The sequence below is a fragment of the Gekko japonicus genome, unplaced genomic scaffold, assembly GCF_001447785.1.
Source record: "Gekko japonicus isolate JY-2015 unplaced genomic scaffold, Gekko_japonicus_V1.1 scaffold226, whole genome shotgun sequence".
NCBI lineage: Eukaryota > Metazoa > Chordata > Lepidosauria > Squamata > Gekkonidae > Gekko > Gekko japonicus.
In genome coordinates this window covers 1652176-1787804 of record NW_015169178.1, presented here as the reverse complement: position 1 = coordinate 1787804, position 135629 = coordinate 1652176, and the positions used below count along the sequence as shown (strand labels likewise).

At 44.4% G+C, this 135629-nt stretch overlaps 2 protein-coding genes across 2 annotated transcripts in view; one reads left to right on the top strand and one right to left on the bottom strand.

Moving 5' to 3' along the window:
- The first annotated feature begins 15781 nt into the window (after window positions 1-15781).
- On the top strand, window positions 15782-80440 carry MUSK (muscle, skeletal, receptor tyrosine kinase). Its single transcript, XM_015416046.1, has 17 exons — window positions 15782-15971; window positions 21042-21168; window positions 22393-22544; window positions 23664-23791; window positions 24147-24288; window positions 42335-42459; window positions 51580-51739; window positions 55705-55711; window positions 62029-62292; window positions 64373-64548; window positions 66101-66124; window positions 67519-67607; window positions 70828-70987; window positions 71798-71987; window positions 74103-74294; window positions 77770-77918; window positions 79741-80440. The coding sequence occupies exons 1-17, from the start codon at window positions 15893-15895 to the stop codon at window positions 80421-80423; spliced, it is 2847 nt and encodes a 948-aa protein (XP_015271532.1). The 5' UTR covers window positions 15782-15892; the 3' UTR covers window positions 80424-80440.
- A 39734-nt stretch (window positions 80441-120174) lies between these two features.
- Window positions 120175-135629, bottom strand: part of LPAR1 (lysophosphatidic acid receptor 1) — an 87684-nt gene continuing 72229 nt past the window's right edge. Inside the window, exon 4 of the mRNA XM_015416037.1 lies at window positions 120175-122185. Within this exon, the coding sequence (XP_015271523.1) occupies window positions 121884-122185 (302 nt within the window). The 3' untranslated portion in view covers window positions 120175-121883. The remainder of the gene's footprint in view (window positions 122186-135629) is intronic.

The window sequence follows — 135629 nt, the reverse complement described above, 5'->3', positions numbered from 1 at the left end:
ATTTCCTGGAGAAGTTGGCATAACAGTCCACATGAGACAAATGAGCCTCACAACTGACACTCTTCTTAATTGTGCCCTCAGTACTAATGATGAAAAACTCTTTTCACTCCTGTAGAGTTTATGCATCCATGGCTTAGATGGATACTGTGAAGGAATCAAATTTCCACCATTTTATATTTGGCTGTTGTTATGTTTATAATGGTTGCCTTTGGGGGGGGAAATGGTTTTGATCAGTTTAAGTCAGAGAATTCATAAGGTCAGCCTAGGAAATAGTAACCAAAAGAGGGTCTCTTGAGAGTCTGGAGAACTTAAACTAATGTTTTTTCCCCCTTTTTGTTCAGAACAGAAACTGATAGGTCAGGATAGGGTCTAAGAGGGAGTACCAGATCTAAGCTATATAAACAAGGGCAACTGTTTCAAGCTGTACCCATTGTTTTAATTGTTATAATGTTTTATCGTGTTTTAAATTGAAATTGTATTTATTATAATGATGTTACCCGCCCTGAGTCTGCTCACGGAATAGGTGGGATATAAATGCAAATAATAAATAAATAAACCAGAGACCAAAAAGGGAAGCGAAGGAGTTAAAGAGTGCTAAGTCTGCTGAAGGAATCTTTCCTGGCAAATTTGGTGGCTGCAGCAGAAGAATAAAAAAATGACCTAACAAACAAACAGATTGGCCTAAAGGTAACTGCTTTACCAGTCTTTTAGAACTTGCTGTGATAGGCAACTTTCTAGTTAGGTTCAGCCAAATGTATGTTTCATTATTATTCTAGTACTCCAAAACCTTCTCAGGTTCCCAGTCTCAGATCCTACTCTACCCGAAGTAGGGTTGCCACCCCCCAGGTCCGGGCAGGGGTTGCCACTCACTAGACCCCAGATCTGCTTCCAGTCCTGCTCCAATCCACCCCCAGCCAGCTGGTTTGTGGGGAAGCCCTGCCCATGAGCCCCACCCCCCAAAGCAACCAACTGCCTGGCTAGTGGCCACCCCCCCCGTCTCCTCCTGCCAGATCTAAAGGGCTTCAGCTGAGCAGCAGGGACCACGTGGCCCATTGATCAGCTGGAGGGCCCTTTAAATCTAGCAGGAGGGAGGGAAGGAGAGGGGCAGTCATGGGCTACATGCTCAGCTCGCAAAAAGACCCTTTAAAGGATCTTTTTGCAAGCGGGAGGGGCAGCAGTGAGTGTGGATTATTTCCCCCAGGCCCACGTGCGCAGCCCTCACCCCACTCGCAAAGAGACCCTTTAAAGGGTCTTTTTTTGTGAGCCAAGCATGCAGCCTGGGACCATCCCTCTCCATCCCTCCTGCTAGATTTAAAGGGACCTCCAGCTGATCGACAGGCCACATGGTCTCTGCTGAACAGCTGAAGCCCTTTAAATCTGGAAGGAGGGGAGGGTGGCCAGGTGGGTGGTTGCTCTTGGAGGCAGGACTTGGGGCAGGGCTTGGGGGTGTCCCTGCCAACCCCCAGAACACCCCCCAAATACCCCCACCGGAGCAACAAGGGGACCTGGCAACCCTAGCCAGAAGCTTGGGTGATCATGGCCCAGTCACCCACTCTAAGCCTAGCCTACCTCACAGGGCTGTTGGGAGGATAAAATGCAAATGAAAAGAATGATGTAAGCTATTTTGGGTCCCCATAGGAAAGAAAGGCAGGGTAAAAACATGATATTATTATTATTATTGTTATTGTTTTATTGTTATTGTTATTGTGACAGGACAGCAATTAATCTGGCACATTCATACTTCCCACCTCCCCTTATCTACCCCCCTCCCCCTCCCCTCACCTACCCCCATAGGAGGCTATGGGGAAGCTGTATGCCCCCCCTGAAATTCTGCCATCTTGAAATAGGCTGTCCTTTATTTACTGATATATATGGTATTTTATTATGGTTTTAAACTTAATCGGCATTATTTAGTGTTCTTATCCAGTTGCAAGCTGCCGTGAGGCCTGCTTGCAGGGAAGGGTGGCCTAAAAGTCCAAATAAATAAATAAAATTTTCATTATTATTTAACTTGCATCCTGCCCTACCCCATGAATGGGCTCAGGGTGGCTCACAACATAATAAAACAATAAAAATCAAGATATAAAAACAATTAAACAATTAAGCATTAAAGATGCCATTAAAGACAAGTAATCCAACGTCTCCTGTGACATTTTAAGAGGCCTTGGTAGATAGCCTGATTATAACAGTTTTTGATCAGATGGTGGGAGGTACCTAAAAAATAGTGCCCCATAGATGATAAACAGTGTCCAGGAGACACTGGGCAGGTACCAAAAGGGAGGGGAGGCTGAGATGGTTTAATATCTGCCACCTCACCCAAAGGCCTGGTGGAACAGCTTTGTCTTATAGGCCCTGCGGATCTGTAATAGCTCTCGCAGGGTCCTGATATCAAGTGGGAGCATGTTCCACCAGACCAGGGCCAGGGCCGGAAAAGCCCTGGCCCTGGTTGAGGCGAAGTGGATGTCTCTCAGCCTGGGGATTACCAGGAGGTGTTGATCTATGGAACGTAAGGTTGTCTGGGGCACATATGAGGAGAGGTGGTCCTGCAGACATGCTGGTTCTAGGCCAGGTAGGACTTTAAAGGTCAGTACCATGACCTTGAATCAGATTTGGTATTCAATTGGCAGCCACAGAGACATCGCTGTCAGCAGGTGTGCCACCACATTCTGCACTAGCTGAAGTTTCTGAATCAGGTTCAAGGGCAGCCCCACGTAGAGCATGTTACAGTAATCTAACCTGGAAGTGACCATTGCGTGGATCACTGTAGCTAAGTCCTGAGAGGTGAGATAAGGAACCAGCTGCCTGATCAGGCAGAGATGGTAAAAGGCCAGTCTGGCATCCGTGGTGACCTGGGCCTCCACAGAAAGCAAGGGATCCAGAATCACCCCAAGGCTCCTCACCTTTGGCGCTGGTGCCCATGGCACCCCACCAAGCGCTGAGAGCTGGATTCCTGATCCCACACCCCCACAGCTCAGGTAGAGGACCTCTATTTTCATTGGATTTAATTTCAGCTGGCTCTGCTGCAGCCATCCAGCCACAGCCCCTAATGCTCTGTCCAGAGTATCTGGGGCAGCGTCCGTCTATCTGTCCATCAACATATAAAACAGATAAGATCTTCAGTAAACCCTCAACTTTGTCACAGACACACCTTGATCTCCAAAGCTTTGTTTCCTACCCATGTTTAAAGGCCATCCCACTCTGTCTGGTAACTGAGATAGTTGGGACCTATAAGAACCTATAAAGGAAAAAAAAACTGTTTAGTGGAGGCAGCCAAGAGAAAAAAATCCTTCCACTTGGTAAAGACCATTGTAGTGGGAGCTGCAGAAAGAAGGCTATAGAAACTGTTTTGGCTTGCCTCCGGCTGAGTTCAGACGGGCAGTTTGCCCTGATATAGGTGCATGTGAGGAACATTTCACAACCGGATTAAATGGGCCATTCACACAGGCACATCTGTCCGGCGTTCCCCACCCGTACTCAACCTGTCTTGTAATGCTTCGCACCTGAGTCTAAAAGATACCTGGTGAAAGTGGTAGCAAACCCTGGAAAGCGTGATTATCCCGTGTCCATCCCACACCCAAAAGCCGTGCCTTACAGCTGTGCCTCTGGGCCAACAGTGTGAACACTCCCTTGCGCCTCCTCCCCAGTATGCTCCCGCATCAGTTGCTGCAGTGTGACTCCCTCCCGCTTCAAACTGCCCGTCTGAACTCAACCTCCCTCCCTCACATCAGCATATTACTATATACAGCATAGTAACGTGACCATAATATAATGGAACAGTTCAGGAAGATGCTTTTAAAAAGGGATCAGAACTGTGTTCTATGCCACTGTGTACAGTATGTATTATTTTTTTGTTGTATGTCAGTCAGTCTTTATTACAGCCCACGGGCCATTCAGAAGTAGAAAAAACACTATTATAGAGTTAATTACCTACATAAAATCTAAGGGTTAGAATCACAGCAGATTATACACAGGATGTTATCTTGGCCCATATTTCCCCTGCAGAGAGCAGAGACTTAGCTTGATACAGTAGTACTCCCCCACCAATAAGATTTTGAGACCTTTCTACATATTTATTGTATGTATTATCCTGCTGTTACTGCACTGTTTTCTGCTTTGTAATTCCATTTTCTGTACCACTTAAGATACCATGTCTGATTTTTTCTTGTCGCACTGTCTCACAATTTGTAGTCCTATCTAGGGCTGGTTCCAGGTTTCAGAGAGCCCTGGACAACAGAATATAATCAGGGACCCTTTATCCTCTAACCTTCCATTTAGCCCCTTCACTTTCTTCTTTAACCACTCTCTTTTCCACTTCAATTTGCTTACTCTGGTATAAAACCAGAGAGAGAGAGAAATGCCTTCCATAATTTATTTTGAATTGTTTCATTTGGTCTACTGATTGCTGAATTTTGAAGTGTAAATGTTTTATATGATCGGTCAAGTAACTGTAATAAAGAACAAATGAACAGTTCCAGGCTTCCATAATTTTATTTGGAATGCTGTTTAATAAAATTGGCATGATTTGTGTAAAAGCAATTAAAATATTGTTCTGGAGGAGTCTCAGTCTTAAGGTCTGCAGAAAACTTTCTCCCCTCCCATCATCAGAAGTGAGGAGGCCAATCCACACCCATCCAAAATGCTAAAGCAGCGGAATGATCCCAGCATATGAAAACTTTTATTTAGAAGCATCCAGCAATAAAGAAGGGAGCCTAATTTTATCACTCAGCTCTGAATCAACAGAGCCATAATTTAGCTAGTACAAAGGGAAAAAAACTTACTTTTAATATTGAGAAATACATCACTCAGTTTTTAAAACCAAAAGTTACATCTTTATTTTATTTATTTATCCTACCCCCGGAGGACTCTGAGCGGTTCACATATTTAATCAGTACGTCCTAACCTAGGGCCACATACAAGGGTGTGGGGGGGTGACTAACCTACCAGGCACCCTTTGTAGCGAGTTGTTTTTCTGTTGTCTGCGGGCGACGTCCTCCTGGCGCTGGTCTTGATTTACGACTTCCTGGCTGTTGCGACACCTTCGAGTTTGGGCTGAGCGCACGTCCGCGCATGCTCGCTGTCGGCCTTTGTCCATCAGGCTCCGGCCTGTCGTGTCACCCCGCCTCTGTGTCTGTCGGCCCAGCCTCCTCTCGCTCTCCAGCCTCGCCAGCCATCGCCATGCTTCTCTGTCGCTTGCTCATGCTGCCGCCACCGCTACACCACAAGGGACGGGTGCCCCCCGCTCTAAGAGCAGGTACCCAATTTGTCTATTTGCCCTTTAACGGGCTTTCGAGCCGCTGGGTGGGTGGGAGCTGGGACATAGGGCCGGGAGCTCACTCCGGCCGCGGTGGGGCTCGAACAGCCAAAGCTGCTCAGCCAGATGTAATGCAGGCTTCACTTACCGCCTGCGCCACCGCTCCTTTCTTAGAACTGGCCTTGTTCTTCGAATCACCAGTAGTTATAATACTCTAACAGAACATCAGAGCAACCATAACATCTGGATTCAGCTCCAGTAGTTTTGGTTCAGGTGAACATCACAGCCCCTCCCACAATGGTATTTTTGGAATGTCTCATTCCATACTGTCCAGGCTGCTAGTTAAGATCCTCTTCTCAAGCCTCACTTTCTGCACCCTTGCCTCTAGAGGTGAGCGGGTAGGTACTAGAGACAGGCCTTTTCCAGTGGCGATACCTTGGTTTTGGAATGGCCTTCCCCTTAAGGTGTGCCTGGCTGTCAGGTCAATACATTTCTTTTCCCCCAAGCTTTCAACTAAAATGTTATATATTTTTTTTTACTGTTTATTGTCTGCTTCTAGAACAGGTTGCTGAAAGCTTTTATGCTATTTTATATTCTTGTTTTATTTTTATTATTTATTTATTTATTGAATTTGTACCTCGCCCTTCCTGCAAGCAGGCTCAGGGCGCGTAACATCAACATTTCATCAACACTACAGTCAATTGTCAAATATTAAAATGCTCGATTTAAAACAAATTTAGATTAAGATTAAGTTAACTAAAAATGGCAACATGCATTTCTATATTAGCCCCAGCAGCTGGATAGATAATAATCATGGGGAAATACAGTAGGGCCACTTTTTTATTATTCATAAACCATTCATAATTTTTATGTTGTTCTTTTAATCATTTTTGTTTGTTTTTTGTTTGTTTTTACTTAGTGAACCACCTTGAGCAGGTATCTGGAGTTGTGGCATCATGTGATATACAGAGAACCAACATGGTGTAGCGGTTAGAGTGTTGGGCTAGGATCTGAGAAGTCCAGGTTCAAATCCCCTCTCTGCCATGGAAGCTTATTGGGTGACCTCAGGCTAGCCACACCCCCTCAGCCTCACCTACCTTACAGGGTTGCTGTGGGGATAAAATGGAGGAGAGGAGAATGATGTAAGCTGCCTTGGAGCCCCATTAGGGAGAAAGGCAGGATATAAATGAAGCAGAGGTCATTTCGGGGGGGATCGCGGGGGATCACAGTTTCCCCGGGTGAGGTACGGGGGCAGGGCACATGACAAAGCCCTGCCCCCTGCTTCCGGCCGCCTCGCTTCCGGCCCTCATTCAGCCAGGAGGAGGCAGGAGAAGAGGGAGGGTAAGTTGCTTCCTCCCTGCCTCTCCCCACCCCTGCCTGCCTGGGGCCAGGGAGGGCCTTTGCGGGGCTTCCTTGCACTCCCGCCAGCCTTGCAGGTCCACCGCCGGGCCCCTTATGGGGCTTGGCAGTGGAGCTGCAAGGCTGGCAGTGGCGGCCGGGACCATTGGGGGCGGGGTGTGTGGCCTTATGACACACTTCCAGTGATGTCAGGGGGTGTGGCCTTATGACACACTTCCAGTGATGTCAGAGGGTGTGGCATATGCTAATGAGTTATGCTAATGAGTTCCCCTAGCTCTTTTCCTACGAAACGACCCCTGAAATGAAGCAATATATAAATAAAGTTTCTAAATATTTTTCAGTGGGTCTGATATACCAAAATTTAGGTACATCACATCTATGACATTTATCGCGATGTTCAAAACCACAACATGGTGTTTAAGCTACATTTATGTAGCAGCTAATATCTCAAGCTAGAGGCATTATTGTCTTCTTAATGGTATTAATAGGTGAGAGGATTTTAACTCTTTATTCTTGATCTCTGGGCTGCTAAGATATGTAATTCTTCACAGATGTACTGCATGGAGTTTAATTTAAGTATTTTTTAAAAAAATGTGCAGAAGATTTAGGGGAAGTCATCTTTACAATTCCCAGGCTTGCTCTAAGGAAGAAAAGCGTAGCAAAATGTTTCAGCTATCACCACCTGAATTTCAATTTAAAAAGTGATCTGGATTATAATCACTCTCTTGGGAAAACGGAAGAAGTGAGCAGTGACTCATGTAAGCTCCTACCCTACCACAAATTCAGTTAGTCTTTAAGGTACTACTGGACTCTTACTCTTTTCTACTGCTACAGACAGACTAACATGGCTACCCATCTTGATGACACATTATATTAAAAGGCATGCCATTTGTATGTCTGTTCTTTTAAAATGGCCTGAATAAAAAGAAATTCTTATCATTGCTTAAAACTAGACTGTTGCAATTACTTGGAGAATAATCTCACTTTATCAGGGTGAAGATGCTTTCTATATCATTGAGAAAGTTACTTATAGAATATGAACTGTGCTTAGATGAGATGTTTACAAATGTTTTTATTTCAAAAGGTGAATGTCATTGTTTGGTGTAGTGGTTAAGTGCGCAGACTCTAATCTGGGAGAACCGGGTTTGATTCCCCACTCCTCCACTTGCACCTGCTGATGTGACCTTGGGTCAGTCACAAGCTCTGGCACAGCTGTCCTTGAAAAAGAGCAGTTTGTGTCAGAGCTCTCTCAGCCCCACCCACCTCACAGGGTGTCTGTTGTGGGGAGGGGAAGGGAAAGGAGTTTGTAAGCCGCTCTGAGACTCAAAGTGAAGGGCGGGGTATAAATCCAATCTCTTCTTCTTCTTCTTCTTATTGTGGTGGTTTCCCCCCATTTAGGAACAGGGAGGACATGGGACTATAACAATAAATTGTGTAGTCACAGTGACTTTACCACAAATCACTTTTGGACATTCACAGAACTAGGTGAAAGCAAAGACTTTTGCTGTTGTTGCTTAAAATCTTTTATGTTAAAAGCACAATTGGACATGACCTTTTCCTTACCGGGATTTGATTCTGCTTGTATTAAAACAGCTGTCACATTCCACCTTGGATGTAATTGCATATCAATGATTCGTGCGTTTCAGTCAGCACGTACAGCCCCCTGTGGTTTCATGGTTTGCTTTACTGCAAATCAATAAAGCAAATTGGTCTATTCATACTAAAAACAGTGTAGAATTACTTTACTAACTAGGGATATGTACATTTTTTCCCTCTTTAGAAAGAGACAGCCTACCCTCCTCTTTAGGATCCTATTAAAAGAGGAAAAATTGACTGATAACACCAATTCACCTTGTCTCTGCTGTACAATGGTAATTGCCTCTAAAAGTGGGACATTTTCTCCATTAGCCTGGAGTTTGGTAGGGAATATCTACCGGAAGAGGGATATAATCCCTAAGAATTTTATCTCATTGGCCTAAAAAAATGAAAAGTTACAGTTGTTTCTAACTGAAACAAATAGAAATAGCTGAAGAACAGAAATAAAGAAACCAAACAGATATAACCAAAATGAAGCCGATAAAAATAAAACTAAAATTACCCAAACAGAATTATGTGCACATCTCAAATGGGAAGTCCACCCACAGTGCGTGAAGAGGCATTGATTAAACTTGGATTACTTGTGCTGTAGTCTCTTAGGTATCAAGGAAACCACAAATGTGCAATGCGAGCAAGGCAAGTTACAAGATTATATATGAAAGAAGTGCAGATCAAGTTTATATGCATGTATTAATCCAAATGTACAGTCCCTAATGATAAGTATTGAGCAACATGTCCTAAACTCAAGGTGTATTTATTTCATTTATTTATTAAAATATTTACATACCACTGCTCTAGATTCACATCCAATACTAACCAATCTTTTTGACCCCAAGGGCACCTTTGGAATTTTGAGACAGCATGGTGAGCGCCAATCCAAAATTGGCTGCCAAAGGATCTGGAGATAAACCCAAAATGGCTGCCACAAGTGGTGGAGCTGAACAGAGCGTCTCTCTCCTCACATATCCTGGGAAGAAGGAAAGCCCAAAGGTGGAATGGAACCATGTGCTTACCAGTCCTGATCTTCCAATGGAAAACCCTCTCATTAGAATGAGGGCAGCCAATAGCAAGCCTTGCCTTACAGCAGCCCCACCCACTTTCTGAAAAGCTCAGTGGGTGCCACTCATGAGCACTACATTAGGAAACTATTCTCTTTTTATACCAAGTGTTATTTTAAGGGAATCCTATTATGAACTGATATATAGTTGTCACTCAATGTATTGGAGGCTTAGGAAGATTGCACATCTAGGTCAAAATACATGCTGCAAGAACTAATCTGGAAGGGAACATATTAACATGTGTGGTGGAAATTTTGAGAAGTATTAATCCATGTGATACCTGGATATATTTTGCCAGACAAAAAAGAAAAACAAATGGTGATCAAAGAGGATATTCATGATTTTGTTCAGTACTTACAAAAAGCTGTGAGGATATATGTAGTTGGTACTAAAGTAGGGTAATGTGATGATTAAAATTTGTTTGGGAAGTGGCTCTGATGGAAAGAGTCACCTTGAGAATGGCAATTATAAGGATCTAACTACATGTTGTATTTTAACCTGGGTCCCCCCCCAAGGTGTGCACAATCCACATACACTTGTGAGTTCCCCACTGGGAACTCACTTCCCAGGTACATGGCACCTGCTTTGAACTGGAACCGAGGGGTCTCATCCCCATTCCCCAGCATTGTCTTCCAGAACTGAAATGGTTTGGCAGGATTGCCATTTTCCCCATTGGGGACTTCACCACATGTACTCATAGATTTCCCCAACAGGGAAAACAGCACCCTTTGGGACCCGCTCAGGTGGGGAAATTGGTGCAGGGGAAAGGTTTAGACAAGCTGTCCTTGCATGCCGTGGTCCCAATCTGAATCAACTCCTGTGCACCTAGGAATTGAGTTCCCCAGCTGGAAACTTGCAAGTGCTCATCTGACTGATGGTCCTCCTGGCTGACGTGGACTTGACTTAATGACTGTGAATCATGTAGTTAGGCTCTAGGAGCTGAAACTGTTAAAACTTTTGTCTGTGATTAGGGCTTTGCTGGTCATGAAGGGACACTAGAATTTTTGCTTTTCTGTGTAAGGTTTAATCAGTAATGCAAATATAGGATGATAATGTGAATGTTTTGGATTTTCCTGAGCTTTTTTGCAAAATGGAAAACTTTCAGTGAGTGAATCGAGCCAGTTTTATGAAGATTGGCTTATTTTGCTTTATGCAGGACAAAGTCGTTCTCCCCATATACTTGTGAACATACAATCTGTTATGAAGTTTTCATTTATATTCTTTCTAATAATGACTATTATCCGACACTAGTTATTTCATTTTACTGGACTGTTGCTGGTATCATAATAATAGTCCCCATGGCAGAGGTCATTTCGGGGGGGAACACGGGGGAACATAGTTTCCCCGGGCGAGGTGCAGGGGGGCGGGGCACATGATGAAGCCCCGCCCCCTGCTTCCGGCCACCCTGCTTCCAGCCCTCATTCAGCCAGGAGGAGGCAGGAGAAGAGGGAGGGTAAGTTGCTTCCTCCCCGCCTCTCCCCACCCCTGCCTGCCTGGGGCCAGGGAGGGCCTTGGCGGGGCTTCCTCGCACTCCCGCTGGCCTTGCAGGTCCACCGCCAGACCCCTGATGTCAGGGGGTGTGGCATATGCTAATGAGTTATGCTAATGAGTTCCCCTAGCTCTTTTTCTATGAAATGACCCCTGCCCCATGGGCAACATTTTCTGGATTTCCCCCTACAGCTATCATAGTTCTATTTTCCATAAACTCACATAGTTGAGAATCAATATGGAAGACATGACTTTGCTTTTGTACTTTGCTGCTCCATATCTTGAAGTGACTGTTTATACCTGTCTTCTAGGGAAGCAACATCAGTTCTCACATTGAGAAAGATCACACTCCATTAAAATATTATAAAGAATCATGGATTATTAGGTGAGTAAACGGGTGTGTTCTGCTTTATCTTTTGTTCTTCACCCAACATGTAATTAACTTAGGGAACTCATTACCACATTTAATTTTTTTTAAAAAAATTTGCATACACATATTAAGTAACAATCAGAATACAAACTAATCAAAAATTAAAAGACAAAAAGAAATAACCACCTTCTGTATGAAATCTTATAGAATTATCAATTCAAGCATCTACAATTAGTGAAGCATAATAAATAGCCGAGTAACAGATACACAAAATACACAAGATAAACAGTCAAGCCATGTCTCAAATTCAAATATGAACTATTATAGAAAAATCATATCCTGATACACTGAGTTGCTAGATAAGATGTCACATTGAGCAAAAAATGTGACATTTGAGATTTCATTTTGAAGTTGTGTATTATTTTCCCCATTATAAACTGATCCAAAATTTTCTCGTACCACTCTGACATTGTGGGGGGTCTAGGCAATCTCCATTTTGAAGCCATGGCTAGCTGAGTAGAAGCCAATAATAAACAAATTAGCTTCCAAGTGGAGTCTGAGAAGCAGGAAACCAGCCAGGGAGGCAGTGGGGCCCTTGGATGATCAAGGGGTAAAAGGAGTACTGAAGGATGATAGGGAAATGGCTGAGAAGCTAAATGCATTTTTTGCCTCTGTCTTCACTGTGGAAGAGAAGTGCTTGCCCAGAACTACTGATTTTGGGAGGGCTGTTGAAAGACCTGAGTCAGATTGAGGTGACAAGAGAGGAGGTCCTACAACTGACAGACAACTTAAAAACTGATAAATCACCAGGCCCAGATGCCATACATCCGAGAGTTCTGAAAGAACTCAAATGTGAACTTGTGGATCTCCTGACAAAAATATGTAATCTTTCCTTAAAATCTGCCTCCATTCCTGAGGACTGGAAGGTAGCTAATGTCACTCCCATCTTTAAAAAGGGTTCCAGAGGAGATCCGGGAAATTACAGGCCTGTCAGTCTGACGTCGATACCGGGTAAATTGGTGGAAACCATTATTAAGGAAAGAATTAGTAGGCACATAGATGAACAAAACCTATTGAGGCAGACTCAGCACGGTTTCTGTAAGGGAAGATCTTGTCTCACTAACCTGTTAGTGTTCTTTGAGGGGGTGAACAAACATGTGGACAAGGGGGATCCAATAGATATTATTTACCTTGACTTCCAGAAAGCTTTTGATAAAGTTCCTCATCAAAGGCTCCTAAGTAAGCTCAAAAATCATGGGATAGAAGGACAAGTTCTTTTATGGATCAAAAACTGGCTAGTTCATAGAAAACAGAGAGTGAGTGTAGGTGGGCAATTTTCTCAGTGGAGGGTGGTAAGCAGTGGGGTACCGCAGGGATCAGTACTTGGTCCACTGCTTTTTAACTTGTTCATTAATGATTTGGAGATGGGAGTAAGCAGTGAAGTGGCTAAATTTGCGGATGATACGAAGTTGTTCAGGGTGGTGAAAACCAGTGAGGATTGTGAGGCACTCCAAGGGGATCTGTCAAGGATGGGCGAGTGGGCGTCAACATGGCAAATGGGGTTCAATGTGGCCAAGTGCAAGGTGATGCACATTGGAGCCAAAAATCCTAACTATAAATACACGTTGATGGGGTCTGAACTGGCAGAGACTGATCAAGAGAGAGATCTTGGAGTTGTAGTGGATAACTCACTGAAAATGTCGAGACAGTGTGTGACTGCAATAAAGAAGGCCAATGCTATGCTGGGGATTATTAGGAAGGGTATTGAAAACAGATCAGCCAATATCATAATGCCCCTATATAAATCAATGGTGCGACCTCATTTGGAATACTGTGTGCAGTTCTGGTCACCACACCTTAAAAAGGATATTATAACTTTGGAAAAAGTGCAGAAAAGGGCAACTCGAATGATAAAAGGGTTGGAACACTTTCCCTATGAGGAAAGGTTAAAGTGCTTAGGGCTCTTTAGCTTGGAGAAACGACGACTGAGGGGTGACATGATTGAGGTTTATAAGATTATGCATGGGATAGAGCAGTAGAGAAAGAGGTACTTTCCCCCCCTTTCTCACAATACAAGAACTTGTGGGCACTCAATGAAATTGTTGAGCGGTCGGGTTAGAACGAATAAAAGTCTTCACCCAAAGAGTGATTAACACATGGAATTCACTGCCACAGGAAGTGGTGGCGACTACAAGCATGGATGGCTTCAAAAGGGAATTAGATAAGCATATGGAGCAGAGGTCCATCAGTGGCTATAGATAGGGTATAGATAGGGGCTCTGGGACAAGTGATGCTCTGTCTTCTTGGTGCTTGGGGGGGGTCAACAGTGGGAGGGCTTTAATGTCCTGGCCCTACTGGTGGACCTCTTGATGGCACCTGGTATTTTTGGCCACTGTGTGACGGTGTTGGACTGGATGGGCCTTTGGCCTGATCCAACATTGGCGTCTCTTATGTTCTTATGTTCTGAGCATTCTCTATCCGGCCAATAATGTAAAATAAATATTTCAGGAGTAATTGGTAAATTGATAGTAGTTATGTGTTTTATATGTTGGTGAACTTTATCCCAAAATGGATGAATTACCTGACAAGTCCACCAACAAGTCCACCTGCCCTCAGGGCTTGTTGATAAGTCTTCCTGTACCAACAAGGCTTCTTTTAAAGAAAATATGCACTTACTGTGTTTGCTGCTTTTCCTTCTTGTTGACTTTTATTCTTCCTTATTACAGGAGGAGTTCTTTGAACCTTAAGCATGATTTTTCTGCGGGAATAAAGCCAAGATGTTGGAGGTTAAGGCAGAGCTCCATAGCTAGCCTGCTATCATGAACGCAGCCTACCGGAAGTCCCCGAACTCACTACCACATAATGTGGCCATGGTTTAAAGCATTCCAGATCTGCTTCATCAACATAACAGGTACAAATTATAGGGCAATTACATTTTTGTCAAGTATTTGAATTAATAGCTGGGAGGAACTTTCATGTTCAATTGCAGTATGTCACTGTATATCAGATACTGATAATAAAAACCAAGGGAGGGCTGCAGTTCAGTGACAGAGCACAGGACTTGTATGTTATGGTTTGAATCCTACCAGCTTTTCTGTTGGTAAAAGGGACTGCTGAAAAGACTATCCTGAGGACTGTGGAATCCATGTAGACAAAAGCCATGTGGGATGGGAGCCATAGTGAGGAAAGAGAGTTGAGTGGGAAATCTGACGGGATCCAACCATAGCACTCCACTTTCAAGCTTAAACACCTATAGTTACAAGCATCCCAATCAGGAAGACTAAGCTTGTGACTCTATAAAGTTTTTGCCAGTCACATTCCTGGATTAGATGGACCAATGTTCTACCACAATAAAAGGCAGTTTTGTATATTCATAGGAAGGGTGTTGCCTTAAGAACATAAGAACATAAGAGACGCCAATGTTGGATCAGGCCAAAGGCCCATCCAGTCCAACACTCTGTGTCACACAGTGGCCAGAAATACCAGGTGCCATCAGGAGGTCCAGCAGTGGGGCCAGGACATTAGAAGCCCTCCCACTGTTGACCCCCCCCCCAAGCACCAAGAAGACAGAGCATCACTTGCCCCAGAGCCCCTATCTATACCTTGTGGCTAATAGCCACTGATGGACCTCTGCTCCATATGCTTATCTAATTCCCTTTTGAAGCCGTCCATGCTTGTAGCCGCCACCACTTCCTGTGGCAGTGAATTCCATGTGTTAATCACTCTTTGGGTGAAGAAGTACTTCCTTTTATCCGTTCTAACCCGACCGCTCTGCAGTTTCATGGAGTGCCCACGAGTTCTTGTATTGTGAGAAAGGGAGAAAAGTACCTCTTTCTCTACTGCTCTTTCCCATGCATAATCTTATAAACCTCGATCATGTCACCCCTCAGTCGTCTTTTCTCCAAGCTAAAGAGCCCTAAGCGCTTCAACCTTTCCTCATAGGGAAAGTGTTCCAACCCTTTTATCATTCGAGTTGCCCTTTTCTGCACTTTTTCCAAAGCTATAATATCCTTTTTAAGGTGTGGTGCCCAGAACTGCACATAGTATTCCAAATGAGGTCTCACCATTGATTTATATAGGGGCATTATTATATTGGCTGATCTGTTTTCAATACCCTTCCTAATAATCCCCAGCATAGCATTGGCCTTCTTTATTGCAGTCACACACTGTCTCGACATTTTCAGTGAGTTATCCACTACAACTCCAAGATCTCTCTCTTGCTCAGTCTCTGCCAGTTCAGACCCCATCAATGTGTATTTATATTTAGGATTTTTGGCTCCAATGTGCATCACCTTGCACTTGGCCACATTGTACCTTTCCCAAAGCCACCTGATGATCTCAGAATACAGGACTGAACAACCCTTTGGTCCGATCCAGAAAGATTTCTTTTAAAACACCAGCAATGAGTATATTTGGCTTGGTGTGAGGCAAAGGCCTAACACCTCATGCTGTACCGGGTCAAGCTATTATTTTAGAAAGGCATCAAGGCATTGTGCTCCTCACTGTTTGCTTAAAAGGAATGCTCAGGGGATTTGCATTCTCTTGTTTCATGAGCCCCACGTTTTGATACTGACCTAAGTGGAAGCGCACCAGCTGGTCGTGTCCATCACTGCAGCCAAGTCGAAGAATTCCTGATTATACTTAGAACCTACAGAGTCAGTGGCTGAGAAGAAACTTTGCAATGATCCACGCTTTAAAATGAAACAGCAAAGGAATATGCCTGTCTTGGATTAAAGAAGGCGCATCCCTCTCCCCCCCTGTGGAGTAATCATGAAAACTTCGCTAAACATTCCACTTGTACATTTCTTCACCCTGGCAGCCTTCAGCTTGACTGAGAAACTCCCCAAAGGTAAACGGTTTGCATCTTTTCTTTGCTTCGTCATTGGCTCAGGACTTTGTGTTTCTTTTTCATATGGGACACCTCATAGAGACATGTATGAATGAACTGTTTTCTCCTACAACTGCCTCTGTAATTGCGTCTGAAGAATAAGTACAGATAAATCTTGTTCCTTTTGTATTTGCAAATAGTTGTAAGCTGTGCTGTGATGAGTAAGGAATTTTTGGGACGGCTCTGTGAGAGGGAAGTGTGTTTATCATACCAAAGGCAAATGCTAAGATGGGAACAGCTGTACTATACCACTAGCAGAGTATGTTTTAGGCTGCCATCCCATTCACATTTTACTGGGGAATGTTCCATTGAGCTCAGAGGGAATTACTTTCCTGTAAACATACATAGGACTGCATGGGTTGAACACTCCGAGATTAACCTATTTGTCCCCATTTGTCTGTGTACAATGTATAGACAGCCATACAAATATTCATTGCAGCCCAGTGTGCAATTAAAGGGGTATTTCCAATTTATATCAGTGAGACCTGTAAATGCATTATATATTATAAACCATTTATGTATTGACAGATTTACCACACACAGACAAATATATAGACATGATACCAGAATTGTGATAGTATGGATGGCTTTTCTATGGTTATTCCCCTGGACTTTTTTAGAAAATGAAAACCAGCGGTGAGAGACTGAAATTGGTAGGGGAGGACTGGCAAGATAATAGGATACTTAAATCCCCCCCCCCTTCCTGCCATCTGCCCAGTCAAAATTACATCCCCTCGACAGCTTTCTCACCTGCAGGGGAAAAGATGCAGGGATCGCCTATCATTCTCCTGTAGACTGTAAAGCAGCTTGGTTGGAGGGGATTTCTTATCCGGAGAAGAACTTTGGAGCCGTAATGCGCACATTGTCTCTGGCTCCAACCTGGTGGAACTCACTGCCAAATAACATCCGTGCCCAGTGGGACCTGTTACAGTTCCGTAAGGCAGAGATGTTCCACCAGGCATTTGGTTGAGGACAGCGAGGCTTGCATCCTTCTGGCACTTCCATCCACTCCTGCCCCCACCTCTGTGAGGCAGTGGCACTGGTAAAATTTCACCATCTTTTTAGGTCATTTACTGCATTTTTATTGGTTTTTAAATTTTAATCCTGTACGATGTATTATTATGTTGTAAATAGCCATGCTCTGGTGGGGGAGAGTGGTTAGAATCAAATAAATAAACAAACAAACAAATCAAATATAATTTTGAGAAATGACATGAAGGGAAGACTCATCCTGTCACTCTTCTGCTGTTGATTGCAACCTCCAAAGTTGTTTTTCAGTCTAAAAGAAGTTGGGAGAAGAAGAGAAACACACAACTGTGTGAAATGGCTAGCTTGGCTGTAGGCTATTGGTTCTGCTTATAGTTTTTACAGTTCAGCATTGGATACTTATTTTTTCATGTGCAAAACTGGGGTGAGAGAGGAAGAATTCCTCTTTACAAAAACATTCAGATGATTTGGTGAATTAAAATGCCAACATTAGGAAGATATTGGGAATGGGAAGGCTGATGTCAGTAGTTTAGCCAATGAAAAAGGCTCAGTTGCAAGTACAATGCATTAATTCCTAGCCACATATTTATTATTTTAAATACATTTCTCCCCCATATTTCAGTGTGCAAACCTTTCAAGGCATCTAACAAAAACATAAGATTTACTAATACTGTGAAGTCAGGAAAATTAATTTGTTATATGGAAATCGCAGTAAGAAACTGTAGGGCAAAAAGAAACCAGTCATTAAAAAGATCAGAACATTATCTTGAAGTGATGCCAAAAGGACAATAAAATAGGTCTCAGTTGAGCGTGCCCGGAAAATGCTGGCAGCCACCAAAGAAAAAGCCCTGTCTTGGGTAACTATGTGCCTTCTGAAGTCTGGGGTGGGGGAGCTGATCAGGGGTTCTGAAAATGATCTTAAGTAAGTTGATGTGCCCACAAAAGTGTATACCAGAGAAAGCTAACAAAACCCCAAACCCAACAACTAAGGTTTGTAAATCCTCATGTGTCATGGCAGAGTATGGCTTGGATAGATATCCAGAGAAGAACTTTGGAGCTGCAATGCTCACATTGTATGGACGGTCAGAGCTAACCAATAGCTAGAGTCCATGTTCCAAGTGAAGGAATACTAATTTTGGCAACACCCATGAGTTGTTTTCTAGCTCTCTAGCTGGGAAAAGTCACCCAGTCTTTTGCAATAATGTCCATTTTGTGATTTATGTATGGGTAGGACTGGGCTTTTGCATTCTGAGAAGGTCGGGTGTGTGTGTTCCTTACCACTCACAGCATTCCCAAGGTGAGCTGCAGAGAAAGCATAAAACACACATGAGGGACATACTCTGAACAAACTGTTCATAAATGTGTTTTGATGCCAAGAGCAGCATGGAGAGGGAAAAGAAATCCTAGGAGATGTCCTTTCACTCTCCATCAAGCGTTGCTTTATGATGAGAGTATTTAAGTATTTAACATTCTTCAGTGTAATGTTGAGACACTGAACAATTTAGAATGACATTGGTAATGTATATACAGGTTTCCAGAGAAAGGAGAAATCAGAACCGCATGACATGATTTTTCTTCAAGTTGCTTATTTTTAAGCTGGTTTTATCTCTATGCTGTTTAATTGTTTGATGCTAGTTTTAGATTGTTTTGTGAGGAATTTGATTTATTTGCTGATCGATACTCCACATTTCTGTGTGGAGCCGTACTCAAGGTAGTTTATGCTATCAAAGTTATTTTATTAATTTATTCCTTCAAAACATATAGATGCAGCAATGCCCAGCATATTGCTTTCACGGTAGCTGCCAAAAATGGGATAACAGAAAAGAAGACCTGTTGTTAACCTCTGTGGTCATTTTTAAAATATGCCTTGAGCCTCAGTGAGAATGGTGAACTATAAATAATAAATACTGGAGGTCCCAATATACAAGCTTTGTAAATAGGGAAATAATAATAATAATGGGGTTTAAACTGCAGGCATTTTCTTGGGTCAGGATTTTATTGTGTTTTGTATGTTTTTAATCCTGGAATTATAAACTGCCTTAAACCACAAGAGAAAGGTGGATCATAAATATTTTAATAAACTTCAGTTGATGCAAAATCAGGCCTCCTTTTGGCTGTAGCACACCAATTTGAGTATATTCCTGCATTGCTCCTAGAGGAAATTATCAGGAGACAAACTGAAAGAAACTATAATTTCAGAGCAACTCCCCAGACCCTCTAATCACCTTTTATCCTTTACAAGTAGAACTCAAAATACAAATATGCTGCAGTCACACACACGAAATAATCCACTTTGAATCCACTTTCAGTGTACTTTCCAGCTGGATTTTACTGTGTGAACTTGCAAAATCCAGTTGGAAAGTGCATTGAAAGTGGATTATTTAGTGTGTGTGGCCACAGCCATAAGAACATAAGAACATAAGAACATAAGAGACGCCAATGTTGGATCAGGCCAAAGGCCCATCCAGTCCAACACTCTGTGTCACACAGTGGCCAGAAATACCAGTGCCATCAGGAGGTCCAGCAGTGGGGCCAGGACATTAGAAGCCCTCCCACTGTTGACCCCCCCCCAAGCACCAAGAAGACAGAGCATCACTTGCCCCAGAGCCCCTAGCTATACCTTGTGGCTAATAGCCACTGATGGACCTCTGCTCCATATGCTTATCTAATTCCCTTTTGAAGCCGTCCATGCTTGTAGCACCCACCACTTCCTGTGGCAGTGAATTCCATGTGTTAATCACTCTTTGGGTGAAGAAGTACTTCCTTTTATCCGTTCTAACCCGACCGCTCTGCAGTTTCATGGAGTGCCCACGAGTTCTTGTATTGTGAGAAAGGGAGAAAAGTACCTCTTTCTTTACCTGCTCTTTCCCATGCATAATCTTATAAACCTCGATCATGTCACCCCTCAGTCGTCTTTTCTCCAAGCTAAAGAGCCCTAAGCGCTTTAACCTTTCCTCATAGGGAAAGTGTTCCCATAGGGAAAGCCATTGAGTTTCTTCAACAACAAAGGATAGATAATTAACGTAGAATACATGTGTGGTGTTCTCTGCTTGGTAAATAATGCAGGAATTCTTTGTTGTATAGTTAACAATACTTCAGTATTAACCAGAGAGCCTTTCTGTTTGCTTTCTTCAAACTCATCTGCCTGATAATCACAGCCCTTTCTTAGTTTGGTTGTGAAAGGAAGAAACTCTGAAATGAAGGAGAAGAAACTTAGACCTGTATCTTCACAACACGTATCTGAAAACTCAGACTTAGGCTACACAGTTTGAGGGTGGAACAACAGATTCTGTCTCCCTGATTCTGTCTCCCAGATTCTGTCTGTGACCTTTTCCATACAGGTTTTATTCCTCCAGGTTCAATGACATTAGGAAGCCTTTTTCCCCCTGCTTCCCCACAGCATCTTGGTTCGTGCATCTCTAGGGTTTTCCTTGGCTTCCCTTTGATTTTTCCCAAACCTGCTTTGTTGCAAAGTTTTTGGAAGGTGTTAGTGCTGGACACTGTGAACGTAGCTCTCTAGGAATTTTCCCTATCACTGTGGTCTCAAAATTGGGGAAATTCCAAGAATGCTGCTGATGCAGTGATGGGTAATCTCCCAGAAGTGATGTCACTGTGTCAGTTGCACTCCACCCCCTCACGATTCCCCTCCTCTAAAGCTCCTGGGGGTTGCTGGTATGGGGCTGGAAACCCACAGATGGCCACAAGAAGCTAGGAGTTCTTGGTCTGTAGTACCCTTTTTGTAGAACGCTGTACTGTGAGAGGTCTGCATTTACTGTTTCTTAGGAAAGCTGTACATGCTTTCCTGTTTCAGAGGGCTTTTCTATCAGTTGGATGAGATTTTTACAGTATCAACATGATAGCATTATGCTTTTACTTCTGGTTGCTTCTGAATCGTGATTGTTATATGTTAATTATAATTGATTCTGACTTTAAAATTACTGTTAGCAGCAATGGAGGGAGGCTTATGAGGCATTGGTTTAATTAGGCTCATGTTTCTTTCATTAACAGTCATTTGCTCAAGCCATTTCATTTTCTGTTCTGCAGCACCTATTATATCTGCTGCTCTTGAAACAGTAGATGCTCTGGTTGAAGAGGTAGCCACTTTTGTGTGTGTGGTAGAGGCTTATCCCCAGGCAGAAGTTACCTGGACCCGCAATAACATTCCTATCAGGTAAGAATTGCATGCACGAAGAGCCACGGCCCCTCCCCATACATACAATAACATCCAAGTTTTTGGTCATTGATTGATACATCACCATGGCAGTCCTTATACCATAAATGTAGAATGTTATAGGGCCACAACACACATTTTTAAAGACGTACATGCAATACATTTTACATGTATGGCTAGAACCCATACAGTAAATGAATTTGCCAGCACATGTGTCCTACAGGTATATTTTTGGGCTACTGAATGCCTGATGGCAAACCTGGGTTTTCACCCTGTAACATGGGGGATGGTCCTAAAGTAGGGTTACAAACGCTGGGTTGGGAAATTCCTAGAGATCTGGGATTGGAGCCTAGAGAGGGTAGGGTTTGGGGAGGGACCTCAGCACCCTCCAAAGCAGCCATTTTCTTTAGGTAATCAAATATAATTCCAGGAGATCTCCAGGCCCCACCTGGAGGCTGGCAATCATATCCTGAAGGTTATTCTGTAAATCGTTTTGTGAAATCAGTATATGGATGTTAAGTTTTCCTGCCCTGACAATTAGTGCCAGATTAGTTTTGTCTGCATTTTAACTAAGCTAGGGCACTCTACAATTAAAAAAATAACAATCTTTTCTGATTACTCAGTTGTTGCTCCATTAGCCTATCATTTACGCATGTGTATTAAGCATGTGTATTAAGTCTTCTCAATTGAAATCAATGGGATTTGAATATGCAAAGTTTTGGCTTCTGTTTGGATAAACTGTGCCCATTGGTTTTTGAGAGTGATAATGCTAAACTGAACAGAACTTGGGAATATCCATGAAGATTCCATGCAGTTTCTTTGCAGACATGGAATGTGGTGGTGCTTCAGATCAGCAGTGGTGGGAAGAATTTCTCAACCTCCCCCCCCCACTGCAATTTGCGTTGTAGGGGAAAACACACTGGTTCTCCGCGAATTGCTTCCCCCCACCTCATGCAGCTGCATTTAGCCTTTGAAAAAAAGCCAAGGAATATCTTAAATATGGATCTCCTGGATAACATCTATTTTGGCCCTCAGGGTCAGGTCAGGATGATTCTAAAATTAAGCAGAATAAAACCCCGCATGTCCACATAACTGGTTAGGTACTAGTTTGCACCCATAAGTAAACTAATTGAGATTGCCAATAATCATACCCGGCTAGTTTTTCATTATCTGAGTTGAACAAGTTCAGGTTTACTCTTGTAAAGAATGTTAATACATCTCCAGGCCCTTTGACACGCGATACAGCATACGTGAAAATGGGCAGCTTCTCACCATTCTGAGTGTGGAGGACAGTGATGACGGAGTATACTGCTGCACTGCAAACAATGGAGTAGGAGTACCAGCAGAAAGCTGTGGAGCACTGCAGGTGAAAATGAGTAAGTATAAGCCTATTGCGCTGATCTGGGCCTAACCAGGCAAGACATTTTGCACATGGATGCTTACAGGTAGCAGTTTGGTGTAGTGGTTAAGTGTGCGGACTCTAATCTGGGAGAACCGGGTTTGATTCCCCACTCCTCCACTTGCACCTGCTGATGTGATTCTTCTTCTTTTCTTCTTCTTTTCTTCTTTTCTTCTTCTTTTCTTCTTTTCTTCTTCTTTTCTTCTTTTCTTCTTCTTTTCTTCTTTTCTTCTTCTTTTCTTCTTTTCTTCTTCTTTTCTTCTTTTCTTCTTCTTTTCTTCTTTTCTTCTTCTTTTCTTCTTTTCTTCTTCTTTTCTTCTTTTCTTCTTCTTTTCTTCTTTTCTTCTTCTTTTCTTCTTCTTCTTTTCTTCTTCTTCTTCTGCTGGGGGCGGATGCAGACTTAATTGGCAGTTTCCAACAATTGCCTCTTCCTTCTGCAGACACCCCCCCCCCCCGGTGTTGTTCCTCAGGATCTCCTCTCTTCCAGGAGCACCATTTTGCAGAGATTGGTGGACTGCTCTGGGAGAGGAGAAGTAGGAAAACATTGTCCCACTAATGGAAAATTTAGTCTGGATCCAACCCACGGTTTAGGATTACAGCCTCACTTGCATCTCGTCCCAGCGGATTATTTCCTTGCTGGATCCTGCTATCTTTTGTGTATGTGTGTGTGTGTGCAGTTCAAACCTTCCCAAACTGTCCCCTGCACATATGGCTGGAGCAGGGATGGATATATTTGATTGCTAATTCTAGGCCTTCCACATGTTGCAGTTAGTACACATGGAACCCCAGAAAGGGGGAAACGAGGCCCTTTCCGTGGCCATTTTGGGTCAAGAAAATAGTGTGCTGCCCTCATGAGCAGAAACCAGCTCCTTGATGCTACATGTACCACAAGTCGGTTCAGGGAACCCCTGACTCAATTTGGGTTACACATAATGTTCAGCAAAGCCCTGAGAATGACTGCTTCTGTATGTAGATCCTTTCTGAGCCATAGGAAGATGAAAAATAATTGAAGTACGTTTATTTGTGATATGTTAGTCATCTTGCTTTTGGATGTGTGGTTATCATCTCGATTTCATTTTGGCCTTTTAAATTTTAGAACCCAGAATAACTCGCCCACCTTCCAATGTAAAGATAATTGAAGGTTTAAAGGCAGTTTTTCCATGTACCACTATGGGGAATCCCAAGCCTTCTGTGTCATGGATCAAAGGAGAAAATGTTATAAAGGTGAGTAGATGATAGCATTTATATATAAAAACAAGCATCCCATTGCATCCTTTTGTGGGGGAGCATCTGTGTCTCAGTGGGAGAGCATCTGCTTTGCATGCAGAAGATCCTGGGTTCAGTCCCTGGTACCTTCAATTAAAAGGCTTCCACCTGAGACCTCGGAGAGCCTTTGCCAATCTGAGTACACAGTACTGGCCCTGATAGACAGATCATCTGATTCTGTGTTAGGGAGCTTTGGGTGTTCATGTGGGGTTGGTTTAGTGGAGCTGCTGGATGCAAAAGGCCTAGGTTGGCTCATATGCATCCTTACAGATGTTCTATCCCTTCTCACTCTGATCCCTCTCATTTGTGGCAGGAAAATACCCGGATTGCCATTCTTGATTCAGGAAGTTTACGGATTCATAATGTTCAAAGAGAAGATGTTGGTCACTATCGATGTGTGGCAAAGAACAGCCTTGGAACAGCCTATTCGAAACCTGTAACTCTGGAAGTGGAAGGTGAGTGAGCAATAGGGATGGGCACAAACCTGCTCAAGAACTAAAGTCTGTGATGAATTTTGGCTGGTTCGAGGTTTGTGAACTAATGTTCATGGCAGGTCAACCAGCATGAACTTTCCACAAACTTTCAAGCAGTCCATGGAGGTTCCTGCAGGATAGTGAATGGATACACTTCCAGACAGTCTCAGCTCAAACAAAATGTTTACCAAATTTCAAAGCAACAGGAGGGATGGAATTCTCCAGCCTTGGGAACACGGTTGTCAGTTTCAAACTAGTCATGTCAGTTTCAAGAGGGTTCCCCCCCCTCCCTGGTGTTCCTTTTTGTTCACTTCCCATTTTCTTGCACAGGGCTTGCAAAATCCCACCCCCTTGCTTGTATTTGTGACTCTGCTTTGAGATCAGTCCTTTTAAGCTTGCAGTGCCAGTGGCACTGGGTTCTGCTGGACACTCTGTGATTGCACTTGTACTACTGGGCACACTGTACATTGTACTGGTTCTGCTAGGTTTCAAAATGCTCCCCTTGCTTGGATTGTGATTGAGCTGGCATTGCCACATTGTCACTGGGTTCTGCTGGGCACTAATATATTGTACTGGTTTTGGTGGGCTTCCAACCACCACCTTTTGCTTGGAGTGTGATTCTGTGCTTTGGATCAGTCCTGTTGAGCTGGCCTTACCATATTGGCACTGGGTTCTGCTGGGCACTCTGTGATTGCACTGGTACTGCTGGGTACTCTGTACATTGTACTGGTTCTGCTGGGCTTGCAAAATGCTCCCCCTTGATTGGATTGTGATTGAGCTGGCATCACCACATTGACACTGGGTTCTGCTGGGCACTCTGTGATTGCACTGGTACTGCTGGGTACTCTGTACATTGTACTGGTTCTGCTGGGCTTGCAAAATGCTCCCCCTTGATTGGATTGTGATTGAGCTGGCATCACCACATTGACACTGGGTTCTGCTGGGCACTCTGTGATTGCACTGGTACTGCTGGGTACTCTGTACATTGTACTGGTTCTGCTGGGCTTGCAAAATGCTCCCCCTTGATTGGATTGTGATTGAGCTGGCATCACCACATTGACACTGGGTTCTGCTGGGCACTAGTACATTTTACACTGCCGAATACCTTAGTCCTATTGGATTTGCACTGCCAAAGTGGTACTGGTTCTGCTGGGCTTGCAAAAATACCCCTCACCTTCAGTTTCTACTGCAGAAACTCTCTGGTTTGATCTTAGTTGTGTTGGGTTTGCACTGCCACAGAAGCACTGTTTCTGCTAGGCTTGCAAAAATGCCCCTCCCCCACCTTCAGTTTCTGCTGCAGAGATTCTCTGGTTTGACCTTAGTCCTATTGGGTTTGCACTGCTCACACCATGCCTGTCCCTTCTTCTTTGCCATTAGCTGTGATCACAGGAATGCTGTCTCAGTTATACGAAGAAGAAAAAAGGAAAAAAGGGTAACATAAAATCTCATTTAACTGATAAACTATCTTCCAGGGACATTAACTTCTAGACATTCTGAAACTTAAAGTGCCCATTGTACCATCCACTCACCTTACTAAGTGCCCAACTTTATCCTCCTTATTATTTCATTTTATTTATGTTACAAGATGTACACCAAACCGTTCTGCCCTCATAAGGGCCGCCAAGGCAGCTATCAAATTAAAACGTCCATAATAAAATCACACCTTTTAAAAAACACACACACATCAAAAATAGCATCATTAAAATAATTAAAACCATAGGTAAAATACATACAAAAACATAAACACACCAATTAAAACATTGGGCAGGAAGGAGGGATCACTGAAGAAATGCCAAATGAAACAAAAAAGGTCTTCACCTGCTGGCTGCCGCTGCTGCTGGAAAGTGCCGTCAAGTTGCAGCTGACTTACGGTGACCCTGTCGGGTTTTCAAGGCAAGAGACATTCAGAGGTGGTTTCCAATTGCCTGCCTCTGTGAAGCAACCCTGGCCTTCCTCGCTGGTCTCCCATCCAAATATTAACCAGGGCCAACCCCGCTTAGCTCTGAGATCTGACGAGATCCGGATAGCCTGGGACATCATGGCAAAAGCAGAGGATGGATGATCCACTTCTCTTGGACAGCTTTCCATACCAGCCCACCCCTTTAGCTTTTTTGTCTATTCATTCTCACCTGCCCACAATAACATCACTTTCAGGTCCTTCCTCTCCCTCTCCTCTATATGTCTCTTATAGACCTTCTATCGGTATCATTACATGTTATCTCTCTGTGTTCTGTAGGTTCCTTGCATAATTACAGGGCTAAATAACTAAATATTAAATTGTAACAATGACAGCCAAACAAGTAGCAATTACATATTGTGGCATCCATTTTCCACTTTAAATCACAATTAGCCCCCCCCCACCCACCCCAATCGATATATGATTGAAGCAGTTTCACATATCCAGAGCCAGGTTCACTGCCATGACCTTAGAGTTCTTCAGAACCTAGGATTCAGCCATCTACCCGTATGTCCCCATGTGCCAGCTCATAGATTGCCACCTACTGGCTGTTTCCCTGTTTAAGGTAGCTGGATGAGTATCGACTGAAGTCTGTCCTTTTTCTATTATAGCTCCCACCCTACGGAATGGGCTGCCTAAGGAGATGAAGGGCTGTCATCTCAAGAAATTTGTAGGAGATGCTGCAAGGCCATTTTATTTGCTAGGGCTTTTTTTTGGAGTATTTTGTGTAAGCCGCCCTGTTTGTGTAAGCCACTCTGAGCTGGCCTCAGCAGGGAGGGTGCATTTTGTGTATGTGCGTGTTTGCACATGCGTATGCCTGGAAATCATGGTGACCTCTGGTGACTCCTACAGGGGCATGGAGGACATTCAGAGAGGTGGCTTGATAGCCTGCCTTTGCCTCCTGGATTCTTGCAGGCCCAGCCCTGCTGAGCTTCTGAGATCTGACAAGATTGGGCTTGCCTGGGCTTTCCAGGTCAGGGCTATTTGCTAGGGCTTTGATGGGTATAGGCCGCAGACCATTTTTGTTGGGGGGAGGGTCATTTGGAGTGTTATTGTCTCTTATAGATTTGTAAACACCATGGGGAATGGTCGGGGTATAAAAATAAATAAATCAGTCAATCAATTATGAGGTACTATATATTCATGGGTGTACCTGAGTGCACACAGGAGCATTTTTCAATGGTAGGAGAGTGAACTGTGTCTGTTGATGATATGATCACTGATTAATTTTATATAAGTGGACCTGAGAGTTTCATTGTTAGCCTCAGTGAACCAAATGGGTGAAATAAGAAATAAGAAAGACCATCAGCTATATTCAGAAAGGATTCAGTCGCCTGAAGACAAATGGAGATTCCACAGAAGCATCTTCTAATGAAAGGAAAGAAAGGACAGGAAAGGAAAGGAAAGAAAAGAAATGAGCTTCCCAGAGTCAGTAGGGAATTGTGGAGGAAGGAGGAGAGTGTGGTATCACTAACCATTCATCTTTTGCTGCGGATAACCATGCTTGATAATCTGGAATGGCAGGCAAGGCAGGAAACAAACATATCCTTCCAAAAAAGCAGAAAGTCTGTGAGCAATTTCAGTACTGTCTCTTGGAAGGCTTTACATATATTTTTATCATGTCCTATTCAACTGGGGCTCCTTGGATTTGGGGCTCCTATGCCAAATGCAGTATATGATGTTTACAAAAAACAAGAGTAGGACTGGAGAAAAGAGAGTGAGAAAGGATACGGATAGGGAAGAAAGTCGATGGAGCCAGTCTGGTGTAGAGGTTAGAGTGCTGGACAAGCAGCTGAGAGACCCAGTTCAAATCCCCACTTGCCATGAAACTAGGCTTCTCATTTCCCCATGGGGGGCAGGGGTTTGCCCACTTTAGGGCCCCCCAATCTGGCTGGTGGGGGAACCCCACCCCCAAGGTGCCGGGACTCTGCCATAGAGTTTCTAAAAACTCTACGGTACCATAGAGTTTCTGGCCAAATGCTAGAGCATCCCCCTGGCATGATGCCTAGCGTGATGATGCACTTCTGGATGCGCATAATGCATGCGCCAGAAGATCCCATAAAGGAAGCTCCCCCCCCCCCCCCCGCAGGCAGGGACCTGGCAACCCTACATGAAACTTGCTAGGTGAGTTTGGGCCAACCACTCTCTCTCAGCCTAGCCAACCTCACAGAGTTGCTATGAGAATAAAAGGGGGGAGAGAGAGAACAATGTTATGCTATCCTGAACTTCTTGCAGGAAGGATGGGATAAAAGCAAACTGGATAAAAGTATCTGCAAGAGAATGAAGGCATTTGAAAGTCAAAAGAAAAATATTTAGATACAATATTGGAAGAATATACTAGACTGAGCAAACAGGCAGACCGTTTAACTGGCTTCACTGTGGTGGTATTCATGAGCTGCCAGTACCTGATCTTCATAATGTGATAAAACAGAGGCATCCAAAATATTTAGGCTCCTTTCTATTGTTTCTTCTTGCTGCCCAAGTTTTGTCTCTGTACCACAGCAAATACTTCCTTGTATATCTCCTGTGAAACTCTAGCAAAGTAGATTCATCGTGGAATGAAACTCTGCAAGGTTTGAGTTGGCAGTTGCAAACTGCCAAAGCATCCATGCTTATGAATACACAGCTCCAGTTGAAAGCTGTGTCTTACCATAGTTAAGCATTGCCCTTAGATTTGATCACAATAGTGACTAGTCTGTGTTTTTCAACAATATCCTGCATGTGCAGGATATTTGTTAGTAGTTAGAATATTCATATGTTTTCTCCATTTCTTTGTTGTGCAGCTCTTAATGAGACAAATGCAACAGATGGAGGTATGTGTGCTATGCTTTAGTGACTGTAGCATTAATGTAGTCAATATTCTAAGTCTACTTGGCTGATGGTACTAACAAAGGTCAATGAAATGGATGGAGGATTAGGAAATAAGTGAAAGTTGACAACAGGGGTACTGCAAGCAACGGTATACTCAGCAGAAGCCTGTTAGTTCACAAATTCATTCTGTGTATTCTGTGTAGTGTACTGTCAGCATAACCCTATGCTGAATTGCATTCCCTTTTATCCAAAGTCTGAATGGTCTGGATAAATGAGTTTAATGTACTAGTAAACATCACCTCTTTGGCAGTTTTGAGAACAGTCCATTTACACATTTCTTTTGCATATTTATTTATGTACTTACACATTTTTATCCTGCTTTTTCTTTTACAAAGCAAGAGCCAATATATATACTTTTAACAGTTTGATCTCATTATATCTGAATCTGAATAATTACTTTTGATAGCCAGTGAAGCTAGGAATAAGATCCTATCTATACAGTTAATACAGATCTGTAAAAATACAACTTTAACTGCATGATTAAGTGCATGTCCTAAGGAGAGACAATGAGGTACGGAGGTGGGTACACCTAGCAGTTGCACTCTTAGAACCTCAATGAAATCAAATGGATTGTGCAAGCACTGATATAGCATTTTCTAAAAGTGGAAAGGGCAAATCCCTGGTTCCAGTGAAGTTACTGGCCACAGTCCCATAGGCAGTAACTAAGCTTTGTTTTCTTCTTGAAACTAAATGCATTCCAGATGTAGGCCAAGTGACGTCAATGGGATTACCTCAAGGGTGAGACCACTGAAGATCAATATACAAAGCTGGCCAAAAAAATAACAGTAGCAGCAAATCCCACAATGTAAATACACTTACATCTAACATTTTGATATAGGTATATTTGAACCTGCATAATGCTTATTGATGGTCAGGGAAGATATGGTCATTAGAATAAGAGTATATCTATACAATTAAAAATGTTTAAAATACAATTTTATCTGCCATAGTTTTCTGCAGAGAATCCTGGAAACTGTAGTATGGTGAAAATATGGTGAGCCCATTAGTGCAATCCTATGTAGAACTATGCCCTGACCTGGATAGCCCAGGCTAGCCCAATGTTGTGAGATCTCAGAAGTTAAGCAGGGTCAGCCCTGATTGGTATTTGGATGGGAGACCAATAAGGAGTACCAGGGTCACTATGTAGAGGCAGGCAGGCAATGACAAACCACCTCTGAACGTCTCTTGCCTTGAAAACCCTATGGGGTCACCATCAATGTTCCCTCTAAGCTGTGGAGTCTGGTGAGCAAGAATTCAACTCTGTGAGCTACTGGCATTAAGGTTGTGAGCGAGCGATTTGGCTGCTGCATCAATTAGTTTGCTCTGGAGCTGTCCTTCCTGAGCGAAGACAAAAATGTGTGAGCCGGAGGCTAAAAAACTGTGAGCTAGCTCACACTAACTCAGTTTAGAGGGAACACTGGCCACCATATTTTGGCTGTGACTTGATGTAAAAACAAAGTAGAGTTGTAACCTTCTGTGGTCATTGAGATAAATGGGCTTTAAAGGGCTAACTTTCTTTAGGACTGCAGGGTTAGGCTCCCTCACCAAACATGTCTGTAGTTCTGGGAGGAAGATTAGTATTTTATAACAAACTGTGGTGGCTCAAGTGGTTAAGACGCTGAACTGCAGGCTGTGGAAGGTCAGTAGTTCGAGACCCGGGTGCCGCATGATGGAGTGAGCTCCCGTCTCTAGTTCCAGCTCCTGCCAACCTAGCAGTTCGAAAGCAAGAAATTGCCAGTAGATAAATGGGTACCACTTCGGTGGGAAGGTAACAGCGTCCCGTGCACCTTGGTGTTTAATCATGCCGGCCACATGACCACGGAAACGTCTTCAGACAGCGCTGGCTCTTCGGCTTTGAAACGGAGATGAGCACCGCAACCCTAGAGTCGGATTCGACTGGCTTTCGAGCAAGGGAACCTTTACCTTTACCTATAGGTCTGTACCATAGATAAACTTATCCTAAGTACATTTTGTATTTCAGTGAAAGGGAGAGGCTTGGGTATGTGTGGAGGTCCTTAAATTTTGTATTTCAGGGGAACAGGGAGGGAGAGTGAAAGGGAGAGGCGTGGGTACGTGTGGAGATCCTTAGTAAAATTCAAGGAACCTTTGGTATGTGAGATTAAATTGCTTGACGTTCATGTTAAGACTGTTACTTTTTCAATATAACAAGGCCATCTACTCTAGACAGTCACCCCACCAGCTCTCTTTGTTTTTAACCAAAGGAATGCATACTTTTTGTGTGCATAGCTAGACCTTAACTGTATATAAAACTAGCTATCCAGGGAGTACTACCAATGAGCTAGCCAGAAAAACAACAAATCCTGAAGGATTCCATGGAGTGCTGAACAAGAAGCGGAGGGAGAAAAGACTGTTCTCTTCCACCCTCCATGAATGGTGTGCCTAACTAAAGATATCTGGCATGGATGTCTAAGTTTGTCTACTATACCCATCTAAGTTGGCCATTCTCACAGCCTCTGGGAAGGTAATGATATATTTAAAAGCACAGAATGCAACCACACAGGCAAGCAGAACAAACTGCACAGATTTCCAATGTATTTGATCCTCTGTAAAGTGCAGGTTGTGCAACCAACCCTACAGATGTGTGCCTTTATCACTGATGGTGTCAGCGTTCTTTCAGTAGCAGATCACTGCTCAGATATAAAATCACATGCTTTGGTCCATCTGTTCTTTGGTTAAACATAGATGTTCCCAGTCTGTTGGAGCGTTTTTACTTCAGATAAGAAGAAATTCAGTTTGGGGTTGCTGCAGGAAAAAAACACAGTGTCTCATGAACAGTCAACTGATTCTGACATATTTTTATTGCATTTCCTGCTTGCGAGGTTTCAGTGTGCCACTTCCCCTTTACCGCCATCTCCCTCTAGAGTTCTGGGGGTCCCACTGTCAGAGGCACATCATGCACATGAGAGATCTCTGTGATTTGTGCTACTTGACAATGGAATTGTAAATAATATGAGGTCTGCATAATGTGGGGTGGGGTGGGGCCGGCGTGTTTCCTGCCCATCCTAAATGGGAGGCACCTAACAGCAAGTGGTTCGTAACAAGTACAGGTTCCAGGTGGCAAAAGAAGGCTCTGCAGTGTATATGATGAAATAGCGAGACCTGTTTTGTGTTTTTTTTCTTTTTAAAATCTATGATATCTTGAATTGTTTTTAATTATTCTGTAAATTATATTTATGTGTTTTAGAATCCTACTGTGATCCGCCCTGAGTCTGCTTGCGGGGAGGGTGGAATATAAATTGAAAAATAAATAAGACGAGGGAGCATTCGCAGAGGAGATGGATGACAGGCTGCCACTTTGGTGTAGTGTGATGGTTAAAGAGCGGCGGACTCTAATCTGAAGAACTGGGTTTGATTCCCCACTCCTCCACATGCAGCCTTGGGTTAGTCACAGTTCTCTCAGAGCTGTCTCTCAAGAGCAGTTCTCTCAGAGCTCTCTCAGCCCCACCTACCTCACAGGGTGTCTGTTGTGGGGAGAGGAAGGGAAAGGAGATTGTAAGCTGGTCTGAGACTCTGAGTGAAGGATGAGGTATAAATCCAATTTCTTCTTCTTCTCCTTCTCCTCCTCCTCCTCTCATGGGGCTTAACTCTGCTAGCTGCCCCAAGATCCATAGAGGTTGGCTGCTGCTGGAGGCTCTTCGGTTTCCCGCAGCTCCCAGTGTCTCTTGGCTATGTAGTCTTATTTGAGCAGCATTTTTCTTAGACGGAAACAGCAGACAATGGGCTTGTGTAGGCTCTTTTCCTCAGCAGCTACACTGGGTCCCCATTGCTGTCTGCACTTGCAGTAAGGGCTGCTGAAGCTAACCAGGCTGTTTAGGGTAAATGAAAGAGGATGACCTATAAGGAGGGAGAGCAGAGGCCTTGCAGTGTTCCCCATCAACTGTTAGCACCTCGATAGCAGACAGAGCAGGCACTACGGGAAGCTGTATTTTTATTTAAATTATTGTAAGTATGTATAAGTTGGCATATGCAAATCTTGCCCTCTTGGTGCAGTGGTTAAGTGCATGGTTAAGTGGGTGGACTCTAATCTGGAAGAACCGTGTTTGATTCCCCACTTCTCCACTTGCAGCTGTTGGATGACCTTGGGCAAGCCATAGTTCTATCAGAGCTGTTCTCTCAAGGTCAGTTCCAGAAAGAGCTCTCTCAGCCCCACCTACCTCACAGGGTGTCTGTTGTAGGGAGGGGAAGGGAAAGGAGTTTGTAAGCTGCTCTGTGACTCCAAGTGAAGGGCGAGATATAGATGCAATCTCTTTTCTTCTTCTTCTTTTTCTCCTTTGTCCTCTGGGGGCATCTATAGATGGTTACCTTCACCCAAAAACAAAGCAAGGCCATATCTTGTGTCTTCACTGAGAGCTAGCTGCAATTAAAAGATCAGAGTGCTGGCTGTATACTGTGGCATCACTGGGTAGACTAAAGTCTTCTTTTTTTACTTCCATCAAAAGCTTGCATGCCAGTACGTTGGTAAAACTATGGATTTTGGTACTTCACTCGAGCAGTCTGAACCCCCAGACTCAATAGCAGAGTTTGGCACTGTGGCCTTCTTGTAGCTGGTTCACAGACGCTACGGTCAGACGACAAGCTTGGTGAGTCTGATCGTGCCTCCACTTTAATTCGGTGTGTCTTGTGCCAGGAAATATCGATCACACATCCCCCAGTAACTGGCTGGGGTGCCCAATCACCCTGTTGCTGGCTGTCCAGACTTGGCTGCATTTGTTCCTGAAGGGAGTCCCATACCCACATGTGCATATGTGTGCAGTTTTCTGGTTGGCAGGGACTCCCAAGCTGGCCGCGTACAAATGCTTATGCACACGTTGCTTACTGTGTGAAAAAAATGGTGGCTGTGAACTGGAAGCTCCAGGCTTCCCCAAACAGCTTGGCCATGCAATGAAATGATCAGACGTCCAGGACTGTGGAGTGCTCTCGTTAACATTGGCCTTTCCCCGGTATCTGTCCAATGCACTTGGGAGATGGATTCGAACGGGAGCCCAATGACTGGGGGCCAGGAGCCAGATGTCACAGTCTGATCCACAAGGGAACCACAAGGGAAGTGGATAAAACCTGCCTTTCTGGCCGCAGCCAGAGTGTTCTCCCTCGGAGTAGGCCTCAGGATCCCTGAGATTCTTGCATCTATAGTAAGCCCACTTTGTGCCTTTCACCCAATGCCAGACATTCTTTCAGACTGTAGAGAAGTGTCATAAAAATTGGCACGGCTTGGTAGGTCTATACAGACACATATACACACACATACACTGATTAAGGTGCCCCTCAGTAAACAGCTGTCTGATCCCAGCAAAGCAGGGGTGTGGTAAGATTTTTCCTAAACGCTTGGCAAGACAATACAGATGATCAGTTTACCAAACAGTTACATACACACCATAGTAAGTTACTATTTGGGGAAGGGTTGTCTGTATTCAATTCCTATCATTACAATCCCTGGAACAGAAGCAGCATGGAACTAGTGTGAATCATTCTCACACTCAGAAGCCTGTCTGTAATGTAATGTAATGTCCTGAACCGTAATCTCTCTGGGCAAAGGCGATCACCTCAGTTTTCTGTCCTATGCTTGACACACATTAAAACAAGAGGTGTTCCATAACTTCTGTATGTTCCCAGTTTTGAAGAAGACAGAGAAGAAGAGGTGGAGGAGGAGATTGGATTTATATCCTGCTCTTCACTACCTGAAGGAGTCTCAGAGCAGTTCACAATCCCTCCCCCTCCCCCTCCCCACAACAGACACCCTGTGAGGTAGGTGGGGCTGAGAGAGCTCACTTGAGAACTGCCCTTGAGAGAGCAGCTCTGAAAGGACTTATGACTGACCCAAGGTCACACCAGCAGCTGCATGTGGAGAAGTGGGGAATCAAACCTGGTTCTCCCAGATTAGAGTCCGCACTCGTAACCACTACACCAAACTGGGTCTTTTGGGATTGGGATGTTTTTCTTTTGAGGTTTCTGTAATATAACTCAGATTAGTATTCCTTCTGCAGTTAAATTTTGAGGCAACTGCTTAGGAATACTTCAGGGCTAGCACCTTTTTATTACCAATCCGGTAGGTTCCAGTAATTGCTCTGACAGATACATCCATAACAACAATCAACAAGGTTTGCCTAAGAAAGAGAGGGAAATGATAACCGGGTTCCAAGATCAACTTTAACTAGGCCTTTTGCACTAGAATACTGGTTTTTGGAATGCATTGGTTGCAGGCCCTTCTTTCCTGACAAGAGTCAATAGTAAAGAAGGTCTTTAGCTTCATTCTGACAGAAATACTCCAAGAAGTTCTTTGCTCCAGTTTCTAGAACAATCACTGGTGAACTTCCAGCTCACAGGCCTGTTCCTGGCTATAGTTTTCCCTCAGCCCTTTCTTCCCCCTCTTCTTTTCTGTCTCTCCTCTCCCTCTCAGAAAAAAAGGCAGCTGTTTCTTAGGTCAGAGTCAGGGGGGCTGTTGGGAGATTTAGTCCCTCAGAAATCCCGTTGCATTTACCTAGTTCATGTTCAGCAGTCAAAAGTGCATGAATGAAAAGGATTCTAATTTGGCTGCTGAGCTGTGAACACATGGCCCACCCTTAATCTTCTACATGTGAGCAAAGGCGTGCCTTACGTGCATAGAACAAAGTCCAGCAATGGCATGAAGAGAACTTCCTTACTCATTTCCTTAGGAAGGTAATTCGAATACATCTTATCCTTGTATGCACTTGCCTTTGGGGATTTGCTGTGTATATAGCAATGAGTAATTGTATCCCACTGGTTCTCTATAGACAAAGCGGATAGAAATAGCTTACATTTTATGTAAAATGCCTCAGAATTCTAAACTAACTCCCAAGCATTTGTATCAAAGTTGTGAGGACCCCAGCCTCTTCTCCTAAAGCCCCCCTACCCCTGCTGACTGGTACTAGTACTCTGCCTGCAGGTCTCTATTTCTATGTTCTTTTTAATCTTGCCCTTCTTCTAAGGAGCTGATGGCAGAGTACATAGCTCCCCCTTTATATCCCCACAAGAACCCTGTGAGGTAGCTCAGGCTGAGACAGCTGGCTAACCCAGCTGTCCGATCTCCAGACTATGGCAAGAGAAGCTAGATAGCTAGACAGGCACACTGACCTTTCTTTCTGTCTTTACTCTTCTGCCACCGTCCCCTTTAAATTCAGATTGTGTTCCCAGGGACCATTCCCCTTCCTTCCATTCTCTCTCAGTCCACTTGAAGACAAACTCTCTCCCTGCACACAGCAAGAGAAAGACATGCTGTCCTCTCTTGGCACCAAGAGGCAGATGGGCCTCTTGCCATCTGCTTCCATCCTTTAGCTAGTAAGTTAGTACTCTATCCTGTCCCTACTCTTTCCTATCCAAAGTGTGCTTCTCAAATAAAGAGAGAAGTATTTCTATTCTAACCTTACAACATGGTTCTCTGTGTAGCTTTGTAAGCTGAGTAACCTGGTAAAGTGATGCTCCTACATTTGTAGCTTTATCTAAGCACGCTGCTAACTAGTGGTAATTGGACTAACCACACCAGTTAACCTCAATATTTACTAGCAACGTTTGTGACTCAAACCACTACACTGTCCATGCATTCCTTCTCTTTTTCGTATTTTAGTTTTGTCTTCCTCCCTCTTCTTCTCCTGCTATGTGCTAATAGCTCTCACTCGCACACCACTCTTCTCCTCCATTGTAATGATACCACTTTCTCTTACTCCCCCCTCTTCCTGATACAGAGATTCTACTAAATGAGGGCTAATTCACATGTTACAATGTCCTCTCCCCTCACTGGTGATCCTAGGAACCATACATTTGTTGATTACTCTAAATGGTTCCCCCAACAGAGAAAACGGTGGCTCCTGGGGCCAGTTCTGGTTGAGAAAATGGCACAAGAAGGAAACCATAATTTTCCTCTCCCTGTGTCCTATAGTTTCAATCTGAATATCCTGCATGGAAATCGTTTTGTGCACAGAACTCTGGGAGAATATCTGATTGACTCAACTCATAATGGTCACATGGAGGGACACAAGGACTCTAAATGTGTGAATTGTTTTCCTGGAGACATTTAGCAGTCACTGGACAGCTGATGTTAAGGCAGGGTTGCCAAACTCCCAGAGTTAGAACTTACATCCAGGTAGGGTTGCCAAGTCTATCTTCGCCAGGAGCGGGGGGCTCCCAGCCGGCGTCTTGTGTGCACCGCACGCACATCACTCGGAAGTGACAGGAGGACGCCAGGCATGCTGGGGGCGGGGTCACGGCCATACAAGGGAAAACCATAGAGTTTTCCCTTGTATGGCCGTGGACCCGCCCCCAACCTGCCCGGCGTGCCTGCGTCACTTCCGGGTGACATGCACGTCGGGGTGGAGTTCCCCTCAGGGCCTGATCCAGCGGCGCCAGGGAACGGGCCTCTGGGGCGGGGAGGACTTGGGATCCCTACATCCAGGCAATAGAGATAGTTCCCCTGCATAAAATGGCTGCTTTGGAGGGTGGACTCTATGGCGTTATACCCCGCTGAGGTCCTGCCTCCCATCAGCTGCACCCCCAAAACCCCCAGGTATTTTCCAACCCAGAGACGGCAATAGCATTGCCAGCTCCAATTGTCACACCGGTGGGGGGATTGGGGGGCGTTCTGGGAGTGGGTGGGGGATGTCACGCAACATGCATACATCACCCAGAAGTGACGTAGGCATGCCAGTGATATCAGGGTGATGCTTTGGTTTTGGGGCTATTGAAACTGACATATCATGTGTGATGGGGAAAAAGAACTTCAGCACAAATAAATTCTGTATTGTGAATAATACATGTTAGACTAGTATGGAATTGGGTCATCCCTTTAGCAAAAGAGATGGTCATGCATGTTGGTGGAAATCTGTATATCCTAACTGTGTAGCTCTGATTTGTATAATGTCTGTTTTGACTGGTTCTTGTTTTTAGATAAGTCCCTGTTTGATGGCAGGCTGCTGAATGGTATTAGTCTATAATAATACAACTTTTACACACTCCATGGTGCTGTTTTCTTAATAACCAGCAACTGTTTGTACAAAAACCAACCTACTCTGATTAGCTTAGATAAATATTTCCTCAGTGACTGTATGCATTTAGACTTCGAGCTGAAATACTAGTTCAGGCCAATAAAGAACCTAAACCGCCTTATTCCAGTTTTTGGCTGTGAAATTTGGAAGACTGATGTTTTGCCACACTGTGTAAATTTTATACCTCAATATAAATATCTGGGAGGAATTCTGCAGTGGCCTAGGTACAGTGCACCCCGTGCCTTCTTTATGTATTTGTTGTGGTTAGGGTAGTCAATAGATTAATTTTTTTTATTGATGTCACAAAGAACATAAAATCTATATAACTCAGTACAATTGTACAACTTGGTCAAGAGATTTCTTATGTGAAAAGCCTCTCGGGGTACTTTCCACTGTTCTTTATCTGACATTGGAGAGAGATTTAGTGTTAGAGCTATCTATAGGCAGGATATTGAAGACTAGAAACCCAGGTTGCTGCTGAAAGCCGTGGAGTGGGAGAGAAGTGGGCGAGAGAGGGTGCTTAACCCTTCCTGTTCCCATCATTCCTGTCCCACAGCAACCTTTTCCCCACAGCCACTTTGCTATGCATGGTTCCAGTATCCTCCTGGGAGGAAAAGTGATTTGGGGAAGGGAAAGCAGTGGACAGGAAGGAAGTCCTTGCTTACTTAAAATAAAATGTGTTTCTGTTGTACACGGGAATGGTAGAATCAGGACTTGGTGGCCAATGCTCCCTCTAAGCTGTAGAGTCTTGTGAGCAAAAATTCTACTCTGTGAGCTACTGGCATTAAAGTTGTGAGTGAGAGATTTGGCTGCTGCATAAATTATTTTGCTCTGGAACCATCCTTCTTGCGCTAAGACAAAAATGTGTGAGCCAGAGGCTAAGAAACTGTGAGCTAGCTCATACTAACTCAGCTTAGAGGGAACAGTGTATATACTACAAACGAGCAAGAATGTTATTGAAATAAAATTCAGCATCTTGATAATGTCACCTGTTTTTCTTTTTCTTAGTCCTTGTTAAGAATTGACCTTACATGCATTATGCTATCAAGACACCAGAATACGACTAAATTTCTGGTGGGTTGGGCTGCTCCAAAGTTTTGTTGCTAGCTAAATTAATACCTTTTCCACCTTTGTGTCATGATTCTTATTATAACAATAGCTCATTCATAATGCACTCCTATGCAGAATTACACCTTCCAAGTCCATTGAAGTGTTTAACTCTGCTTAGGATGTGTCAGCTTCCTGGTCAAATCACTCTCCACACACACTTTCTTTAGTGAAAGTTTTATTAGAAGATGTGAGATGTTCAGGGATCAAACTCTTTGTCAGAACTGGGGTGCCAAGGCAGGAAAGGTGCAGATAGTTACAATCCCACATTCCATTTGTACACGTCAGCATTACTACCAAGACCACGAAAGATATACGGTCCTTAACTAGCTAAAGATAGACTCTTCTCCAAGGACACATTCTTGTGTGAAAGGTGTCTCTTGGGGCAGCTTGGAAGATTTACTAAAGCTAGCCTTCCTACTCCTACATTCACTCCCTCCCCCCCTCAGGAATGTGATGGCAGGTGAGGGTAAGCAATAAGAACACTGTAGCAGCATAAGTGGGGGAGGGGAACGGGGAAATGTTACAGCAATCAATAAGGCAGGAATACAACAGGTACAGTTGGTCAACAGCCCAAGCCTGACAGGATGACACTGTAAACAATAAAAAGATAATTGGGGTCCTGTTTATCTCATTGTCATCTTTAATGCCTGTCATATCTTTGCTCCATCCTCTTTATCATTTTGCCTATGTCCTTGTCAGCCAATACAGATCAGAATGGTAAATAACATCCCATAGCTTCTTTCAAAGGGACAGAACATTTCCCCCCAGGCAGTTGGCAACCCTAGTTTTTAATCATGACACCTGGTGTACAGGGGATATGGAGCCAGCCATGACTGTAAGGTGTTTTGACCACCTCCCAAAATATAGGCGGTGGCTGTCTTTCAAAGAGAGAAGGGAAACACCACTGAAATTCTGACATCCAGTTGGTTTAGTCTGCCTGTATGAGATTGGGCCCTGCTATTTGTTGGAATGGGATATGAATTACCTCCACAACTGCCTTTGAAACTAGAAAAAGCTTAAATGTGTCACAACGTGCAGCTTTACAATAGCATTTGGCTTTATTGCAGAATTTTGATTCCCCCCCCCAATTGATTATACACAACTGTAAATGTTTAGCTAACAAAGTACAGAAGAGGGCAACCAGTATAATTAAGGGTTTGGAGCCACTTTACTATGAAGAAAGGCTAAAGAGCCTGGGACCTTTCAGTTTAGGAAAAAAGATGGTAGGGGACATGATAATGATTTATAAAATTATGCATAGGGTAGAGAGAATGGACAAAACACTTGAATTCAAGGGCATTCCAATGATGTTGATGGGCAATAAATTCAGGATGCACAAAAGTAAGTACTACTTTACTCAATGAGTGGTAAAATTATAAAATTCATTGCTAGATGAAGTGTGGATGGCCATGAACATAGATGGCTTTAAAAGGGGATTTGATAAATTCTTAGACACTGGGTTCATCAGAAGTTACTGATTATGGTGACTAAAGGGAACCTCCACATTTATAGACTGAAAACCTCTAAATACCAATGTGATGAGGCAACAATGGCCCCTATGCCCAGCTGCCCAGGGCAATTGGCTGACCACTGTGTAAAACAGGATGCTGGACTAGGTGGACCACTGGTCTGATCCAAGAGGGCTCTTCTTATGTTCTTATGCCAGACTATGGTTGAATCTGCATTTGTCTTTCCCACCAGTGTCCCAGGCTTCTGACTCCGTCTTTAAAAAAGCTGTCTACATTTGGTGTCGTTTTCACACCTCAACAGTGTTAGCATACTTTTGCACGTCCGCATATGTTTATCACCTTCTCGTGGTGGCTCCACTGTCATTGCCCCTCCGCACTGCTTTAAAAGAATCTTCTCCAAACAACATTCAAACAAGCATAGAGAAAGACGGCATCATAGCAGCACGAAACTGATTTAAAAATGCAAATGCAGATTCGACCTGTAACTCTGATGGGCAATACAATTGTTTTGTTTTTAAAAGCCCCTAAAACATATCATTTGCGATGTCCATGTTTGAGTCATTCTTTGCATTCACTAATGACTTGGTCTCCCAGCTTTTCACTGCATTTTAATTGCTCAAATTTGACCAATGGTTATTTTTTAGTATTATTTATTTTGGGCGCGATCACATGCACAATTAGCCCTGCCATAGGTACGAATTCCGGGCAGATTTGAAGGGCGCAATCAGACACGAACATCTGGGAAGCACCCCACACCCATCGGCAACCCGTTTGTCTCCACCACAGAAGCAGAGTAAAAAGACACTAGGGAAAATCCGGTAGTAAATGGGTTACGAAGGGCCACAGATGGACTTTCCTCTGTCTGATCACTCCAGCGCACTCTCATGGTGTCAGGATGATCTGATCAGGCCATCCCGACTCCGTGCCAGTCCCCCCCTTCTCGGTAGGGCTGCCAAATGCCCCCGGGGGGCGGATTTCCCCCCGTTTTCGAGCCCCGATTTCCGCCCCTGCGGAATCGGGGCCCGGGGGAAACCCCACCCCCACATGCACGTCACCCGGATGTGACGTCACACGCTGGGGCGGGGCCACAGCCATTTGAGGGGAAAACATAGAGTTTTCCCCTCAAATGGCTGTGGCCCCACCCCAGCGTGTGACGTCACATCCGGGTGACGTAGATGCGGCGCACTGGGAGATGGCCAGCAATCCCCCACCGAGGAGGTAAGAGAGATTTGGCAACCCTACTTCTCGGTATGTGCATGATCACAAACTCCATAGGGAACCCTCAGTGAGGAGATGTGATTCATCGATTCCTCGCTGAAGCGCATCAGAAACAAATGGCAAACCTCCCCCAACTCACCCACGGTTGTGTCTAATCATGCAGTGGCGGGCTATGCCTGCAGCTTCCAAGAACTGTGTGATCGTGCAACTGCGGGTCAAATTCCTCCAGAGGAAACAGCCTCGCTTCCCCCCGCTTTATCTTGTGCGTGTGACCGCCCCCTTTATCTAGTTCTTCCTTCTCTCTGCAATAAAAACTGTATACACAGTATAAAGACACGTAATATACAGTGCTTAAGTAAACTTTAATCATGTCTTTGTCTTCTACACAGTTTTTGCCCGAATCCTGAAAGCTCCTGAATCTTACAATGTCAGCTTTGGCTCTGTGGTAACACTGCGGTGTGCGGCAACAGGCATTCCAACTCCTACTGTAACGTGGCTTGAAAATGGAAAATCCGTAAGTGTCCTTGCAATTCTTTGGATTTGGTGATAACAGCATTATTTCCAAACGGAGATCTAGAAAGGAAGGGTTTTTTTTTATTGCCTATAGAATGGAGATGTTTTTTCCTCCCTATCCAATTAAAAATTAGCATACAGGATCCAATGAGTAATGGATACAATCCTTGAGAATTTCATTCAAATTGTATAGCAATCACAAAAAGTTGGAGCCAGGAGTTTGTTTCTCATGGAAATGAATAAAGAAATCAAATATGTCTAATAGTGAATAGTAACTAAGGCCCCGTCCATACGGCAGGGGAAAGACGGGCCGAAGCGCGGCTTTTAAAAGCCGCGCCAAAGAAAACACGCCCCGGCGGAATCCCACGGATCCCGGTTGCCGCGCTCCGTTGCTCCCCGGCATGATCAGATGCCGGGGAGGATGAGACGCTCAGAGGTGGAGGCTGCCGTACTGCGCATGCTCAAGCATGCGCAGTACTGCAGGGGGGCTGGGGATGCGACGGCGGCAAGACGCACCGCCGATCCCACGGCAGGGATGACGCGCACCATCAGGATGAACCACCGAAGGTAGGTGGTTCATCTTTGATGCGCTTCATCCCGGGAAGGGCCAGATTGGAGGCGGGAGCGCGACGCCAGCCAGATGTTGGCGTGGGATCGCACCCGTTTGCTCCGCTTCCAATCTGGCCCGCTCCTGGCCCAAACTGCCTCATGTGAACAGGGCCTAATTTTAACAACATTAATGTTTTAAAAAATAAACAGAAATAAAATTTTGTTGGACACAGCAAATGGGAACTAGAATCAATCAAACATTTAGCTGAACTGTGTGTCTGTTGCCCTGCTGTTGCATAACTCTTGTTCATTACTTGAATCCGTTGGGTTTTGTGCAAGAGAACTTTCCTGTGGTCTCTAACCCATGTTAACAAATGAAAGTGACATGCCAGTTAGATTTTCATCCTCAAGAGCCAAAATGTCTTGGGCAGACTTGAACTTTCCCCCTGTAATCTGTGAACAATGGCACATCAGACAGTCTCTGGGAGCTGGAAAGCTGACAGGGAGCTAACTGCAGGTAAAGTGAATACGAGACTGAATTCCACTCCAGCATTAAATTTGACTCTGAATCTATAATGTGGAAATGCAAACTTGGAAACTAAACATGAAAAGTCAATGCAGCTGACTTTTCAAAAATCTCAAGTGGCTTTGGCATTAGAGAAGCGTGTTACATTTGGCCTGCTCCTATTTGCAGAACTTTCTGTAGTAACAGTTCATTCCTTTACCTTGGCCATATTTGGGTTTGCGCTGTCAGCTCTTTGGCATCCATGCCTGCCAGGCAAAAATCAGCTGTAACTCTCAAGACCAAACCATTTAGAATATGGTGAGCAGACTTCTATCGCATGAGTGCATGCCTTAATTCTTAACTAGGGCCAGATGGAATCAAGGGTATCTGGTTAGAGACTGATTTATGCCAGCAGTTTAGGGATTTTTAAGGAGTAGATTAATTTATGGAGGAGAGTCAGAAAGGGCCACTAGTCATATTTGCTATATAGAACACCCATGTTCAGAGGCAGCGTGTTTCTGATCACCAGAAGCTGGGAATAAACAACAGTTTGTTTATTTTGATATTTTTCTCCCAATGGGGACCCAACAAAACAGCTTCTATCAGTCTCCTCTCCAGGGGTCATTTCGTAGAAAAAGAGGTGCAAGAGCTCATTAGCATTAGCATAACTCATTTGCATATGCCACACCCCCTGACATCACCGGAACTGCGTCAGAAGGCAACACCCACTGCTCAGGCTCCACGGGACTGTTTTGGATTGCTAGCTATTGGGGGGGGGGGGACATGCAGATCTGTCCTGGCAGAGGAGGGAGAGCTTGTACCTGAATAAAACTTGGTCTTAAAAGTCCCACTGGACTGTTTTGGACCGTGGGGCCGGAGGAGCTCTGCAACTTACCTGGCTGCTTCTTGCTCTGACTGAGGGCTGCTGGGAGCAGGGGGTGGGGCTTGTTGCATGTGCCCGCCCCCTGGGCTCTTTACTGCCGGAGCTCCACTCCTGTGCGCTCCTGCAGGAAATGACCCCTGCTCCTCTCTACCATTTTATCCTCATAGCAACCCTGTGATGTAGGTTAGGCTGAGAGAGAGAGAGTGAGAGAGAGTGATTGGCTCAAAGTCACCCAGTGAGTGGATACTCATAACCAACATTCCATGTTTGCAAGCTTCCAGAAGTATCTGGCCAGATATTTTTAGAAACTGAATGCTGGACTAGATGGACCTTTGGTCAGAACCTCTCTCGTGTTCTTCAGTGGGGGTCAGGAAATTATTGGGCTACTGGTTCTGTGTTTTCTGTAAAAGACTCAGGCTCAGTTCTGTCTGTCTGCATACAGCAACGATGTGTTCATATAACTTAGTCATATGTCTGTATGAATAGAGGCCACTTTCCTATTCAGTCCAGATTTACACTATGGTAACGTGACAGTGAAAAAGAAAACTTTATCTCTACATGTATTCTTTCCCAGTGGAGAAACATTGCCCCTCCAGGGCTGTTTTAGATGCAGACAATGGTACAGGGGCAATGCTTTAAAAATAGGGTTGCCAGCCTCTCAGTTGGGAAATATCTGGAGACTTTGGGGGTAGAGCCAGGAGAGGGCGGGGTTTGGGGAGGGGAGGGGAGGGATCTCAGCAGGGTATAATTCCATAGAGTCCACCTTCCAAAGCAGCCATTTTCTCCTGGGGAAATGCTATTAGTCATCTGGAGATCAGTTATAATAGCGGGAGACTTCCAGGTGCCACCTGAAGATTGGCAAACCTATTTTAGAAAACCTATTTTAAAACTTAAAAAAAAATCCTGAGCCAAACTTGGCTCCTATGTGACTTTTTTTTAAAAAGCTGGAAACTCCTCACAAGGAATATCCAGCATATCTTCTTGTGATTGTAAATACAGTGGGTGTATCTTCACTACAGACTTAACCTCGTTCAGTTCTTTCTCTCTCTCGGATTCCTGGATGTGGGAATCTCAAATAGAAAATTCTCAGCATCTCACAAAAATACAGTTCCCAGCATTCTTTGGGAGAAGCCATGATGTTGATACAAACCTGATATAACTTTGTCATGTAGTTATCCCCACAGTTATTTCTTCTTGATTCAATTTTTATTTTTTAATTTAGTCTCTAAAGAGGCCTTCATGAAAGTGAGACATATGATTTCTATATAATAGAAATTATAATTTAACAGAGTCTCACATTACAAGCAGGAAAGCTAATTGTCAGCTTAGAATGGCTAAAAGGCAATCACTTGCAGTGTTCCTGAGGCTTTCTGTTTTCTCTTAGTTGGTGTAATGCAAATAGCAGAATGCAGCACTTAACTGTTTTTCAAGCTGTTTTGAAGTTATCTGTGCCAAGGCAGAAAAGAGATTGCCTTACGCAAAGAGAGACAGTCAATTTTCTGAAGTCCTTTTGAAACTTTCCTAATTTGTTTTCCTGTCCCTGCATGTTCTATCAGCAAAACATGGCACAAAAACCATTCTTTACTGTGTGGTCCAAGCTGAGAATGAACAGTCTTGACTTGTTCACCAAATTCCCAAATTCCCTTTCCAAAATGTTCAGCCAGAGCAGAGCACCACATAAAAACCTCCTACTCGACAACAGAACTTTGAAGGGTACATGCAGAGGAGAAAGAATGCTTGAGGGAAGCATGAAATTTTAAAGTGTGGACTCAGAGCAGTAACTTTTATAATCAGGGGCTCTGTGATTGTTATGAAATGGGGTGTTTTTTGTGTGTGTTTACATATGCAGGATCTGCAAAAACTCTGGTTTTTCTATTATTTTTTTCAAAGCAAAGTTCTAGACATCATGGATATAGGGAATTGTATGTGTAAGAATTCAGAAACCACAATGTCATAGAACAGACATTCTGATGGTAATGCTTTAGAACATTGTGGATGAAATCCTGTCAACTTTTTGCTCGGTCTCTTACAAATCCCCCAAATCACTGTAGCCGCTGGCCTTTATGGCTTTCATCCACATGGGTCCCATGATCACTGATATACTCATTTTGATGGTCAAAGGGGGTTCCCTCAACTTACTTTTGCCAGTGGAGAAGCTGATGGGGTACTGTCATGCATCATATATTTTACTCCCACTGACCCTTTTCCTTCTGTCCCTACAAAGTTCTTCCCCTTACAAACGTTGTCCATCAGTCCCATATGACTCTGTTCTCATCTTTCACAGACATCCTTTCTCCCATGAAGTCCATAGGAAGCCATCTTTTGGGGAAGGCAGTACAGAGTATAAAGTGTTATGTGTGTAGATGGTTGTGAATGTAATAAATCATACCAAAATTCAATAGGAATCAATTAGAAAGCTTGAGCCATTCAATTTAGTATGTTTTAATTTATTTTGAATGCAGACTTTTATTCTTTTGGTTGCATAGTTTGGAATCTCTTAGTGCAAACACACATACATATCCCAGCAAAAGAGACAGAATTGATCTCCTCTGTGGCCACAGAAAATTCTACACATGCCATACTAGCCTGATACCCATGCTTCGCTATGGTATTTAACTTTCGTAAATCCAATTATACTGATGATATAAAGTTTGAAATGTAATATTTGTTGTAGGAATTCTAATGGAGAAGATTGTAGTGTAAAAAATGAAGTGAGATATATGTACTTTCCCCCTCTCTACTGAAGGACCTCTCTGTAGACTGCTGGGGCGGGCTCCCTCATGGCTTTAAGCACCCTGCATCCGCTGCTGCACCTGACAGACAACCACCTGTTAGGTGTAGGAGGTGGAGGAAGTGTGTTGGAAGCCATCAGAGAGGCTGGGCCAGCAGCATCGCTAAGGTAATCCTGCTGGGGCAGCGTCCCTGATGGATTAAAGTACCCTGCTCCTGCTCCTACACCTGACAGACACCTGCCTGTCTGGTGTTGGGGGGATTATGTTTAAAGGCATCAGGGAGGCTGGGCCAGCAGCAGGGCTAAGGAAATCTTGCTGAGCAAACCTCCCCGGCAGCTGTAAGCATCCCACCTACTCTCGTACACCTGACAGGCAGCTACCTGTCCAGTGTAGGATGGGGAGGGAGAACGAGTATTAGAAGCCACTGTGGAGGCGGGGCTGGCAGGATCACGAAGGCATTACTGCTGGGGCAGGCTCCTTCATGGCTTTAAGCACCCTGCAACTGCTGCTGTACCTGACAGACAACTGCCTGTCAGGTGTAGGGGGGGGGAAAGCATGTTTGCAGCCATAAGGAGGCTGGGGCAGCAGCTTTGCTTCACCTCACAGGTGGTTGGGCAGTCTTGATTTCCTCAACTGTCATTAGCTCTCTGTAGTCCCCTGTAACTGTTGTTTTTACCTCAGAACACTGAGCTCTGGATAACTTTCGGTGGGTGGATCGGCAATGGTGGTCACTCTCCTTGATGTCTGAGGAGGCAAATAGCACACCCTCGGCTTGGAGGGGTGCCACCTCAAGTGGCACCCCCACGGAGCCATGGTGAAGGGTTCCAGGCCAGGGGGCTCTTGAGGGTTAGCCTCTTCGACAACTGGATGCCGAAGAATAGATGGTCCCTGATGGTCCAGCCAGCTGGGTGACCTTAGGGTACAAGCCAATCTAACCAGGACAAGCGCAGGAGATCGAGCGAAATAGCATATGAAGAGTAAAACGGAGTACCCCCCCCGGGGGGGGAAAGCGGTGCGTAAGGAGGGATGCCTCCTAAGCGCGTGAATGGACTAACGTAGTAAAGGGGGAAGGGGGGAAGCAAACAGCGAATTCTTTTCTGAGAGACTTACTTGAGTACCGATAGTGGAGCGACGAGTCTTTTGGGTCCTGGCATAGCGGTTTGGAAGTGTAAACAAAGTGAAATATGGCAGCTTCCCGAGGAAAGTTAAAACCGAAACCAGGCAGTAAGAGCCCAAGACCGGATGAGGGAGCAGACGTCATGAAGTCGCTAGCGGATATGCTGAAGCCAGTAATGGAGCAACTCGGTGGTATTAACCAGCAACTGGCCACACTGAACCAAAACTGTGCTCTGCAGCAGCGCCAGCTGGCAGAAATGGAGAAGAAAGTGGAGCATGCAACTGTAAAAATTACAGAGATGGATATCGCAAATAAGAAGATGAAGAAAAGAGTGATGGATCTGGAAACAGCACAAAAACTTCAGGAAACTCGTGTGTTAAGCTTCAAATGGAAAAAGCTAACATGACTATCAGATTTCAGGAGGTGCCGGAAAAGGAAAAAGAAGATTTAAAGAAGACTCTGGGAGAGATCATCGCTCCAGTAACAGGTATTTCAGTGGATGAAATAGTAAAAGACATGGAGGCTGTCTACAGAGCATACTCCAATTATATCAGGAGAAATGACCTGCCTGGAGAGATTGTGGTGAGATTTGCAAGAAGACAGACCAGAGATGCGGTATTAAAGGCAACCTCAGCAAACCCACTGAAAATTGGGAATACAATCATAAAGACTTTAAAGGATATACCATTTGAAATCCGTCAAAAGAGGAAAGGTTACAAGGAACTGATCTCATTTCTTCAAACTAATGGAATTCAGTACAGGTGGGTGATTCCTGAATGTGTAATTTTTAAAGTTAATGGCAAAAGAGAGAAGATTGACTCCATCTTCAAAGCTAAGGAATTTTTGAGACGTCAGCTCGAGCCGGAAGTAGAACGTAAAGATGAAGAATCCAAGTCAAGTGACTCTGCTACCTCGGGAACGGATGAGGACTCTGTGGGGGAAGCGGGTGCGGGAGTGGGAGCAACGAAAAATGTGTATGACTTTAGGGATAGAAAACTGAAATAAGGGCAGAAGGACTCTGTAAATGGCTCTTTGAAGTAAGAAGATGCTCAAGAAGAACTCTCATAAAGATTAACTTACTAATATGGAAGCTGTGTTAAACAAGAACTTCACAAGTATATTGTATCACTAACACTTGTATTACTAACATTTAGATTAACATGGAAAGGATCTCCTACTCTTGGGATTTTAGTTAGTGTGGGTATCTTTCCTTTATCCTTAGTTGTAGCTTCCCCCTCCCTATTTTTTGTTGTAGTTATTAGTCTTATGAAAAATAATAAAAATACCCTTTCGGGGGTTCAAAAAACAAAACAAAACACTGAGCTCTGCAGCTGACCAATCAGAGAGTGGGGGTGCAAGGAGGCAGCAGCCTGGCAGCTGCATAGGAATCAATGGGGGAAACACATTTTACCCCTTTTGACCCACTTAGGGGTTGAATTTCTAAAAATCCCTTCTTAGTGAGCATCTACACCATGGTAGGAGCACTCTCCCCGAATTTGGTGTTTCTAGGTCCAGGGGTTTGGCCTAGGCATTGATTTTACGGTGAGGGGACTTTCTTTTATATATATAGATGGAAAATAAGGAAAAGCAGTTTAAATGTGAAGTTCTGTGGTGCATTAGCTCAGGCATTACAGCGCCTGGACAAACTCAAGGAAAATGGAGTTCATGCCCTCAGGAAATTGCCTCTGCACATCACCAAGAACAATTTCTGCAGACTAAATCAAGGAAGTGATTTCTGAAGAAACAATATGATTAAACGTTTAATTCCAGACAAAGTGAAGTGTGTAGACAAACAGAAAACCCTGACACAGGCACTTTTTCATATGAGTGACTTCTATTTTAACATACGCATACTTATTAAAGTAGGAATAATGCATGCCCTTTAAAGTGATATAACAAGGACTCTAAGGACTGGCGTGTATCAGAAAAGAATATTGAATATCAGCGCTAAATCACTGGTTCTTTAACCTTATTCATTCAAGTATTTGTGGGGTTGAATTTCTACAGGTGGGAAATATGTATGGTGGGGTAAATGTTCCACGTAATCATACTTGTGCTGTGAAGTATGTACCTCAGGCAGACAGCCGGAGAAGTGGGTGGGTGGCCTAATCCAGGCTTCGGTGAATTTCCTTTGGCTGTAGGAGCCAGCCCCAAAATATGAGCAGCTAGAATAATTTTTCAGCCTTCGGGGTTTTGTATTTCCATGACCATATTTTCTTGTTATTCCTGCCACAAAATGTAATCTTAACCTTCTCACAGTTTCTTGTAGTTTTATTAAGTGATGACAGAAGTGTTATAGTATATAAAGAAACCAGTGGAGGGAGGGTTGCCAACCTCCAGGTGGTGGCTGGGGATCTCCCACTATTACAACTACTCTCCAGGTGACAGAGATCAATTAAATTGGAAAAAAGTGGGTGCTATGGAAGGTGAACTTGTAGCAGGAACTCCTTTGCATATTAGGCCACACACCCCTAATGTAGCCAATCCTCCAAGAGCTTACAGAGCTCTTCTTACAGGGGCTACTGTAAGCTCTTGGAGGATTGGCTACATTAGGGGTGTGTCGCTTAATATGCAAATGAGTACCTGCTACAAAAAAAGCCCTGTCCCCAAACACTGCTCTCCTCAGGCTCCACCACCAAAATCTCCAGGTATTTCCCAACCCGGACCTGGCGACCCGAAATGGAGGACCTGCAAAATTTGTAAGGGAAGAAAACACCCGGTATCCCCGTCCCCTAATTTCTCTCTTCTCCCCCATTTCTCCTCCTTCCTCCCCTCCTCCCACTCCTCAGTTGGCACCCAGTGAAGTTGACGGGCAATAGATTTCTGACAGTCATGTACTTCTTCACTTAGAGAGTGAGTGACTTGTGGAATTTGTTGCTATGAGATGTAACATAAGAACATAAGAGAACATAAGAGATGCCAATGTTGGATCAGGCCAAAGGCCCATCCAGTCCAACACTCTGTATCATACAGTGGCCAGAAATACCAGTGCCATCAGGAGGTCCGCCAGTGGGGCCAGGACATTAGATGTGGTGATAGCCACTAGATAACTTTAAAAGGAGATGAGAACAGGTCTGTCAAGACACAGTGGCTAAATGGAACCTCCATGCTCAGAGAGCCAGTAACCATCTGAATACAAACAAGGGGACTTCTCCAGCCTCTAAGCCATACTTGTAGGACTTCAGAGGACATGCCTTGTGAAACCAAATCCTGGACCAGATAGACCAATATTATGATCCCTCAAAGAGGCTGTTATGTTCTCATGTTTCTTTCTTCCTTTTTTGTTTGTTTGTTATAGTTATCCACGTTTCCTTCCTTTCCTTCCTTTGCTTTAGGTCTCAGCGGGATCCATAGTAGAAACAGTAAATGACAGAATGATTGATTCTAGGCTGCAAGTCTATGTCACTCGACCTGGCTTGTTCACCTGCATAGCCACCAACAAGCACAGTGAGACATACGGCACTGCAAAAGCTGCAGCCACTATTAATGTATCAGGTATGTGCTAAAGTGAAAAGGTCCAGCTTGCACATGATTAAACGATATTTAGCTCCAGCATTTACGTCTCTTTCTCTCTCTCTCTCATGCATACACACAGAGACCTTGTAGAAAGTGAAGAGCTGCTCTTCCTTGTAGTTTTCAGCTGGGTAAATTTGATCTAGGAGTGCACCTCTTTGCCTGGCTATTTCTTCCTATATTATTACACTTCAGAGGTTGGCACAGCTATCATTTCCTACATATATGCTGCCATCCTGATCGCAGTGTCCTAAGAACACTCTGTAAACTCATCCAGGAGAAGGAAGTAACGGTGATGGAGCACTATTAATATCTCTGCCAAGCAATGTGAACATAGTTTGCTGAGCTACCAGCATCTTGAATTTTACTTACAAGAATTGGTTCTGTGTTGATCCTAAAGGACAACATATAGAATCGCAAACGGTTCAGACAATACTTTGTATCATACCAGCTGTGGCCAGTGCAGGCAACACTGTGGATCAGTACAGACATATGATGAAGCCATGATTTATTCTAGCAGTTGATGGCTTGTGAAACCAGGGGCGATTCTGCATCTAGCATTCGCTCCACATTTTCTCAACTGGGAGGAAAAAGTGCAGCTCAAAACCCCGTACATATTCCACACTCCCACTGTGGAAATGGCAGCAAGCAGGATGAAGGCATGTGGGCGTGGCTTCCACACGCCTCATCCACGTGCTGCTTGCTGCTGGCAGGGGTCATTTCGTAGAAAAAGAGGTGCAGGAGCTCATTCGCATAACTCATTAGCATAACTTATTTGCATATGCCACACCCACCGCTTAGGTTCCACTGGACTGTTTTGGATTGCTAGCTATTGGGGGTGGGGGGAACGTGCAGATCTGTCCTCACAGAGGAGGGAGAGCTTGTACCTGAATAAAACTTGGTCTTAAAGGTACCACTGGACGGTTTTGGACCAGGGGGCCGGGGGATGGGGGCTCTGCAACTTACCTGGCTGCTTCTTGCTCTGACTGAGGGCTGCTGGGGGTGGGGGTTGTTGCATGTGCCCGCCCCCTGGACTCTTTACTGCCGGAGCTCCGCTCCTGTGCGCTCCTGCAGGAAATGACCCCTGGCTGCTGGCACCATCTCTTTCCAGCTCAGTGTGTCAGCTCAGAAGCACCAAGATGCTGACAATCTTGCCAAGCCTTCTCACAGCCCAAAAGTCCCCCTTCCAGACTGGTTGTGTGTAAAATTTTCACATGGAAGCTCTGTCTGCAGCTGGCATGCCATTTCCCCTTTAAGCAGCAGAGATTTGCTGAAGCTTGAAAGAGAAAGCCTCAAGAGCCTCAGAAAGAGCACAGCATAATCTGGAAGCTCCCAAATGAAGCGGGGTCATGCTGTGTTCCACACACACCCCGCCCCAAATAACACACACAGAGCTCCCCCGAGGTCAGTATTATCTACTCTGGCTGGCAGTGGTTCTCCAGAGTCTCAGACAGAGGTCTTTCTCAGGTTAAGAGGTTAAGAGCACGGACTCTAATCGGGAAGAACCAGGTTTGATTCCCCACTCCTCCACATGCAGTTGCTGGCGTGACCTTGGGTCAGTCACAAGTTCTTTCAGAGCTGTTCTCTCAATGGCAGTTCTGTCAAGAGTTCTCTCAGCCCCACCTACCTCACAGGGTGTCTGTTGCGGGGAGGGGAAGAGAAAGGAGATTGTAAACTGCTCTGAGACTCCTTCTTTCACATCACCTACCACCCGATTTTTTAAACTGGAGGCTCCGGGGATTGTACTGGGACCTTCTGCATGCAAAGCAGATGCTTTACCACTGAGCTGTGGCCCTTCCCCAGGTCTCTGTGTAGAAACAGTGCAGGATTCAGTCACTCGAATCCTGGGTTGCCTTGACAAGTACTGCTTTCGTCACCTCCATTATGTAGCTGGTGAGGGTGATCCCAGGGAACAAACCAGGATTAAGCAATTAAATCCATGTTCATATGTCACCTGAAACCATAGTGAAAACTGAGAGTGTTTAATAAACTAGCTTCAGACCATGGTTTAGATCTTAGTTTGATGTACTGTAGTTAACCATTGTTAGTGGAATAGTCTGCATTCAGACAATCACACTAACCGTAGCTAGTTTAAATTAACCTTCGACAACATATTAAATTAACCATAGTTTCATATTATGTCTGAATGAAATATGTAGTTTGGTTCATGCAAAACTATCATTTAATTAAACTAACTATAGTTGGTGTGATTGTCTAAATGTGTGGGGGGGGAGGAAGGGGGGCTGTTATTCTCTCTGATGATCCTGGTAACAGGACATGGTGATTTTATGTAATCATTTCACCATATGTGAACTGGGGGGGGGATCTCAATGGAACTATCTATGAGTCGTGTCACACTTTAACAAAGAATCCAGGCGTTACTTCTGATTTCCTGTGTGAAATGACAGGATGAATCGTATCAAAAAAGGTTTCTCAGCCATCCTGTATTTTGCATAGAAAACCTACTGGGTCAGAGGTGATGCCGTGTACAGTGCTTGGGACACAGAAAGGTGCTGTTTCTGATTCTGTAGATGCCCTGTGCAAGATGACAGGATGCCCTCATGGTCTCTACATTATTGCAGAGACTTTTGGGTCGTTCTCTCATTGCTCAGTAGGAGAGAGAGAGGCACATGTTTTCCACTCTAGTGATTCAAGCAGCTGGCACTACAGTGAGGAGGGGGTGCCCCAATATGCTGCTGGGGTTTGGTTTGCTCCCAGCCAACAACAGTTCAGGAGAAAATGCCAAGTGTGACTGGTATTAACTATCGACTGCTAGATCTATGCTTCTTTCTGCTGGGTCCAAGGGAAGCTGCAGAAGTGCCAAGGTGTCCCTTGGCAACATGCCAGAAGAGGCACCAGGTACGGTGTATGCCTGTTGTCCCCTCCCAGACCTTCACTGGCACCAAACAGGCAGAGCAAAGCCAATCGCAATCCGTCTTTGCACTGCTTAACCTTGTGGGGGGAAGTGATGATGGGCTTTCTTGTTTGGATTGGCCAAATACCTTCAACCAAGGAAGGAAGCTCAAGTCAGGAAGGAAACTCAAAATGTTCAGTGGCCACAGAAAGAACTGGCTTTCTGTCCAGTTTTCCTGCAATTCTTCTGGTGAGGTGGGATACCACAAAAACACAGTGTAGGGGCCACCCACTGGACATTGCTGGCTTGTATATCTATATGCACAATTATTTAAGAGGAAATGGAACTTAGATCAAGACTAGGTTTTCTGTTCACACAAGTCACTTTTGTCAGAAGAAAAGAATGTTCCTGCAATTAAACCTTATTGAGGAACATTTTAAATAAAGAACCACAGCCATCTTACAAACACAGGTAACTGCCATTTCATGACACCTACCAACAGCCACTGAGGGAAAAGTTAGTCCCACACAGGAAAAGCGTCTTCGTCAACAGAGAAAGCCGTTTGCCAGTAATTCTGACAGGGCACAGTGGCTGAAGGGGGAATGGGTGGGGAAGAGGAGCAGATACAGCACCCGGCCAATGGCATGTGAGTACTCTTGAGTGGCGGCTGATGGGCCAATGGCTGAGGGAGAGCATGGAATCTTGCCACCCCAAAACAGGATTATTATATAAGGAGAAATTGCCGGCAAAGGTCTTACAGGCATGGCTCTGGGAGCAAGATTGGGAGAGGGACAATTCATGTGGCACCTGGCTGGGAGTTCCTCATCCAGCTAGATATATGTATGTTGGAGAAGCTTGCTTGCATGAAAATATTTCTCACATATATGGAGCTAACTCTCTTAGGGAATTTTTCTTCACTTTCATCTCTCTAGTCGCTTAAAGGAGAAAGTCTATGGAATTCTTTAGAATTCTGTGTGTGATCTTTAAATTACAGATAGGTTTTAAGTACAACACAAATGGCACTGACCATCTCTCTCTCTCTCTCTCTCTTTCCGTCTCTCAATCTGGATGGACCTTTGGCCATTTCACTTAGAGTGGAGGTAAGCATAATCTATGGATGGATATTACTGTGTGGTGAGAAAAGTGCACACAATGACTTAGTAAGCTTCCATTGGTAAGCTGCTTATCATCCTGCTAGGGTAAGTGACAGTGTAACCCTAAACAGCTACACCATTTTAAACCCATTGAGTATGGTGGACCTAGAAGGTTGTAGCTGCTTAGGATTGCTGTGATCCACCTGTTGCCTAGAACTGAACTTTGCCGACTCCTCCTTAACCTCTCCAACCGGCAACATTTAAAATAATTATTTAATATTACATCAAATGAAGCTATCAATTAAGTATGTGTATTTGTTCAGAAAATGCAAACAAAGTTAAATGTATTTGTTGTAGTCACAAGTTACAGATAAACGCAACATGAGAGCAACAAGCGAGCAAAACAATGTGCAAGAAAAACCTGGACATTATGAGATGCACTTCCAATATGTTGATCCAAAATTAAAGGTTTTTAAATAGATCCAAGTGACAGCCAAGCCCAAGTCTTCAAAACGTTTAATCACATTTCAGCCCAAACCAGAAAAGATGGGCACAATTTTGCATTAGCTGCTTGTTTTCACTACCAACAAGAATATTCAATTCTGTTGTGAATTTTATTAACATGAACAGACTTGCAACAGCCAAATGAAGATATTTATTCTGTACATTCACTGTTATAGAGCAGTAAAACAAATATTGCAAAAATGTTTTCAACATTTACAAATGCAAACCAATACATTGTAAGTGATGATCCACTACATCCAAACTCAACTCAGCTTTGCAGTGTTGAAATGGTTTTTCCAGTTCCCAGAACAAGAAAACAGAATGCCCAAGTACCAACAAGAAATGGCTCGTTAACAGCTAGATGATAATCCCTTTTGATTTTATTATAAATAAAGTTCAACCAATGTTGTTTGCAGAAAAAACCTAAGGATAATAGCCCATACCTGAGGATTAAAGCCCATAGCTCGAGCTGGGTATGTGATAAAAGGGTCCATAGCCCAATGATGGAGCAATTACTTTGTATGTAGATGGTCAAAGGTTCAATCCTTGACAGCTCCAGCTAGGCAATCTTGGGAGGCAGGTGACAGGAAAGATCCCTCTCAGTCCGAGACCCTGGAGAGCTACTGTCAATCATTAGAAATCAGACACTGTCTGCAGCAGAATTGCTTGTTCCTTTGCAGAGATCTCTTAGGTAAAGGTAAAGGTTTCCCTTGCTCAGAAGCCAGTCGAATCCGACTCTAGGGTTGCGGTGCTCATCTCCGTTTCCAAGCCGAAGAGCCAGTGCTGTCCGAAGACGTTTCCATGGTCATGTGGCCGGCATGACCAAACACCAAGGCGCACGGAACGCTGTTACCTTCCCACTGAAGCGGCACCTATTTATCTACTTGCAATTTCTTGCTTTCGAACTGCTAGGTTGGTAGGAGAGAGATCTCTTACTCACCTTTAAAATTGACACAGTAAATATTTGTAATCAGTTTCAGATGGGTAGCCATGTTGACCTGTAGTATAAGCGCTGGATTCTAGTCCAGTAGTACCACAGCAGCCAACAAGATTTCCAGGGTATAAGCTTTTGAGACTCAAGCCTCTTACGAAGGGTGGAAATCAGGGAGTTCATAACTTGGTGGTGGTGGAAAGTTCCATCAATTCACAGGCCACTTGTAAGGTTTTCAAGGCAAGGGACAAGCAGAGGGGTTGGCCATCGCTGCCTCTGCAGAGCAGTCCTGGACCTCCTTGGTGGTCTCCCATCCAAGTACGGAGTAGGGCCGACCCTGCTTAGCTCTCAGGATATGACGAGATCAGGCATGACTTACAAAATGGAAAACTTGATTTAAAAGCAGTTATTTAAATGTATCATTGTTTCCTTCAGGGCTTTTTTTGGAGAAAAAGACCAGCACGAACTCTTTAGCATATTAGGCCCCACCCCGACAGCAGAAACTCATTAGCATATTAGGCCACACCCGACAGCACAGCTCATTAGCATATTAGGCCGCCCCCCCATGTTACCAGAAGTGTGCCCACCCAGCCACACCGACCTTTTGCTTCTTATTCTGTTTACCTTGTTTGTTGTCAAAACCCAGGGCTTTTTTTTGTAGCAGGAACTCCTTTGCATGTTAGGCCACACACCACTAATGTAGCCAATCCTAATGAGTCTCTGCTGTTGGGTGTGGCCTATTATGCTAATGAGTTCCTGCTGGGCACGGCCAACTTGGGAGCCAGCCGGAACTCCGTTCCTGTGCGTTCCTGCCCAAAAATAGCCCTGGTTTCCTTGATGATTTAAGTAACCATTTAACCCAGCCCATTCTGGATAAATCTTAAGGATCACTTTGCAACATTAAAAGAACATTGATTGATTCCCACCCCCAACACTAATTAGGAAACTGGCTCTTGACAGGCTGAGACATGATGCTGGAGAAAGCCATGGGCAGGGTGTATATTATTCATTGGACAGGATGAGTAGACTGTAACATAAGAAGAAATGCTACCTTTGGCTCATCTCCTGTATCCATGGGGATGTGACACTCTTATCATGTTACCATCTTGATTAACCACTTCCTTTTCTTCAAATAGGAGCCCTCCTCTCTAAAACTTGATACATCAAAAGAAATGGAATTAGGGATGGAAACATGGGGTAGAATGCTGATGCTATTACATCTGGAATTCATAGACACTGATGAGTGTTGGGAACAGGATGAGTAATCGTGTCTTGTCCCTTGTCAATAGCAACTCACTCACAGATCCAGTTGGCTGAGGATGAATGTCTGGGGAATGAAGGACATTTTTACAGAGGTGCAGATAGCTCAGTTCAGGTTTCTGAATATCTAGGGGCTCGGACAAATGGAACTCTGTGAGCTTTGTGTAAAATCAACACTGAATGAACAGCACCAATGGTTCTGGCTAAGAGCTGTCATCTTATATTTTCTTGGCGTTGCAGTGAAGGTAGTGCAGAGCTTGGTTGGGTGTTAATACAAAGACAGGTTTGGAAATAGACGCTGCATGAGTGCTGCACAAGTAATCAGAATCATCTGTGAGGGACTAAAGTGGGAAACATTTGTGAATTGGAAATGAGATTATTCTTATTCCAGTTGGCTAATGGATGAGAAATGGCTACCGTTGGTATGTGTGGGTGGGCAGGCTAGTAAACATTTGTGTTGGCTTGTTTTGCAAGGCAATCGTATGAAGTGGGAAAGGTAGCAGAATTCTAACACTTCCCAACAGCAATTTATTTATTTGTTTGTTTACATTATGTATAGTCCACTTTTCTCACTGAGACTCAAGGCAGTTTACAGCTTATACAATGCAAATCAAAGTCTATAGGATGGGGCATCCAACAGGCAGTGTTATAGGATTAGGATGCAGATATTAAAACCACATAAAAAACTGGATCAAAGCTGAAACAAAGGATAAGTATTAACATGGAATGTTAAACAATGCAGAAATTGCATAAGTAATATGTACAGCAATAGATACCATATACTATACACAGTAGGACAGTTCACACTCTTCCCCCCCCCCTTATTAAAGCATTCTTCCTGATATAGCCCTATTACCTTTGTAAAAAAATCCCTCCTGAATAATTCAGTTTTGCACAGTTTGTGGAATGCCAGGAGAGTGGGAGCCTTTCTGACTTCCCTAGGCAGGCCATAGTGGAGGACACAACAGAGATAGCATGTGTGCAGGCAGTTGTTGGTCTTGCCCATTTGCAGGATGGCATCTGCAGAAGGTCCTGCTCAGATGAGCGAAGCCATTGTGTCAGAGTATAAGGGAGAGGCGGTCTCACAGATATGAAGGTCCACAGCCATGGAGGGCTTTGTATACCTTAAATTGAATCCAGGCAGCCAGTGGACTGACTGCAGACCGGGGCTAATACACATGCTCTGCCTAGCTCCTGGTGACAACTGAAAAGCAGCTGTCTGCATTCTGCACCAACTTCTGTCTGTATTCAGTCAGAGCATGGCTTCCTACTGTTGTGAATCATTGTGTCCGGGGGTAATTTCCGGCGGGAGTGCACAGGAGTGGAGCTCCGGCAGTAAGGAGCCCAGGGGGCGGGCACATGCAACAAGCCCTGCCCCCTGCTCCTAGCAGCCCTCAGTCGGGCCACGAGGAGCAAAAAGCAGCCAGGTAAGTTGCAGAGCCCCCCCCCCGGCCCGCCTTCAGGTACAAGCTCTCCCTCCTCTGTGAGGGCAGATCTGTGCATCCCCCCCCCCCAGCAGCAATCCGAAACAGTCCAGTGGAGCCTGAGCGGTGGGTGTTGCCTTCTGACACACTTCCGGTGATGTCAGGGTGTGTGGCATATGCAAATTAGTTATGCTAATAAGTCATGCTAATGAGCTCCTGCACCTCTTTTTCTGTGAAAAGACCCCTGATTGTGTCTATGAATCCAGATTCTGAGAACTGCTCACCCAAGGCAAACCGTAAGGACTCCTGTCTTAACAACCAACAGCCTTTGAGGACTTGAGCCCATTTTTCATCCTCAATGGCATATTCTGGAGTATATGCGGTGCCAACTGCATACAGAGAAAAGAATTGCAAATGCAAGAGATAACATTTCTATGCAAAACTCAAATGTATACAAGATAAATATAGAGGACAGCAGCAGAACTTGGCATCGAAGTCCTTTCCCTTTCTTTGCTATGTTAGGTTAAGCCCTGCAATACTAGGTTAATTGAATGCTGTTTAATATTCAACAAAGGGTATTTTAAGAGTTTGGATTTAAGAGATTCAGATTTCATGCTTAGCAAAAACCATGCAGAAGATGCCTGAATCATAAAATAAATTGGCATTCTAAACTTTTAAACTTAAGTTTTTAGACTTATAAATTAAGAATCATTAATATGATCAGGGTCACTCTTCTGTTTTATAAAACCATGGAGAAACTTAGCGGTCAGTTCAGTGATCTCCGGATCTCGTGAAGCAAGGAGAAATTGTACCTTGATTCTATCTGATTGGCCTGCTACCAACCTAAGGGGGGCTTCTATAAATTCCACTCGAATGTCATTGAACAATTTACAGTGTAAGAGTACGTGCTCAACAGTTTCTATTTCTCTTCTATTACATCCACAGAACCTGACTGAATAAGGAATTTGCTTATATCTCCCCTCAAGAATAGCAGAGGGGAGAACATTAAGACGGGCCAACAGATAAGCTCTACACATTTAGCAAAGACATGAGCGGTCCACAGCAGTGCTCTGAATCCCCCATCAAAATGGGGGGGGGGATATGGAAAGAGGACCTTTTGCCCCACAATCCATCATTCCTCAGTGATTCTAGTCCTATAGCAAGAATGTCTATTTAGCAACATGAACATGAGGACAAGCACAAAGCCAAGATCCCCCTATTCTTAATCTCCTAGTTTCTTAAACTAAAGAATTTATGCCAGGGAGAAACATCACCAGGATATTGGGGGTATGCATTTGTTTTAAGATGACATGGAAACTGTACTATTGTATGGCTTTAATGGCAGAAGTGAACAAGAAAAAAACAAAACGAATTATAAATTAACAAAGAATCTCATTCACTTTTAATTTGTCCCCCCCATTACTTTTCTTTGGCAATGCAAAGCAATGTTATGGAAGCATTTTGCATAGAATACATTGGCTAGAACAGCATGTAGAGTTCACAGAAAGGTTACAGGGAGAAGGAGCGAATGAGAGTAGCATAACAGAGTGCCTGGAAATCTCTGAAGCAATGAAACACTTGAGCAATGGGAATCTGATAAGACCTACACCTATTTAATAGCTTCTAAAATGGCAGCCTTTGTCGTGTCTCTCTGAAATGTGGCAGATCTGATGCCTTGAGGGTATAGTAAAATACCTGAACGCTTCATACCACTTGGCTGGAAAACACCAGTTACAGATGGGAGAAAGCTGGCTTAGTCTTCATTGTAGGACATGAAAACAAAAGGCAAAAAGAAAACCTTTAAATGAACTAATGCAGAGGGAAGAAAATATAATTTAAATGCATGAAAGGTTAAATTACTAGGGACTTCAAAATGAAAACAAATGAAGAAAAGATACAGTGTGCTCCCCCATATGCATCCTTAATAACGCACCTGGCATGTTTAAATGAGGCTTTAGAAATGTATCCCCCACCTGATGAAGAGTTCTGGAGAAGTCAAAACGCTTGCAAACTGAGGTATTCGAATTGATCCTCATAAAAGGAATTACCTGGATTTTGCTTTGGACCTTAGAAACAATGAGTTGTGAATTTTTTTAAAAAATTAAATCAAACAATTACTTGATAACTTCTGAGTCTGTGCAGAATTCTTTAGCGCACCGAAGTCTCCATGTGTGTGTGTGTGTGTGTCTTTCTCCCACCAGCAGACTCTACAAGGGTGACACAGGCTACTGCAGCACTTACCGAGGAGAGGTGTGCAGTGCTCTTCTGGCAAAAGATGCACTTGTTTTCTTCAACTCATCCTACGGGGACCCAGAAGAGACCCAAGAACTGCTCGTCCGCACTGCATGGAGCGAACTGAAAACAATGAGTCCTTTTTGCCGTCCTGCTGCTGAGTCGCTCTTGTGTCACTACATCTTCCAGGAGTGCAACCCTTCCAGGATTGGACCTGCTCCAAAGCCTGTTTGCAGGTAATGCAAGTGAGCATTCCTCCTTGAGGACAGACATTAGGGGGAATCTGCAGTGGGGGGGGGAATCAGTGGAAACTGCCAATTTAGTCTGGATCTAACTCACTGGGTGCTGTATTTGTAGAAGTAGGTAACTAAAGTAAGCAAAGATATGCCAGATAATTATTGGAGGAGCTCTTGTTTGGTTTGGAAAACCGGATAGGAATTCAGGAAGAAACCTAGGCTGATTTCGCACTAGAGCTCCCCGCTGCTTTGGGCGTGAAATTGACCAATAGTGTCGGGGCAAACGGCGGAGCAACCTCGAGGCAGCTCTAGTGTGAAATCAGCCCTAGAGTAACTAGATGATTAAAGGTCCAATGGATTGTGTTGCCCCCCTTATTCCTATATTCCACCATAAAAGCCATTTTTCATCACTGTATTTTTAATGACAGGATGTGGAATGGTCTAGTGTAGCCCAATCTCATCAGATCTTGGAAGCTAAGCAGGGTCGGTACTTGGGAGACCACCAAGGAAGACTTTGCAGAGGAAGGCAATGGCAAACCACCTCTCTTTAATCACTTGCCTTGAAACCCCTATGAAGTCTACATAAGCCAGCTGTGACTTGATGGCACTTTACATGCACATTTTTCATGGCACAGTTTTTAGCATTACCTTCAAAAGTTGTTTGCCATTTGGCAAACAGAGGGAACTGGCCACACTGTTCTTTGGATCCTGCCCACTGAATATTTGCGTCTTTCTTACCATGCATGTGTATCGACTCATAGGTCATTCTCAAAAGGTTAATCCTTCCTAAACCCACTCTAAAATAGGGTTAGTAGGTTTTGGTTTTTGCAGCCAGCCACTACTACTACCGCCTGTTACTACAAGTAAGAAGCAGGGCTATGTGTTTTATTTATTAGGGTACACCAAATAAAAACTCTGTGTGGAAAAGCCCAGCATAGCTGTGATGATAAAATGGAGGGAAGGGACCGTGCGTGCTGGTCTGAGCTCCTTGGAGGAAGGGTAGGATAATAATCTAATAAATAAATAAATACATCTAAATTAATCATTTTTGTTTAAATTCACCACATCACATGGAAGTTATTCCCATTGAAATCCAGAGCCAAAGAACAGAATCATGGGAATTAATGGTCTACTTCCTGGCCTGTATGTCACATGACTAGTCTGTGTGATGGTAACTAGCCCATATCATCATTTTCAGCCTAGCTTTGTTATCCTGCTAGGCCATAATGACTGAGGTGAGGAGGCACTGAGGCGAAGAGCTGGAAGCGGTCCCTCCTTGGGGCCATTGCTCTTCTTCTTCATGAAGATGGCAGCCCAGGTATGAGAGCAGCAGGCAGTGCCTTCTCAAAAGCACTTGCCTCCTCCTCCTCCTGAAGAAGTTGTTGTGTCTGCTGTGCTGACACCAAGACTATACAGTAGCCACTGCCTTTATCACAAGGACAGTGGTCCAGGCATCCATTGGCTACCACTTCCTGTCCACCTCCACAGATCTGGTCTTCCTCCTCTTCACACCCAGCTGCCAATGAAGATGTCAGACAAAGGCTTGCCTGTTGTCTCCTTTGATGTTGCTGCCAGCCAGTGGCAAGCTGAGACCCAGTAACACTGGCAAGTACAGACTGGATATTTTGCGATGGCCTCCAGCATGGTGGCCTATGAGAAGTTCCCGGATGAGTTAAATGGCCAATCTACCCCTGCAATTCCTTGTTTTATAAAAAAGTATGCATGGAAAGTGCTGACTTATGGTGACCCTGTAGGGTTTTCAAGGCAAGAGATGAAGTGAAGTGGCTTGCCATTGCCTACCTCCACATCACAACCCTGGTATGCCATGGAGGTCTCCCATCCAAGTACAGACCAGAGCTGATCCTGCAGAGCTTCTGTGATCTGAAGAGACTGGTTTAGCTTGGACCATCAGGGCAATATAAAAGAGTATAAAAGTATAAAAGAGTATAAGGATCAGTTATACTGGTGATTTATACCTTTCAATGACCTCTTTGTACACTATTTGCAATTAGTTGTCGATGTACATATTGTCATCACCTCATTGACTGCGCATTCCACTGTTCTTTGTAAAACAATGTAGAGAGCATTGCCTTGCTGTAAAGGATCTCTACTGCTTTAAGGAATGGCTTTTGATGGAAGAAAATGCCCGCAAGGGAATCTACAAACCAGGACTGATGTTGCTTACCCTGCCAGAGTGCAACAGACTTCCCAGCATGCACCAGGACTCCAATGCTTGCACGAAGATCCCTCATTTTAGTAAGTGGTTCAGCAAGTTCACCATGATCTGATCCAGTTACTATGTGATATGATCCTTGAAGGGGATTATGCTGAAGCTGCAGGCCATAAACCCTGCAAAGGTTGCCAGAGGTCAACCAGAAAAGTGCTTACCTGGGATTTTAAAAAGAATTGAAAGATAGTTGTTCACACTTTTACTTCTTTCCATATTTGCGACTCCTGCCCACTATAGAAAAATCTGCTTCATCACTGCATAGCTCATTTTATCTGACACAATCCATAGTATTGTTGGTTTTAAAATGTGTTCAAATTCAGATACTCACGCCAGTTAAGAAAAGAGTAGGCGCTGTAGGTGTGCTGGAATGTCATTTTTAAATGGCTGAGAGGTTTTCACATCCAGGACTGGATTAATAAAGAGGATAAAGTTGCTGTATATTAGTGCAATATACAGCTAGGGGGACCTCCTGTAGTATATTCTTGGTAAAGGGAGAGAGATGTAGCCATTCTAAACTCTTTTCAGCAAGTGCTTGCTAGGAGGTGAGGCCAATACCTTTAAGGAATACCTTTTGACATCAACAGTGCAGTTCCTTTGTTCGGTACCCTGTTTCCCCACTAGTCCTATGCAGGGGTCATTTCGTAGAAAAAGAGGTGCAGGAGCTCATTAACATAACTCATTAGCATAACTTATTTGCATATGCCACACCCCCTGACATCACTGGAAGTGTGTCAGAAGGCAACACCCACCGCTCAGGCTCCACTGGACTGTTTTGGATTGCTAGCTATTTGGGGGGGGGGGAACGTGCAGATCTGTCCTCGCAGAGGAGGGAGAGCTTGCACCTGAATAAAACTTGGTCTTAAAGGTGCCACTGGACGGTTTTGGACTGGGGGCCTGGGGGGGGCTCTGCACCTTGCCTGGCTGCTTCTTGCTCTGACTGTGGGCTGCTGGGAGCAGAGGGTGGGGCTTGTTGTATGTGCCCGCCCCCCTGGGCTCTTTACTGCCGGAGCTCCGCTCCTGTGCGCTCCTGCAGGAAATGACCCCTGGTCCTATGGCTCATCTCTCTCCATATCTAATGTGGCTAGCAAGGCCCCAGTTTTGCTACCCAACAGGCAAGAACAAGATAGGAAGTGGAGGGTAGGGCAGGGCTTCAGAATTGTCACTGTCCCGATGTATATGAGCCCCTGTACCAAACAAGGATCTGGCAAGTCCGTCTGGGTTTTGTGTGTGAAATTCTCAATCTCTGTATCTATGTTTGGTTTGGTTTGGACCAGAGCAGTGGAGGGTCCCATGTCCTTTCACCCAGCTGTGTTTTTATAAAGTTACCAACTGAGTAAAATTGTCTGGCTTTCTCTTACGCTTTTAACTTGGTTGCTGCACAGAAATCAGGAGATGTGCTTTTCAGGGAGAGTGATTAACATTCTCTCCAGTAAATGTCTGCTCATCAGCTGTTGTTAAACGCACAACTACAGCAGCTGGTCAAAAAGTTGATAAGCTTGTGATCACAACATATTAAAAGCTGCGTATCAGAGTCACTTCAGTATACATGGATAACATTTGTTCCTTCTCCTCCTTCAGATCTTAAAAAGGAAGACGTAACCAGTAAGTAGTCACCTTTTGTATTTGTATCGTATTTTTCTAGATTGAGATGGAGACTAGAACTCAAACCTTGCTTCAAAGGTTGTAGATGAAATCCTTGGGTTTGACATTTAAAAGGGTGATAAATAGCGATGTTGATGTCTATAATTGGTATTACCTAGAGTGGAATATGAATGTGTTTACTTTGTGAAGCTTGCATGTATTATGAGTTGAGTGTCATTTCCCTGAAAAGTTCTGAGCCTCAACTAAAATATGCGCAACTGTATTTGAGGTAAAGGCCTGATTTCCTTGGCCATGAGGGAGCCTCACCCTCTTTCTGCCTGTGGTATCTACCCCTTTTATGAACACCTTCACACTTCTTTCATAAAGGGATGCAAAAAAAATCAGAGAAGGGAGACTTTCTGCAGTTAATGAAAAGCAGCTCCCCCCATTTCAGATCACTACTAGAAACCATGAGGTGAACCTGTCATGGGGTACACCTTACTGCTGCTTAGCAGTAAAAAAGCATGTTATAGCTCCTGTACAGATATAAAACCCAAAATAGAGTGCCCAGCCATAAAGACTTATAGAAAGTAAAATCCTGGGCTGTGTTATTCTGATCTGCAGGAAGGCTGACAGCTTAGAATTGGCTGGTATAGGTGCCTGATGCAGGAAAAGTTCTCTTTTTCTTGTTGAAGTCTGGGGCACGAGATCCCTATTCAAGCTCAGAAGCAGTGCAGACCCATTTTTTCCCAAGGTGGGCAGGCACTGGGAGTGGTTCATGACCTCCAGCAGGCATTAAGTGAACTCTTGGAGAACCAACATTTTCATAGCAAGCAGCTCTGCATGGGAAACCTTCCCAAAGCCATGAGCTTCACAGCAGAGAGTCCCCCCTCCCCACATATTTGATTCTTGAGAGACTGATAATTTAAACTTGTAATACTCTTTAGCCTATCATTGGCCCTGGTCACACGGCAAAGTTGCCACGGGAGAGGCACGGATGGTGGGCAGATTATCCAGGCGCGATCACACCCCAACATCTGGGAAGTGGAGCGCACCCGTGGCTTACCGCCAACAATGCATGTTTAAAAACGAGTACCTGCAAGGTACTAGTAAATGTTTGCCACGGGCTGCCTCCAGACTCCGGTGGTGTGATCGCGCCGGCATGCGTAATTCCCTTCCGTTCCCTCGTTTACCCGCCGGCGCCGAGGGAAGGACCCGTGTTGTGCCGCTGGCGCGTCTGATCGCGTAATCGCAGATCAAACTGCGCCAGGGCAATTAGCCATCCCCCCCCCGCGTTATCCGGCCCGTGTGACCGGGGCCATTATTGACTTTCAGTGCTCATCACAGAAGGGCAGACTAGACAACGGAACATGTTCTCTTTTTTTACCACCCAATGTGGTTTTGTTTCTCCTCAGCAACTTGCTACAAAGGCAATGGGCTAACCTACCAAGGCTCGGTCAATGTCACAGCCTCTGGCATTCCTTGTCAGAAGTGGAGCGAGCAGGTAAAGAGCCGCTTTTCGCGCTAGAGAAATTGTTTGGTGTAAAGCAGGCTTATAAATAGAAACTTGCCTAAGAGACCATGATACAGAGTACTTCCAGGCAGAAAAGTATAAAAGCTTTTGCAAACTGGATGAATTGCATTCCCCCCCCACCTCGTTTTTCAAGGCATGAATGTTCCACGAATTATTAACACAAATGATTAACGTTAACACAGGTGTGCGCAGGCAGAAAAATTGTTAAAATATTTATGAATGAGTCACATCTTATTTTCCATTCAAACTGATAGTCTTACAACACCTTGGTATAACACAGTTTAAAGAAGAAAGTTAAGAAAATGAAAACGTATAAGTTATACTGTCTTATTATTGAAGGAGGAACCACATCACTGGAGGGAAGGCAGCAGGGTATAGCCTGATCTTGTCAGGTCTTGGAAGCTTAAGGAGGGTCGGTACTTGGAAGGGAGACCACCAAGGAGGGCAATGGCAAACCACCTCTGCTTCGCACTTGCCATGAAAGCCCCTTGATGGGGGTCACCATAAATCAGATGCAACTTGACAGCATTTTACACACATACAAGCCATCATTGAGAGCCAGTTTGGTGTAGTGGTTAAGAGTGCCGATCTCTACTCTGGAGAACCGAGTTTGATTTTCCACTCCTCCACATGCAACCAGCTGGGTGACCTTAGGTCAGTCACAGTTCTCTCAAAGCTGTTCTAGAAAGAGCAGTTCTTGAACGAGCTCTCTCAGCCCCAGCTACCTCACAGGGTGTCTGTTGTGGGGAGAAGAATGGAAGGAGACTGTAAGCCACTCTGAGACTCCAAGTGAAGGATGGGGTATAAATCCAATCTCTTCTTCTTCATCATCACTGAAGAAGAAAGGGCCATGCCATAGCTTCCTGGTAGATTGTATGTTTTGCATACATAAAGTCTCCATTTCAGTCCCTGGCATCTCCATTTAAAATGATCTCCAGTATCAGGGCTGGGAAATAATCTTTGCCCAAAAATTCAGAGAACTACTTTGGGTTACAGTGACCAATATTAAGAGAGATGGGCCAGTTGTCTGTCTCGGTCAAAGGTAGATTATGTATTCCTATGTGTTCAATATCCCTTGAAATCTTCTGATGAAATCTCTTATTCCAAGCATTCAGAAAAGGGGTCCAATTACCCATAAAGTCCAAGTTTATCTCCCTTCTTTAAATCTTATTAGGTGAATATGTTTTACCATCATCAAGGTTTTCTGTGCTTTGCTTAACCACTCTTTAATAAATAAAACTTCTGGATGCTATCTCAGTTTTTATTGTAATTAACAAATTGGTCCTAAACTCCCTATTTTCCTTTCTTACATTGTTCTTGTAATTTCTCAGCAGGATGGATAGATAGATAGATAGATAGATAGATAGATAGATAGATGATAGATAGATAGATAGATAGATAGATAAGGTTTAGGGTAGAATTGCCTACCTTGTTTATTATTGTTATTTCCTTCCAAGGAGCACATTTTTTTAGACCAGGCAACATCTGTGCATATTTGATCCCAACAAATATCATTCTGTGTTAAATACTTCCTCTTAACTGGTTTCTTACACCATTGACAGGTTATTTTGAAATATATTTACTGTGATTATTTGCTATAATATATTTACATCTTCTGTGATTAAGCATGAAAATTATGTGCAAATATATCTTTGTATAAGAAATAAAATATTCCAAAGAAAGCATTGTTAGGCATTAAAGCAAGTAAGTCAGAAGATGTCTGAGGAAGGTGATTACTGGATATAGAAATAGGGATGCCAGCCTCCAGGTGGGATGTGGGGAACCCCTGGAATTACAGCTCATCTCCAGAGATCAGTTCCCCTGGAGAAAATGGCTGCTTTGGAGGGTGGATTCTATGGCATTGTACCTTGCGGAGGTCCTTCACCTACCCACACCCTGCCCTCCCCAGGCTCCACCCCAAATCTCCAGGAATTTCCCAACCTGGATCTGGCAACTCTATATAGAAAGTGAAAGTCCAAGGGCAGTAAATGGAAGATCCTAAATCCGATAAGGTGTATTTTCAACTCATGAAGAAGAAAATATTAAAGCTTTAGGCTGAATTCAGACTAAATGTTACATCAGCAAATGAAATATGGCTGCCTGCACCTCCCTCTGTACTACAGGCCACTGATCTTTGTGAAATGTTGGGGTATAGGAGAATCAGGAGGAACAATATGAGGGGGGTATGCAGCAGGAAGGGGGAATGAGTGGAAATCACCATTTTAGTCTGGATCCAACCCTTTGCCTTTGGGCAACTTCAATCCAAGATGAGCAGGGAAATCGATCACTTCAGCTTAAAAATGAGGAACAGAGCAGCTGGAGATTGCCCAGGCATATAATATTTTCCCCTGGTCACATTTCCCCCTTAATTGGGGCCTTTACCTTTTGGGCATAGGGCTGAGTATCTCTTGTTTAATGAACCCGGGGCAACGAAGAGCATATATGTGAGCAAGGTTTAATGTGTTGCCATCAGCAGTATTATATGGGAGATTCCAAAAAATCCCATTCGACAGTAGATTGTGTTCCTGCACTAAGCAGGATATAGAAACTCTTGAACATGTGTTGCTTTTATGTACTTTCTACTCAGACCTGCGCCTTACATTCATTGAGCCATGGTTGAGAAAGTATTCAGGGAAACCTGATAAATGTAAGATTTACTTTTTGCTGACAACCCAGAATCGAATAATAATTGAAAGTGTTGCAAAATTTCTGTATGAAGCTTCAAGAAAGCGTTCAGTATGCCTTGCAAATTGAGTCTTATGTTCTGTATGTTATGATTGATTGGTTGATTGGTTGGTGATATTTCTAATATCAGCATGTAGCTTTACTATTCAGCAGCTTTGGCTGGATCCAGGCGTTGCTGGCTATCGCATTATCATAATTATTCGTTTTCTGGCTTTTCCTAAAAAACAAACATAGAAGTTGAATTACTGTGGTGGTACAATATCCAATGGTGTGTGGTTCCAGTCTTTGAGGAGATGATTGGTTGTAGGCCAAAGTTCCATCACACATTTTGTAGGGACAAAAGGAGCTTTTTAACTCTTTGTGAGATGCTGCTGGCATGATATATTCTTCAGAAAAAATGGTTGTCAAATCACACAACTACGTAATCTCTCCCCCTTCCCCAATTTAAGAGCTGCTGAAGAAAGTAATAGTGGAAAGCATTCATTAAACTGTTTCTTGCCATTAGGCACCCCATCCACATAGAAGAACCCCTCAACTTTTCCCAGAGCTCTCCAATGCAGAAAACTATTGCCGCAATCCAGGAGGTGAAGATGTGCGTCCCTGGTGTTACACAGCGGACTCCTCTGTAAAATGGGAATACTGCAATGTGCCACTTTGTGGAGATGGTAAGGTACTATAACTTACAATTTATAGCCAGAGATTTTTGGTCTGTTAGCCCAGAAAGGTGCCATTGTGCCACACTGGCTGGAAGTTCCTGGTGGTATTGTGACAGCTCTCTGACTTTCATAAATGTATTAGTGCTCTGACCTGGATAGCTCAAGCTAGCCTAATCTCATCAGACCTCATACGCTAAGGAAGTATTTAGAAGGGAGATTACCAAGGAACAGAAGGGTTGTGACACGGAAGCAGGCAATGACAAATCTCTGAACGTCTCTTGGCTTGGCAAAAAAAGAAAGAAAAAGAAAAGAAATTATCGTCATAGTCCTGACCTGGATAGTCCAGGCAAGCCCGATCTCAAATCTCAGAAGCTAAGCAAAGTCTGCCCTGGATAGGAGATCATAAAGGAACTCCAGTATTGCTAGAAGAGTTGGTTTTTATATCCCACTTTTCTCTACCTTAAGGAGTCTCAAAGCAGCTTACAATCACCTTTCCTTCCTTTCCCCACAACAGTCACCTTGTGAGGTAGGTGGGGCTAACAGAGTTCTGAGATAACTGTGACTGGCCCAAGGTCACCCAGCAGGCTTCATGTGGAGGAGTGGGGGATCAAACCGGGTTCTCCATATTAGAAGCCTCTGCTCTTATCCACTACACCATGCTGTCTCTCAACGCAATGACAAGACCTGTTTGTATCGTTCTTTGAAATCCTACAGGGTTGCCATAAATGAGCAGCACCTTCCATAACCATTAATGTCACAAGCCCTCTAGCAATGAATGCCCCCACACTTACAGTCATTATTTTGCTGCTTTTGTTTTAGAATCATCGTCACAAGGAACCACAAAGCCAAATGTAGAGAGCCCACACTTCCCTTCTTCCTCTGCTTTGTCTCCGGCATACTCCATGACAGTCATTATCTCCATCATCTCCAGCTTTGCAATGGTCATCATTCTTATTATCATTGCTCTTCTCTGCTGCCGAAGACATAAGCAATGGAAAAATAAAACAAGGTAAGATCTAGGACTTGTTAGGCATGGTCCTTTACGTAAAACCAAATCTATCTTCTAATAATGAACGTTGCTTTGAATGGAGGGCTAGCTATGAAACTGAACTAATTAATTTTAATACAAAATACGTTTATTTTTCAATATGGTATAAAAAAACTAGTATCGTTAACAGTCAATTTGTTAAAATGTAGTTAAATGTAGTAAATGTAGTAAGAGTGGTGGAAAGTTGGCTGGCTACAGTTATTTTAGCAACCTTCTATCCTTTATTTCTTTACTTCTTTTATACCCTGCCTTTCCCCCCAACGGGGACCCAAAGTGGCTGACATAGCTCTCCTCTTCTCTATTTTATCCTCACAACAACCCTGTGAGGTATGTTAGGCTGAGGGTGTGTGGCTAGCCTGAGGTCACCCAGCGAGCTCCCATGGCAGAGTGGGGATTTCAACCTGGGTCTCCCAGATCCTGGTCCAACACCCTCACCACTACACTATGCTACACTGGCTCTCTAGCTGGCTCACAATGATTACTCAGTACAGTAGTCATAGCAGAGACTGGTATACATGTTGACCTTTGACCTTGGAACCATGTACAGTTCCCTTTGTCTTCATTAGGGCCTGTCTGGTAAATATACCAGAATATACAGGCATCTTGCCTTCTTTATGTCTACAGCTATGGTAAACACATACTGACTTTATTCTTGAACCATATTTCTTAAACATGGTAAAATATGATTTGTTGAGGTCAAAATTAGCTCCTGGTCATGTGCTAGGATGAATGTTTTACCTAGATGAATGTTCTACCCAGTCTTTTGTCCGCCTGTTCCCCCTAGGACATTGTCACAGATGGAGATGGACTGGCTGAATGGTGCCATTGACTGCTATTGTTGACATCAGTTGCTCTGTTGTGATTTGGATTTTAGTAATTGCTGTACTTAAATATTGAATTATGTTATTTATTGCTATTGTAATCTGCCCTGAGCCTGCTTGTGGAGAGGTAGGGCTAGAAGTCAAATAAAATAATAAATAGTTATCTGATTTCACTGGGAAAATCTCAACAAATTTTAAAGGCCCACAGCTGATAAATTCATGGTTAAAGTTTGTCTGGTTTCACTGTTGCTGCTGTAGCTGCTGACACAACACAGTGGCAATGGGGTTCCATATGGTGTATTTCACTAGATTTTCCCTGCTCCAGTTCCTCACAGCAGACATTCACCCCCAAGCCATAAGGGGGCCCTTTCCAGGATTTGTAAAAGTCAGCAACTGATATATTGTTATAGCATTATAACGTGATTTATCTATCAGGTTCTCTGAATTCCCAGCTATCATTTTTAAAAGCCTCTAGCCCCTTTTGTTGTGCAGATATAAAAGGAAATGCATGTCTCCTCAATGAAAGCGGGTAGAGACTTCCTTTTTAATGAAAGCTGGGGATTTCAAAGACCTGGTAGACAGATTTTTATGGCATTATAATGCTATAACAGTATGTTGCCAGTATTAAAACTGGGAAGATCTTGACTTTCCCGTCCACCTGCGTGCCATCCCAGCTTTGCTGTGATCTTTTCCAAAACATTACAGCAAAGCGGATTCAGGGCAGTATATTTGTGGAAGGTGCACAGGGGCACCAGATGCTGTGGGATGGCAGGGGGAGAAAGCACTTCCCAAGAACTTCCAACCTAGGGCAAGCAAAACAAGTGCAAATGACCATTATTTGCCACAGAGCTGTGTATGTTCAGAGTATTTGCTGTAGTTACCTTTTATATTTCATATTTCATATTACCTGTAAAGCTGGGGTGTTCAGACTGATCACACAGATGGCCTTAGTCTAAAAGGAAAGGCATGCTTATGTGTGCATAGGCCTACAGCTATAGCCCCTCAGTGAGAAACACAAGAGATATAAATGCTCCTGAGGAATAATCACATCAGGTCAGGGAGGGGATGATATCCCTTTCCCCAAATGGGGCCCAGGAGAACTCCTACAATATAAGTAGCTTTATATGAATACCATGTGGTAGCATTTGGTAGCATTCTTTCTTTTCAGACTTAGTCCTGCATGTCAAGTTTCAGGAAGTTACCTGCGGACACGACATAGTGCTTGCACCAAATTCCCTCCCATTCATTGTTTCAGAGAGTCAGCACCACCCGCCCTGACAACACTTCCTTCCGAGCTCTTACTGGACAGATTGCACCCAAACCCCATGTACCAGCGCATGCCTCTACTCTTGAACCCCAAGTTGCTGAGCCTGGAATATCCGCGAAATAATATTGAATACGTAAGGGATATAGGAGAAGGAGCTTTTGGACGGGTCTTTCAAGCAAGGTAAATGGCTAACAATTGTTTAAATGACACCCAGTGTTTGAAAAATGAGGGCTAAAATATGTGCATGTATTTAAACGATTTAACTAAGCATGGAATGGGGACAATATTGTGCAAAAATCAGTGCCTCTGTCTTTTCTTCAAGCCCTCAGAGTCAATTAGTCATCCCTAAGCAAAGTTGCACCCTTTTAAGTCTACTGAAGTCATTGGGCTCAGAATGGTGTAAGTCAGCATATGGTGGTACTGCAAGTGACTCCCTCATTCTGGCAATCCAGTCAGATTTTTATTTCGGGCCCATAAGAGGTCTTGGGAGAGCCTAATGCTGCAATACAGTCGACACAATTGTAATTAATATCAGTTTAATGAATTGATGGGTTGCTCCAAGGCAGTGCCTTTGATATGGATGGCTGCTTGTATCCCTGTCTGGCTGTGTAGAAAGGAGATGGTGGTTGTTCATTTTTTTTTTCACCTGTATTCATACCGTTTACCTCAGAAGCAAGTGGTACGGGCCATCACCGAGCTTTCAAAACAGGCATGGTTCCTCGGCATCTCTCTCTGGGAAATCTGGTTATGGATGTACAACAGAGAGTGAAACCTGGCTGTGTAATGTGGCAGCTACTTATTAACAGCAGATTTCCAAGAGTCTCAGGTCCTCATTGAAAGACAATTAAGCAAGTTTCAAGCTGTCCTTATGGAACTGAAATGTCTTAATTGTACTGACACTTTCTGATAAAAATAAATGACAGGTTGACAAAAATCAGGACAGGCTGATCTTCTTTGTCTCCTTTTCAGGGCATCTAGGACATAACTCCCTTCCATAAAAACACTGTACCCTTGCTTCTGTATTTCTGTGCGATATAATCTTTCTATTTTTGTTCCTCACAAAATAGTTAAACCAAAATTCCAAAATCTGCAAGGATTTTATTATATTTTAGTGGTATTTTAAATATGGTGATCTGCTTCAAGGCCCCACGGGATTTGCAACATGGTTTAATCTTTTTAGCAATAAATAATTAAAAAGAGGAGAAATGTATCCCATGTTGCCATTGAGCAAGCTGAATCCATATGAAAATTAAATATTCAAATTTGCTCCATTTAATAATTTATTTCAGTTGCAGAACAAGAATGTTGTGGCCAGGGGTCTTGTTGTAGAAAAAGAGCTGCCGGAGCTCATTAGCATAACTCATTAGCATAACTTATTTGCATATGCCATGCCCCCTGACATCACCGGAAGTGTGTCAGAAGGCCCGGCTACTTACCCTCCTGCTTCATCCTCATTCCCAAACGGAATGAGGATCGAAGCAGAGGGCGGGGTAAAGAAGGGGGCGGGGCTTCACCACGTAACCGCCCCGCCCCCTAGAGGTTCTCTTCCGGAGCTCCGTACCTGAGAGCTCCCCCCCGACTAGAGCCCTGGTTGTGGCCACAAAATCCGGGTGTCTTTAAATGCAGGACTGCATGTCTTTTGCTCATAGCCCAGCTTGCTGTAAGTGCTTTTGATGTGAGCAAAAGTCCAGGGCTGACTTATTCCACTGAAGTACTATACAAGTACCTTTTAGTGCAACTAGCATGTCTCATTGTCTATTCCTTAAATATGTGGTGGGCACATTGAAGGCGCTCTCTTCCCACCCTCATCCGAGCGCAAGCTTTCCAAAAAGGCAGAGGTCAAAAAGGCATTTAACTTTAGCTGAGACATTTGCAGATAATTGTATTGCTCTTGGTTACAAAACCACCCAGGCCAGTCTTGCAGCTGTGGTGCCCTCCTGGAAGATTTGTTTTCAGATGGGCATTTGGCCATTCGGTGGCATTTGACAATGATGTGACATTTACAGTATCCAGCTGCACCTGTCACGCTGCCATGTGTCTAGAGCAGACAAGGAGAAAACTGGAAGATTGCTTTGGAGACTAGAACTTCCTACAGCCACTGAATAGTAAAATAACCCTGACATTTAAAACAACAGCTGGGCAAGTCGGCTGCGGGTGGTCTCCTTGCTCTCAAATGGGTGTCGTCTTTTCTATACACATAGGGGCAGTGTGGAGAGGACATTGTCACAGACATGGCTGTTTGTCATTCCTCGAGCAAAAGCACATTCTGTGCCCACAAGCAAATAATAAATTATTTCACATCCAATAAGTAATACGTACTTGTCCTATTGGCGGAAACTTACATATTTGCTCTCTGGAGCAGCATTTGAGGTCAAGAATACTGCACAGGAGGGGAAACTTAAGCCTTCTTCCCCTGTGCCACAGGCCCAGGTCTGATCAGATCCTTCCACAGCTGCTACTTACCAATAAACATGCTTGGGAGAATCCAGCCAGGGGCTGGATTAAGGTTGTCAGCAGTCCTGGAGAAAAATATCCTGTCCTTTTAATAGAGGCTTGATGTGTGAGCAGACAACAAGAAAACTAGAAGTTTGCTTCAGAGATGAGAAGTTCTTAATGCTAGTGAACAGCAGAACAGCCATAGGCTGGGTCCGCCCAGTTTTCCTTATGGCTAAAAAGGAAGAGGGCATCCTCTTTAACCACTCAAAAAAGGGTTATGCTGAGCCGCATGTACAAAAGCTATGAGGAATGAGGGCTGTAGTGTGGAGGGGAATGGAGTGAGATTGAGCGGACGAGCTGGTCGGATCCAACCCATGGATTTTCCAGTTGCCCCCCTAGTCTGCCTTTAAAGGTTGCATTCACAGTTGCAAGTATGTGAGGTGACAGAACCCTGAGGTGGTAGAAAAGTCTGCACCATTTCAGATGGTCCTTATTTGAATGTTTCTTTGCGGGAAAACAACTCCATGCAAATAGAAAACTTGCCAAAGATTCCCTTCCATCTCTTTGCTTGCTATATTGTTTATCTATTTGAAGTGTGTGTTTTTATCATAAGGGAGAATTCCAAAATGCGGTCCTTCACCTGCAGTCTGACATGGTACAGACCTGTCTACTATCTCAAGCCTCTGGAAACATTATTCTTCTTCGTGTCTGAACCTCTGTCTTCTTTGCTTTACTCCCATAATCCATTTCCCTGCCTAGTTTGCCCCGGCATAGGCGGGATATAAATTGAAAATAATAAATAAATATAATAATAAATAGCTCTTCAGTTTCTACTGAGTATATATTACTTCTGACATGTGGATCAGTACCCTCCCTCCTTCCCTCCCTTCCTTCCGTCCGTCTGTTTTGTCCACACCACAAGATGCCTCCCAAGTCAATACCTATTAAACACAAGCAAGAGTAACAACCACCAAGAAACAGATGGCAGCGGCAGCATATCATATGCAAAATGCCATTAAAACCTTCAAAGCTCAAAGCGGCTTTCTGAAGTAGAAGTGTTCACAGACTTCCTAAAAACCTGCAGAGCGCAGCAGAACGTGAGCTGTGCTATGAAAGGGAGGCTCATGTTTTACACAGCTGTGCTGCTTGTGGAGCTTTTTAACACATGGGTTTCCTCTCTGTCTCTCTCTGCCCCCCCTTCTCTCCTTCACACCCGTAGGGCTCCTGGACTGCTTCCTTATGAACCATTCACCATGGTGGCAGTGAAGATGCTGAAAGAAGAAGCCTCAGCAGACATGCAGGCAGATTTCCAGAGGGAAGCGGCCCTCATGGCTGAATTTGACAATCCAAACATTGTCAAACTTTTAGGTATGGAACCCAACTTTGTATTTGTGCATGCATGTAAATGGATGTCCCTCACTCTTTTTACAGTGCCATATCAATCGTACAGACCAACTAGGGGAGACATTATTCAGGGAGCAGACACCATGCCAGAAGCAGAGCACTGAATTGGCTGGGCTCTCGTGCTGCTTCTGGCACATCTGGCTACCCATGTGCATTGAGAATGCACCCAAGAGTCTTTTGTGACATCATTTGGAATCCTCAGGAATGAAACAGCCATTACTAAGGACATGGAACTGCTGGCAATCTATGTCTCTTCTCTTTTCCTAGTAATGTCTAGTTCAAAACAACACACGAAGGTGATGTCATCATGCTGTGTCATTCCTCTTCTCCTGCTTCCTGTCACTGGCTGTCACTTTTGGCAGCTCCTGTCTGAATGTGTCTGTTTCCAGTAATTAATTGAAATTGACGCTTATTTTAGTGTGACTATTACCAAACGTACTTCCACTGGGAAAAAACATCTTTAGTGACTATGGAGTTTGAAGTTATTTTCCTTTCCAGTTGAATTGGCTCCATGTATTTCAGCAACAGGGAAGTGGAGCCTCATTCGCAGTGATCTCTTTGTTTATTATCAGCATGTTGGACAAATTAGGAAAGGCCAAAGGGATTCATCAGTTTAGTGATGCGGGGGTGTGGGACTGTTGAGGATCACTTGACCTGTGAACCTTTTACTGCATGCATGCTCTCAGTGAGAAATGTTGCCTGTTTCTTGTCCAAAAGGCAGCAGTGAGGCCACCAGCAACAGACCAGTGTCTCACACTATGTCAAGATACAGGATGTGACGGACAATGTCTATTAGAATAGCAAAGGTGTAAATGTATCAGTACTACTTACACCATTTTCATTTGGTGGGTTTTTTTTAGGTTTAAGAGTAACGTATGAGGGCAGAATATTTCAGGTCAGAAGAAAGGTTTACCTCCAACATTTGATTGATTAGCATACCTGAGAATCCTAAATGAGTTTCCATGTTTTTTCTGAATCTATTAGTTTTTGATGGCCTACTTTAACCTGAACATTTTTTTTTGCTGTTAAGTCGCAGCTGATTTATGGCGACCCCGTAGGGCACCTTTAAAGTTTTGTAGGGCAACATATGTTCCCAGCTTCTTTTCCACATTCAAGATAGCGAAGATACATATTATATAATTTATAAGAAGTTAGGTATCCTTATGGTAGTATCATTTATCAGTTCTCTGGCAAAACTGAACATACTATATGAATGTTAATTTTATCTCATATGTATTGAGAGGCAAAGCCATATCACAGGATTTTTTCTATTTTAATAGGTAAGTCTGTTTATCTGTTTCATTCTTTGACAGCCATAATGGATAAACTTGGACTAATGAATGTCTAGGTCTGGTGGTTGATATTCTTTCAGATTGGTTTAATGCATGCATAACAGATTGTGATCTCCTTTAGCCATTTAATTGAAAATGTATAATCTGGAAAAAACAGGGGGTCTCTATCCTCCTTAGTCATCAAATGCAGAACAAAATTACCATTTGGAGATACCCTGACACCTACAAGTCCCAAACATGCATTTGATTAAAACAGAGATCAGTTAAACCAAAGCTACCAGTGATTTATCATATCACAATAGAAACATATAAATATCCCACACAGAACTGTACTTAATTATTTCTATCTCAATGGCGTAAGTGCTCAATTTAAGTTCAACATTTTAAATCCTTATTCTCATATGTGAGTGTAGCAGTTTATTAATGTAAGGGCATACAAACGTGTTCCTCTGCTAGTAGGATGCTATTTATTTCATGAATGTTCTTGATTTCAGGGGTGTGCGCTGTTGGAAAACCAATGTGTCTGCTGTTTGAATACATGGCCTTTGGAGACCTCAATGAATACCTGCGCAATCGATCACCACGCAGCCGCTGTAGCCTGAACAACAATGACCTTGACATAAGGATCAGGCCGGCCAGCCCTGGCTTGCTTACTCTTTCTTGCATGGACCAGCTGTGCATTGCCAAACAGGTGGCGGCTGGCATGGCCTATCTCTCAGAACGCAAGTTTGTCCACCGGGACTTGGCCACCAGGAACTGCTTGGTGGGAGAGAATATGGTGGTAAAAATTGCTGACTTTGGTCTCTCCAGAAACATGTACTCCGCAGACTATTACAAAGCAAATGAAAATGATGCCATTCCCATACGATGGATGCCCCCAGAGTCCATCTTCTACAACCGTTACACAACCGAGTCTGATGTTTGGGCCTACGGGGTGGTCCTGTGGGAGATCTTCTCCTTTGGCATGCAGCCCTATTATGGCATGGCTCACGAGGAAGTCATCTATTATGTGAGAGACGGAAATGTCCTGTCGTGTCCTGATAACTGTCCTTTGGAGTTGTACAATCTCATGCGCCTTTGTTGGAGCAAAGTGCCTTCTGACAGGCCCAGCTTTGCAAGTACCCACCGTATTCTGGAGCGCATGTATGAGCGAGCAGTGTCTGCTGATCAGGCCTGAGACAGGCTCCCGGAGTACAGCCCTTCATATCTTCCTTAGACAAGTTCGGATTTAAAAAAATCAGCTGGGACATGATTATCAGGCTCAAAGACTGCAACGTTTGGACTAGTAACAACTGCAATTTTTTGAAAAGATCTCATTGTGGCATCTCAACATGTATACATGTATCTGTATATATGGTTGCCTTACTTTGAGTCAGACCTTTAATCTTGTACTCTTCTGCAGTTGCTCTCCAAGGTCTTTGCACAGAGATCTTTACCAGCCCTGGTTTCATAAATTTTTTAACTGGAAGTTCCAGGGATTGAACATGAGACTCCCAAGTTGCAAAGTATGGTATTTACTACTGAGCTTTGATCCCTTCCCAGAAATGGGAGCAGCTGTGTTCTGGTGCGAGTGGTTTGAATGCGGTGGCCATATTGTTAGCTTGGAAAGGAAATGGATCGATTGCAGATGGCAGGCAGTGTTAGAAACACACTGAAAGAAGCCAGTTTTATTGAGAGGAAAAATCTGTTGCTCATCAATCTAGGGCAGTGTGAAAGTTCATGTTCTGGTTTCATAAACTGCTAATCTAACACAAAGGCGTATCAATGGTTGGATTTCCTCATTTGTAGAATGCAGGTTATGGGGCTCATTCAACCAAACACCAACATCACTCCACTGGAAGAAAGTGGGAAATCAAGTCTCTAAGGATGCATCATTCTTTAAGGATGTACTCAAGTCATTTAAGGTTCTCCACGACCAACACTCTTGGGACCCTGCCCATGAAGTTCAGGCACAATGAAGCCATGGAAAAGAGGCTTTCATGCCTTTGCAATAACTTGTGAAGAGGCCCTAAGGTGAAAGTATGCAAGGGAAAGACACGGTCATGGAGTGGATTCTGACTCTAAGCCTGCTTCCATAAATTCTCACACATCTACTCAGCTAGGAACCTTTCTTCCAGAAAGGCTTCTGTTGTTTGAGACTGGATTTACTAAGAAGCTGTGCTAGGATATTCTAGGAGGGCCTTGAAACAGCTGGTTGCATTCTCTGTTTTTGAGATGGCAGTTGCAGATTTCCAGCTGTCTTTTCCAGTTTTATATCTCTTATAAAAATATTTTCCTATTATTTTTAAACATATGGAGCTATGCAGTTACCAGTGTGATGGGCACATAACCAATATCTTATATCAATGTAAAAAAGGCTCACAATCATTGATTCACTAGCCCCATATCTCTTTGATCTTTGTGCCTCTAAGCAGATACCGATTACAGTTTTCAAATCCTATGTGTGAGATGAAGAAAGTGGAGTCGTGCAACATGGTAATTCATTACACTTTCCTTGTCCAAGTATTTCCTCATGTGCAATGTGGTATCCTGTGAACATATGAAGTTGCCTTGTAGCGAGACAGACCATTGGCCCAGCTGGCTCAGTATTGTCTCCTCTGACTGGTAGTCGCTCACCAGGGTCTTTCCCAATACCGGAGAGCTTTTAACTGGAGCTGTCAGGGACCTTCTGTATGCCAAGCCATGGCCTTTCCCCATTTACTTTCAGTGGGAATGTACTGGTGCATCTGAGGAGAACTTGGCTTTTTGTGGTCCAGCATTTATTAGAGAATGAAGCTCTCTTTTGTTTAGCAATTCTTTCCAAAGCGAAGGAGGATAATGTAGTTCTTGTCGCACAGAAGAAAGAAGGCCTTGTTTGACATGGTTTCATAGCAAAATCCATCCCATGAAGACAGACCGCCCAGGTCCTCGAATATAGGATGGAGATATAATACAGGTCTTATGGAAATTACACTGCTGTGAAACATGTAAGCTATATTGTTATTGTGGCTGGGATACTAATGAATTTAGCCTTTGGTGGCCCCATGTGGCATTTCGGTTGATGGAGACTGCTGGGAGAGAAATGCTCTGTGCGGCTATGGAGCTCACTCCAGATCTGGTCTTGCATTTTTCAAAGGAGATGTGTATAAAACTCCTCTGTTAAGATTTCTTCCATATGATCATTTCCAAGTGCAAGAATCACCAGCCCAAAATTGAAACAAGGTGGCTCAGGTCACTTTGTCTAGTCCAGTGGTTTTTGGAACCACCTCCTAATCCATTGAGATGAAGGGAAATCAGGGCTGCCTCTTTACTTCGTAGAAGAGATACTTTGGGGAAGAAGAAAGTAGGTGCCAGGAAACACCAGTGGGCCCACGTTGGGGATCACTTCTCTGTAGTGATTTAGGACAGTGAAATGCCCTGGAGTAGTCTGGTTATAATCCAGTGTAGATAATCCTATCGCCCCATATAGATATTTTGCCCTTATGCTCCCTGTAATCATTCCATTTCATACCTTCTTACGAATGTGTAACATTAACAAGCAGTGATAGACTAGATCTTGATAGACTAGCTCTTCTCTTTTCACCAGGGTAGATGCAAGGGGGTAGCCATGTTGGTCTGAAGCAGCAGAACCAAGTTTGAGTCCAGTAGCACCTTTAAGGCCAACCGAGTTTTATTCAAGGTATTTATTATTTATAACCCGCCTTTCCTGCACAGGCAGGCTCAAGGCGGCGTACAACAGGTTAAAATACAATAAAACACAGATGCATAAATGCAATACTATAAACTTCATGTAGCAAACAATATACATACAAACTGCAGTTAAGTGCAGATGGCGATTGCTGTATGGTGGTCCAATGTAGCAAACCAGTATCCATCGTTGTTCTTGGTACCACTAACATGGGGGCCGTAACAGTACAGTTTTTAAGCTTGTCCCTCAGTCTTTATCTTCCCGAGCTTGCACACGAAATCTCATACCTTGAATAAAACTTGGTTGGTCTTAAAGGTGCCACTGGACTCAAACTTTGTTTTTAACAAGGGCATCCACTTCAAGACCCATTTATCACCCCACCTCTTGATGCACACTGCTGCTCCTTGGTTCATCATTTTGTACATCATGTTTTATGATGAATAATCACTAGACTAGGATAGATGCTTGGCTGTTTATGGAGACATGTTGCCAGAGGAGCAATGAAGTTAAAGGGGTAAGGTGAACTGCACAAATTGTTGTTTTCAGTCTGCAGATCCCACCAAGAGCTGTGATGGGTGAGCTAATTATTGTCTGAAAATGAGAGATTTCCCACAACCTGCATGAAGATCTCTCCCCCCCCCCCATTCTACTGCTTTGGTTCTGTGTCACATCGCCACAGAGATGAAAAGTATTCTAGTAATGGGCTGACATATTTCTGGGAAAGTCTTCTCACATTTATTTTAAAAAGTAGAGAGCAAATTAGATGCTTCTCGCAATATATTATCTTTTGTGTCTCCCTTTCATTGGAAGATGGGTACATAGCTATATTGTTGCTCTTTCTTTTGATTCCAGGCTTCTTAGCTCCCATAACTGCCCACCCCTACGGCGAAAGAGAACTACCTGTGTGCAGAGCATACTAATCATTTGCTTTATGCTACTTCTTGATAATCTCTAGCAGGATACGTAGATTCATGATGAAGGGCCAGAATTTAACTTTTTCTATGAATTTCCCCCCAAGAACTTTCTCCTGGCTCTTCATGTGAGCACATGCATGCTTATTTTTGTATTGCTTCCTGGGAACTGAAATAATCCTCCACCTGACGTATACCCACTCCATGGCACCAGCCACAGTGAAGAGACACCTGGACATTCACCTGACCCTCCATCCCCAGCCTCAAATAAATATGAGGGAACAAGAAATGTTTCGTAGCTCTAGATGCATTCATCTACAAAGCATCTAATTTAGACACGTGTCGTGCAAAGTGCTGACTGCGCATGTGCAGAATTTCATTTAACAGCACAGAGAAATCTTATTGCTGTGAACTCTCTAATTTTAGAGCATCGGCCCACATTAGAATATCTCGGCTAGGGAGCAGATTTGATTATGAAATCTAATCTATTAGGATTTTGCAATTATTCTATTTAGATCTAATAGTATTTTGTAATCATCCCAAGGTAGATTCCCTGTTCCCTTGTGTGCCCCTGTTGCTCTAAAAATCAGCCCCCATCTCCATCTGATTGGAGCAGACCTGGATTTAAATATGTGAGCCTATCACCATCTTGTTTTGTCTGGCCCTTACAGAAATTATGAATGGGAGGCAATTCTAGTGTGACACTGTTCCATCAACATGACCGACAGGCTTACGTGTGTGGCTAAAAACAGAGATGTCGTTGATGTCCTCTAAATCTAACTCACATTATAACCTAAAATTTTTAGCTGGTCTGTAAGAGGAGAATGCCACAAGTGATCCAAATGAATGCTGATGGAAGTTTCGGTGCATCTGTTATGGAAGACCATGGATTTCCATGCATTTTGATGGGAGAGCAACTTCTTGAGTAAACAAATAACAACTCTCTAAAAGAGCAGGACTGTGCTGAAGCCAGCAGGGATATGTGAATGAAAAGAGCAGCCATTCACTCCCTCTGGCAGTGATATCATTGACTTCTAAATTTACAAGCTTTAATTTGGAGCTGGATTTAGTTCACGATAGGAGATGCCGAGGAATAAGGCAGACAGGGTTGGGTTACGAGGAAGAGGACTTGCGAGCCTGAGGTATCTTGTGGGATGATGATACAGCATGTCTCCAAGAAAAGAACAGCAGGGGAACTGGAAGTTCTTAGCCTCCAGACACATGACCGTCCATTGGGAGGGTAGTAACGCCAAGAGCCCTTGACCCCCAGCTGAAATGGCTCAAAATCCTCCACGTTTAACTCCACAGTCTTTAACATGATTAATGGTCTAGGAGCATGGCCTTAATTTACAAGGCCTTGTACAAATGCAAATTCACAAACAGGAATGTTTTCGTGGCCAGTGAAGTTCAGGACTCTGCCCCAGGATGGGAACCTCCTGCTCCTGCCTCAGTCAGCCAGACTCTTCTGCTTCCTCAGGTCCAGTTGACACAGACTTGTTCCAGCGTGCAGATTCCTCACCTGAATTCCTCACCCTTCCTGCAAGTTGTGTTCACAGGCAGGTGGAAAGGAAGCGCACTGAGCGATAGCCGTGACTGAGATGTAACGCATGATATACCTAGTGGTGGCTGCAAAGATACTCCACCCCTTGGCGAGCATAATGTGTAGGCCTGCTCATAGGTGCATCCGTGCCATGAAGTATTAGAGCATAGAGTCGTGCTCGATTGGCTACAGTTGTTATGGAGAGGGGAATTTCTTCTTCCAAAATTCACTCTTTTAGATATACCCATTGATTCCACTTATTTTGTTTCCCCCCCCCCCTTTTACAAGATGGATTTTGCTTTCATTTCTCTGTGACTTCTCTTCGTAAAGAAATCAACACACCCTTTTGTAACTTCAGCCCTCACGGTTGTTTTATGTACACACCGTGTCGTGGTGCTCTAGCAGGAAGACAGGATGGTCTGGGAAGACACTACCTGCCTCTCGAGCATCTACAGAGTGAAACGCCAAATGGCGAATCCTCACCATGTGGATAAAGCCAGGATCATCTCTTATTGACAGCTTTCAGTTTTCTATCTGTACATAATTCTGATATTTTGCAGAACCTCCCTTCCAGCCCCTCCTCTCTTCTAATTTCTCTGTGACCAAAGTAGAATTGATTAGAAATGGACTCCAGTTTCCTAAACAGAGGGAAAGAATCAGATTGATGGCTTTCACAGAGAAATTGCGTAAAGAGGAATCAACAGCCCAAGATTAGACCTAGGGTTCATACCATTACATCAGTCTAAGAGCAGAAGGGACATCACATAGTTCTACATCCTTCCATGTAGGGAGTGCTTCAGCTGGGAAAACAAGCTGAGTGTAAGCCAGTGACAAAGCCGTTATCTCTGCTTGTCATAAGCACAGAGTTGTAAATATCCTCTTGGACTTTGCAAGAGGACAGGCTGCAGTGTTTCACTCACAATTCTGTTTTCTTTGCGACTTCCACAACAGAAATCATTGCACCAAACAAATGAGCGTGTTGTTTATTCCAAACCATATGTTGACTCAGCACAACACTGCACAAATCTTTTTCTTGGCTAGCTTACTGTACCATTAAGCCATTGGTTCAAAACAATGTTCCCTTTTCTGTGCCAACTTGTGCTAAAGAAACCCAATGGTTTGCTTTTTTGATAGCAATGTTTTTTAAAAGTTTCGAGAATAAAATAAAATATTAACTGCGTTCAACTCCAGAGGGGTTAGGAGGGTAAGGATATTTTTGAAACAAAGGTCGAGGAGGATGGAACAGATGATAATTCCATGAAAGCTTAAGTGACAATGGAGTTTACTGACATGAATACTGGGTGTCTTCCAGATGCAAATAATGAAAATGAAAATTGAGAGGCTGTGTAGATGACCGGGATATGTACAGCAAGGGCAACATGTGCCCTAACACTGGTACAAGGAATGCAAATGAAAGAATTGCCAGATCATGAGAGGGAGGGCAGGAAGGGTTGCCTCAGTGCTTAGTTCTTGTGGCCCTTCCTTACACACCCAGGGAAATGCTGATCGCCACTTTGGGGCCAGGAAGCAATTTTTCTCCAGGCTATTTTGCCCGGGGATCCTGGAGGTTTTTTTGTCATCTTCTGGGCATGGAACAGGTCACTGCAGGTGTGGAGGGGGAGGTGTTTGTGAGTTTCCTGCATTCTGTGGGGGGTTGGACTAGATGACCCTGGAGGTCCCTTCCAACTCTATGATTCAGTGGAGCCCTGTTTTCACCATCCCTTCTTTGGCAGATGCACTAGACCAATTTGGAGACTGCCTCCATCCAGCCTTCCTTTGGAGTCTGGTGCAAATTAGTTGTGGTCCCTTCTGTAATAGCCTGGTGGGCTGCATCAGCACAGGCCAAGAGGGGAGGGAGAAAGATCAAAATGCTATCGACCCGCACTCTTGCTGTGAATAGGCACTGCATCTCTCCCAGGATGGATCGTCAATAGCACCTTAAAGACTAACAAAATTCGTGGCAGGGTATGAGCTTTTGTGAGTCACTGCTCACTTCTTCAGATACAGTAACTCACCAAAGCTCATACCCTGCCACAAATTTTGATAGTCTTTAAGGTGCTACTGGACTCTTGCTCTTTTATACTGCTACAGACTAACAAGGCTTGATCTATCTTGATCTATCAGGATGGATCATGTTCTATTAAGTAAACAAATGACAGTGTAGCTCAAAAGCACAGAATGCTTCCAGAGGGAGGTTTTTCTCTGCTTTAGTATCCAAACTGGGGAGAGAGAGAGTGAGTTTGGGAGCATTCACATGGTTTTGTGCTGTAATCCTTTCCACATCCTCAGTACATTCTTTCCCAGTCTTGTGTTTTGGGAAGAATCTAATAAATGTATGTTATTGCATCGTCTGAACAGAGAGGTGGGCATTTTCAAAGATCCAGCCTACTGGCACCATTTTCTGTCTTTCAGTCCCTCACGGCTTCCCTTTTCCCCACTGACACTGGAGGATTTTGTGGGGTTTAAAACAGTAATCGCTATATGTTTTACTTTAAAAAAATGCCCTCCAAGGGCATGGCAGGGGGGGAAATGCAAGGTCAAAGGTGCCTAATGGAGGAAAGTATGCAGAAAACTCCCGTGTAGAATCTCTGTTGTCAATGTGAATGTCTCTGCATTCGTGAAGGCAATGAACGCCAAATGGAGAATCCTCACCATGTGGATAAAGCCAGGATCATCTCTTATTGACAGCTTTCAGTTTTCTATCTGTACATAAATCATTCATCCCATCATTCATTATGCGCAATAACTGCATCTTTACGCAATGATTTCCAACAGGATTTACCAACTGCTCTCCCTCTGCTATAACTCCTCCTCTCCCTCCCTCCCTCTGCTTTCTGTGAGTTTGGTCATAAAAATCGCAGTTAAAAGATTCTTCCATGCTTTGTGTATCTAATGAAGTGAGCTCTGACTCGCACAAGTTTACAATGAAATAAACTTTTTTAGCCTTGGAGGTGTCCTTGGACTTCTGTTTTATTTTTCTGTAACAGACTAGTACAACCCCCCCCCCAAGCTTTACACTTGTGTTTGTGTGTATGAGTGTCTGTGTGTGTGTGTGCGTGTGTGCGTGTGTGAGAAGGCCAAATGGTAAGTCCAATAAGCGTAATTCTTGATCTAACCTTCAGAAATTTATTTATTTATTTATTTATTTATTTATTATTAAATTTATATCCTGCCCTCCCCCGTAGGGCTCAGGGCGGCTCACAAGGCAAGAAATTTTGCTAATAAAAACATCAAATAATTTAGTACAATTAAAACATAATATACAATTTCAAACCCTCTCCCAACATTAAAATACTCAAACAACAATTCATCCATTCATCCATTTCGGAATCTCAGAGAGGACAACCACAACCACAAACCAGACATCCCCGGTAGGCATTTCATAATAGGTGTTAAAAACAGATGTTTCTCCTGCCCTCCTAGGGCCCTTCCCCCCCCCCAATGATGGTATGTAGCCGGGGGGGCGGCGGCGGCGGCCCCTAATTGAAGGCCTGGTGGAAGAGCTCCGTCTTACAGGCCCTGCGGAACTGCATCAGGTTCCGCAGGGCCCGGATCTCCTCCGGGAGCTCGTTCCACCAGGTGGGGGCCGCCACTGAAAACGCCCTAGCCCTCGTGACGGCCAATTTAGCATCTTTGGGGCCTGGCATAGTTAGAAGATTTTGGGCCCCAGACCGTAGTGCTCTTGGTGGAACAGAAATAAGAAGAGTGTTCAAGAATATGAAGAGACTTCTAGAGACAGCAAAAACTAACAGCCATTCTTCTTCTAAAAGGATTACTAAAAGCTAAATTGTGCACTAGAACCACAATGGGAAACCTCATTCTGTTTTAAGATCTTAAGGATCTCTCTGTCACACACAAACATGCAGACAGCAACAATTGCTAGGGTTCCGTAACACTGAAGCATGACCAAGAGGCAGAATTCAAGCCATTACTATATTTAAAACATTTTTATGCCACCTTTCCAACCAAATTTGGGTCCCCAGGGTGATGGACATGACAACACTAAAGCATCTGAACCTCAAAAAACAGCATTTAGAATTCTTTAAATATTTCAATAAAAACACGTGAATGGCAAAACTAGGGAGGAGGGCTATTTATAGTTATTGGAAGATTTGCCAAAGGAAACAAAAAAGTCTTCTCCCGCTGACAGGAGACACCCATTGAGGGAGAAAGATGAATCTCCCTGGGGGGGGGGGGAGTTCCATAGTTTTGATGTCCCAACTTGGAAAGACTCTGCAGATGAAGGGATGGGGCGATGCAGATAGGGGCATTCTGTGTGGCTGGCTGGGATCACAACAGAAAGTGGTGTCTCTGCCTGACCCTGTTGCTTTCTCCCCTACCAAGGTATGTGCCCATCTCACTTATGGGAGAAAGTAAATTGCTTCATGGGAGGACACTAAGACAGTGAGTGCCACCTTCTCCTGACAGGGAGCCGGGCCAACAATGTGTCATAAAGGTAAAGGTAAAGGTTCCCTTGCTCGAAAGCCAGTCGAATCCGACTCTAGGGTTGCGGTGCTCATCTCCGTTTCAAAGCCGAAGAGCCAGCACTGTCCGAAGACGTTTCCGTGGTCATGTGGCCGGCATGACTAAACACCAAGGCGCACGGAACAATGTGTCATACCCCAGCACTATTTGGAGGTAATATTCAAGCACAATACACAGCACCAGTGTTCCCTCTAAAGCTGAGTTGGTGTGAGCTAGCTCACAGTTTTTTAGCCTTTGGCTCACACATTTTTGCCTTAGCTCAGGAAGGAGGGCTTCAGAGTAGACTAATTTATGCAGCAACCAAATCGCTCGCTCACAACTTTAATGCCAGTAGCTCACACAGTAGAATTTTTGCTCACACGACTCCACAGCTTAGAGGGAACATTGCACAGCACCCTAAAATTTTTTGCTCATTTAGAAACAGCACCTGTGGAAAAACAGGTAATTTATATCTGTTTGTCACATTTTATCCTTTGAAGCAGGTGATGCTGAAGCGGCTTGGCGAGGCTATCGTGTGTGGTTCCTAGCTGGGTGAGGATTTGAAGCAGGAGGTGGTCACATCCCAAGCCAACTGTGAGGGGCAGGGTTGCCAGTCCCCCCAAGTCCCAGTGGAAGTTCCCTCACATTGGGTTTTTTTTTGCCCACCACTGGCTATCTGGCTGGTGGGGAAAACCCCGCCCCCCAAAAGCCATATCTGGGCGCAACGTCCCCGATGCGATGATGTCACCCAGAAGTGATGTTACCATGCCTGGGACGTTGTGTGTGACGCTCTGGTTTGAGGGCAAAATTCTATGGTTATTTGGCCTAAAACGATAGAATTTTGCCCTTAAACCAGAGTGTCGTGGACACAAAACCTCTTGGTGACATCATTGCATCGGTGACATCCCGGAACACCCCCTAAATCCCCCTACTGGCGTGGTGAGGGGCCCTGGCAACCCTAGTGAGGGGTAACAAGCAAATAGGCCCTTGTGCTTTTGGCTGCAGCCCTGAGGCCTCAGACCGAAGAGACAAGGGGGTTTCTTCACCTTGTTCTTCCTCCTATCGCCATCCTCCCGTAGCCCGTGGGGAGAGGCTGAGAGATCGCCTTGTCAGCGACTCCCCCAGCCTGTTCTGAGGCCAGTATGGCAGTCTGCATCTGGCCCCCTGGCTGCTTGGGACCTCTTGCCTGGGGGAGCCCTCACAAGGGGCTGCAAGAAGCTCCAGCTGTTCTTGCCACTTTGCCCTGCCTCACATCCTCCTAGCTATGCTGTGAATCATGTGTTGGATCATGAGGCCTGGAGGAAAATGCCCTGTCCCTTTAATAGGGCCTTCAGGTGTAGAAAAGGGCAGCTGAAGCTTCTCACGGCATGGCAGTAAAAAACATCCCATTAAGCCTCAACTGGGAGGAAAGGCGGCAGGGTCTTGTCAGATCTCGGAACCAAAGCTGGGTCAGTACTTGGAAGGGAAACCACCAAGGCAGACTCTGTAGAGAAAGGCAATGGGAAACCACCTCTGCTTCTCACTTGCCTTGAAAGCCCCTTGCTGGGGTTGCCATAAGTCAGCTGTGACTTGACAGCTCACACATATATACATCTGTAAAGGTAAAGGTTCCCTTGCTCGAAAGTCAGTTGAATCCGACTCTAGGGTTGCGGTGCTCATCTCCATTTCCAAGCCGAAGAGCCAGCACTGTCTGAAGATGTTTTTGTGGACTTGAGCCACCGCAGCTCCACATACATCTGTAAGCCTCTACTAAATGGACAGGACATTTTCCTCCAGGCAATAGGCAGCCTCGGTTGGGCCACCCGTGTCCCTTTAAGAGGACAATGCCATCACATCAGGAGCAAGAGACTGGTGTTGTCCAACTATTTAGCTAATTTATTGACTCCCAAACGAAGGATAGTTTTCATTCTGGCCCATCTCACTGCTCTTCCATCCTCTTTACTAAAAGGGAGATACTGTGGTGCACCACTTCAAGAATGTTTGTGTCCCGGCACTACTGGAGAAATTGAAACAGTTGGACATGGGCTGGTGCACTGCCCCTTCTATATTGACCTTAGATGCGTATTTATTACACTTATCCTCCAAAAATCCCTGGGAAGATCAGAGGAAAGGAATACCTCCTTTCTTCTTGCAGACCTTGAATCTGAAATCTCAGATACAGAATGTCGTCAGATTATGTGCAGCTGCCTGCCAGAGTCTACCCAAGTACAATGTTGATTCAGTTACCAGGCTTCCCAAGTACTTACTGTGATTCGGCGGGGGACACAGATGTCCTTGCAGGATCATTCCTGCGGGGACAACAGATGCGCCGCACCATGCCATCGCCAGGAAGTAATGCCGGGTGACGCTCTGGCAATGGGGCTGGAAGCTCGATGGTACCGTCGAGTTTTCAGCGCCATTGCCAGAGCGTCACCCAGCGTCACTTCCTGGTGACGGCGTGGTGCGTTACAGGGAGGAATGGTTCGGCTGGGGAGCATGTTTCCCCCGCCAGATCACGGTAAGTACTAGGGAACCCTATCAGTGACGCATGTTTGCTTTTCTATACATATTTTAATAAAAGATTGTATACATGTTCTTCTAGCCACTCTGTTCATATATGTTTTATTCTGCTGATCTATGACCACAATAAATGACTGACGGATGATTTCAAAGGATGTGGCTTTATAGCAGGATTGCTCTTCCTTCCAGCAAAAGCTCCCTGGGAAGTCTGGGGATTTCTGCCCTCCTACACACAGTACTCTAAAGATGACTCTCAGCTGACTCTCAGCTTGGACTATCTAGTGCCTCTTTCATTCAATAGGCTATATTGAGCATTATTCTCTTGCAACAGACTGTTGGAGCCAGCAATAGTCTCCACGGCAGGCTTTCTGGCCTCCCCGGGGAGCAAGACGTTGCTCCAGAATGTCGTGAATCATCTACAGATGGCTGCTTGGATGGGGGGGCAGGGTGGCTTCCAACCAGAGTATAGCCAATCCTCACACACACTAAGACTAGAACCAGGCCCAACAGTCAGCAGCTGCTCTGGCACCTGTGTTTTCCTTTCTTCTCATATTCAGGAGTGTCCCACCCATTAAGGTCTCTAGATATTTTAGGATTATACCAACATAATGTGTCATTACAAAGTGCTCCTTCGGGGGTGTGGGGAGATGCTTCGCTTATCTTTCAGTCTGGGCCAGATCCAAAGCTGTTATGAGTCTTTATTGTGAGATCAAAATTAATCAAATCAAAATGAAAGACTCTGAATGCAGTGGTTTGTTTTTGGACAGCTGGCTTACTCTGGAAGAGATGGTCCTACTTATGCAGTTCAGACTGCCAGGCTGCTACCTGGAGATTTCCCTGGCACCAGGGTTCCCTCTAAGCTGAGTTAGTGTGAGCTAGCCTCCGGCTCACACATTCTTGTCTTAACTCAGGAAGAATGGCTCCAGAGCAAACTAATTTATGCAGTGGCCAAATTGCTTGCTCACAACTTTAATGGCAGTAGCTCACAAAGTAAAGTTTTTGCTCACAGGACTCCACAGCTTAGAGGGAACACTGCCTGGCACTTTCAAGTCTGCCACTGAATTGAGAGATTAGGCAGGCATAACTTCTCCCATCCATTTTGCCCCTCTCCTCTGGTCCTTTCCTTCTCCTACAATACCTTCACCAGGTATCCCTGATCTGGAGCCTTTCTTCTTATCACAAGTAAGGAGTGCAGGACAAAAGGGCAGGAGAAAAACATGAGCATGCCTTCTGTTCTTGTGACTGGCTTAAGGTCCCTTGGTTGCAACCCAGTCTTAAAGAATTGCAGAATGTTAACAATGAAGTTAGAAGAAGTAATGGTGAGTGAACAGATGCAACCAAGGGCTTGTCTTGTCTACCTTTAAGAGCTGCAGAGAGGAGGAGATTTCCCCAACTTCAACATTTTATTGTGCCTGAATGACAAGCTGCCACCACCTAAATTCCTCCTCCAGCACAGATGTTAAAGGGACAGGATCTATGTTCTTTGAATCTTTCTAATTATGTTTCAGGTGTCTGTGAGCTTGTAAGCCAGAGATCCACGAGGAATCACGGGGACGAGGAATATACAATGGGGAATCTCTCCCAATAGCATGAGACTGATGCACTCTCAGGATAGCTCAGCTAGTCATGCTCACCTAGCCCTGAACGTCAGCAGTCTGGCATTATAGAAGAATCGCCTGTTGCTCTGACCGCTGAGGTTCAGAAGCGGGTGAGCAGGGAGCTACCATCTAGCCCTGAGAAGTACAGCATAGGCTCCCCTTCACTTCTCCCCTTCACTTAGTGGGGGAAACAACTCTTATGGGCTTGAGTAGACCAAATTTCCCTGCGCTTTATTTTTTCCACTTCTCCTTGCATTCCACGGCCAAAAGATAACGACGAGCATGCTCAGTTCTCATCAGGCCATTTGAGATAGGATGGTTCTTTTTTTTGAAAACATTCAATGAGGGGGGTGTTGGCGGGGTTGCATCCATGGGGAGTCCCCCCAATATGCATCAAGTTCTGCCTTGTTTGGGGACAGCTCCGTTTCCTACACCTCCTGTTAGGCACTCCAACAGCAAGTTTGCTATCAGGAGGACAGATGAGTTGTCCCTATTTCAGCATCGACCAGCTGACTGTGCCAGAGTTTTACCCTTAATTTTGACATTTCGCAAGACTATTCTTACCTGTTTCACATTTTCCGTTCAAAATAGTTAGGTGATGCCCCGTATGTGCCCCAAGAACGGAGTTTTCAAAACCTTCAGCTTCACAGTAATGATTCTCCAATGTGTTATTGACTTCATTTAAACCAGAAAGAGCTCAACACAGATTTTTTAAAATCCCACCTGAGACTCCACACTGAGGTTTCTTTAACATCAGCAGTTCTGCAAGACGAAGATTTATGGCTCTAAAGGCAAGGGGAAGAGGAAGCCTTTCCCCCCATGTGCTTGCAGGCCGTTAATGCAGATTTATGAATTGTTTCGTGAGGCTGCTAAAGTTACATAAATGTGCCCCCTAGCTGACCTTCCTTGGCAGCTTCCCGGATTTGCGACAGGAGAGCTGCTCATTACAAAAACGTTTTGGGATCCAAACCATTAGATGAATTCTAGACATTCATTTCCAGCAAGCTGGATATTCTAACACTCTGAATCTCTTATCTTTAGAACGTTCCCCTCTTGAGAGTTGCCTGCTTTCAAGGGCAGTTGCATGGAAGAGATGGGCCTTTAGGAGGAGGAAGGGGGGGGAAACACACCCTCTTTCCATCGGGGATTAATTTCCATGCACTTTACTGGCTTCTAGTAAATTGTTTGAGAAGATAAGAAAACAGGATGGAATTTCTAGAATTTGCACAGCGTCAACTCGACAACGGCAAACCCTACTCAAAAAACATTTTAGAGCATCCAAAGCACTTTGCATATCTTAATTTTGCACAACAAATCTGTGAGGGCAGGATTATTGTTCTCAAGTTACAGATTGTGGAGGAGGGTCGAGATAATAGTAGTTTGCCTAAGCTCACCTATTGAGTTCATGCGGAATGTGAAATTTGCAATGCAGTCCTAAATGGAATTATACCCGTCTCAATTGATTGGAATCAATGAATTCAGAAGGGTGAAACTCTGTTTAGGATTGCACTGTTCAACTGGGATTTTTCCAGCTCAGGCACATACCCAGCAAATGTAATCATTATCCACACACTACTCTTTCAAACAAGAAACATGCATGTACATAGAATAAAGTCAAGATGGCTTTAAAGAATTCGCTGCAATGGTATCCGATTCCACTCATTACTTTCAATGACATCTAATCCTAGGTTAGGCATGTGGACCAAATACAAAGAGTGTCAGAACAACAGTATTGAAAAGCACTGTATTCGAGGTGATGCCAGGGTATATGAAAATTGTGTTGTGAAGGTGTGTGAGGTTCTGGTAGTGGCTATTCCCAGCCCTCATCTTCCTCTGATCCAATGGATGCACTACCCCTTGGGCACACACAGACAGGGAGGGGAGGGGATTCTAAGCTTCCCTCCAAGCCACTCCTACATTCTCTTGGTCTGCCAGCTGTGTCAAGTGTTTCTTCCTCCTGAAATTCTGGTTGTGAGGGATTGGATAGCTCTTGGTAACCCTCACACCAACCCGCAGCCTCATGAGATCTCCAAGCCACACTTCACTTGTGTTGTTTCAAGCTCCCCCCCCCCCGCCACCCCGGAATTATGGGATTGCTGCTCACTCCATTGTCTGGGTCCTGCAAGAGCCAAGTCTTGCAATCTCCCTCCAGTTCTTTCACTTTTAGCATGCTTACTGCCCTGGGGGCATGGCACCAAAGATCAGCTGTTTGATGGCGACATCGTTGGGTCTGGGTAGGGGTGGCCACAGTCAGAACTAGAGGGGCCACCTCCAGGCATGGTGTTATATCTGTGGTGGCTCATATTGTGTTTTGTGAACAAGCAACATAGTCTGAAGCATCTCTGTGCTAAACAAAACACCCCCCCCCAAATTTGCAGAAAGTATCTGGAAGATCTAGAACAAAACCTCAAGTGTTGCAGTCAAATCCCTTGGATCACCTCGCCTTTTCAACCTAGCTCCTCCTGTGTCCACCTGATGAAAGCAGCAACAGCGACTGCCTAAAACCAGTGTGCATACCACTAAATTGCAAGGCTGCGAAGTTACAGTGAAAAGGAAATTGTGCCACAAAAGCTTACAACTAAAAAGTACAGAAAGGTGCAACAGCTTATTCATCCAGGCATGTTGTCACTTGATCACAGGATGAATGTACATGTGTGAAACAGCCCATCTTTTACATTAGTCAGGTACACAGAAACCAAGAGACATATTCATGTGTGAACCGTGCTTTAATTTCACTGTTCTCCAGTATCCCCAGATCTTGTTATTTCCTGTGGGTTTTTTTTTTTTAAGTAACTAAATAAAATGTACCTTTTGCTCTGGTGACTGAAATCCTTTAATCACACTGCATTTCTGTAACTTTTTAAAGGAAGAGAGTTCCAGTTGTGATTAAAAGAAAACAAAATTAAGAGTGGCTTCCCAGTGTGAGAGTCACAGCAGCACCTTAGGGTGGGGTGACCCAATATTGAATCAAAATGATTTCCAAGAAAAGAGCAATGGTTTATTGTTCTATTCTCTTTAAGAGAAACATTCTACACAGTTCATCCAACTATTATTTCATTCTTTTGCATGTGCAGAAGAGTCTAAATGGAGCTTTCCATTTTAAAGACGCTCAGAGTTCAAAAGATCTCCTTCGAAAGGAGTCGACATCCAACAATCCCTGTGTGGCCTTCCAGACCACACACCAGCGGCTTTATTGACTGTGATCGGCAGATTTCCAGTGGCAGCAGAAGGCCAAACAGCAATAGCAAAATTTGCCACAAAATCCAAACTCTTGGTTTGAATGCATTAAAAAAAACCCACTTTTAATCTTTCCACTGCACAAATACACAGGATCTAAAGTATGCAGGGCGTGAAAGACTTCTGTGGACGCCTATCACCTCTTCCACTTTGAGTGAGAAGCTTCTGGGGATGGCTGATAGCAGAAATGAGGAAAAGGCTGCTATATTCACAGAGAGAGTTCATATTTGGTCCCAACAGAGATTCGGGTTGGTTGCCACTGCAAACAGTAACCAGCCTCATATGAAGTGTTGGGAAGACCAAACGTCAAGGGATGACCATGCCTCTGCCTCTGTCTGCCTAACCAGGAAACTGGTCATGGGCATATTTTTTCAGCAAATTCTGGCCAGTTGCTAAAATACTGAGTATAAAAGCAGAGTGAAGTATTGTTTTTAAATAAAGGAAATGGTATTCACTTGTTTGAAATGAGCATCTCCATGAATAGGGATGGGCATGAACTGGGAAAATGTGGTGTGCCCCATTCGTGAACCACAGACTATCATTAACTTTTAGGAGCCAGACGAACCCATTCAATTCGTGAGATTTGTGACCCAGTAGAGCCTCCTCCCGGCATGCTAGAGACACCAAACTTGGTGGGGATCTCTGGATGACTTTCCTCTACCTGCCCACCAAGCGTGGTGAGGATTGGATTTATGGGGTTTGAGTTACAGCCCCCCTGAAAGTGCCCCAAAAAAGGTGTGGGGAAAACTACTATCCTTGTGCTCCCCCTATTCTCTAGCTTTGCCAGGTTAACGGGGGGGGGGCAGCATCGACTCCTGCACCCCCTTACAGCTTTGCCAGCTTGGTGGGGAGGGGAGCAGTGACTCCTGCATCCCCTCCAGTTTTGCAACCTCTGGGGACAGCAAGGACTCCTCACCCCAATACCTCCATCTTTGCCAGCTGGATGGGGGAGTAGTGACAACTTCTCCCTTCTCTTGCCCTCCCCCTCTTCATACTGTGGTAAGTGTTACAACAGAGATCCAGGGCCTGGCACTGATCCTGGAATCTGCTGCTGGCGCAGATGAGCCTGGCATTGCTCCCGAGTTCTGCTGCCACAGCTGGGCCTGCAGTGGCTCTCTCAGGCCACCACCATGGAGGCTGAGCCCAGAGTGGCTCTCATAGGCTGCCACCGCCGAGGGCAGGCCCAGAGTAGATCTGGGAGGTTCCTGCCAATGCTGGGTCTGGAGAGGCTCTCTGAGGCTGCTGTCATGGACAGAGGAGAAGTCCATTGCCTGCACATTACCAGACAAGGGTATTGTTTGAGGGGGATTTAACCCTCCCATGTAATTTTTTACAGATATCAGATTTTTCTGCAAACCACCCAAGTTTGGAGAAAAATCTCCTTTCTCTCAGAGTGGGCCCAATCCATGGATTTAGATATCCCCAGATTTGTCCACACTCATGAAACAGATACATAGGCTGAGTTCAGACTGGCAATCAGAAGCGCTAGGGAGTCGTGGCAAAGAAGACCCGGAACAGACCGGGAACGGCTTGTTCACGGTATTCCCATTCACACTGCAGTGAATTAAGTGGGAGGATACCGTGGAGGAAGCGCAAGGGAGTGTTCGCACTGTTGGCCCACCCCTGGTGGGCTGTTAGCAGCTGTTTCTGTGCTCCCTGCATGCGCCTATGCACATAGGCGCCTGCCGCGGAAGCAGCCAGCGCCTATTATCAACTACTGTGGGTTGTTCCCACCTTAGCAGCGCTTGCGTTTGCACGTCAGGGAACCAGAATCAACCCACTCTACACACGGTTTGCTACCACTTCCACCTGGTCCTTTTTAAACTCGGGAGGGAAGCGACACAAGACGGCTTGAGTACGGCTGGGGGACGCCAGATAGATGTGCCTGTGTGAACCCGCCCCTTTAATCCACAACTGAAATGCTCCTGAAATGTTTGGCTGCCGGGCCAAACTGCCAGTCTGAACTCGGCCATAGATTGTAAGAAGGGCCTTCTTGAGTCCGACCAAAGGTCAATCTAGTCCAGCATCCTGTTTCCCACAGAGGCCAACCAGATACCTCTGCAAAGCTCAGAAGCAGAGAGAGGAAAGCAATCGCCTACTCTGTTGCTGCCTCGCAGTCACTGGTATCTGGAGAGACATTTGTAGTGAGCCCACTTGATTAAGACACACTGATAGAGTCCTCCATGAATGTGTCTGTGATGCTCAGTGAATGCATACCCTCCTACTCTGGGTGTTATTTTACTAGCTTAAATTTAAAAAGCCTGGGAACATTAAAACAGAAGACATTCCCAGGATACCATCAGTTCATGGTTTCAATTTGATCTTCCAAAGGATTTTCTTGTATCATAACATCTCTCATCCCTATTTATAAACCCCAAGCATATGCGTAAAATGGATCATGTAAAATAGCAAAGCAGAGAGACTGAGGAATTCACTCTGGAATGTTCAAAGGGGCTTAAGAGATATCTGTTTTAAAACCAACAGGAGAAAGAGGAAACCCACACCATTCCAAAGCACCATAATGCTTAAGTTCAGCTCCAGAACATGACATCCCATATCTGCATTTATTAGAACATTTTTTTCCTATCTCATGTCAGGTACGATTCGACCATGTAAGGTAGCTGTTCAGAACACATATGGAGGGAAATCATACGTGTGATTTTCATATAACATTTTACTTACAGTTGAGCCAAATTGTCAGATGATTTTAATTTCTGATCTGACAAAGACCCATTTCAAAGAGATAGTTTTTTTTTTGCTGTGTCCCCCATTTTTGAAAAAAGGTTTGCTAATTTGACACTTCTTAATATATCTGAAAGGTCATAGAAGTGAGGCAGAGGAGGAACTGATATTGCTAAAATAGGAACCACGGCTATTGTCCCACGAGTTCTGCCACTGCTAATATTTGCTACCACTCACCATCACTTGCCATGTGGTACTATGCAACCAGTAAATGGGAGGTAATCTTGACAATATGTCTGCCAGCTGAATATAGTTTGGTCAGGGGTCATTTCATAGAAAAAGAGCTAGGGGAACTCATTAGCATAACTCATTAGCATATGACACACCCTGACATCAGGGCCCCAGCAGTGGACCTGCAAGGCCAGCGGGAGTACGAGGAAGCCCCGCCAAGGCCCTCCCTGGCCCCAGGCAGGCAGGGGCGGGGAGAGGGAGGGAGGAAGCAACTTACCCTCCCTCTTCTCCTGCCTCCTCCTGGCTGAATGAGGGCCGGAAGCGGGGCGGCCGGAAGCAGGGGGTGGGGCTTCGTCATGTGCCCCGCCCCCGCACCTCACTCGGGGGAACTGCGTTCCCCCGCGTTCCCCCCCCGAAATGACCTCTGAGTTTGGTCTGAACTTCTGTTTCCCTCCAGCTGCAGGCACTTAAGTCTGGGCAGGGCCAGAAGTGAGAGCCTTTTGGCACGAACCAAATGGCAAGAATCAAAGGGGTTAGGGCTCAGTGTGTCCAGGACCAGTCCAGGAATTAGAGTGGTACTGTATATTTGCTGTTGATCGTTGGTCTTAATTATATTTATATTATATTTTTGTTTCTTTATAAGACACTTTGAGCCCCAGTGGAGAGAAAAGCTGGAAAGAATAGCTCAAATAAATAAATAAATACATGGTAAAATAATGTGATGATAGTAAAGACAATGAGTCATGGAACACACAGGCCACAAATAGGGTCACCAGCCTCAAGATGGGGTCTGTAGTTCTCCCAGAATTACGACAAATCTACAGACTAAAGTCATCAGTTCCTCTGGAGGAAATGGCAGCTTTGGAGGGCAGGCAACCCCCATGGAGCTCCCTCTCAGCTAGGGCTGCCAAATGAAGGGAGAAAAACAAATACATCCATAAATGGCCATTGGCCTGATGTCATAACATCACTTCCAGGGAAAACCCAGCAGTGACATCAGTCCTCTTTAGGGGTGCGTTCAGATGGGGGCTTTCTGCCGGCAGAAACTGCACCGGTTGGAACCGGTGCAGTTTATGCCGGCAGAAACGCGATCAGACTCACCCTCCATCTTCTGGATCCCTCCGTTGGACGCCCGCTCACACGCTGTGGGCGTCGGCGTTTGTTTTGTTTTTTTAAAACAGTTTGAGCATGCGCAGAGGCAGCCATTCAGAGAATGGCAATTTTTGCACATGCTCAACCCCCCCCCAGTAGATTTAAACTTTAAAGGTAAGGACTTACCTTTAAAGTTTAAAGAGCACAGTAGCCTCCCGGAGGTCCCCGACGCCTCCGAAATGCTGCAGTAAGGGCTTTTTAAACAAACAAACAAACAAACGCTTAGGGCGAAGCTTCACCCAAGCGCATACCGCTAGGAGTCTTTTTTAAAATGGCGGGGGAAAGCCGGAAGCCTCAGGCTTCCGACGGAAGTGGCTAGGCACCGGTGGAGAGCGATCAGACGCCGGTTTGCATCGGAAGCCACCGTTGCACTGAGTTTACCACCACTAGGGACCTAGTGGCAGAGTGCAACGGTGTACAGCTCTTTACAACGGATAGAGCGGGAAGACAGATGTTCCCCGTCTCCCCGTCTTCCACTGGTTGCCAGGCTATTTTCACCTAAGCTTCTCAGTCTAAGAGAAACAGAAGACCCAGCATGGGATCACGTAACCTCTCACCAAACTTCACCCAGCCAAGGCACCCTCCCCAAAATTTCAGGAAGTCCCTAAACCAGAGTGGCAGTCCTAGCACCACAGAATGAAGCAATTGTTGGTTTGTAATGTAACAAGGTCAGAATTGGGTCACAACTGCCAATTACAAACCATTACAAACAAAGCTCAGCAAACATCTGGGAGGGAAGGTGTGCATGCAAAAACAGCTCCCAGTGGATTCTGTAAACCTCCATGTACATTAATGGCACTGTATAAATTAAGAAATAAATGGGAATGTCACAGTGGTCAGGAGAGGAGGGCAGGGGAAACCAGAGACCGAGGACCCTGCTGATAAATAGATTCACTGGTATAGTAAGCCAGTAATCTGTATTCTATTGTAGCAGAGTGTACTAAGGGCTAAATGCAGTGGGGCTTCTCTTTGCTCTAAGTGTAATAGCCAAGTTGCAGAGTTACACAGACCCTCTTGCCAGTTCAAACTAATAAGAGACTTCTTTATTTAGGGAACTCCATTCTAAACAGTGCAGATGAAAGGTAGATATAGGATCTAACTATTCTAACTACCTAGGACGGCTGCAGATGCAGTGGCCATCCTTGCACTTATGGTACCAAAGATGGAGAGCAACGTGCTCCTTCTTTGTGCGTGTGAGTGAGAGAGAATGGAAGGAAGGAAGGCAATTTCCCTGGATGATTAGTCTACACATGAAAGGAACAGAGGCAGAAGAGTAAACAGGAAGGAAGCCCACAGTTTGCTTGCCTATCTATCTAACTCTCTTGTAACTCCCCCTCTGGAGGCTGACTGAGGCTAAGAGACAGCATCAAGGCCTAGTCTTCCAACACCTGCCTCCCTGAAGCTTTTTGGCTACTGCTTGTACTGCCACAATTGCCCTCGACTCTCAACAATAGCTGCCACCATGCCTATCATTTTAAGATCCTAGGCAGAATCTAAGAGGCCTCTTTTGCCTCCCACTCTGTCATGCACATACATCCCTTTTCCAGCTAAACCTGTGACCTGGCTCAACTGACAGCTGCTGGCATACACATAACTAGGGATGCCAGCCTCCAGGGGGTACCTGGGGACCCCCTGGAATTACAGCTCATCTCCAGACTACAGAGTTCAGTCCCCCTAGAGAAAATAGAGGCTTGGGAGGGTGGACTCTATGGCATTGTATCCCAATGAGGTCCCTGTCCTCCCCAGGCTCCATCCCCAAATCCACAGGAGTTTCCTAACCTGGATCTGGCAACCCTACACATAACCCAGGCCATTTGCACACAAGCAATCTGGAGATAGCACAAGGTCTCTTAAACAAATAGAGAACTTTATTTAGAAAACAGAGGAAGGGAAAAGCTGCTGCTGCTGCATATGATTATTTGCATGAAATAATGGGATTGGGTAAAATTTCAGACACATGGGAGAATGCAAAATACAGATAACACAGTACGCTAACGTAACTTGACTAAGCCTAGCATATTAATAGTGTAAGTTCTTCATAGGTTCTAAGCCATGCGGGTCTGACCTGGGCCTATCCTACAAGAGACTCCTCTTCCCTTGCTTGGTCTTGAAAAAGGCAATAGCAACTCTCCCCTCAGGCTTTTATCAGTTGTCTTATAATCACTTCCCCTTGCGTGGATAGGTGGCTCTGTTCCCACTCTAGCTCGTGCTCAGCCAATCAATTGATTCCTCTTGGAGGAGGAACCCTGTCCTTCTCTCTGAGGCTTTGTAATTCGCTTTCCTGTTCCTACTCTGACTGAAGGGATAGCTTAGTTTTGGAGCTTAATTAGAAACAGGGAACTCATGGGGACCAAGATGGGTCTCCTGACAGGATTTGGAAAAAGGATGATTACTTTCTGCTCAGCCTAATTTTAACCATGCATTCCTGTCTCTCCAATTTCACCCAGTCCCTAGCTAAGTACTGTAAGTTCTTCAAAGCAAGTTTTGAAAACAGGGGAAGGAGCCCAGTAAAATCAACACTTTTTTTTTGGTCTGGCAGAGGCTCTGCATCTTTAATTGCTGAGTGACAGGCAAAAGTTCAACGGTGACAGCTCGCCTTCTCATCTCTTTGCCTGTCTGTCATGCAGCTGATTTGTTAAAGGCTATGTCAGAAAACTGAGGGTGTCCATAATGTTCCAGGGATCAGAAAATTGCTACCATGCCCTTTCCCCTAGATTTTGTTTTTCATTTTTTTAAAAATTAACTCCAGCTCCTACGAGCCATGTGAGAATGTGCATGCATCTATTATGGCTGACCTGAACTGTTCACCTGCCTTTTCTGTAAATGAACACTGGTCATGCAGGCATGATGAACTAAGAATACACTGAAAAAAACAAGCCACCCAGTCTTGAAACACTATTTTCTTTAGTCAATCAAGTGCTTACAACAAGAATTTGGCAGGCATAGGTCAAGACTCGTGAGGGTGGTGTTGGAAAGACTACAGTTCCCGTGAGGCGGTGTGAAAGAATGTGCGTTTGCAAAGTGGATTCAGATCCAGGCAATTTGCCTTTGTCATTAATAGCCACCAGGTCAGGCAACAGTGAGAGATAAAGCAATAACTGACCCTGAATTGCTAATGTCTTATTTAATTTACTTCATTGACACCCTGCCTTTCTCCTCAGGGAGAACTCAAAGGAGATTATATCCTCCTCTCTTCCACTTTATCCTCACAACAAACCTCTGAGGTAAATTAGGCTGAGAGAGCGTGACTGGCCCAAGGTGTCTCAGCGAGCTGCCATGGCAGAAGGAGGGTTGCAACTTGGGTCTCCCAGATGCTAGTCTGACACTCTAACCGTGACACCACACTCGGCTGCTTGAGTAAAAATGTGCCAAGCAGCAGCCACCGACGAGGGAAGCTGTGGGGAAGCTGAAGCACCCACACAGCAGTTTTCACTTTTCTCTATAGACAGCCCTAGTGTTACAACACTGCAGTAAGCTACAAATTTCCAACTTTCTGAAAGCCCCCCAAAGCCCTCTGGTGGCACATGGGAGGTCGTGTGATGCCATGAGGGATGAAACAAGGAAAATGGTCTTAGTGTGGGCAGGACCTTCAAAAATGAGCCTCTTTCCATCCATGCAACACATTTAGACTGCACTCTTTCTAAAAAGGACATAAAAGCCCAGGTTTGGGAAAGATCAGAAGAAAACAGCGACTTTATCCTGCTGCAGTTTGGATACCAAACCAGGGCAAAACCACAGTGTCAAAGCAACTAATTCATTAATGTGCATACATCAAACATGCGGTGTGGCAGCAGACTGCATGTCTTTGATGTGTGCATGTTGGAGTGATGCTCTGTGTGTCTTGTGTGTATCCTGGGAAAATGAGGAAGCAGAGTAGGCTAGTAGATCCACTGTCCCCATTCATTTGATGTAACCATGGTTACCAATATGTCCCTCCAGGAACCGGTTCTAGATTTTGGGAGACCCTGGGTGGAGAATGTTTGGGGGGCTCAAGTGGTTAAGACGCTGAACTGCAGGCTGTGGCAGGTTGGTAGTTCAGCAGTTCGAGACCCGAGTGTGCCGCATGACGGAGTGAGCTCCTGTCTCTAGTTCCAGGTCCTGCCAACCTAGCAGTTCAAAAGCCAGAAATTGCAAGTAGATAAATAGGTACCACTTAGGTGGGAAGGTAACAGTGTTCCATGCGCCTTGGTGTTTAGTCATGCCGGCCACATGACCACGGAAACGTCTTCGAACAGCGCTGGCTCTTCGGCTTTGAAATGGAGATGAGCACCGCAACCCTAGAGTCGGATTCGACTGGCTTTCGAGCAAGGGAACCTTTACCTTTACATGCCCACTACTATGTCCTCCGTCTTGCCTGGCAACCCATGTGCACATACCTGACAGTACATCCTACCTTTGCCCACTCACAAGCTCTCCCACTATCTCCAGTCACAACTTCCCAACTACACTGCCTGCACACCCTTGCCCTAATGGCGCTGGGTGGTGGGTGCAGCCAGAGTGCCACTGCCATGGTCACTAGGAATGCCAATGCTTTGGGCATCACCTACATGCCCTTCTCCAGCAGCACTAGGCAGCTTAGGCAACTGGGAGTGACAAGTGACAAAGCTCACACTAGCTGGCAGTTGGAGAGTGCAGGCATCTAAGGCAATGTGTGATTAGGGAGTCAGCAGCAGTGGACCCGTCCAGAATCCATGTGCCCCGGCAGACGGCCCACCTCGGGGTATGCTGATGCCAGTCCTGTATCCCTCAGTTCTAAGAAATAGTCATATTATGGAGGATAAAAGAAACCAGAGGGGTTGAATCCTTTTGTGTGGTGATGATTGCAGTCAACTGGATTTTAATCTTGACACTTGAGAAACCCTTTGCTGAAGGCCCTGCTACACTTGACCATTCTATTTTGATCCAGCCTGTGAGGTTGTTTATTTCTTCAAAGGGCTTGCTGGGTGAAAGATCAAAGAGCAGCTTTGGAATCTGCACTTTTGCTAGTGTGATAGATGCTTCTCCATCCAATGAAGAAGTGGTCCCTGGGCTGGGCCTTCTCCTGTGACGCCCATCCTTGTTCAACAACATGACCTCCTTTCCAAAGCAGGCTCGGCTCCTGGGGATGGAATTTAGAAAATCCCCAAGTCATTCGTGGTTGCCTAGCAAAACAGAAGCCCCAAACATTCTTCCACACTCACTCACCCTGGTAAACAAGTGATGGGAAGAACATTCTTTATGGTTGCCCAATTTCACTGTGCTTTTAACTTCTCTGTGTTTGCGACATGGTAGAGGATGTTTGGTGCATGAGCAAGTGAGAAGATGGGCAAATGTGCCTCCTGACAGCTGAGCAAACTAGTGAAAACCCAGCAGCTCGCAAAAGGGCATCAGGAGAAAGCAGAATGACATGCATGGCATGGCCCCCACAGGCTAGAACAGTTGTCTTGCACAAGGGAAAATTTAATCCTAAAGTCTCATCTCTGTGAACAGTAAAGGGCACGTATGTAAATAAGAGAGAGAAAGAGACCGTGGTATGATAGTCGCTTGAGTTTCAAGGATCCTCTGGATTAAATGGGAGCCAATGTGGCACAGCAGCTATAACGTCAGACTAGGATCTGAGAGACAGGTTCAGATCTTGACTTTCCCATAGAATCTTGCTGGGTGACCTTGGGCCAATCGCTCTGTCTCTCAGCCTAACCTCCTTCATAGGGTTCTTTGTCACAAGGATAAAATAGAAGAGGAAAGAATGATGGCATGAGCTGCTTTTGGTCCCCATTGGAGAAAAAAGTGGGGTTTAAGATAAATAAATAAACGGATGTTGAGAGTGACAAGGAGGTCAGTGGTGTGTTCCTTTAAGGGCCAAGAGTGCCAGAGGACACACCAATGAACTCTGCTTGCAAGCCACGGTTCTAGCCCTTTGGAGTACAGGCATTGTGACTACTCACAGTGCCTGTACTCCAAAGGGCTAGAACCGTAGCTTGCAAGCAGAGTTCATGGAAAGAGGGGGCCTTCCAAAAGCATGCCTCTAGCTGCCAGCCAGGCCCAGCGGAATATGTCGGAGGTTTGGGGGCAGCTTTCCCAAAAGAAGGTGGGATTGCTTGCCTAACTAAATAAAAACAAGTAGTCGGGTATGGTGTGAATATTTGAAACGAAGGGGAGGAGGCCCTGTTAGAGCTGTGCCACAAACCTCAGGGCAGGCATCTTCTTCTCTGAAGCTTCAGAAAACTGGTGTGTTCACTACTCCCATTGCCCTGACCCAGCCAGGTGGCAGCCCTAATAGCAGAGCTGGATTTATGTACAAACTAAGGAAATTACTGCTCAGTGCCATGCGAGATGCCTGTAAATAATACATTTCATACTTTACGTAATTGGTTAAGGCACACTTCTTTTTGGTAATGCGATGGGGCTTTTTCAAGGGAGGGAAGGTGGCATGGTATAGCCTGGTCTCATCAGATATTGGAAGCTACGCAGGGTCAGTGCTTGGAATGGAGATCACCAAGGAAGGTTCTGCAGAGAAAAGGAATGGCAGACCACTTCTGCTTCTCACTTGCCTTGAAAGCCCCTTGCTGGGTTCGCCACAAGTTGCCAGCAACTTGACAGTACTTTGCTGCTTCTAAATAACAATAACAACAACAACAACAACAACAACAACAACGCTTTCAATTTATTAATCGCTTTCCCCACAAGTGGGCTCAAAGTGATGTACAGTTACTCTTTAGACAGGGGACTAACAATGTTTCATAGGGGATAGGGAAGACAACATATAATTCATTTAAATTGCACACGCCGTAACTGCCCGGTGGAAACATTTCTGGCTTGGCTCAGTCATTTTCCGAACGGCTGCGTTCAACCGGCTTGATGACGTTGGGGCTTTCAGGACCCGTATGTCGTGTCGCCACACTGCCACCGCCTGGCCGGAGCATCCCACTGCAGGGAGTTTCGTAGCCGAGAAGATTCTTCCGCCTTTCTGGAACCATGGACCAGGACGTCTCCAACCGACAGCTAATACCTTCACAGCGGGGGGAGTCGGTGTGCCCACCCTCTCTAAGGAGTGGTTCCCATTTTATCTACTCGCCAAGGCTTTCAAATCGCTGGGTAGATGATAAGCTGGGGACAACAGGCTGGCTGCTCACAACAGCGCGGGGCTCGAACTGACACAGTTCGGATGTTAAGGCAGTGGGATATACCCACTGTGCCACCGCTTGACATCGCTTAGGCCCTCGGTGTCCTGCCTGATAGCTATTGTTTCTAGCTCACCAACTATTTTTCTAGCAGTGCTCCTGTACACTCAAAAAAGTTTACTGCTCTTATTCAGAAGGCAAAGTCTCTCCCCCCCCCCCCACATCTACAGGTTAGGAAACCTGTTGAATTTCTGTAGAAATTCAAAAAGGGAAAAAAATGTTATCCAACCTGCATAGGAGATCCTGGCTGAGGACACAGCACTGCTGCTGAGCATTTATAATGCACCACAGCAGTATAATTTAAAGCACTTTTCTTGTCCTGATTTAAAACAAACAGCACTCTATTTTAATGCAGAAATCCACCATAACTAGACCTCACAGCATACTTTCAGCAGCCTCTACCAGCTTATTTCAAGGACAGCACCATCTATAATCATCATCATCATCATCATCATCATCATCATCATCATCATCATCTTTCAATTTATTGATCGCTCAATCCTGCAGAGCTTGCTGGCTCTGAGTGATTTACAGTTACTCATTTTTCACAAGGGACTAACTATGCAATGTGGGGTAAGGGAGGACAACATATATACATCTTAAATTGCACACATTCATAGCCGATGAGGGTTTCGTTCAGATGCAGATGAGACGTGATCCGGAACGGCATTTTTCCTCGGCCGAGTTTGATGGCGTCAGCTTTCTCCAGACTCCTTGAGTTGTAGTGCCACACTGCCATCGCCTGGCCGGATGGCCTATTACAGGCTTTATGTTAACGCCGAGGAGAACTCTCTAGGCTTTCCATCATGCGAGCTGGACTTCCGTTCGCCGGCTAACACCGCTCCACCCCACGAGGGGGGGGGGTTCAGTGTGCCCACTCTCTCTAAGGAGTGGTACCCATTTTATCTACTCGCCGAAGCTTTCGAACCGCTGGGTAGATGGCGAGCTGGGGACAAGGCTGGCAGCTCACACCAGCACGGGGCTAGAACTGACAGCAAGCCTGTTTAGCTCAGATGTTACTATGTTAACCAGAGGATAAATTCTCTGTGTCACCGCTCCCCTTTGGAAATAACAGGAGCAACAGTAAGTAGGAGTACAGCCTCTTCCTAGGATTTTAAGATGACTGAGGTCAGCGGATCTTCCCCAGCTCTGGCTGAGCTGTATCAGGTCTATCATCGGCACCTAACCTGCAAAAGCTGCTGCAGTGTTGATCTATGTCAGATGGGGTTGCCTGGCCCCACACAGAGGAACTGAATCAATTAACCTTTGCAGTGTCAACACCTTATCCAGTCCTACCCTGGGGATGGCTGGGAAAGTTAGAATGACACCCTCCTCAATCATAACTACAGCTCTCAACTTAGGCTGCCAGATCTCCATTACATGAATATTCTCATCAATTAGCTTTGCACCTGCTGATTGACCAGCAGAGCTGACTCAGCTGCATGATCTATACGCTTTTGGGAGGACAGGTTATTTTTCTTAAAGGTAAAGGTAAAGGTTCCCTTGCTCAAAAGCCAGTCGAGTCCGACTCTAGGGTTGCGGTGCTCATCTCCGTTTCAAAGCCAAAGAGTCAGCGCTGTCCGAAGATGTTTCTGTGGTCATGTGGCCGGCATGACTAGATGCCGAGACGCACGGAACGCTGTTAACTTCCCACCAAAGTGGTACCTATTTATCTACTTGCAATTTCTTGCTTTCGAACTGCTAGGTTGGCAGGAGCTGGAGCTAGAGATGGGAGCTCACTCTGTCATGCGGCACTCAGGTCTCGAACTGCTGAACTACCGACCTTCCACAGCCTGCAGTTCAGCGTCTTAACCACTTTCATATCTAATATAATATAGAAAAGAGCAAGAGTCCAGTTGCACCTTAAAGACTAACAACATTTGTGGCAAGATATGAGCTTTCCTGAGTCACTGCTCACCCCTTTGGATACAGTGACTCACAAAAGCTAATCCCCTGCCACAAATTTTGTGAGACTTTAAGGTGCTACTGGGATCTTGGACGGATTTCACACAAGAGCTGCGCCGCGGTTGCGCCTCCCTTTGCCTCCCTTCTATTGGTCAATTTCCCACTTGAAGCCGCGCAGCCACATTTTGACTCGCGGCTTCGCCCGATTTCCCCCGCGGTTTCATGATCCTGTTTTTTGAGGATCACGAAACCGCAGGGAACATCGGGCGAAGCCGTGGGTCAAAATGCAGCTGCGTGGCTTTGAGTGGGAAATTGACCAATAGAAGCAGGGCAAAGGGAGGCGCGACCACGGCACAGCTTTTGTGTGAAATCGGTCTTGCTCTTTTCTACTGCTACAGACAGGCTAACATGGCTACCCATATTGATCCATAATACAATATAATATTAATGTAATATGATATTTTTTGCAATTGTCTCCCATTCCAGGGACTGATCACAATCATATTAGGGGTGTCAAAGAATTTCTGAAAGTTTGCTGGTATGACACACCCTTTGAAGCTCTGCAGCTGTTGAACATGTTCAACTTACAGGCAGGTTTTAACGGAAAAAATAGACAATAATATTAATGTTCAGGATTTGTGGAGTATTTTTCTTCTAACCTGACCTCTGCTTGCTGATCATTCTTTTTTTTATACTGATGACCCAAGAATGATTGGCTATGTTTACAGAAATTAGGAGACAAGAGGGCTAGGGTGATGTAGGTTTCTGGAGCAGGTCCCTGAAGAGGTGCAGTGGTAAATAGTTTTCTGAATAAATAAAAAATGTATTCAACAATTTTGAAATTTTTATTTATTTATTTATTCAATTTACTAGCAGTAAAGCCCATTGTGAAAGCAATACAATGAGATCTAGAAAGAGGCTCTGGGGGAGTGCTCTGGCTTTGGGCAAACAGTGTCAATGTGCTGTGGTGACCTCAGCAGGGTATAATGACAGAGTCCACTGTTTTCTCCAGAGGAACTGATCTCTGCTACCTGAAGAGCAGTTGTAATAGTGAGTGATCTGTAGCCCTCACCTGGAGATTGGCAGCAATTGTTACCCAGGACAAAATGGCTGGTTTGGAGGGTGGAGTCTATGGCAGTGTACCTGTCTGAGGCCCCACCCCTCCTCAAACCTCACCCTCTTCAGGCTCCATCCCTCAAGTCTCCAGGAATTTCCCATCTGGAGTTGGCAACCCTATCAGGACTGGCCCCAATGTGTTTTCTCCCAAAGGCCAAAGTAGGTGACAGGACCAAGCTTAGATGCCTACCAACAGGCACTGAGGGGAATGTAGGGTTGCCAGCTCTAAGGAGGGAAATACCTGGAGGCTTGGGGGGTGGATTCTGTAGAGGGCAGGGCGACGGAGGCATCGGCCTTCTGTCGCCCGCCTTGCCCCCCCAATCTTGGCCCGGGCGCCCGCGGCTCCTGCCAGCGGCCGCCCGACTCCAACCCCCCCGCGGCCACTCCAGCCAGGCGACGGAGGCATCGGCCTTCCTTTTTCTACCCTCCAAAGCAGCCATTTTCTCCAGGAGAACTGATCTCTGTCATCTGGAGATCAATTGTAACAGTGGGAGATCTCCAGGTCCCACCTGGAGATTGGCAACCCTAGGGGAAAGTCAGCTGCACAGCAGGGGGTTGTAGAGAATGGTTTGATGGCTGCTGGGCCAAGATTGGCAACAATAGTTCCCCAGGAGCCCCATCGTAAATGCACCAAACAATTCCTAAAGATTTTCCGAAACACTACTCTGTCGATACATTGCAACAGTTTGAATGAGCACCAAAGCTTTAAGAGCTCTCCAGCTGTCACCTGGAGACTAGCAACAGCTTGTCTGGAGTGTGGGCAGTATGGCATTGTATCTGTCTGAGGTCCCCCTCTTCCTCCTCCTCCTCAGACCCCACCCTCAGCAGGCTTCATCCCTAAAATATCCTGGAAGTTTCCAACCTGGAGTTGGCAACCCTATGTCCTTTCCACGCAACCATCAGCCTACCTTGATCTGCCTGTCTGTCTTCTGGTTTACATCCCCCCCCCCAGCCTCTGCCAAGGGAAAGGGCAGTTTTTCTCTGCAGTGGGAACCAAAGCAGCTGACAACCTCCTCAGAATACACCAGGTCCCATATTCCAACTGTCTTGGGGGGGGGGAGTTTGAGGTGTGGAATGGAGTGAGGTCCAATCAGCTTCCATATGCAAAAGACCTTGAAACGCTGGGCGGGACTGCACAAAGCAGCCAGTCAACCCAGCCAGCGTCTTCTGAGTGGCAGTTCTTCCGGCCAAACACTAAAGGAGTGCATTTTGTAATGTTGGACTACGGCTTTATATATAAGGAGAGATACTCCGCCCTCCCCGCGAAGGTGGGCTTAGGGCAGCTTGCACAACATTTGGTGTAAAGGAAAGAACTTTGCAGTCAGCCTGGATTTTTGATCTTCTAAATTATTTGTTTGCATCTGCAAAGCTGATCTCCAGATAAAATAAGAGGTGCCTAAAATAACATAACACCTGCTAGCTGCCATGAAAGGGGGAGGGGAGAGCTATGGAAGATGCTCCATGGAGAAAGACAAAACAGTGTAATTCTGCTTTAAAGAAGTGGTGAATATGCCGAGTCTGCTGAAGCAGAAAATGAGACACCTTATCAGGAATGCAGTAAAAGAGGAGACACCCCTCTTCTCTGATACCAGTCTGGGGATCTGTCTGTTCCTTACAGGCAAGGTGGCTACCCTTTTCAACAGGCAGTCTGTTGTGTCTTTTGTGCTGTGGCACAAAAGGCAAAAATGTACCGAGAGAGCCTTTCTTATCACGGTATCTCCCGTCACGTTCAGTTTCTGACATCATGCTACCCTTTAAGGTTGCCAACTCCAGGTTGGGAAATTCTTGGAGATTTGGTGGGTGGACTGGAACCTGGGGGTGGGGTTTGGGGAAGGGGCAAGACCTTAGCCAGGTGTAATGCTCTAAAGTTCACACCCTCCAAGGCAGCCATTTTGGCCAAGGGACTTGATCACTGTTGTTTGGAAATCATTTGTAATTCTGGAACATCTCAGGCCCCACCTAAAGTTAGACAACCCTGATAACCCTTAAGGACATCAGAAATGGTCTGGGGAAAAAGTGGCACTCTTACTTATAGTTGTATTTTTTTTTAAATGTTACTTATACCCAGGGCTTTTTTTGTAGAAAAAGCCCAGCAGGAACTCATTAGCATAATAGGCCATACCCAACAGCAGGAACTCATTCGCATATTAGGCCACACTCCCATGTTACCAGAAGTGTGGTCATCCAGCCACACCCACCTATTGCTTCTTATTCTCTTTACCTTGTTGTCAAAACACAGGACTTTTTGCATGTTAGGCCACATACCCCTAACTGTAGCCAATCCTAATGAGTTTCTGCTGTTGAGTGTGGCCTATTATGCTAATGAGTTCCTGCTGGGCGTGGCTGACTTGGGACCCAGCCGGAACTCCGTTCTTGTGCGTTCCTGCCCAAAAATAGCCCTGTTTATACCCCTTTTCTCTAATGGGAACCCAAAACAGCTTGCAACATGGTTTCCCCCTCCTCCACCTTATCCTTTCAACAACAGTTCTCTCTGGAGTGGGTTACATAACAGGCCCAAGATTACACAGCAACCTTCCATGGCAAACATGGCTGCCAACTGGCCTGGAGAAAAATGCCCTGCCACTTTGATACAGGCTTAATATGTGGAAATGGACAGTTGAAGCTTTTCAGGGCACAGAGGTAAAATAATGCTACACAGAAGAGGACATTCCATTAAGGCTTTACCATTATTTTCTCCAGGTCAATTGGCAGCCGTCATCCTGATCCAGGTTGAATAACAGGTAACAGATGGAGCAATATATTTGATCTACCATTTGTGCACATGTGAGGGTCACCAAACATTAAATGTTCAGGAAGCGTGCCATTTTAAATGCTGAGATAGAACATTTTTCTCCAGGCCCGTTGGCAAACCCTAATTGTGTATGCTAGAGAAAGTGTCACCTGCCAAATGTCTTCCTGCAAGGGAAGTGGGGGGGGGGGGGGGGGGATGGCAACATCCAACCAAGTCCTATATTTTAAATGGCAGGGATGTCTCACTCTTAACTAGGCACCTTTACTTATTTATTTGGATGGATGGATTTTTAAACAACTCACCAAAGGTTCACAGGAAGGGATGCAAGTGTCTTCGTACTGGACAGCTTCTGTGACCTTAAGATAGGGTTATGTGATGCAAAGAAGGACTGAGCACTTTAGCTCTGCTGTAAAGGAGATTTTAGCTAACCCAGGTTGTTGGGGAGCAGGGGGGAATCTGCACCAGTTGAAACTCTTTTACACAACTGCGTAAAGACACACGGCCCCTTCTTAGCAGCCAGCCACACGGCCCCTTCTTTATAGCATCTGAACAGGCACAAATTAAGCAGATGAACTTCATCCTGGCACAATGTAACAAAGGAAGAGCTTTACATGTTTAGTTTCTGAAGAGGTTTCTGCTAAAGGCATAGGAGCAAGACCATTGTACAGATTCTCAGACACAATAAGAAGCCATTTCAAATATAAAATAGCACCTTGGAAAGATGACCCCTCCCTCTCTCTGAAAGATGCCATCCACATTCGCAAGCTCATGAAATACTTGACCAAATAAAAGTTCTGTGTTTGGAGATGGCAGGTCCAAGCCCTGGAAGAGTCCCTGAACTTTTAATGAGCTATATCCAAGCAAAATCTCAGCTGCTTCATCTTTTCCTATTGCTGCAGCTCTGGAAAGCACCCCCTCCCCCCATGTTGTCAGTTCAATCCCAAATTGCACTTGTGGTACAGGTACCTTTTCGGGTCTAGAACTGGAAGGACTACTCATATAATTTGAAGATGTCCATGGGCTTCAACTTTCTAAAGCGTCTGGAGGAATTGGAAACCTCTTCATGGGCTGTGCATGTTTGCAAATACCAAATTAAAGAAACTATAGACAGGCTGATCTTCAGCTATTTCAGCTAGATCTAGAAAGAGAGCCGTTTCTTGAACAGATGGTGTTACCCTCCTGGTTTTCAATAGTGTAACAAATTTGCAGGAAAAAGATTAGCAAATCCTGTTGTTTGAAGTGTCCCACTGTAGTTCTCTACCAGGCATTGGTACAGATTATCCTGGTATCTGTTTTATAAATCCTGGGGTCTCCATTAGGCTTGGTCTACATAAATAATAGAATGAGTTGGAAGAGTCCTGAGGTGGAAGGCTAGGCTATACTGCTCCAAAATACCACTTCTGAATGTTCCTCCCACATAATAAACTCTTCACAAGCAGAAATCAAGCTTGTTTGAGGGACAAACCCTCCTAGTTCTTTCCTTGCTGTGCTAGCTTTCTGCTTGCAGGGAATTTAAAAACATGGGGGGGATAATTCAGAAATGTGCAGACCTACATACCCTATAAAGTGGTGCATTTCATTCTGGCGCAGAACAGGCCCAGTTCTAAAATGGCCAACGCTCTGGGACCTGATTAAACTGTGCATCCAATGTGAACATCTGCTTTCTCTAAATTCATATTTGTGTTTGCAGCCTAATATTCACAGGCATATGCTCTGCATGGCTGCAGGCATTGTTTGCTTAGTATTAACAGTACAGAACAAATAATTGAACTTCCATGGCAAATGGTGGTTCAGGTTTTAAGGAAACCCCAAAAGTATCACGATACATTTTTATGAGGTGTGATTTATATAGGAACTGTGTATTTTGGCTTCCTCATCTTTATGTCAAGGCAGATTAGCTTTATGGTGCCATTTTTATACCAAATCCGGCATGTACTGGTCCATGAATAAATCTTTAATGTTGACTTAGAAAACGTATGCCCTTGATTCCTTGTTTTAAATGAAATATCTACAGAACGCTGGAAGTAATTGTATTCTCTGTTTTTTGCTGAAGGACGTTCTGAAGTTATCAAAGTAATAATAACAAGATAGAAAAGTAATTTCTAAGTTTTCCCAACTGTATACATGCTGACAAGTTTCAAACAGTGCCCCTCTCCATTTTCAGCGGCCTTTCTTTTCTTGTGAAAGGACACAATTTCAGCCTGCGATACTTGTTGTATCATTGGGATTGTTTTGAATTCATTGGTAGTACTCATACATTTTACATTAGATGCACCACAAATTTCCTGCTGTACTGGGGACCTTCATTTCAGAGCTACCTTATACATTAAATGACATAAAATGATCCTATATCAAATATGAACATGTGACAGCAAGCCACAGGCAATCCCAGCATCCTGAGCCATGACATGCTATTGTTTGTTGTATGAGTAGTAGTAGAAGAAGAGATTGGATTTATACCCTGCCTTTCACTACCCAAAGGAGTCTCAGAGCGGCTTACAAACTCCTTTCCCTTTCCCTCCCCAAAACAGACACCCTGTGAGGTAGGTGGGGCTAAGAGAGCTCTGACAGAAACTGCTGTTTTTCAAGAACAGCTGTGCCGGAACTATGGCTTGCCCAAGGTCATCCAGCAGGTGCAAGTGGAGGAGTGGGGAATCAAACCCAGTTCTCCCAAATTAGAGTCCTCGCACTTAACCACTACATCAAACTGGCTCTAGAAAAATGGATGGATGTGAACAAGATGCAGCTCAGGGATAAGTGCCAAGTTCTACATCTAGGTAAAAAACCAAGGAACACGCATACTGAATGCGGGATACGCTTCTGGATAGCAGTGTCCCAAAGGAATCTGGTTTACAATTGCCTTTCCCTTCCTCTCCCCACAACAGACACCCTGTGAGGTAGGTGGGGCTGAGAAAGCTCTTTCAAGAACTGCTCTTGAGAAAACAACTCTGAAAGAACTTGTGACTGACCCAAGGTCACGCCAGCAGCTGCATGTGGAGGAGTGGGAATTAAACCCAGTTCTCCTAGATTAGAGTCCATGCTCCTAACCACTACACCAAAATAAGATCTTGGGTTATGGGCAGACCGTAAATTAAATATGAGCAGCCAGTGTGATGCAGCGACAAAAAAGACTAATGCGATCTTGGGGTGTATCAACAAAGGCATAACATCCAAATCACAAGATGACATAGTCCCGCTGTACACTGCATTGGTCAGGCCGCACCTGGAGTATTGTGTGCAGTTCTGGAAGCCTCACTTCAAAAAGGATGTGGACAGATGGAGCGGGCACAGAGGAGAGCAACGAGGATGATTGGGGCCCTGCAAACCAAGCCCCATGAGGAAAGGCTGAGGGACTTTGGAATGTTTAGATTGGAGAAGAGGAGTTTGAGGGGGGACATGATTGCTCTCTTTAAGTATTTGAAGGGCTGTCACTTAGAGGACTGTGGGCAGCGGAGGACTTGCAATAATGCTTTTAAATTAAGGACAGGAGGACTTGCAATAATGCTTTTAAATTAAGGACAGGAAGGTACCGGCTGGATATTAGGAAAATCTTTTTTTACAGTAAGAGTTGTGCAGCAGTGGAATCAGCTGCCTAGGGAGGTGATGAGCTCCCCCTCAATGGCTGTCTTTAAGCAGCAGCTGGACAAACACTTGCCAGGGATGCTCTAGGCTGATCCTGCATTGAGCAGGGGGTTGAACTGGATGGCCTGCATGGCCCTTCCAACTCTGTGGTTCTAATGTCGTTCTAAACATGCAGTGATTGTACACATCTCTTCTTCATGTGTAGGTAGTCAAAAAACCTGCTCAGTGGCTCTTCACTCACAAATTGTCATCAGCTATTTGTCTGTAGTTCTTTCACTCACATTTGGTAGCAAGCTATTTTTTCTTTGCTTTAACTGTAATTATTTTGGTCCATCAGAGTTATGCACACATTGTACATCGGCAGACTCTGTAAACTCACACAAAAGAATCCCCAACGTATAGCTTGAATTTTTGCAGTATTTGGTGGAGCAGTTTTGTGGGGATGGACAGGATGAAGAAGGGAAATGGAACGAAAGTCCAGTGGCACATTAAAGACTACCCACAGTTATTCCATTATGTGCTTTCACGAGTTACAGGTCAGTGGAGCTATGACTCATTAAAGCTCATAATGAAATAAACATTGTAAATCTTTAAAGTGCTATTGAGCTTTTGCTTTATTTTGTTATAACAGACTTGGGCTGCAGTCACACGAGCAGTTTGTGCCAATATCGTTTGCAGATTTAAAGAGCATGATCTGGCAGCAACCTCTGCCTTCCATGCCCCAGTTGTCGCCACCCCATTCTGCCCTGCCTTGGAAGCGGAGTAATCAGGCACCGAGAAGAGTCTAGTGTTTATGGATATCAGTGTTTTCACCCTGCATTTCCGGATGTCTGAACTCCCCTGGTGTGAGCTCAACCCAGTTGGGAAGTCTGATAATTCTGTTCCATTTTCGCTCCTTGTCCTTTTTTAGTCAGCAATGTGTGCATAACCGCATCTTCGTGCACACCAGCAAGCTTTCAGTTGTCCTCTGGGGTGGGGTGGGGAGAGGGCAGGCTGAGAAGCCTCCTTTGTCTTTTTTCATGCCAGTCCCCCTGCCTACAGCTTTGCAGCACACGGGGTGGGGGAGGGGTTAATTGAAAATGAGTTTATTCAGAGGGGGAGGCAGCCTCCTCCAGCTGTCGAAACGGAGTGGTCCTTCGACTAAGTGGTTACGTGCATATGCAAAGAACAAATTAAAAAAAGAAGCCACCTTACCACCCACTCTGTGGTGGCCCCGCAGCAATAATGTGAATGGTTGACCACGGGGTGAGCGCACAGTGAGGCCGCTTCAGGGTGTGCTGTCTGGTTAATCCTTCTAGCGATGATTTAAACCGCCATAAGTAGAGGCGCCGCCAGATCACGCCAAGCCTCCAGTGTGACTGCAGCCTAACATGACTACCCCTTTGCAATCATCACAAAGAAGGAAGACAGTTGGAGAATGGGAGCACAGAAATCCAACACAGTCTTCAATGTTTTAGGTTTCTTTCTTCTGTCAAGAGGAGGCGCATGCACATACGCCAAAATTAGTAACTATTCACTGCAAATGTATTAGGCTACTGTTTATTCTGGATTAGGCAAAACCTAACTTGTCTGCTAGGAAAGATGCTTTTGTTCATCGAGCAATCAGTAGAACAGGGGTCCCCGACCTTTTTGAGAGTTCAGGGACCTTTGGAATTCTATCATAGCATGGTGGGTGTGACCACAAAATGGCAGTTCCAGGAGGCAAAGCTCACCACACAATGGCCTCCACAGCTTACCTTCAGTCACCCAGTAAAGATCCTTGTGTTGTTGTGGCAGCTGCTGCCAAAGCAACATTTTTAAACGTCTGCACAGCCAATCCATTCTCTAATGGTCAATCAGAGGACTTGCTGAGCAGAAGCCCCACCCTAGCTCCACCCACTTTCTAAACACACTTGGTGGGCTCCAGAAAAGATACTGGTGGGTGCCAAGGTGCCCACAGGCACCATGTTGGGGCTCTTGTAACTGTAGAATAGATGAGGAAGAAGGAAGGACGTCAGGAAGCTCAAAATGCAGGAAGCACAGCCCTACCCTAGGGTTCCCAAGTATAGCTTACCTCCGCAGTGGGGGACTCCTGGGTGGATCCCGGAGCACGCGCGGGCGTGCGCCACTCGCATGTCACCAGGAAGTGACGTTATGACGCCATAGAGTTTCCCCTCAGATGGTCGTGGGCCGTGGCCCCGCCACCAGCATGCCCGGCGTCATAACGTCACTTCCTGGTGACGCGCACGCCAGGGTGGGGTTCCCCCCGGGGCCCGACTCCGCAGCGGCGTAAATCTGGCCTCCAAAGCGGGGGTTTACCCACCCCCCACCCCCACTTGGCAGCCCTACCCTACCCACTCCTGTGATGTTCAGAATAGTGCAGATATGCTGAAAGCTGGCAGGCACAAATACACCAAACGTTAAATACTCATTGAGAAAACTTTATTAGTGGCTTAGCACAGAGGGTACTTTTTAAAAAAGTTCTAACAGCCTGAATTCTGTTTCATTAGGCAAGTTACACAAGTAAAAAAAAAATTATGGGTTCATTGCTTTCAGTTTCAGTAACAAATTCTTACAATATTTGTCATCCCCCAAAGTGAACAGAAGCATAGACTTTGGGTTAACTGGCAGGTAGTCTCCCGGATACGTTCTTCAAGGATCAGCCACGCTTCTCTTTACTTTCATTTATCACTTTGCATATCACTAAATATCCTATCTTTATACATACCCTTTACCTTTTTGACATTGCTATACACGATTCTTAGAAATCTACATATGCTACCCACACAAACATGGTACTATCTCAGAACTGTTATTGTTCTGGAGTGGTAGAGTGACAGGTCAAGTTCAAGCTAGTGTCTTCTCACTCACAGGCAGATTCCCAGCATAGGATTGCTGCAGATTTGTTGCTGATATGGCACACTACAAACTTACTACAATGGTCCCAAGATCTGGAAAAAAATTATCCTCTGCCTTCAGTACAGAGGTCTTTATAGAGTTACAAAGAGAAAAAGCTTCACTTTACAGTAGCCACTTTCCCTAAATATTCAGTTTCTAGGAATGACATTTTTAATGGTAGTAATCATTCATGAGATTGCTTGTGTGTGTGTGTGTGTGGGGGGGGAATAGTAACTGGGACAAGGAAATAGCTGAATTCTGTTGAAATGGAAATCATTTAAAAAAGATCTCTCCCATTCAGTGCAAAACAGTGGACAAGATTCTATTAAAAATCTTTTGCAAGTTTGTTTTTGTTCTTAAAAAAAGCATACTTTCCCAAAAAAGCAACATCCCTTTGGCTTTCCACAATTAAGCATAAGACTCAACACCACAAACACATTTCAGAACACATGTATTATTGTGCTTCACCATAACCAGGTTGAAATTGGCTCTTTTAGAGCCTTGAAAATAGGTTTCCCTTGTGAATAGCCAGAAGTTAGGCACTTTGAAGTCTCACTGAGTCCAATATAAACTGTTAAGCACATCTGCATACATGCAACATGCATGTATCTGGACACTGGTAAACCAAGGCAAAGACAGTCATTTCTCACTTAATGTTTTGACACATGTACTAGTAAAAAAAACTCCCCCCCCCCATAGTTATTGGCAGTGTAAATAAAAATGAATGCTAAACATAGTTTTTCCCTATGCCCAGAAAAATGTCTATCACAAAGCATGCTGATGAGGATAATTATTAAATGAAATGTTTTGTTTTTTTAAAAAAAACACAGCAACAACTGAGGAACAAGCCTAAATATCTAGATGAGAAGGCGGTGAAACAGTTATGAAGCTTAATTAATTGAAGATGATTTCAGTTAGGACCATCACAAAGGTGTCATCTGACGAAGGCTGGTTAGAATAGCTTTAAAACAGCTTTCCCAAAAAGTATTTCAGCTTTCCAATGTGAGCAGCTCCTTCTCTACTTTCATCAGAAGAAGAAGAAGAAAAAAGAAGAGAGGATTCTAGCCTGGACAGTTGTGGAGAAAGGGCACTGGTGCTTAAGTACTATCATCCATTAGTGATTAAGAAAAGAGTTCATAAGTTGGTTATTTTCTTCCTTTCGAAGACCTCCCCCCCCATCAATAGTTTCATAACTAGTTACAGTTTGCCCAGCGCTAAATTCTTGTGTGTGTTTTCTCTTTAAAAGGTATCGTTCAGTTCCTTTTCAAACCACAGAATGGTCATTACTGTGAACTCCAGCCAAGATGGTGTGATTGAGCGAAGAGGCAGACCGGTCAGAGCCTTCCGTCGGGCCGTTAGCACTCTCGCTGCGCTGACAGCAAAGAATCTGTTTGAAGGTGGCACTCATTTCCTTGTCCCGGTAGGAGTAGATGATGGGGTTCATGGCAGAGTTGAATTCCGCAAGTAACAAGAAGAATTTTTCATACGCCAGGACATTACACTGTGGGCAGCAAACATCAAGGAGAAGCAAGACTAAGCCAGGAGTCCAGCAGATTATAAAAGCACCTGGAAAGTAAGAGAATATTTTATTTAGTTTATTGTTTGATACATTATTTTTCCTATGGTCTGCCAGTACTTCCCCAATTGTATTCATAGCTTGGTTATGGACCTCTTCCTTCCTATCCCAAACTCCTCCTCTGTTCACCCCACCACATCTTCTCGTCCCTTTTGGGGCAAATCTATTCTCTGGGTTAGTTTGCTCTGGACTAGACATGTGGGAGGAACAGAATTTGGAATAAGTGAGCATTTGGCTGGATGTAATACAACTACACACTAGGATTGTACAAATGTAAATAGTTGTTACTGGACTATTATATATAAATTAGAGGTATGCACTCGGTGTATCTGAGTCAGGAAAAGACCTGAAAAATACCTTGCTGGCGTTTTTTTTGATATTTTTTTCAGCCAGATATCAGCTGGGGTATTTATCTGACTGTCCAATATGGCCGAGCCTAACCCCCCCCCTAAATATTTGGGATTTTTCAGGGTCGCTGGATAGCTGGCATTAAAGGGTGTTTAAAGGGATTACAGTCCCTTTAAACACTTTCCAGGTGAAGCTGTGGCTTGGAGAAGGCATTTAATGGGACTGTGAGCCTTTTAAATGCCTTTGAATTCAGTTGCAGCTTGCAAAAGGCATTTAAAGGGACTGCATTCTTTTTAAATGCCTTCCTCCTTCATTGGAAACCATGGAGGATAGGGGCACCTTCTTTTGGGGCCCATAGAATTGGACCCCCTGGTCCAATCTTTTTGAAACTTGGGTTTGTTTTTTTAAGGAGAGGCAAATTTGGTGCCTCTATCTCAAAGAACAGCCCCCACAGAGCCCCAGATAATCCCAGATTGATTCTCCATTATACCTTATGGGGACCATTGACTATAATGCTGGTGGGTGCCATGACTATAATGATCCCCATAGGGTATAATGGAGCCAAAAAAAAATTGTCAATCCTGAATATTTACCAAATCTGAATGCCATGCCAGTATTGGGATTCAAGAATATCAGGAAATACCGATATTTTTCAGGTTCAACATACCAGAACCTGAAAAAATACCAGGGTTTTTTTAACATCACTAAAATAAATTGCCACAATTCTATGAACAGGTCAATCTCACTGTCTTGTAATTTTTTTGTGATTTCCCCCTTTCTGCTCTGTACCATGGATAGGATAGTGATTACTTTCTGGTTAAGTATTGCCTCCCTTCCATCCTTCCCTCATCAAGGATCTATTGTGCCAAACTGGGACCCGTGTATACATCATACTAAAGAGATCCCTTTTTGTTCCGGGACTCTTGTTCTAGTACTTCGCATGTAGGTCACTCTATATGGGAGGCCTTATATGGGGACTGATTTGGGTCCTCCATTTGATTCTCACAACAAATCTTTCAGGAAAATTAAGCTGAGCGAGAATGACTGGTGCAAAGTCATCCCATAAGTTTCATGGTAAGCAGGGATCGGAATCCAGGTCTCTTTGGTCCGACTTCAGTACTGTAACCACCAATGCTCCCTCTAAGCTGTAGAGTCTTGTGAGCAAAAATTCTACTTTGTGAGCTACTGGGATTAAAGTTGTGAGTGAGCTATTTGGATACTGCATAAATTAGTTTGCTCTGGAGCCATCCTTCCTGAGCAAAGACAAAAACATGTGAGCCGGAGGCTAAAAAACTGTGAGCTAGCTCACACTAACCCAGTTTAGAGGGAGCACTGGTAACTACTGTACCACACTGTCTCTTCTTTAACATATTTTTTTTGTATTTTCATTAAAAATAGCAAGCACTGTATTACCATAGCAGAGCAAACTATATCCCCTCCCCCCAGACTTATACAGTTAAGATCAGGAAGGACAGTCGCTTGTCTGGGTTTTGCGAATCCATTTTAGTTTCCTAGTTTCAGCAATAAATAGAGGACGCAAATGCACTATTAGTGTACTGTAGTAACAGTCAGACAGCTTTATTGTACGGTCAACAGACCTTCCAGTCATACATTCATAAAAGCAAAATACAGGAATTGCATGTTAGTGTAGTAAAATGCTATTCTATAGCTGTGTTTCTTTCTTGAAAGTTTTGCTGAATAGTAATTGAGAGGCTCTTTGAACTTGCATCGACAAAAAGGGAGTATAGTCCCAATTCACGTGCATAATGTCTGCTTCCTCATTTGTAAAGTGGTGGGTTAAGATATAAATCAGATGCTGACATGAAATTGTGTTATTTTAAATGAATATTTTGGCACCAGTATTCATCTACACAGAAGGTCTTGCACATAAATGAGAGGAAATTAAGGTATTTTCTGTGAGTGGGACATATTTCATTTGTGCTCAAATGGTATAGTCTTTTGCTGTTCAACAGTATGCTTTTGTTTGTTGCATTCATAGACTGCTTATATACTTAAAGATAAACATGTCCTTTCCTGAAATTAGAGTTATTTGCAACCACAGAAAAAGCCTCATGCTTTGGCTCATGTGGAAAGAGCCTGCCTAGTTGAGAATATCTCCAACAAGTGAATCTGAACAGAGAGTCTAACTGCAAGATGAGAGACTGCAATTCTATTAGTGGCACACCGTGGTGGTAGAGAGTAAACCCAATTTTGTGAAAGCGAATGTGATAAAGTTGGAGGGGTGAGCTTCACACTGGGGTCTGTCACCCTAGGACTTGAACCAGCCGAATAAATCACTTGTTCTCTGTGGCCTTAAGTGCTGTTTTACCACAATATCTACCAAACCCCAATCAAGCAAAGCCATAGCTGAGAAACAACCCATGAGTTTATTGCCTAGTGTCAGGAAGAGAGTTTTGAAAGCAACTCTTTCAGAATGGGTCTGCTGGCTCTTCTGTTCCAAGGCTCCTGCCCCTCTGAAAGGTGCACTGACAGACTGCAAGATCACAGGCAGAGCTGTCCCTAGCTGTGCATGCCCATGACAAGAACAATTACACTGATCAAACAACCGTTCAGCCCCTTGCAGTGGTGCAGAAGCCTGAGCGGAACAAGAGAGTTGGCAACCGGACAGCAGAGCAATCAGATGCACATGGCCCTTAAGGCCAATCTATATGTTATAAAGCCTTCGTGTTTCCTGGGGTGTGTGTGACATATATTGGAGCTTTGTGCCTCCCAGACTCACACATCCTATTCGATCCTCGCCACTGCAGATAGCAGGTAGGAGTGTCATCAGCCCCCCCCCCCCATTTCACTTCCTCCAAGTGCTCTGTGGAGCGGCTGTTAGTTCTGTTTGTGAAATCACATTATTTAGGAGGCTGCATGTAAATTTACCCACAGAGCCAACAAGAGCTCCATAAGGTGGTCTGCAGAAGTGAAAACAGCACGGGTAAGAAGGCTGACACTGCTTCTACCTGCATGATGCATTTGCAAGGATATGTGAGTCCAGGAAGCCCAGAACTCCAGTTGACCATTTGATACAAAGTCCTCATCTCATCCAGCAATAAGCACAAGGACTTTGTAACATAGACTGGCATTAAGCTGTTCATAGCCTACCTTAAGATTGCTCCCATAACTGGTAAGTAATGGAAGCCAGCAGCTTGAAAAGCTATGTTCTAGAAATCCCAATAATTATTTTGAAGAGGAAAAAAAATCCCAAGGCCAAACAGATCAGCAGGATAATTTTTGCTTACTTATAATAAATGAGCCATCTGCTCAAAATCTTATACAGTCAGTCCTTGAGGAGGGTTATTCATTTAAATGGGCCGTATCTGTAAAAGTGTGTGAAAGAAAAATCAAGGGATTGGCAAGAGCTGTATTTTTTATCATATTTCTCAGCAAATACAATGTTGTGGTGCATTTTTCTTTTCCATTCCATGTTATCCTGTTTCACTGATTTCTTTTTTGTATCTTGAAATTCTCTTTAAATAGCAGATGAAGGCTATTTCCAAGTTATGTTCTTAGGAATTCTGGGCTTCTAGGAAAAAATACTGACCAACATTACTGCACAAGACAGACTGACCATCATTACAAATCTTCCCTTGCAATGTATAATTCCCTTTTCCTGGATTTAGCAGCCTAAAGGCCATGCATCCTTAAAATAAGTTCAGTTTGTTAGATATATGGAAATTATGTAGCAAAATAGAGCAACACCCACCATGCAATTTTTTAGTTTGGAGGAAAATAAGAATTTAAATTTCTGAACATCAGGAATGCTTGCCAAGTGTCCAATCCAGGGAGTAAAACATCTATCATGGGACTTTTTAAAAAAGCAACAATATAAAAAAGTATGAAATATGCAATCCGGTAGGTGAAAACAAAAAACACATCTGTGGTTTTCTGAAGGAATATTTTTAAATCATTCCATCATTTCAGCTGAGTTAAAAGCATTACATTGCCCTAACATATATGCTTGTCTGAATTAAGGAACTGTTAAATAATAAAAATAAGACTGGACAGTAAATGCATCCTTAAACACGACGTTATAATGTAGAGAAGAGCCTTTATGTTTAGCATCAGTATAATAATACAGACCGGCATTCCAGGTGATAGGTGGGGTCTAATGCTCCCTCTAAGCTGTGGAGTCTTGTGAGCAGAAATTATACTCTGTGAGCTACTGGCATTAAAGTTGTGAGTGAGCGATGTGGCTACTGCATAAATTAGTTTGCTCTGGAGCCATCCTTTCTGAGCTAAGACAGAAGTTCTCCCTGGGAGATTTGCAAATGTCCCCTATCATGAAAGACTCTGCTTATGTAGAGGTAGAAAGCCAGAATCGGTAGCCCATGTTTTGCTCTATTGTGATTTCTATGTTAAAGTGCGGGATTTTTTAATTAGTCCCCTCTCACATAATTTCTGTTCTGATGAGAGGCTTGTTTCCCTTCTTTTGTCGGACCAGCATTCCTTTATTACCTGTTCAGTAGCAAGGTATCTCCTAATTGTTATGAGGGTTCGGGAGCAGAAGGTTAAGTCTTTTGATGGATGATTCCTTTTTCTGTATGATAAAAACTGCTTTTCCTGTTGTTTATGCTTATAACCTATGGCAAAAAAGGTGCTAACTGAATAGAATTACAAAAGAAGAATACAATGCAGTAAGAGCAAGATAGAGGTATATAAGATAAATGAAGTAAATAAAATAAATAAACAGAAAGATTGTTTGGGGGAAACAGGGATGTGTTTGCTTCTTCCAAATCACACCCCACTGAGAGTCGACTCATCCAAGCTTCCCTTCATTCCAGAATATTTCCTCCCGTCCTTCTAGACATGAAAAGAGGATCGGCACTTTTCATGAATAAGGACGGGAAATGTTTGTTTCACTTGGACGAGGAGTCAACGAGGCAAAGCTAGAAGGAATGAAGAGGGGATGCCAAGGCAATAAAAATCTAAAGGTGAGCATGGCAAAAGGAAAGGGAAGTTATTTCAAAGCTTTGATAAGAGACGAAGCATTCAAAAGGCCTCATTTATTGCTGAAGCATATCTTGTAATTCCTGGATTCTCAGTCTCCGCTATCCTTGAAATCCAAAGGAAAGCCCCGTTCATTCCTCGTCTCTATTTCCAAATCTTTTAGAGGGGAATAAATCAAGAGGGAGAAAGGGAGTGGGGAACTGAGGCCCCCCATTTGTGGAGGGAATAAAGGCCAAGGCTTGTGACTCTTTGCACCCCCCCCCCCAAGTATCTACTGAATTGCTGTATTACTGACGTGGGTGTATGGTGAAGCAGTGTGGTGTACTGGGGTTACACTGAGCTAGGATGGAAGACAGCCAGGTTCAAATCTCCACTCAGCCATGATGCTAAACATTTGGTCTTGGTTAAGTCACTTTCTTTCAGTCTTGTTGTAAAGATAAAACGAGAGAAAGCCACACTGTGTTCCTCAGAGGAAGGGTGGGGATTATTAGATGTAAGTGGCAAAAATAAAATATGTCTTGTGATTCCTTCACCAGATGGAGGGGATTGCCAGTCAACTGGTCTGCCTCACTGTGAGCTGACTGGTGATCCGAGCATACAGTGAAGCAATCAGAGACATCCTCCTTCCTCCACCAAGTGTAATTTATACTGGGTTTGACCCAAAGCTCAACAGAAAGGAATGTGAACTGACCCCTAGTGCGGGAGAAAAAGTGCCAGAAGTTCTTCCAAGAATCTCAATTGGAGTTTCTGCACGTTGCAAACCACTGTTTATTTATTTATTTTACATCCTTTGCTACTGGTGAATGAAGCATCTTAGCATGCTTAACAGAAGAAGAGATAAGGAAAGGCCAAGAACCCAGCAGGCAGGGGAGGAAGGTCACTGTGCAAAGTATGCATCGCATACAATGTTCCAAAAATACCTCCTACTGTGCCACTGCGTTCAGCGCAGACCACATCACATTCTTCCCTCACTGTGGCTTAATCAACACTATGCAAGTCTGAGATACTGTAACAAGCCTTGCACAATTAACAATCACCAGTGCCTGCCTTTTTTTTTATTCTTATGGATGAGACAGCACTAATATCATTCCAAAAAGGAAAAAAGGCATAGTTCAAGGATGCAGCAGAGAATGGAAATTTTCCATTTAATTTCAACTGGGGCAAAAAATTATTTGCCTCAGATTCAAGGGCTGCATTTCTCCGTGTCTCGTGAACATTAAGTTTCTTTCCTTGTGTTAGCAACCTGGATTGCTTAAACACAGAGCTTTAACGATAACAGGAAAGTCTTTAAATGGGAACAGTCGGGATTTTCAGTGGTATCTAAAGCCAGAGAGAAATGTGAAATTAATGTTATGAATGAATCCCAGCTGTTGCCGAGGCAATCTGAAATATTTATCCACTAACAAAAGATATAACACTGTCCCTATGGAATCTTATCCTTGCCAAAGGCCAGACGCAAACAGGAAGTGTTTGTGTCTTTATCATATTGTATCAATTATACAATGACTTCGCTACTTGGGTTCAGTGAAGGGGCTATTAAAAATTGCAAGGGATACGGCACTGAACCTTAAGAGCAATTTGGCCAGTGCTGGTGCCTAAAAAAGGAGCTGGAAAATTATACAGAGTACAGCATTATGCCGTAAGTTTTAACTTGATACTTCAGAGGTATTCTGATGAGGTTACTTAGGGACTATTCCCTTTTGTTGTTGTTTTGTTTTCCCTCCTGATTGAGATATTACCCTGTCCTTTAAATGCTTCAGAGAGAAAGACACAGTAAATACAGTTGTGTTGCTGTTTTCCTTAGAAGATAACAGCATTTTCTGAATCACCCTTTTCAAAGCACTTGAATAGTGCGGTTGAGTTGAGAAAAGGTGAAAAGCGAATGTCACAGACGGTTCCCCACCCCCAACAGTGCTCCCTAGAAAATACCCCCCCCCAATGGGGAGGTGATATTTTGGCCTGTTGCCATGATAACTGGGCCACTGTCCCTGACCTCCTGTGCTTCACTGGTGGTTTGCCTGCCAGTGCAGCGTGGAAAAACAGTAAACGGCAGTGAGCTCGCTGAGGCAACGGCCCAGTACATTTCCTTTTCCACCTTTGATTCAGAGAGTGGGCAGATAAAACCCTTCATTCTGAATGCAACGTCAGGGAAAGAGGAAATGAGACTGCTGACAATCAGCCCAACATGCCCCTTCTTTCTGCTCCATTCCCCGTATTTCATTTACCCTTAGTGACACTGACACACAGCCAGGCTAGATTGGCCGCATGGTACCATGTCATCACATTCACAATGTGATCCTTGATTGGCTGGGACCGTTTTATGAAGAATTCATGGTGTTGAGAGAGATGGACAGGGGGAACACAGTGGCTGCAAACTTCCACGAAAAGGACTGAATCCTGAGATTTCTAACAAGTTGGTCTCACTGAACTCAGTGGTATTTAAGGCTGGACAATAATTGCTATATGAAATGTTTTAATCCATTTACAGAGTTCTGGCCTTCTGGAAGGGGGGGAATTACTTTGTCTGCCCAACCTTGCTCTACCCCCTGAGAGCTTTTTTAAGCAAAGAAGAAGATGGTGCAGGTCAGGGTAGCTTGGCTAGCCACGGAAAATAAGTTAGATACGTATGCATTTCACTAACACTGTTCTGTGTCTTTCAAGATGATCAAGATTACTTGAGGCAAATGATAAATCTGGATGGTCTTCTTCACTTGTCTGCATAGATGGCATTTTGCCTGAGTTCAAGGGGGTGTCCTGTATGACCTTCCAACTCTATCATTCTTAGATGCTACTGTTTAAAATTCAGTTGATAAAAAGGCCAACATAAGCAGATCTGTACAGCACTTTGTGCCATTGACATGAACCAAACAACATACTGTCACTGAGCAGACATCAGACAGCATAAAGACTGGCTAATTAAAGGATTCAGATTTTAAAAAGGGTAGGGAACAGGAGAATGAATTTAGGGCCTATTCACTCCCTCCCAGCTTAAGATGTCAAGGATGAATTAGGCTCATTATTTACTAATAGCTGAATGAAGCAGGTTGATTTTCAATGGCTCTCACACTCTGAGCATTGTTTTGGGAAGCGCCATGTCTGTGCAAGAGCACAATATCTAAAAATTTGCCATCTAAAGCGATTCCTTAACACACTAACAGAGCTGAGATTTTCCCACAGCAAACAATGGCTGTCTAAAGAGGCTTGTTATTTTAGAAAACACTGAGCAACGGTCCTTTGAGAACATACCCTCTTTAAGAAGTACACAGATGGGAAAACTCAAAGGTAGGCAAGTTGCCTACATGGACAAACTCAAGTTGTAGCCAAATTGCTAGTCACCATTTAAGACCTTGCCCAACTATGCTCAAACTAAAAAAATGCTTGCCAAATTGGCTTTTAAAACAAAGTTAATTCACTGAATGCCTGTTAATGCCTAAAGTTTTTTGAAAGCAAGGCCAGAGCAAAAAAGAATTCACTTGGCAATAAAGCTCACAATTTTTCTTCACAATGAAACACCAATTCAAGAAGGTTTATGTAAAATATTCGATTCACCACTAGAGGTCACCTGAAGCATGAAATGGGCAGCAAGCACACATCAAAAGCAAGTAATCCCTCACAAAACAGAGAGCCTTCAAAATGGATTTCTCAGTGGATGGTTACTTAACAGCTTTTTAATTCCTTTATTGTGACCATAATAACAAAAAATCCTGCAATACTGAACTAAGACAATCTCCATTGTATTGCTTGTTAATTAGATGCAACTAGAAGAACAATAATGCCACTTTTAAATTAAAAATCCTTTACATTTACCACACAGATAACAAATAACATAATTACGGATGGGCACAAACCAAGAAAACGCAATTCAGTTCATGGTGTGCATGGTTTGTGAACCACAGACCATCACAAACTTTTTGATGCTAGATGAACCTGTGAAGTTTGTGAAGTTTGTGACATGGTAGAACATCCCCTGCCTGTAGGCTAGAGATACAAAACTCACAGGGGATCTCCAGCTAACTTTCCTCTACTTGCCCTCCAAGTTTGGTGGTGATTGGATTTACGGGGTCTGAGTTACAGCCCCCCAAAGAAGGTGCCCCCAGGAAAGTGCTTTCTGGGGAAATGACAGGCACAGGTTCAGGAGTGTATAGAACTGATACTGCGCAAGCTAGAGACACCACACTTGCAGGGGATCTCCAGATCTCTCTTCTACTTTCTAGATGTGGTGAGGATTGGATTTACTGGGTCCAAATTAGAGCCCCCCAAAGAATGAGGAGCTGCGGTGGCTCAAGTGGTTAAGACGCTGAACTGCAGGCTGTGGAAGGTCGGTAGTTCAGCAGTTCTAGACCGAGCTGCCGCATGACGGAGTGAGCTCCCGTCTCTAGTTCCAGCTCCTGACAACCTAGCAGTTCGAAAGCAAAAAATTGCAAGTAGATAAATAGGTACCACTTCAGTGGGAAGGTAACAGCGTTCCGTGCGCCTTGGTGTTTAGTCATGCCGGCCACATGACCACGGAAACGTCTTTGGACAGCGCTGGCTCTTCGGCTTTGAAACGGAGATGAGCACCGCAACCCTAGAGTCGGATTCGACTGGCTTTCGAGTAAGGGAACCTTTACCTTTACCTTTAAAGAATGAGCAAAAAAAGAGCAAAAAAAGGTAAGGGCAATAGAAGCCCCACAGAACAGAATCAAAGTCCCAGAGAATGTCTGCAGTAGAAACAGAAGGTGGGGGGCATTTTTGCAAGCCCAGCAGAACCAGTGCAATGTGCCCAGCAGAACCAGTGCCACTGTGGCACTGCAAACTCAACTGAACTTAAAGTCAAGCCAGGAAAGTGCTTTTGTGGGGAAATGTCGGGCACAGGTTCAAACATGTATAGAATGGACCCCCTGGCAAGCTACACACACCAAACATACAAGGAACCTCACTCTGCTGCCCACTCCTCTACAACCGCTCCAAGTAGGGGGCAGATTACATTTCTGGGGTCCCAGTTATGGACTCCCCCAAAAGGTTTCCCCGGTGCTCTCTCTGGAAAAGACAGATGCAGTTACACCCAGGTCTCTATAGAACAGCTCAGGAACAAGCCAGTGACACCAAACTCACAGGAAAACTTCACCCGGACCAGACACAGGAAAACTTCACTCCAGCCAGACACTCGAAACAAGATAAGCATACCCACAATTCTTGCAGCCTGCCTCCAAGTCTCCAAAGGCAGGTTCTGAAGGACACGAAGGCAGACATTCCCACAGTTTCTACAGGGGCTCCCCAAAGTTACCCTTTATTGTAACAACAATTTGGCTGGCACCCCAGCCCCACCTACTCTGCAGAGGAAAAGAAACAGCTATTAGTGTCTGGCTGGCTGGGCCACCCACAATTCTCCAAAGGCAGATTTGGAAGGACAGAAAGGCAGACATGACAACAGCCTTCCAACAGGGGCTCCCCCAAATTACCCCATGACAACAGCTTGGTGGGCACCCCAGCCACATCAGACCAGTGGAAATCAGAGTTTTCAGTTTTAAGTGATACAATGACAAAAAAAGCAGACATGAGAGGAGATTTCCAACAGGAGCTCCCCAAAGTTACCCCAAGACAGCTTGGTGAGCACCCCAGCCCCACCACACAAGCAAAGGAAGAGTGCCCAGTGCCACAACTCTCACAGCCCCTCCCCCCCAAGGGCTGACACCCTGCAGTGTATTCTTCTCTGCACAGGAAACACCTGTCGGGCTGGCTGGAGCACCCCGCAGTGTACTCAGGGAAAACATTACTATTAATTAATTAGTAGCCTGGAAAATAATTATTTAGTGGACATTTGTCCTTCTCCCTCCTCTCACCAGTACTGAAGCGTCTTCTCTTCTTCTGCTTCTCTGCTTTGCATAACAATACAGCACTAATGGTCCTTTGGGGCTCGAAGAAGCCAAAAACAAGGCTTGCCACTGCTTCTATGCTGCCCTCTCCAGACATGACAAGCCACTTTAGCCTTTGACAGTTTGAGAGTGGCAAACTGTACCTGATCCCCACGGTCAACAAAGTCAAGTTCAGGCACGGCTCTGCCTCTCCCCCTTTTCCAGTTGCGCATGGCCTGTACTATCAGATTTGCTACCCTTTGACACTAGAAGGGAGCAAGGAAGTGCCCATATGCCACACACATTGCTGCCACAGTGTTGGAAAGTGCTGTATGTGTAGTTCCACAAGTAGCTTCAGTTTGCCACTTTGCCACGGCAAATGTTTATATATGACTAGGGTTGGGCACGAACCCAAAAAATCTGGTTCAGTTCAGGGCAACCCCTGAACCAAACCCCAAATCAAACTGAGCCCAAAGGCGAGTTTGGTTCCTGCTTTCTTGCCGGGAGAAAGGGGGGGGGGATCACCAGGGAAGGGTTAAATGGCTGGTAGCCATTTAAACCTAACAGCTGACGGGCGGACCTCATGTGGAAGCAAGGAGAAGCGAAACTCACCGGTGAAATAGTTCACACACATTTCAGCCTAACAGAGGGGTGGGTGTGCCCCGTCAGCTGTTACACTGAAATTGCTTCGAGCCATTTCAGCAGTCTGTTTTGCTTCTCCTCGCTTGGAAGCAGGATCAGCTGCTGGCCTGCACTGTTCAGCTGTTAGGTTTAAATGGATCGAACAGCCAAATTGAACTGAACAAATGTCCGGTAAATGTTCAGGGAAGGCGCCTTCCCAGAACATCAGTTCAGGGGCTCTGAACTGGCCCAAGTTTGTGCAGAATTTTGGCTCGTGAGCCAATTCATGTCAATCCCTATATATAACAGCTGATTTATGGCATGTTTTAAAGTTGCACTCTATTAATGACAAAGATATTATCAGATTAAGAACACAGATAGGACAAGGTGGCAGCTACTGAATTCAGAGTTGTAAACATCAGCATAGTAACCCAACACCCAATTCCTATGAAAGTGTGACCAAATTGTCCTTATACAATAGTGCTGGAAGAAGAGGATGTAGCATCTTTATACCTTACAGTTTTGTAGTGAAGAATATTATTGAAGGCAAACAAATTAGATGAGTCAAAATGAGACAAGTCAGACAAACGTACAGGCATGCTTGGCCCCAATGCAGGTTTGGACTATCAAGAAGGGGAGACGAGGTTTAAGCCTGGAAGAGTTTTCTGAATTGGAACCAGGGTTCTATCACTATTATTAGAACTTTCCAGGGGCAAAAATGGGTCTTTTAAAGAACTGTCTTGTGTCCTTATAACTGCTAATAACCGTGCTCCTACTTTCAATTAGGAAAACCATCCATGGGTTGAATTGTTAAAACTCCACTCCTTTCCCTGTCCCAATGTTAATTGGGGGCAAGTACCTGTATATATTTCATCTGTTCCCTTAGGGTAGAAACAACCTAGAGAAAGCAGACTTGTGAACTTAGTCTGCAAATATATTGAGAATCCTTGTGTGGAAAACCCAAATTAGCTTGCCTCCTTATGACTTAAAAACAAACAAACCCCACCTTCAATTGATTAGCAGGAATTAAATATATACAACACAGTTCTCTCCCTGCCCTGTGGGCTTTGCTGCAGGAGGGCCCCTGTTCTGTTTCCTCAGCTATCTATCTGACAGAAGAAGAGAAGGAGAAGAAGAAGAGATTGGATTTAAAACCCCGGCCTTCACTCGGAGTCTCAGAGTGGCTTACAATCTCCTTCCCTTCTTCTCCCCACAACAGACACCCTGTGAAGTAGATGGGGCTGAGAGAGCTCTGAGAGAAATGCTCTTGAGAGTACAGCTCTGAGAAAACTTATGACTGACCCAAGGTCACCCACCAGCTGCATGTGGAGGAGTGGGGAATCAAACCCAGTTCTCCAGATTACAGTCCACCACTCTTAATCACTACACCAAACCACTACACCAAACAGCAGCAGAATCACATTGGGTGCTGAGCTTCTGCACGTCTTCCCTCCCTCTGCAGCTTCCCACATCAGTTAATTTTCTTACAGAAGTGCGTCAAATTGATCGGGTTTTCTAAGTGAGGATGCTGTTGACACCTGCAGTGCACTGCCCTCTTTTTCTTTATTTTAAAAATGTGTATTCACTGTATTGATACATCAACATACTTCTAGAAGAGGAGCTAGGCATGCGTATGCATGAGAACTGCCATATCATCCCCTGTGGAGAAATGTCC

What these genes read in the sequence shown, in the direction of transcription:
- MUSK (XM_015416046.1), top strand. Translation starts at nt 15,893, where the DNA reads ATGAAAACTTCGCTAAACATTCCACTTGTACATTTCTTCACCCTGGCA. An exon ending in TAAAAAGGAAGACGTAACCA is followed by an intron (nt 66,125 to 67,518) that starts GTAAGTAGTCAC and finishes GTTTCTCCTCAG; the next exon opens with CAACTTGCTACAAAGGCAAT. An exon ending in AAACATTGTCAAACTTTTAG is followed by an intron (nt 77,919 to 79,740) that starts GTATGGAACCCA and finishes TCTTGATTTCAG; the next exon opens with GGGTGTGCGCTGTTGGAAAA.